At 46.5% G+C, this 120,942-nt stretch overlaps 3 protein-coding genes, 2 long non-coding RNA genes and 1 other non-coding gene across 15 annotated transcripts; 1 reads left to right on the top strand and 5 right to left on the bottom strand.

Moving 5' to 3' along the window:
• Positions 1-564: 564 nt before the first annotated feature.
• On the bottom strand, positions 565-23,433 carry LOC123929281 (translation initiation factor IF-2-like). Of its 8 annotated transcripts, none has more exons than XM_045984796.1 (5): positions 22,728-23,433; positions 15,286-15,468; positions 14,090-14,155; positions 2,860-2,940; positions 675-1,268 (listed from the first exon to the last, which is right to left on the bottom strand). In XM_045984796.1, exons 2-5 carry the CDS (start codon positions 15,456-15,458, stop codon positions 809-811), a joined length of 780 nt encoding a protein of 259 aa, XP_045840752.1. In that variant the 5' UTR covers positions 15,459-15,468; positions 22,728-23,433; the 3' UTR covers positions 675-808. The 8 variants fall into 8 exon arrangements, with proteins under 8 accessions (XP_045840712.1, XP_045840732.1, XP_045840723.1 ...); XM_045984814.1 differs by having other exon boundaries at positions 2,860-2,937; XM_045984805.1 differs by lacking the exon at positions 22,728-23,433 and adding an exon at positions 20,286-21,056.
• Positions 23,434-23,685: 252 nt separating this feature from the next.
• Positions 23,686-28,561, bottom strand: LOC123937051. Its single transcript, XR_006817406.1, has 3 exons — positions 28,128-28,561; positions 27,026-27,061; positions 23,686-23,985 (listed from the first exon to the last, which is right to left on the bottom strand). It is a non-coding gene; the product is annotated as an uncharacterized LOC123937051 (long non-coding RNA).
• Positions 28,562-39,855: 11,294 nt separating this feature from the next.
• Positions 39,856-40,016, bottom strand: LOC123937624. The gene has a single exon (XR_006817504.1). It is a non-coding gene; the product is annotated as a U1 spliceosomal RNA (small nuclear RNA).
• A 5,389-nt stretch (positions 40,017-45,405) lies between these two features.
• Positions 45,406-50,140, top strand: LOC123937320. Its single transcript, XR_006817454.1, has 3 exons — positions 45,406-45,540; positions 49,771-49,894; positions 50,034-50,140. It is a non-coding gene; the product is annotated as an uncharacterized LOC123937320 (long non-coding RNA).
• PPEF2 (protein phosphatase with EF-hand domain 2) lies at positions 45,872-77,870 on the bottom strand. Its single transcript, XM_045998079.1, has 18 exons — positions 77,819-77,870; positions 77,124-77,396; positions 73,117-73,254; positions 68,131-68,258; positions 67,932-67,989; positions 66,938-67,113; positions 65,535-65,649; positions 64,599-64,645; positions 63,052-63,218; positions 62,572-62,608; positions 62,334-62,483; positions 57,495-57,857; positions 56,332-56,517; positions 54,689-54,831; positions 51,387-51,493; positions 50,095-50,258; positions 49,048-49,135; positions 45,872-46,575 (listed from the first exon to the last, which is right to left on the bottom strand). Exons 3-18 carry the CDS (start codon positions 73,169-73,171, stop codon positions 46,322-46,324), a joined length of 2,238 nt encoding a protein of 745 aa, XP_045854035.1. The 5' UTR covers positions 73,172-73,254; positions 77,124-77,396; positions 77,819-77,870; the 3' UTR covers positions 45,872-46,321.
• Positions 77,871-85,716: 7,846 nt separating this feature from the next.
• NAAA (N-acylethanolamine acid amidase) lies at positions 85,717-111,441 on the bottom strand. 3 transcript variants are annotated; one of them, XR_006816667.1, is made up of 12 exons: positions 111,172-111,438; positions 110,382-110,546; positions 106,626-106,752; positions 101,845-101,935; positions 97,024-97,100; positions 91,607-91,779; positions 91,395-91,457; positions 90,376-90,442; positions 89,261-89,289; positions 86,969-87,046; positions 86,258-86,335; positions 85,717-86,070 (listed from the first exon to the last, which is right to left on the bottom strand). XR_006816667.1 is itself a non-coding variant. In XM_045993219.1 (11 exons), exons 1-11 carry the CDS (start codon positions 111,372-111,374, stop codon positions 86,332-86,334), a joined length of 1,077 nt encoding a protein of 358 aa, XP_045849175.1. In that variant the 5' UTR covers positions 111,375-111,436; the 3' UTR covers positions 85,717-86,331. The 3 variants fall into 3 exon arrangements, 2 of the variants coding, with proteins under 2 accessions (XP_045849175.1, XP_045849188.1); XM_045993219.1 differs by having other exon boundaries at positions 85,717-86,335; positions 111,172-111,436; XM_045993232.1 differs by lacking the exons at positions 85,717-86,070; positions 86,258-86,335; positions 86,969-87,046 and adding an exon at positions 88,112-88,769 and having other exon boundaries at positions 111,172-111,441.
• Between the last annotated feature and the right edge of the window lie 9,501 nt (positions 111,442-120,942).

Below are 120,942 nucleotides of genomic sequence, written 5' to 3'. Positions count from 1 at the left end.
GAACTGTGCAGAAAACTGGCATGTTTTTAAATGTTTCCTGCTAAACCAGTCCCTTTCCGAGCCTTTTCCTTTAAGATTTTTCCAGTTTAGAATTATTCCGTTTGTTACCATCTGGGCTACTCCGGGGGCCACAGCTCAAGGACTAGAAACCAATGATGTCAGGATAATGTTAATAGTCTGAAGAGCACTGTAGGTGTTAAAAGTGTAAATGACCGCCTTTAGAATCTTCCCAGAATTGGTAGAAACAATTTGAGCATAAGCGATTTGAATTCCCAGGGCAGGAAGAAAAATGAAAAAAAAAAAAAAAAGGACGGGGCAACAGATAGCAAATTCCTGTGGCTTCCCAATTTTGCCTGAAATTGGCCTTTTCTTTTCTTTTCTTTTTTTAAAAGATTTTATTTATTTGAGAAGGGGGGTGTGCGGGGCAGCGGGAAGGAGAGAGAACCCCCGGCAGACTCCCCGCTGGGCAGCGCCGACCACGGGCTCCATCCCACAGCCCCGAGATCACCCCCGGAGCCGAAATCAAGTGTCCCACCCTCGACCCACTCAGCCAGCCAGGCGGCTGGAAACGGACCTTTTCATAAAAAATCCTCAACAGTCCAGAAACGCTGTTTTATTTTTAGGCCACAGCGAGAGAAAGGGCTCAGGGTCACCGAGCACGGGCCGGCATGACCTTCCTGGGGCTGCGAACATTCCTTCTGGAGGAATTTCGTTTCTGGAGGGGCCGGGGGCCTTGCCGGCGGCGCTGCGCACCGGACAGCGGCACGGACGGGCCGGGCGCTCCCGCCAGCAGGGCCACCGCCTCCGCTTACACGTCCCCTCTGGGCTCCGCGGTGGCGGGGCGCGCGGGGAGGCGGGCGCTGGGCCGCGCTGCGCCCCAGGGGAGAGCGGGAGGACGCAGAAGCCTGGCCGACCCGGCGACGGGCTTCCCCGGGTTCCCGGGTGCAGAGGCCGCCCCGTGTCTGTCGGGGAGCCCGGCCCGGGTGGGGAGGGCGGGGACGGGGCGTCTCCGAGCTGGGCTCCCCGTCCAGGGAGGCTGAAGCGGGACGCAGGCCGCCGCGCCCACCGAGGGTCTCCGCAGAGCTGTCGCGCCCCAGACGCTGGGAGGCCGCAGAGCCGGCGGGTGGGCTGCCTTCCTGTCGTCTGCTTTCTCCGGCTTCAGCGGTTGGACTGGCTGCACACAAGGGCAGAGAGGCCGCGTCGCAGGTGGCCCCATGTGAAGGCGCAGGGCCGTGGCCCGAGAGACGGGGGGCAGGGCACAGGGGACCCTGCGGAACATGACCAAACGGCCCTGAGGCTGGGGTGACGCATCCAGGAACTGGTTTGGCCTTTGCCTGATCCACCTGCGGTTTGATGCCATCTGTCCTCGCAGGTGCAAACTTAGAGCTCGGGGACCCAGGTCTGGGGACGGGCCGTATCCGCGCACCCGGGCCCCCACCAACGCTTCGAACCCGGCACTATCCGTGACCGCCACCCGCCACCTGAGTGACTTCCCCGCCGCTGACTTGACTCGGCAGGTGAGACGGGCTGGGTGGGTTCTATCCTTTCATTTCACTGCTTTCCTTCCTCATCAGGGCGACTCGCTGCTAGGACACTTCTTTTCCTTTTTATTTGGTTTTTAAGAGAGAGAGAGAGAGTGCGCTCACATGAGTGCGGGTGGGGAGCTGCAGAGAGGGGGAAAGGGGAGAGAGAGAGGGAGGGAGAGAGATTCCCACCAGGCTCCACGCCCAGCCCGGAGCGGACACAGGGCTCCGTCTCAAGACCCTGGGACCATGACTCCTCAGCTGAGCCACGCAGGTGCCTTGATACCAGGACAGTTTCGAGAAGTGTTTTGGACACAACTGTGCTTCGTTACACAGAACGCAGTGTTCCTCAGTGTCTTTTCACTTGGCCTAAATGTTTGTATATAACCTCCTTGTCGCTGTTGACCTATTTATTGTCACGGCTGCATGCCTGTTAGAACGCGTCAGGGCTGAGGTGCCTGGGTGTGGCTCCGCTGGTTAGTGTCTGTCTTTGACTCAGGTCCTGATGTCAGGGCCCTGGGATCGAGCCCCATATCTGGCTCCCTGCTCAGCGAGGAGTCTGCTTCTCTCTCTCTCTCTCTCTCTCTCTCTCCAGGCCTCTCTCTCTCTCGCAAATGAAAAAAAAAAATAAAAAATTTAATTAAAAGGATATGCGCCCCATGCAGATGTAAGTAAAAAATTTTCCGGAGCCCAAGGTCTGTTGGCTGAGGAAGCCAGTAGACTTTTTAGGCAGGAATTAGATCCTAAAAACATCCTAGTCATTATGCCCTAGATGACTAATTTTTGTTGGTGGTGGGCGCTATTTTAGTCTTAGGATTTCCTTTAGGATGGTATTAGATAAATTTTCCACTTTATGTCTTTTATATTTAGCCCAATACCGAATTTTTCTAGTATGACAGACGTATTTTATAGGGGGGGAAAAAAGTCTGTTCTCACGGAATCCAAAACATTTCTGTTCGGGTTCCATACACAAGAGGTTTGAAGAATTCAGACACATTCAAGTTTTACCAGCCCCTCAAACATCACCACTGTCTTAAGTTTCTACATTTCAAATACAAACTTGTCTTGCAACGATCTAAAGCAAATGTTTTAAACCAGGAGAATTTTGCCGCGCAGTGGGATTTGGCAACGTCTGGAGCCATTGTCGGTTGTCACGTGTGGGGGGAGGGGCACTGTCCGGGGGAGGCCAGCAGTGCCGCTAAACGTCCCACAGGGCCCAGGACAGCACGACACAGTGAACTACCCGGCCCCAAAGTCCATAGTGCCCCGTTGACAAATCCTGGTCCAAAGGAGCTGAATTCATTTTTTGGGGAAAGGCCATACGCCATTGACTTACCAGCATCTGAAGAATGTAGTAGCTTTTCCTGGGTCCAGGACTGCTGTCGCTGCTCTCATCTGACAGACCAAGCACCCCCTGCTAGAAAAGGAGAATGCAGGTGTCTTAGAACCTCCTCTTCCTTTCCGCCTGTTGCTTCCTTTCCAAATGGGTCCAGACTGCTCAGCACTCGGGAAGGAGCTACTCAACGTAATTGCTCTAAGTTAGTGACTCTGCCAAGGTATACGATATCTTGGATAAAGTGGGAACCCCCCGGGACAGACTTGGGGACAAGTTAAGGGCCATCCCTCCTTCTCACCACAGCCATGGGTCCACACCCTTCTTGCTGTGTCTGTGCACCCCCCGCTCTGCCCCGTGCCAACTTCATGCTTCTTTCCCCAGCTGCTTCCCCTTCTGGGAAGTCAGAGACGGTGCAAGGTGGTCTACGAGCCCATGGGCATAACCCTAGCCCACCCCCTCCCAACACACGCGTGCACACACAGAGCCAGGCCCCGACGAGCAGCCAGGTTTTGACCTGATTTTAATCTTCTCCCCCCTCAACTGACTTGTGTGTGTATATTGCCAAAAAATTTCCTTTTTTGAACTCAGTGGGATTTCCACTTAAATCTTCAAACTGGGGTCTTTTGTGACATCTTGTAATATTGCAAATGTCTTCAGCCCCTTGCATGAATTTGAGTGGATAACGATGCCGAAAATACCTCATGAAAAAAAACCCAACTTATTCATAAATAAAGAGCATGGCTCTGAGTGTACCATTATTGAAGTTGGTGATTAAAACAGTATGCTCTTGGGGTGTCTGGGTGGCTCAGTGGGTTAAAGCCTCTGCCTTCGGCTTGGGTCGTGGTCCCAGGGTCCTCGGATCGAGTCCCGCATCGGGCTCTCTGCTCGACGGGGAGTCTGCTTCCCCCACCCCGCCACTCTCTGCCTGCCTCTCTGCCTACTTGTGATCTCTGTCTGTCAAATAAATACATAAATCAATAAAAAACAAAACAAAAAACAATATGCTCTCGTTTCTGATACCAACCCCAAAGAAGCAGATGTCCTTTGTTAGATAGCTGGGCTGCTATGAACTGAGTATTTGTGTCCCCCTAAGATTCGTATATGGAATCCCTCATCCCTAGTGTGATCGTATTGGAAGTAGGGCCTTTGGAACGTACTTAGGTCATGAGGGCGGTGCCCTCATGAACTCGGTTGATGCCCTTATAAGAAGAGACACACAGGAGCTTGCTTCCTCTCTTTCTCTCTCTCTCTCTGCCATGTGAGGACCCAACAAGGAGCTGTTCCTCTGCAAACCATGAAGAGGGCCCTCACCAGGAACACACGGGCGGCACCTTGATCTTGGCCGTCCCCGCCTCCAGAACTATGAGAAATAAACCCGTGTTTGTTAAGCCACCGGTACTATGGCATTTTGTCACAGCATCCAGAGCAGACTGACACAAGGGCTCAGCAGGAAAAAGCACCAAGATCATCTAGCAACGGCTATCCCGGTCAGATAAATGGGCAGTAGGGGCAGGTATGCTCATATTTGCCATTACTTCTAATAACACAGAGGAGACACATGCCTATATCTCTGCCTGTCATCTGCTTGGAAGGAGCAAGAACTGTCTGTGGGGTTTCTTCTCGATCATTCTTATATCCCCATACCATGGATCAATAAATATATGTTGAATAAATCCCTTGTACAAATTCTAAATATCACACCCGAACTTGTGTTTGATCACACCTGCCCCAGAATGGATGAGACCAGAGAACGATGTTGCTGAGCCCAGATGGTCAAGTTGGGAGACATGCAGACGGACTCACTAGGTCAGTAATTTGTTTCCATGAAGCAGCCTACAGCGAACACTACTGAAATTTCTACCTTGACAAAAACAAAGGATATATTAGAGACTCCTAGGATGTCGTAAGTAATAGGCAAACAATGGAAACTGCAATGGTAGAGCCCAAACCTTTGCTCTGACGTTCCCCATCAGCAAAAGAGGGAACGCCCTTCCTCAGAGGCCCAGCAAGAAAGGTATTGCCTGGCTCAGAAATATGCTGGGTTCACACATTTCATCTTAAAAACTTATGTGAATTGTGTATTTATACACAGTAGATTTGTTGTAATATTAGCAGGTTTTAAATTGTCAGTTAAATTTTTCTAAAAAAAAAAAAATCTAGAAAACTGATAGTCTTAGAAGATGTACCATGTTCATCTCATGGGGTGGTGCCACCCCTGGCCCCCCAGCAGGTCCTCTGAGGGAGCACATTATGACACACGACAAGGGTGGGTGAAATGCCCGCAATGTGTTGGTCACTGTAGCTGGTTGGACTGTGTTCCCTAAAAAGACAGCCCAAGTTCTAACCCTCGGTATCCGTGAATGTGATCTGATTGGGAAATAGGGCCTTTGCAGATAAATAAGTTCAGGATCTTCAGATGAGTTCATCTTGTATTTAATCCAATGAGAGGGTTTTCAGACACAGAGAAACAGGGGAGAAGGTTGTATGAAGAAGAAAGCGGAGACTGGAATTCTGTTACCACAAACCAAGGACCCTACAAGCCACCAGAAGCTGGAAAGAAGCAAGAAAGCATTTTCCCCTAAAGCCTTAGGAGAGAGCATAGCCCCACTGAAGCCTTCATTCCTCACCTCTGGCCTCCAGGAGAATAAATTTCTATTGCTTTAAGTCACCGACTTTGTGGTAATCCGTTACAGCCATCCTAGGAAAGTGATATGCTCGGGAACTAAAAAAATTACAATTCCAAAGATAATAGCCCCAATATTTGAACCCTGCTCCTGCCATAGAGTCGGAAGTTAATTTTAATCACTGTTGTCAGGCAAAGTGGCAAAGCCACAATGAGTCTTCAGTCTGGTGTCTGAACAGCCTGGAACTCCCCTCACAGAAGCTTCGCAAGTAGATCTTTATCTTGAGAACATCAGAGGTGTTTTTGACCAGGTGCAGGCCATACAAGAACAGGCAAATTTGAGTGAAGACCAAGAAAAATATTCTTGCCTATAAAAACTGGATAATTTGTGCTTCGGAGTGCTTTGGTCTGACTCCGTAATTGGCCTCAGCTGAGCGCTCGACCTTGAGGTTCACCTACTGTCTGTGGCCATTCTGTACCAGTATCCAGTAGTTTGTTGAACAGTTGTGAAGATCGCCGGGCGATATATTTTCATATATTTTGAAGTATTTTAAAATAACTTAGAGGCCTAGCTCATCTGGTATTGGCAAATGTGACTCGGAAAATTAGTTCAGCATATTTTTAGACCAGGCTAGTAGACAACTAGGTCACATCCCATAAATGTAATTAGAAGAGCAGGAAAATGGGACACTCTCTAGCAGTGTAGGTAAAAAACTTTGAAAAGTGTTCCACAGGATACTAGAAAAGGGGAAAACATTTCAAATATGGCTGATGAGAGAGAACTGATTGGAAAACAAAACCAAAATAAGCAGCCCGTGGTGCTGGAGGGGATGTCCATGTTCTGACTTTATAAACAGTGAAGACATAATGATCAGGGCCTTGGATGGATTCAGAGGCCACTTTCCTCATGACTTTCCATTAGGTGGTCAAGGTCGCTCAGTCAAGGTCGCTCAGTCAGGGTGTGAGAACAGGTAAAGCTTCCCCTCGAGTGGGAGAAGAATGCCGGGTGCCTGAAATTACCCGTTTCTGGGGTTGCCCCAATTCAATCCTTTCTTTTTTAGCTTCACTCTCTTTCACGCCTCCTCTCCTAGAATTCCTAAAAGGGTATTAAGTTGCTACCCTCTCCGTGGAGAGCAGGAAACAGAATTAAAAGTGGCTTCGACAAGCTGTCTCTTCTCAAGTCATGATGCTCGGGACTTGTTTCAAAGCAGAGAAGAGTTATTACTCGGGTTACACTGTTCTTCAAGCGAAAACTGCGAATTGGCGGTGTCAGCCTTTGAATGGTTTCTTAGCCTGACGATTTAAATTTACCGTGTGAGTGAAAGGGAATTTAAGGAATTTGTTCTTGTGATGCACCATGTAGCTTCTAACGTGTTTGTTCTTAGAGGCCCCCGGAGCTGTGGCTTCGGATTAGAACTCACGCCACCCACCACTACAAGCCTTGCCGAGCAAGCAGCGGGTTCCGTTTGTTACTGAAATTATAAAGAGAAGCAGCTACGAACGTGTCCTTGATTGCAGGAAAAGACACTCATCAAGGACATGGATACCATCACCCCCCTTGTTTTTGCTAGGCTGTTCTTGAGTGACAAGGGTCGATGAAAATTTATGGTGATTTCGGCTCCTAATGATGAAATACAACTACAGTAGGTCCCCCCCCCACCTGGCGTCCCCCGTAGGCAGAGTTTGCTTCCCACAGTTCCAGCTCCCTGTGGTCAGCCGTGGCCGGACAGCAGGTGATCACCCTCTGACGAACGCTCAGAGCTCAGCAGTCAGCCGTGCGTGACTCACCTCACCTCCTCTCATCGTGTGGACGTTTTATCAGCTCGTGTCATCCCAGAAGAAAGGAGAGTCATGTGCAATGAGGTGTTATGAGAGAGACAGAGAGAGGCCACGTTCACATTACTCTCAGTACAATAAGTTGTTATGGTTGTCCTCTTTTATTAGGACCCTCTATGGAGCGTTCTGCACGGTTCACAGACGCAGACATCCACTGGGGGTCTTGGAAGGTGTCCCCCCAGCCAAGGGGAGGACGACTATAGTGTTAAAAAATAGGTTATTTAACTTTTAACCATTACAAAGTCATGAAGTAAAAATCATCCAATGACACCTCTGCCGTGACTGCAGTCATAGGATCTCTGGGAGAGAGATTTTAATGAGACGAATCAGAATTTAATTTAAATCCTAATTTTTTTCTTGTTTTCTAAAGAAACACACCAAACTGGGAGGTAACAAATGCACGGGGAAAAGGTCTGGAGGGAAGTGCCCCACCCTACGGTGCTATGATGGGTAGTTTTTATGTCCTTTGTCCTTTTTAATTGCTGATTTTTCTACTATGAGCATGTAGAACATTTATAAGCAGGAAAAATTAATTTGGAAAGATTTTAACTTTAAACACTCTCCTCTTCCCTCCCCTTTACTAGGTCAGGAAACACGCACACATACACAGGTCTAGGTCATGCGCACTTACATATGTCGTTAAATTGTTTAATAAAGCGTCTATAGAATCTGAAAGTAATTAAAGTTAGTTCCTCTATAAACCGATTTTAAGGGAAAAAATGAATTAAATTACTGATATGCGGGGAAGGGGAAGGATGTATAGGGAAAGTAAGATTCCTCTTGCCCCTTCTCCCAGGCATCAAATCCTTGACCAGTGAAACCACTTCTGTTTCTGCTTTATAAACACACACACACACACGTACTTATATACATTTCAAACCATCAGTGTCCTTACTCGTCAGTCCAGACACAATCCTTATTAATATTTTGCTACAGATCACTTCAGTCTGTTTCTGTATCTGTGCTCTAGAGCATAGAGTGTGTGTGTTTTCATGCACATGAGCTCACACGGTACATACTGCTTTTCCACTTACCCTTTCTCATGTGGCATTACGTCACAGCCGCTGTCCCTGGCAGTAGCTAGAGCAGGAAACCACTGTACGCTTGAACCAAACTGTATTGAGATTTCCCACTGGTGGATATTGAGATTGTTTTTTGCCATTATAAATAATTCTGTAGTGAATATCATGAACATTATTTTAAAAATAGAGAAACAAAGTATACAATTTGTTGTATCTTTTTCGGGTAGGAAGAGTAGTGACTAGTCTTGCTAATTGCTAAGGCAGGGCAGTGTTCTGGTTTTATCTTGATAGAAATGTCCATATAGAAATTAAGAAATTTTATTTTATTCTATTTTAAGATTTTATTTATTAATTTGACAGAAAGAGGCACAGTGAGAGAGGGAACACAAGCAGGGGGAGTGGGAGAGGGTGAAGCAGGCTTCCTGCTGAGCAGGGAGCCCAATGCGGGGCTCGATCCCAGGACCCTGGGATCATGACCTGAGCCGAAGGCAGATGCTTAAGGACTAAGCCAACCAGGTGCCCTGAAATTAAGAATTTTTAAAATAACTTCATGGTGAATTTTAAGAATCAAAAATAACTTCAAAGAGGACATGAATGGCAGTGAAATATTTTTATAGTGCACATACTGTTTAACCCAAGGGAAGAAATACACCCCATCCTGCCCTAGTTAGAAGTGTCTGAAAATCTTAGGGCACCTCACCTTAACAGGAGGGGGAGTACTCCATTCCCACTTCTGGAGTAAGGCATAGAAACGCCTATCTCGGGGCACCTGGGTGGCTCAGTGGGTTAAAGCCTCTGCTTTTGGCTCGGGTCATGATCCCAGCGTCCCGGGATCGAGCCCCACGTCGGGCTCTCTGCTCCGTGGAGAGCTTGCTTCCTCCTCTCTCTCTGCCTGCCTCTCTGCTAGTTGTGATTTCTCTCTGTTGAAAAAATAAAATATAAAAAAAAAAATTAAAAAAAAAAAAAAAGAAACGCCTATCTCCACACGCAGGAAATGAGGCAATCTAAATGACTTATCTAGATTACAGACTTTTAAAAAAAGTTTATTTACTTAAGTAATCTCGACACCCAATGTGGGGCTTAAACTCATGACCCCAAGATTAAGGGTTGCATGCTCTACTGACTAAGCCCGCCTGGCTCCCCTAGATTATAGGCTCTGATAAGCACCAATACTTAGACATTCTTAAATGTGTCTGGAAATGTCTATAAGGGCTGCTCACTTCCAGGCTATCTTAATTCAAGCATACTGAACACAGTTTGCATTTTATTGACGATTTAGGGCCTCCATAAATACCGTCTATCCTCTGCAGTACTGTGACCTGCCCCACCCTCGGTGTTGCTGAACTGAAGTTCAAAGTCAAACAACTTGTTGGTGTGTGACAGTGGCGGGGGGGGGGGGAGAGGGGAGACGCGTTCCAACTGTGTATCGTGTTACATGTTTTGTGCACCTTGGGTCTCCTCAGAGTCAGCAGCTCTGGCTAGAACTGACCCAGAAATCTGTGGGACATAATTGACGAACTCTGTAAGGCCAGTCCCCGTGAGCCAACTGACATGTCCCCTAAGGTGTTGCTTGATTAAGAAGAGGGAAGATAATGAATGAGATAGAGGATTTGACATGCAGTTAGTAGACAGGGTTCTTAAAGCATCGGAGCTCTGGGGGAGAGTTGCTTGTCGCTAAAAGGCCGAAAAAGGGGTCCCTGGTACCAGTGAGAAGGAAAATATAATTTCCAAGTTCCTTTCCAACTCCAATATTCTATGAGGTTATGATTGTGTTTTCACCGAGGGGTCCTGGTTGCAAGCTCAGACTATCAAAACCCGTTTTGATTAAAAATGAATCAAAATTTTAAAATAAAATCAAACCAAAAGCTGTTTTTCTAAGAATGTAGTGATGGCTGGAAGCAATGTAAAAGCAGAAAGGAAAGTGTGCATCGGGGGGAGACGAAAATGAAGCAGAAGCACAAAGAAGGAGAAAACACAAACACTATTGCTGTGTGTCTCGGAGGAAACCGTGCAGCTAGATCCTGTGAATGCCTCATGGTCAGTGCCACAGATGAAAACAGAAGAGGACGCCATTCAAGGTGGTTATGACTTTTAAAAAGGAAAGAAAACGGTACAGGGACATGGGTATGATAAATATCAATAATTTATCTTTTCCTTCATAAATATTTAATGCCCATTATATATAAATGGCAAAAAGATACAGATACTGCAGGCAGTCTGTGTGAAGAACAAGGAATTGGGAAGACATTCCATTTGAGAGTGACATTGAAGTCTGCTGTTTTCTGAGTTGTCGGGGTTCTAGGAGGGCTAACAGTATTGAACATTGTGGCCTTGCCCCGTGTCTAGCACCACAGGAAAGCCAAGGGCAATGGTGATTTCATGCCCCCCGCTGCCTCTTGCTTCTCTCTCCCTTGGTTCCTTTCTTTCTCCCTTGCTTCCCATCTCCCTCCTCTTCCTTACAAGTCTGCATGAGAGAAATTCTCATGCAGCAATCCCATCCGCCCCGGCTGCTCTAAGACACCTCACTTTTGACATTTAAAGCCAGCGAGGAGGCCGACTTTGTGAGGCCCCCCCAGAAGGTTGGCTGCAGGACACAGCACCTGCTAGGTCAGACGCAGCAGTGAGAGAGGTGTTGAAGTGAGCAACATTTGTGTTTGTCTCACGTGGAGGGAAGTGGACAGCAGCCTTTCCATAGGGCGACAGTCCTGAACCCCAGAAGTCCCTGGATCTCTAGAGGGTCTGCTTGAAGTTTTATGCAAGATGTATATGCATGGGTGAAAGATGCAGGGTTTTCACAGATTCCCTAAGGGATACAATGGCCAAAAGAGGTGAAGACCGGCGTGGAGCATGTCAGATAACACTGGTGTGCCTCACCATGTCCTTACACCTGTGCGGTGTCCCTAAAGCCCTTGCTGTTGAATCTCCCGGTACGACTAGAATGACGTGCCAAGTTCAGTGTCTGGCCAAGTTCACAGTGCCTTGACACTGGCAAGGGTTTAGTGAGTGAATCCGTGAAACGGGAGATACTGTAGGATCCTGTTCCAACTTTCCCACCATCTCACCTCTCTGTCTTCATCTACCGGAAGGAGGAGAGGGGTCTGTGTTTTGTTTTACTCTGGCCATTAAAGGGTATTTTTCAAGAATATAATCACACTTCTTACACAAATATGAAAGGAACAAGCATCAAGGATTGTATTTAACTCACTAATTAATAAGGGAACCGGAAAGACGTTTCAACCATTTAGAAAGACAACTCGAAGGACCACATGTCTACACTCGGAAATGGAATGCCGAAATGAAGCTACGAAGACTCCAAAACTTGCGAAACCCATCAGTATCCAGCAGGTGATACTCAATGGCTTCCCACCAAATTGCATTTCTAAACACAGGATTTAATTACTTTACCATCAGTTTCGTACAAGGTAACTTCTATTTCTCCAGAGTTCTCAAACTCTGGTCGAAGACCAGAAGAGAGACGGCCAAGCAAGTGCACTAACTAGCCAGAGCACTCCCAAACTGAAAAGTCTTTCACCATTTTTCTTTATGGTGCCTTTGTCCTTGGGAAGTTTTCTTTGAGACAGGTCTTACGGGTTAATGGCTGCCAACTCAGTCTGATTTGCCCCCCCCCCCCCAGAAGACCCTTTTTTATCCCTCAATTCTTACCTTCCTGCTTGCAAGACACTTGACAATCCACCCTGGGAGCTCTGATCCTCACGTGGACCTTGGTTTATGCCTCTCAGAAGCCCCCCAAAGACGAAGTTTACCAGTGCCTTGGCATGCCCAGAGCACTCTCCTGAGTATTAACACGTCTGATTTTCACAACAACCCGTGTTCTAAGGGATGAGACTCAGAGGCTTGTCGGAAGTGACATGGATGTAGTGAGTGACGCTTAGGGATTTGCACTCAGTTCTCCTGGTTTCAGAAGGTGTCCGCTGCCTGCTGGGCTCCAGGGCCTTGAAAGGCCAGGGCTTGGGGGAGTGGGTCTACTGAAGGTAGACAGATGCCCAGGGAGAGGCTTCACACCTGCTCACGAAGTCCTCGGACACAACCATTGAGAATGGAAAGTCCATTCAACAGTCATGTGTCATGGAGTTACTGAGTGCCCACCTTGTGCCGGGCCCTGGGAAGCTCGTCTTGAAAAGGCAGATGGAGTTCCTGTGCTTGGGGAATAAAGTTCTGGTAGGGAAGACAAACCTCAAACAGCTCAGTGCTCCATGAATCATTCAGTCAGGAAAGCCAGAACGAACGGCAGAGGTGGTCTGGGTATAGCCAGATGGTCTGACTTTAGGTGAGGGTGGGTTAGGAGGGACGCGGAAGGGTTATTTAAGTTCTGCTGTCAAGGATGACTAGCAATTAACACGGTGTGAGTGATGGGCGGTGGGGGGGGGGTGGCTCCTGTCTGGGGGAGAAGCGGAAGAAAAAGTATTTCAGGCAAAGTGCCCAGCAGGTTGAAGACTGTACATCAGATGCTCATATTTCTGTCCTTCTCCTTTTCCATCTCCCTCTAAAACTATTGACTCTTTTCTCTGCAACTTAAAAGAAAAACTAAAGGGGCACCTCAGTGGCTCAGTGGGTTAGGCCTCTGCCTTCGGCTCAGGTCATGATCCCAGGGTCCTGGGATTGAGCCCCGCATCAGGCTCTCTGCTCAGCAGGGAGCCTGCTTCCTCCTCTCTCTCTGCCTGTCTCTCTGCCTACTTGTGATCTCTCTGTCAAATAAATAAATAAATAAAATCTTTAAAAAAAAGAAAGAAAAACTAAATATTGTCCTAGGTAGAATGTATTGTAGAGACATTCTTGAGCAGAAAGGCCTTTCCCCCTTTTCTAGTTTAAACTCTCCCTCTCTCCCCACCTTAAGAGGAAGTGAGTAAGTCCAACATTTCTGAAAATTCACTGATTTCTAAGTTGCTTCAGGCACCCTCATTTTACCAAAAATAAATGTAGATCCTTTCTTGAAAGAGGGAGTGGTATCAGTGCAAAGTGAAGAAACCCCTTTAGAACCTCGAAACATAAGGAGGAGAGTTTCATTCAAGCCTGGGAAACACGGCCTTCCTGGGGAAGAAAATGTTCCAGAGAATGAACAGTTTTTACCGGGTCATATACGTGGTTCACAGCTTGTAAAAGCTCAAGAGATTATACATTAGTGTATAGGCAGGAATCCCGAGTTTTATCGTAAAAGGAACGTGAGCGCAGGAGCACTGCCTGAGCTCTCCAGGACGAGATGCTTTCCTGTAGGCTACTCCTTCGCAAAGCAGGTGCACGACGCGTGCGGGCCGGGCCGGCTGTCCGGCTGTCCGGCTGTCCGGCTGTCCGGCTGTCCGGCTGTCCAGCTGTTGGTGTGCACAAGGATTACAGTCACGTCGACTTAGAAATCTAAAGTGGTTGCCCTTGGCTCCCTGCTCAGTGGAGAATCCATCTCCCTCTCCCTCTGCTCCCCCCGCCCTCCGCGGCTCGCGCTCTCTTTCTCTCTCTCCGGCTTGCTCTCTCTCTCAAATACATAAATAAAACCTTTATAAAGTGGAGTAAAATAAAGTGGCTTCCCTTGCCTATCAGACCTTTGGACAGTTTTTCTCTCATCTATATAAAAGGGCATAAGAATGGGGAGGGGGGCAAGTGACACGGTTAACCTTGTCTCTAGAGTATCCGAATCTGGATGCCATGAAGACCAAGTGGTGTGGAACTCGGGGTTCCTGCTGGTAAATTTCGAAGCCCCAGAAAGGGAAGAATTGGGAAAACCCCGGTGGTTACTCACCGCCAGAAATGCGAGAACTCCGTGGAGAAAGACCAGAAGACGCACGCACCGGGACATGCTGAGGTGCTGAAAGCATGAGAGAAATTTTTATTCCTGCAGATAAACATGGGCTCGTACATGCATCGATGCTGTCTCGTCCGTCTTTATTGAGCACCAACTGTGTACCGGGCAAGCAGTAGAACCCAGGCTGAGTTTGAAACCCTGATGTTGACCCTTGCTCGCTGTGCGACTCAGGCACATCATCTAACCTCTTTGTACCTCATTCTCTTCACCTATAAAGTGGGGGGAACATTGAGGGGCGCCTGGGTGGCTCAGTGGGTTAAAGCCTCTGCCTTTGGCTCAGGTCATGATCTCAGGGTCCTGGGATCAAGCCCCGCATCAGGCTCTCTGCTCAGCAGGGAGCCTGCTTCCTCCTCTCTCTGCCTGCCTCTCTGCCTACTTGTGATCTCTGTCTGTCAAATAAATAAATAAAATCTCTAAAAAAAGGGGGGTAACATTGAAAGCTATTCCATGAATGGCTATGATATTTGAATGGGGTCATTAAAATAGTGCGTAGGACACAAGGGGGCCTCCAGTTTTAGCTGTTATTGGAACTACCACGCTCTGAGCTGGGCACCGGGCAGATATGGGAAAGGTCTGGCGTCAAGGAATTCGTAGTCTGTTGAACAGACTAAGTCCGAGGAAGGCGTCTCTTCCCGCACTGCTTGCTGCCTTACTCCTTACTCATGGCGGCTGCTCATTAAATAAAAATTCTCTGCGGAGAGAACCCATAAGCTGCACACAGTCGGCAGTTACACTGTCCTGAACAGAGCCTTGCACAACTGTCTAGGTTGGAAGACAATTTTTTTTTAACAACAACAAAAAAATTGCTCCCCCACAAAAAGCAAAAAACAGTTTTGCTTCTTACAAAAGCAAAAACAAATCAAAGCAAAACAGAAAACCTAAAGCAAATTGGACTCTTGTTAACTTGACGCCACCACCTTGGGGGATCCTTGGTTCCTTCTTGCCCCATCACAGGCAGGAAGCACATTTAATTTGCCCTCCACAGAGGCCCCGGAGGTATTCCCCCGGGATTCTGATTCAGGAGGGTGGTGGGCAACATTGCGGTCTCCCCCAGGGACCACTGGAGCCCCACCGAGCCCTGTGAGTCATTGAGCCCCGATCCAGAGGGCATGCCCCCCGACCCCCCGACTTGCCCTTCTCCTGGCCTTATCTCCTGGTGTGGGGAAGACACCGCGCGTCGCTCCTTTGGCAGCAAGCGCCCTCCGAAGGGCTTCGATGTGAATATTTGCTGACTATCGAAGGGTACCAACACGTGCCACCGCAAATAGGCTTCTATGGCATCTGAATTATTTTGAGCGGAGGCCATCGACAACCATCTGATGCAAGAAAGTTCAAAAAAGAGGGCATAGGTTTTCCTTTCGTAAAGGAAGTACCCATTTGTGAAAGGCGTCTCCCTCTCCAGTACCAGGCAGAGGAGAATTCTTTTTTTTTTTTTTTTTAAAGATTTTATTTATTTATTTACGTACTTTGTTATTTGAGAGAGAGCACGGGAGCACGCCTACGAGTTGTGGGAGGAGCAGAGGGAGAGAGACAAGTAAGCTCCCTGCTCCGACCTGGGGCTGGACCCCACAGCCCAAGCCAAAATCAAGACTCGGACACGCAGCGGACTGAGCCCCCCGGGCACCCGGGAAGAGAACTCCTGCCAGCTCCTGCTGACACGGACACCACACTGACCTGAATCCGCACGGTCGGCCTTACTAAACAATCCTCGTTCCCACTCTCTCCCTCGTCACCCTCCCATAATTTGCTTCCCCGGAACGCTTTTCCTCTGTTTTAGCCCGAGATGGTATCAAAGCCCAAGTTCCAACCCCTCTTTGGGTCACGCATCACCGGGGACCCCCCATGGGTGCGTACACGGTGCACGTGTTAAGGAACTTCTGTTTGGTTTTCTCTTGCTGGTCTGTCTCCTGCCGGTCTGATTGATTGGACCTCAGCCAGAAAACCAGACGGGTAGAGGGAAAGTATGTTTTTCCTCCCGTACACCATTTCTTGCCTACCCTTCTCTCCCAAATCCTTTATAGGATCTCTATATTCCAGGTCCTGTGTAGAGCGCTTCCCACACATCACTATCTCACGTCGTCCTCACACTAGCTCTGTCTGGTGGATACTGTATGCCCGTGTTACAGATGAGGAAATCAAGGGGTTAGAAATGTTAATAACTTCCTCAAGGTCCCACCAGAGTAGGAGGTAGAGTCAGGGTTTGAATATCTATCTGACTCCCCTTGATTGTTTTAGAGTGACCCAAGTCTCCAGGCCTCTGTGTCTTACCCAGCCCTTCGGAGTCAGACAGGGCAGTGGGCATGTCTGACTATTTTATCATTTACAAGGCTCGTTCTCAGAACAGCCTAGGACAGCAGTTCTCAACTGTATCCAGGTGAAACCGAGCTTCAATTTCCTTGGAACTTTCCCAGGAGCTGTCCTCATTTGGGGCCACAACAGCCCCAGGGGCCACACTTGCTGCCATTTGCATCTGTGCCTGTCGCGTTCACCGTGATCTGCCCGGAAGCAGAGCTGCGGACAAATGCTGTGTCTTCTGTCTGGCAGGGTCATGCCTGAGCACCGACAGCCTGAAGTATCTATTGTTTCATAATCAATCACTCTCATAGCATAGTTAGAGCGTTATATGAGGTGCTGTTTTTTAAGCTCAGCGTGTAGACACAGGGTGTTTATTCATGCCTTCCATCACTGGAGACAACCCGGGGCATTGCAAACTACTTGTACTTGAAGGGCTCTACGATGTGTTGAGCCTGGAAGAGAAAGGGAGAACCAGGCAAGAATCTGGGAGCTAAAAAGACGGCAGCACCGTCTGGACTTGCTGCCCCCAAGCACCTCCTGTGCCGGTGGCCTCCGCTGATTCCCACTGTGAGGGTCCAAGCAGAGGAAACGCGAGGTGTCAGCCCTCGGCAGCCGCGGGTCCCGGTTAGGGGTCTCGAGGAGGGAAGAGCGCTCCTTGGTCGCCACAGAATGGGGCCGAAAGCCTTGACACTCTCCCATGAGGAGGGAAAAGGGAGACAAAGAGACGCTAAGAAAAGGCAGCAGCAGGGGGCGGTAGCGGGCGGGCCCGGGGGAGGCGCGGGAAGCCAAGCGCCGGCACCTGCACGGGGGTGGGTGGAAGCGGGCGGACAGGAGGGGGCGCCCGTGCTCCTTGCCCCAGTGCGGACGCACCTGCTCCGGGGCACTTGCTGCCAACGTTGAGGTCACTGGTAAGTGTCGTCCCTCTAAAGTGGTGCTCGGCGGGGGTCCAGGGCAGAGCTTGCCTTCCACCTAATCCAATGTCCTTTTGGGGGCGCCTGGTTGGTTAAGCCTCTGCTCCGGTCATGGTCTCAGGGTCCTGGGATCGAGCCCCGCGTCGGGCTCCCTGCTCGGTGGGGAGCCTGCCTCTCCCTCTCCCTCTGCTCCTTCCCCCTGCTTATGCTCTCTCTCTCAAATAAATAAATAAAATCTTTATAAGAAAAAAAATCAAGTGTCTGGCGGCCCCCACTTCCCCGGGGAACAGCAGCCAATAATAAAAATAACTCCCGCGGTGTCTCCCACTTGCCAAACTCCTTTAACTGCGTTGGTTCGCTCCTCACAGCGGCGCCCTGATGGGGGAGTATTTCTATTTCTATTTGACAGGTGGGGACACTGAGGCACAGTGCCCTTGAATCATTGGCCCCAAGCGCTTGCTACGAAATGAAGATCACGGTTCCAGCCCAAGTTCTTAGGCTGCTGTGGACCGTGCTCTGCTCCCCCAGGTCATCTGCTGGAGCCCTCTGCCTCCAGGTGCCAGTATTTGGAGGTGCGCCTTGGGGAGAGAGTTAAGCTCGGGTGAGGTGGTGTGGGCGGGATCCTGATGATCACATGAGCCTCATCAGAGGACAGAGCGCTGCCTCTCGCTCCCACTCTCTCTCTGCCATGGGAAGACACAGCACGAAGGAGGCCGTATGCATCCCGGGAGGAGAGCTCTCCCCGGCACCCAGCCGTGGTGACAGCAGCCTCCAGACCCATGAGACGGGGACGACAGCTGCTGAATCCGCCCAGCTCATGGCGCTGTGCCGCAGGAGCCCAAGCTGGGACACAGGTCGCCATGTTGCTACTTTGGTTTTCGTTTTCCGATGAGGTCTAGAGTCTTCCTCCCAGTCCATCCTCCTGACCAGCACTCCCCATATGGGGCCACTCCTCACCCACCAGTCAGTCACCTGAATTGAGGAAAGACAGCCGGACAGACGCTCTGGAGACAGATCAAGCTCCCACTCTGTCGTACTGGCTGAGAGATCTGGGCCCCCAAAGGTGACCTCTCCACCCCTCCCGAGGATTGTGTCTGACATTCCGCCTTCGCAGAACCATTCCTTTGCGCTAACCCTGCCTCTCCTGATCAGCTGAATTCCACAAACATTGAGCGCTGTGCGAGGCGGCAGGGACATAGAAATGAAAGATACCGTCTTTGGTAGTGAAGACTTGTGGGGTCTGCCAGTTCCTCGGGGCCCTCTGAGTCAGGAAAAGCAACCTGGCTGCTATGAGCACCTTGCAAGGGACCTGCTCAGTAAGAATGGTCCGTATCGGGGACAATGAAGCCCCCACATTGCATCGGGGACAATGAGAATTGAAACCAGACCCGCCTGGAGAGAGAATAGAGGGAATACATCTCCAGGGTTCCCACATCCAAAGAACGACCAAACATCTAGAGATTTCTCCCAAAAACCTTCCAGAAGTCTGGAGAACCATCTCAGGAAAGTTAGGCCAAGGGAGGAGCTATGTCATGATATAAATTTTTTTTTTAAAAAAGTAAAACAATAATAACAAAACAAACCCTTACTAAACTCCCACTACAAACGAGGCAGTCTCATTTGCTCTTTGAAAACATGCTACAAAATAGGTTTTAAGAACCATTCAACAACAGTAAACTTTTAAATAAGTCACTGGCATGTGTTTAAATTACCTGTTCTGTTAATAGTTCGGTTTTTTTAAAGATCTTATTTGTTCATTTGAGAGAAAGAGACAGAGAGAGCACAGGCAGGGGATTGACAGGGAGAGAGGGAGAAGCAGGCTCCCTGCTAACTGGGAGCCTGATGCAGGACTTGATCCCAGGACCCTGGGATCGTGACTCGAGCTGAAGGCAGGCACTTAACCATTTTTACCACCCAGGCTTCCTCCAATAGATTTTTTTAAAAGTTTGCCTGGAACAACTTTAGACAAGCTACAGTATGGCACCTGGATGGCTCTGTTGGTTAAGACGCTGCCTTCAGCTCAGGTCCTGATCCCTGAGCGTCTGGATGGAGCCCCCAGTCCAGTCCCGGGCTCCCTGCTCAGCGCTGAGTCTGCTGCATCCTCTGACCCTCCCCATCTCAGGCTCGCTCGCTCTCTTCCATTCTCACTCTCAAATACATAAATTAATAAAATCTTAAAAAACAAAGAAAAGAAAAGCTGTAGTAAACAATCTGAGTACAATGTCCTTTTTATCCAACAGCTCCTACGTCGTAAGACAGATGTGCAGGTGTGGGACTGTTCTGTCCTCTTCTGCCGTTCAACCGAGCGTTCCTGCAGAGTCTGGCAGAGGGAAAACGCACCTTATGACTCCTGCCTTGTCATTCGGAGTTTGACGCAGCAAGACATGTAAGGAAAAGGCTTTCTTAGCCACACACTTGGCTGCTTCTGTCTCTGCTTTTTCCTTCCAGCAAAACAGTGAAGGCAGAGCAGGAGGGAGAAAGAACTGGAAGCCCAGGGGGCCTCATCAACAGGGCAGCTCACCTCAGGTCCCTGACATTTGTTTGTTTGTTTGTTTGTTTCCACCATACGTGTAATCTACGAAACCCGTACCACATGGACATATATAAACGAAATTTATCATTTAATCATTTATCAGTTTTAAGCATATTCCATGACATATATACTATGTACCTTATAGAACTCACTAAAAAAAAGTTCTGAAGTATGGAATTTAAAATACACAAATTCCAAAAGTCTTTTCCTATTCTGCTGGGTCTGGCTGCCCCTCTCAGGTTACAAACACGCTGCCCTTCCTCTAGCGACCGTCGCATCTGCTACGTCCCCCAGAATCGCTCCAGGTCCGCGTGGGGCCTGAGCATTCACTACATCCAGAAAAAGTCCACGGATTGGAGGGCGGACACTTCCCTCCAGACCCCTCGAGACTTACCTGCCGCCACTGGAGTGCTCTAAGACGAGCCGAAGATTCTGTCAGAAAGCAGCCCCTACAAGGCGTTCCCCTGACCCCACGGAATGCTCCTGGCGAAGAATTCTGTGGTTTTGTGTGTTTTCTGTGTAAGAGACTTTACAGTACATGCTGTCAGGTCGCCACAGTCTGTTTTCCGGATCTGTTTCGAGAGAATTGCTGACCCCTGGCTTTGCAGCCAACCACACTGCCCCTCTTGGCACATAATTATAGAGACGCTCCCAGAGCTGGCTGGGGCCAGGGTCGATGGTGCGTAGATCAGTGAATTCCTAACCACAGAGCCAGTCCTGTAGACAGGTTAGTGTCTGAAATCTTGTACGTGTCAGTTTTATTTTTTTCAATCGACCGGTTAAAAACTTAAAACTGTTGTCAGAGAAGAATAAAAGGCAGACGTCAAATTCTAATTAAACGAACTTCAGTTTTGTCACATCTTCCGTGCTGGCTTTTGTCTCAGACATTATTTTGTTATTCAGAGATCTAAAGTCTGCTCGGTCTTCGTTATAAAAATTCTTCCAGCTCAGGACGTAAACAATACTTGCTTCTCCTGTCCTACGCTGCTTCCAACAAATGCCAGGAAAACACAAAGTGTTATGTTTGGTGGAGACATAGAAATACACCAGAACGTGGGGCGCCTGGGTGGCTCAGTGGGTTAAGCCTCTGCCTTCAGCTCAGGTCATGATCCCAGGGTCCTGGGGTCGAGTCCCGCATTACGCCTTGCATCTTCAGGCTCCCCACTTGGCGGGGAGTCTGTTTCTTCCTCTCTCTCTCCCTATGTGCGCTCTCTCTCTCTCTCAAATAAGTAAGTAGATCTTTAAAAAAAAAAAATGTACCCGAACATATACACATATAAATCCTGCCAAGGAAGTTCATACAACAGAACTTTCTAGAGTGCAAACTTGTATCTTGCACAAGCACGTATGAGAAATTGCTACCTTGATTGCTAGCAGAGGAAGCCGGGGAAGCTTATGCCCAGTCTTCCTTTAGCCGACTTTCCAGCACACTCTAACACACCGTCACTAACACCGCCAGCTGTAGCAGGCAGCTCCCGTCAGGGAGTCCCACGCTGGCTGCCCCCCACCACCCCGCGCCCACCCCCGCGGCGGGAGACCATCTTCACCCAGAGCTGCTCATGGGGTCCGCTGGCCAAGCCAGCCTCTGCGGCGAGGGGAAGAGGCACACAGCCATGCTTCCGAGAGCCACGCAGAGCAACAGCTCTCAAATCTGGATGCACATGAGAACCCTCCGGGCAGTTTTAAAATACTGATGTCCTGGTTCCTTCCACAACCCCAATTTTCCATTCAGTCAGTCCTAGGATAAGATTTGGAGTGTTTTTTAAAGGTTCGTAGATGGCTTTAAGGTGGAGTCAGGCTGGGAAGTTCTGGGGAGGCTTTTCCTTCCAGGAAGCAACTGTCAAGGAGGATGTGACTGTATAGCCTTCCTTAACCAGGTGAATCTTTGCTTCGCTGATACTTTATTTGCCCTCAGTATTTGATCATGAGACTGTAATTCATAGCCCTTAAAGTACCGGTTATACATTCAACTCTACCTTATTGTTTTTAACCACACCCTCCCAGGTATGGCAAATACGGACGCTTCAAAGCAGCGAGATCCCGTGAGGACAGAGGTGTGGGATGTCTTACCGATTCTGTTTCTCTAGGGACTAGGACCAAGTAGATACCAAAAAATTATTTGTCGAATGGACTGATGATTGAACAGAGAAAACTAAGACCATATATTGGGCTACTGAACTCAAATACATTGAATGATAGAATCTGGATGAAACCCATCTCTGAGTGTGAGAGGAGATGAGATGGGAGTCTAATCAGATACGTGATAACAGAAGTAAACGTCAGGTCCGGTGCTTCAGTCCAAGGGCACAGGGACAGAAGACACCAAACACATTTTCAGAAATGCATGAAAGGACTTAGTGGTTACCCCAAAAGACAGTTTTAGCCCCAGATCATATTAATAGATGTAGGGTCTAGGGTGTAGGAGGTCATCATTCCTTTTTGTCATTTTCTAGATCACATCTGCAGCACTACGTGGACCTTCTGAAACCCACCATCAGCAGTGGGAACCTTATAAAAACTAGAGTATATTTGGAAAAGACTCCTGGGATATGGTAAGAAACTGAACCATGTCATAGAGAGGACGGTGAAGGACTTGGGAATGTTTGCTTAGAGAAACTGGAGACTGTGAGGGTTATCTTTATATATCTAAGGGGTTATCATGGGGCAGACAGGCTAGATTTATTCAATATGACCCCCAAAGAGTTGAGCTAGGACCAAATTTTAGTTTTTAGTTCTTAGTAATTTTAACTAAAATTTTAGTAATGTTAGTTTTAATACAAAGAATAACTTTTCCCCAATCGAAGTTACCCAAGAAGGGACTATGGAATGGGCTATCCTGTACAGGGTGAGTTCTCCGTTGCTAGAAGTTACTCTGGCCGACGTCTGTATGTCGATGCTGTTGTGGAGGACCCCGAGGGTCTTGTTTAAATACCAACACTGCTTTCGTTCACCTGGAGTAGAGACTGCTCTCTCTGCATTTCTAACCAGCTCCCAGATGATGTCGACTCTGTGGCCTTCAAAATCATTTCTGAGCCTGAGACTCAGGCTTTTATGAAATAGATACGTGTCCTCTCCTACAAGAACTCCACTCCCTTTCCCTTCTAGGTGTGGCCCTATTGCAACGATTTGTGAGGAGAGACCTTTGACCTTTGGGAAATCTCCCCGATGAGGCCAAAGTCCTCTAGGAATGACATACAATGATTTTTCCACATGGAGGAACAGAAGGGACTAATACACTGTGGTCATTGTTCTTAATTAGGAACTATGAAGGTTACTGTTCTCTTTCCTGGAAAACAGACTACATATTCGCACAGATGGGGAATGAGTAACATCTGTAAAATCTTTCTTGTTCCCCTTTGCTTTGTATATCTGCATAGACAGATGAGGGAGAGACGTGTAACTTTGGCTCCCAAATAAGACAAAAGGAAATTTTAGTGCATTTCCCCCCAGCTTCATCAATTTCTGTCACAATTAAATAGGTCAGGATAGCGTCTCCTCTTGCTGGAAACATCTCGGTAACCTCTTCAAGGGCTTGGATAACAGTTGGGGACAGAATCCTCCTGTCACAACCCCCTCCCATCTCCCCAAGTTTGGCAGACACCAAAGCCTGTGTGATCCCCTCCAATATTGCTTTCTTTCTTCCTTTGTTGTAGAGCCTCGGACTTGTAGCTAGGCATAGGACTTCCAAGAAGAAAAAACTTTGATCTTATTTCCTAAATTCCTTTGTTCATTTTCCTGATCCCAATTTAAAATGCCAATAATGATAGAAAATAACATTTCACTTGGGAATGACATAGTGATGCAGACATTTTTAATGAAGCACTGTCATTTCATCCAGGATGTAGAAAAGGATACACTGTGGCATAAGGCGCAGCTAGACCAAGCTCTTTGCTCTACAGCTGTGGTATTAAACGAGATGGCTAGAGGAAGAAGACGTTGTCTTTGGCCTTGAAATTCCTGCAGAAGTTTATGACTCATGAATCTCCGCGTCTGTCAGGGGTATGAGGGACTGTTTTGTCGGGATTCAAAGGAGTGATTGGTGGAAATGGTGGCATGGGGACGACGGTAGTTGGTCTGCTCATTGGTGGTTTCCTCTGATAAAACAAAAGTCAAGACAAAAATGCATTTATAAGGGCACCTGGGCGGCTCAGTCGGTTAAGCATCTACCTTCGTCTCAGGTCATGATCCCAGGGTCCTGGGATTGAGCCCTGCATCAGGCTCCCTGCTCAGTGGAGAGTCTGCTTCTCCCTTTCTGCCCCTGCTGCAACTCTCTCTCTCTCTCTATCAAATAAATAAATAAAACCTTTTTAAAAATGCATTATAAAATCTCAGTATATACATATTACATAGCTGTTACTTATATAACAAAAAATACCTTACAATTTATTTAGGTAAGGAGGGAAGAATTTTCAGCTAACATCATTTTTTTTTTTTTAGTTCCATTAACTTATTACCAGCTTTCCTAATTCTCTATGTGTGTGACAGTTAATCGGTGCAATTTCAAATGCTTTTATTTGATCTTTAAAAAGAAAATCAAGTATTGTCTTTCCAACCTCGTTGTTCCAGCTCATCCTCCCAGGAAGAAAAACTAGACATTCTTTTAAGCATGTTTCTGAAGGTTGCAGATTTCTAAGTGAGGCATTATGGACTCGAGATTGGCAAGAATCCCAAGAAGGTGTTTTCCTCTGCTCTTCTCAAGGAAATTGATGATGCCAAAAGTAGTGTAAAAGGCTGAGAAGCTGAGAAGAACTTTGGACAAACTTACAAGCGGTGGGTGATAAAGTTTCAAATTCAGGAATTTCCATGGAGAAAGACTTAGTAAGTAAACAGGTTTACGGTTGGAACCCCAGCAACCTCACCCTGGGGTTAAGAGTGAGCCAGAGGGGGCCTTGGTCTAGGTCCTCTCAGTCTTCACCTGGAATGAGGCGGTCTGTGAATGGTGTGCCCATAGCTACATGCCCAAATAAAACAAAAGCAAATCTTCTCTGGAGAAAGACAACTTCATCCAGAACTTCAAGTGGTCTCTACAGTTTTTTTTTTAAAGATTTTATTTATTTATTTGACAGAGAGAGAGATCACAAGTAGGCAGAGAGGCAGGCAGAGAGAGAGGAGGAAGCAGGCTCCCTACAGAGCAGAGAGCCCGATGCGGGGCTCGATCCCAGGACCCTAAGATCATGACCTGAGCCGAAGGCAGCGGCTTAATCCACTGAGCCACCCAGGCGCCCCTCTACAGTTTTTAAAAACAATGTTTACTGCTCAATCAAAAATAACCAGGTTTAAAAAAAAAAAAAGAAAAGACTCCAAGTCCATGTCATAGGAGGCCAAGATTCAACAGACAACAAAAGAAAAAAGTGGATAATAGAAACACACCCTCAGGGGGTGCCTGGGTGGCTCAGTGGGTTAAGCCTCTGCCTTTGGTTCAGGTCATGATCTCAGGGTCCTGGGACTGAGCCTGCATCGGGCTCTCTGCTTGGCGGGGAGCCTGCTTCCCCCTCTCTCTCTTCCTGCCTCTCTGCCTGCTTGTGATCTCTCTCTGTGTGTCAAATAAATAAATAAATAAATAAATAAATAAATAAATAAATAAAATCTTTTTAAAAAAGAAAGAAAGACATCCTCAGGAGATCCAAAAAAGTATAGTTACTGGACACTGACATTAAAATAACTGTGACTGGGGCACCTGGGTGGCTCAGCCGGTTAAGCGTCTATCTTCAGCTCAGGTCATGATCCCAGGGTCCTGGGATGGAGTCCTGCATTGGGCTCCTTGCTCAGTGAGGAGTCTGCTTCTCCCTCTCCCTCTACCCTTCCCCCCTGCTTGTCCTCACACTCTCTCACTCTCTCTCTCTCTCAAATAAATAAGTAAAATCTTTTTTTTTTTTTAAATAACTGTGCTTAAAGTACTCAAGGAATTAAAAGTGCAGATGGTGACTTTGGCATCAAGTGGACATTTTAGAACTGAAAAATAAAACAACTGAAATTAAGAATTCAATCAATTGTGGGATGCCTGGGTGGCTCAGTGGGTTAAGCCTCTGCCTTTGGCTCAGGTCATGATCTCAGGGTTCTGGGATCGAGCCCAACGTTCGGCTTTCTGCTCAGCAGGGAGCCTGTTTCCCCCCCTCCGCCTGCCACTCTGCCCATTTGTGATCTCTCTTTCTGTCAAATAAATAAATAAAATCTTTTCAAAAAAATTCAGTCAATTGCCTTAACATCAGATTAAATACAACTGAAGACAGAATTAATGAACAGAAGGTAGATCAGAAGAAAATATTCATACTGAGCCAAACAAAAGGATAGAAAATAGCAGAAGAGACATAGAGAGTCAATGTGAAGGTTGGATGTGTGTCTGAAGTTTCAGAAGAGAACAGAGAATAGCACAGATGGAATCTTTGATCAGATAAAGGCTAGTAATTTGGAAAAAATGGTGAAAGACTAAATAAGCCCCATGAATCCCAAGCAAAAGAAATACAAACAACTACACATTACAGTAAGACTACTGAAAAACAGAAATTAAAAAAAAGTTTTAGAGATATTTTAAAAATCAAAGTTATGTGGATTTTAAATGAATGTTTCCCTTCTTAATTTCCTTCTCAGATATTTTTAGTAGGAAACAGGCAATGGCAGCTTTGAGAACTGTTAGTTAATAACTGTCTTCAACATTTTCAAGAAATTGTAACACTCTTCAAACAGATTCATGAATTTTAGTTATTTCCTTAATTGGCAGTTCTGTTAGTATTTCTGTAACCTTAGTTCCCCAGGAATTAGTTAAGGGTTTATTACAAGTAAGATATACAGGGGCACCTGGGTGGCTCAGAGGATTAAGCCTCTGCCTTCGGCTCAGGTCATGATCCCAGAGTCCTGGGATCGAGCCCCACATCGGGCTCTCTGCTCAGTGGGGAGCCTGCTTCCTCCTCTCTCTCTCTCTCTGCCTGCTTCTCTGCCTACTTGTGATCTCTCTCTCTGTCAAATAAATAAATAAAATCTTTAAAAAAAAGATATATATGGGAAGTCAGCCAGTGTTGTGATGACAAAACCCTCAAAATACATTTCACACTTCCTTGTCTTTCCCTTTCTTTTCGAGAACCTTCACTCTTCTTTCAAGTCTTGAGAATGCTAGAAACGTCACAGACAGAAACTTACGCAGGTGCTCCAGTATTTCGATAATCTCTGAAGGAGCTGCGAGAGAATAAAAGGTGACACGGCATTTAATTGTTCAGAAATTTTGTTTCGGTTCAAATAAACTTTTGAGTATTCTGGAGAAAGGTGAGACATTTCTAAGAAGAAATCGCGCAATTGCTTTAAGGTCTGTGAACAGTAAAGAGTCTTGACAGGAAGCAGCTGAGCTGAGTAACTGTGAAAAATTTCTCCAGATAGTAACTCAAGCTGAAAAACAACCAGAGGCCTAGAAACGTAGTGATTTATCTGCCTTTGTATTCAGACTACAAAAGGGAAGGGAAGCTGAAAGTCAAGTGGGAAGCTAAGAGCTGTGAGCTTTGACAATTCTCTCTGAGCAAAAACCCCAGCTTGTGAAGATACTCCAAGCATCTTAGGAAGCAAGCGAGACACCAAGAGGCCATGATCTATAGAACAAAACCTATGCTGAAGACAATTAGTGAAAGTTAGTGTAAATTTGTCTCTGAGCTTGCTTGACAAAAAAAGTAAAAATTTGTCAGTTGAGATAAAAGTCCTCTAAAAGGAATGAACCGGTGTAAAATTTGTGAGGAATTTCAAATATTACAATGATATATGCAAATCAGTTGAGTGGGGAGGCAGTGATAGTGTTTATAGGATCATTCTTGTTGGAGCCTCCGAAAAGTAGAGATACTAAGTTGCAAAACAAAGCGTTCTGGTGATTTCTGGGCTCTAGTTAATTGATTCCTATTGAAATCAGATTCTGCTAAACTTGAAAAAGTTTCATGACTTACGTTATCCCTTAATTTGCCAAAGAATTTAAACAAAATGTATACTGAAGGGGGTGTTGTTCCCTGGACAGAGCTGACCCAGGCCCGCGGAGATGACCCCAGGTGGCAGGGACCGCCTCCAGACCGCCCACTCCTAGCTACGCCAGGCAGGCTCTTTCCTGTGCTCTCCACCTAAGGTTTTCAGTGTTTACCTTGGATAAAAATCTTATAATCGTGCTTTAAGTTCCCCAAAATGTAAGTGTCAAATATTTTCTCCCTATATCATATCTTTCTGGAGACAGCAAACATTCTTAATTTATATTAAAATAAAAAGCAATTACCTTCAAGCATAATAAAGGATGATAGGGCCCTGCAGAATGAAGTTCTCGTTTCTGTAAAATTGAGAGGCAGAGTTGGAGACTGAGGACATAGTTAGGACAGGAGCATAACAAGTCAGGCGGTTTGGACCCTGAGTTCCTTGAAGGCGCTCAGGTCTCGCGATTGCGCAATCCCGGCACCTGGCGTGGTCACCCGCTCTCCTGGACCGTCAGGAAAATTTTGTTTCCAGAAGGAGTGAATGGACCTTGCACATGATTGTGTCACAAAACCTTTTTAAATACCAGGAATACTGTCTTAGAGCGCTCTCTCAGGCCGCTCCCTTCTTTGTTTGCAGTAATAGGTAGTCTTGCCTAACCGGCTCCCCATGGCCTCCTTCTGTTGGGGTCCCTCCGGAGCAACCACTGCGGAACCTGCCCCCACGGCCACTCCCTCGGGCGCCGCTTCCCAGCCTTGCCAGCCCCACGGCATAATCATCCAAGAAGTCTATCATAATCCTCGTGCCTGCATCACGCCGCCGGCTAATAAAGTCAGATGGTTGGGGAGGGCGGTGCACGTATAAGGACTTTTTAAAGATTCCCGAGCAATTCCAAAGTGCAGCCAAGACTGAGAATCACTGCCCTCCTTCCTCCTTGGGGATCAGGAGAGCCTGCCCACGGTGCTGGACTCAAGTCTCTCGCTTTTCTCACAGGATCTTTTTTTTTTTTTAATATCTTATTTATTTATTTGACAGAGAGAGGGAGATCACAAGTAGTAGGCAGAGAGGCAGGCAGAGAGAGGAGGAAGCAGGCTCCCCGCTGAGCAGAGAGCCCGATGTGGGGCTCGGACCCAGGACCCTGAGATCATGACCTGAGCCGAAGGCAGAGGCTTAACCCACTGAGCTACCCAGGTGCCCCTCTAACTGGATCTTTTGAAGTCGGTTGGAAGACCTGATTTCAGCTCCAGAGAGACTTGAAATGGAAATTATAGTTTTGACTCCAGTGATAGCTTTTTTGGGGGGTGGGGGATTGAGTATAGCTAAAAGTTTGGAATGCCTAAACCAAGGCTGATTGGCAGAACAGACATTAAAAATTTACTTACTGGTGTGCAGTGAGCTGTGACCAAAAGGAAAGTGATCAGAATCACAGCCTTCATCTTTCAGCTCTATCTACAAGTAAAACAAGACAATTATTTCTTAACTTAGAAAATAGGAAACCCTTTCCTGCTCAGGTTGCATGACCCCAGATCAGGCTTGTTACTAAGGAGCTTGGCTACGGATCGTACGGTTGGAAAACAAAGGATGTATAGATGAGAGATCCTGGAGAACATTAAGCAGTTGGAATACAGATCATGATTTAAATATCCTAAGAATGGCAGGCACCCTAATTTAGGATCTACATCATACACCCCCCCACCTCGAGACACACATGCATGCAAGTAGAGTATAAAACATTTAATGCTCGGTAGGAATATTTTCCTAGTAATTTAAAAATAACTTTGCTCTATTCTATTAACTGCTTATAAAAACACAGTTTTTAGGGACGCCTAGCGGGTTAAGTATCTGCCTTTGGCTCAGGTCAGGAATGAAACCCCACATCCTCAAGCTCCCCTGCTCAGCAGGGAATCCGCTTCTCCCTCCCTCTGCCTCTCCCTCTGGCTCATGCTCTCTCACTCTCTCTCTCTCAGATAAATAAATAAAATCTTTTTTTAAATGTATTTTAAAATGTTTATCATTTCATTTGATTCTTACAATGAATCTGATAGGTAGATATCATTAGAATAATATCAGTTTAGAAGTGGGTATTTGCCCTGTCTACACCCCTGTATTATAATGTAGATATTTTACTTGATGCGTTAGTAAATTTCCATCAATACAAGGTTTTTCTGTTTTCTACTGTATCATGGCAACTTTCATTTCAATCATTTTCATTTTCTATGAAAGCAAGAAAATGTTTGAAGTGTTAATAATATGCCTTTCAAATAATATACAAAATGTCTCTTTGTATTGTTTTGAGGGAAGAGAAGACAGATCAGGCTTTCTGAAGATAAACGTAGTTGCTATCTTTCTCATTAAGCAGAATACTCTAATTTCATCAAGAATATAAAAACTGATTCATTTTTGTAAGAAATGTCATTCTTAGTGATTATTACAAAAATTCTACCATTTGAAATACTTTTCACAAGGAAGGCTATAAATGTAATTTTAAAACAAATCAAGACAGAAAATAACAACATATACCAACAGTCTTAGTTCTGCAAAATACCAGAAGAGAATACATGCTCAGCAAAACTGCCAACAGCTGATTAAAAATCCATCTTCAAACATTAAACATTTGAAGTGGGGAGAGTCTTCAAGAAGATAATATGAAGACCTAAGATTATGTAAATACTATTGCCTACTAGGAAGGCTTACATCCTTCACGGTCACCTTGTTTTCCTTATATACATTGCTAAAAATATCGAGGAGGGCAAGAAAAATGTGCATTTGAAAAATAACCTTAAAAAGTTCACTTATGTAGAATTTTTATCGCTGTTATTTTTCTATAATTTGTTTTCAGTTGCCATTTTAAAGTCCTACTATATCCCAGAACAAACGTCAGAATAACATATTTAAAGTATGTATACATGTGACTATATGGGAATCCAATAAAGACAGAATCCAATAAAAACATATGCCATGACTAAAAAAGTGAATTAAAATGTTATGGTCAATAAATAGAGTTCTTTAATTCTAAGCCTCTCCAGTCATCCGTATCTTTTATAAGAAAATATAATTGATAATTAAAATGGTATTACCTTGTACACCAGGAAAAATGAAATGTCCAATAACACTGTGCTTACCCTGAAGCCTCGTTTTTCACATGATCTGGGTAATCAAAAGATATTTATATATGCAGATACTAATGACGTATAATAGCAGCAGATTAAAGACATGAGTTCTGATGATTTTCATTTACATAGGGCTGGAATTTCCCTTGTAGGCCCATATCTCCTTCTTTGTGGGGCTAAGATCCTTGTCTGTGCTCACGATACATTTTTGTGGTTATTCTCAACATGAATAATTCTTTCAGGAGACTCTAGGGGTTTGTTAATGAACAATAAGGAAGAATAATTGCAACAACTAGAAAAGTACCATGATGTATTAGTCTGGTTAGGAGGATTTCTACTTAATAGATTTAAAATAAATCCATTGAAATTTGCATGAATCATGCGTTTACAGAGGATGTCTTGTTCTGCCATCTCATTCAGTGGGGGGGGGCAGAGACTTCTGACCTGCGTAGACGGACGGATCAGTAGCCTGAGAGTCAGGCCCCTGGTGTCCAGTCCACGTTCAGCCCCTATGTTGTCTCTACCCACTCAACATCAGTTCAGTTCCTAACAAAGAAAATCAAATTTTCTTTATCTCAGAGTCCAGGCCTAGCTAACTCAATTCCAGAAGAAGAAAATTCTTCCTTCCTTCCACAAAAATCCATTTTCTCCTGCTCTAGTACATCTGACAGGATAAAGATCTATTTCCTTTCAGAGAAGTTCTATACTTTCCACATCTGTAGGTTTTCCTTCCGTGTTCCTGACAGAACAACTCAGTGTCTGCGGCATTTTTACCAAAGTCTGGGCTATTCAGTCTGAAGTAACATCCCCTGTGGGACACCAAGAGCTCAGTGAAAGCGTCCCTCTGCCAAGCCTTATGTACTTCCTTGTGTGGTTCTGGTCCCAGGATTCTCTGAGCCAATCTCCCTCCTCCCCATTTATAAGTTAAACTTCCTACTACAACTCACACAGCTATAAAAAAAAGCATAGAGATTACTTCTATAGAGCACCATGAAGTGATCATCAAAATATAATCTTAAGTGAAAAAAAAAAGATGGGGAAAAGTACATACAGTGCTTTTTTCCAGTTTTATTGAGCTATAATTGAAATTATAGCACTGAGTAAGTTTGAGGTGTACGTCTGTAATAACTTGACTTTCATGTATTATGAAATAATTACACAATAAGTTGAGTTAGTGTCCATCATCTCATATAGATACAAAAATTCCTTGTGTTGAGAACTCCTAGGATCCATTCTCTTAACAACTTTCGAACACAGCACACAACAGTGTTCACTATAGTCATCATGTTGTACATGACTAATTTCTCTTGTGGCTGGGCGTTTGTACCTCTTGACCACCTTAATCCAAGTCCTCCACCTCCCAATATTTTATTATGGAAAATTTGAAACATAGTGCCAAGTTGGAAAAAATACAGTGAACGTCCGTGCACACACCTATTAGATTCTATTATTAATGATGAACTCTATTTGCCTTTACACATGTCTATATGTCAAACCATATTTCTGTCAACGTATTTGATGCTAATTTTAAGAACTGTGTAACATATTTTCCTTATCCACTTACGGAAAATTTTATCTGTCACATGTTGCAGTGGTCTTTGCATGTGTCTTTTGATTTTTTTATGGAACCTTATTGTTTCTAAGCCAGTGTGCCAAGAATCATGTTCCAGTAGAACATCATATAGTTAGGGGACATTTGAGCAAACAGTGTCCCTTAGCTGGTTAGAGGACACCAAGACTTATATAGTTAAGTGGGAAGACAGGTTTGAGCACAAGAGAAAATGTCTGGGGCCAACCCTTAGCAGTAAGCAAACAGACTAAAGCAGGGACTGAGAATGGGGGTTCTAACTAATTTCCTGGGACAACTCAATCATGAGAAGATTTTCTACCCACTTAGAAAGGCAGGCATGATATATCAGTGTAATTTAGAACAATCTTGGGTGGCTCAGTCGGTTAAGTGTCTGCTTTGGCCCAGGTCATGATCCCAGAGTCCTGGGACTGAGCCCACCACTGAGTTCCCTGCACAGCAGGGAGTCTGTTTCTGCCCCTCTTTTTGCCCCCCCACCCCCCGCTCTTGTCTCTCAGTCTCTCAAAGTAAAAAAAAAAAAAAAAAAAAAAAAAAAGATTTTTTTTTTTTAAATCCACTTAGGAGAATAGATTTAGGGAATGTAAGCCATGTGGTTTTATCTTTTGTCTTTGGGGATCTCATTTTTCTAAAGCATGTCCAAACAGTCTTCCTGATGGAGGAGAGTGTGAGCACGGAAAAGGGTACAGAAAATCCAGAAATCAAGTCTCAGGCAAATTCATCTTGAGTGAATTTGGTGAATGCACTATCGCATCACAAGAGTTCTGTTATGGCCAGAGTCTTCATTGTACAGTTAATTCCCAACTGATCTCTCAGGAAAAGAGACTTAAGTTTTGAAATCTCTTTTATAGTTAAAACGCTTTTTATTTCAAAATTCAGTGTGTCAGCCAGTATTTGTAACCACTTCCTTGAGCGAGGCTCACCAGGCTCTCCTTCCCTCCAGGGCCTTCCCCTCAGCAACAGGTCAGCAATCCAGGGGTCACTGGGTGGCAGGTGGCCCTTGATTCGCCCTCTTACCTGGGAGCAAATCATCCCCCCTCTGGGGGCAAACACACCTGCAACATCACTGTCCTGGTTCAATCAGCTGCTTAGCTCAGACACAAGGGCTCCTGTTTTGTCATTAAAAAACCTTGGCTGGGGCACCTGGGTGGCTCAGTGGGATAAAGCCTCTGCCTTCGGCTCAGGTCATGATCCCAGGGTCCTGGGATTGAGCCCCGAATCGGGCTAGAGAGCAGGGAGCCTGCTTCCCCATCTCTCTCTCTCTCTGCCTGCCTCTCTGCCTACTTGTGATCTCTCTCTGTCAAATAAATAAATAAAATCTTAAAAAAAACCAAAAACCTTGGCGTCTTATGTTTTGATGATCATGGTTCGAGCCTTTGTCTTCGACTACCATTTTTGTCCTGAGCAAGGTAAAAATAAGACAAAACAAAGCAGAAACTCTTTGAAGGAGAGGTTTTCAACATGACCACACATTAGACTGGCTTTTTAAAATAATTGATGATGCGCAGTTTCCAGACATTCTGGTTCAATTGATCTGGGATGGGGCTCAGGCCTCGTATTTTTTTAAAACACTTGCCTTCCCAGATGATTTTAAAGTGAAGAGCCTGTTCTAAGGGACTTGAATCCGGAAGTGCCTATCCTGCCTCTTTTCTTTTAAGGTTGGAAACCCCTGAGAATTCCTGCTGCTGCTGGTTGCTATGGTACCTACTACGGGGGGGAGAGGGGGCAGCGGCAGGCACTTTGGCCTCCACAATAGTACTGTTCCTTCTAGTACTGGGAGAGCAGACAGGACAACTTACTCTTGAGTCGGGTTGAGGATTGCCCAGGGATCACGTCGTTCCCAGTGGCTCAGGAAATGGTTACTTTACTGCAGGTTACTCTAAGGAAAGATGTACAATAATGACAGACCCAAATCTAAATTTGCATGAATGTCTGGGACAGAAAACAGCTGTTAGCTAATGCACTAATTGGGGCCCTGTTTGTAGCTCTCTGGAGAAGACACTCCAGCCAGCTTAAGCAGGATACGCTTGGAGAACTGATGTTTTGGGGGCGTCATTGATTGTGCGGCTCGCACAGGGTAGTGGCGAGACCCCAGCTCTGTTTTCACTTGCAGATCCGTAGCAGTGACGAACAGAATGTTTAGTTGTCTAGACAACCAGACAAGTTGTCTAGACAACTAGACAAGAATTTCAGCAAATGCTGTCATGCCCCACGCTCCAGAGATGACACAGCACTTTTCCATGTGTCCTCTTAGTAAAAGGGTAAATAGAAAGAAAATGTTTGAAATGCTTCTTACCAGACTGGGTGGAAGGCAAGTACCCAAGGGGTGAAGCCAATGTTCGTCAGTCCATCTGTCCTTCCTTTCTAGATTTTTATTTATTTATTTGTTAGAGAGAGAGAGACCGCACAAGCAGGGGGAGCAGCAGGCAGAGAGAGAAGCAGGCTCTCTGCTGAGCAAGTTGCCTGATGTGGGACTCAATCCCAGGACCCTGCGATCATGACCTGAGCAGAAGGCAGAGGCTTAACTGGCTGAGCCACCCAGGCATCCCAAATATTCCCTATTTGGACCACAGAGTCCATCTGTAGTCTGAAGCACAAACATAAATGGTGAAGAAAAGCCCTAAATTGATGTAGGAAGCATTTTCGTGGGAGACTTGGCCTTAAAAATGCAGCAAAACAGCAAAAAGTGGAGAGTCCCCCAGGATCCTGTCTGCCCATATAAAGAAGCAGCCCTGATTTTATATTAAGCCCTACTACCAAGATCAAGGTGCTGTCTGCAGGTGAGGAAGAATTACATTTGCTCTAGCTACTGTCGCATGTGCTGTTACTGTGGGGGTCACAGAGACCAGGGATATGGAAATGCCTTATGTGAACTGTAAAGCACGGCGCGAATGGGATGGTAGGGCTTCATTATTTAGAGGACCTTGCTGCCCAAAGTGTGGTCTTCAAACCAGATTGTCAGCCTGGGAGCTCGCTAGAAATGGTACTGAATGTGTAGTTTGTTTACTATTTTTTTTTATAAAGTTTGCCATCTTACCCATTTTTAAATGTACAGTTCAGTGGCACGAAGTACATTCACATTGTGGTGCAACCTCACACCCCATTCCAGAATTTTTCCATCTTCCCAAACTAGAACTCTGTGCCCCTAACAAGGTTTCCAGGTGATTCATACGCACAAAGAAATATAAGAAACAATGGTCTAGGGGACTTCCGGCAGTAGATCCTCTGAAAAACTTAATTATAGTTTATTATTCAGTGGACATTGTGCTAAGCATTCATCTAAACGCATTTAAGTTTTATCTTCTTTAATCTTCCAGCAATCTTATTAAGTGGGTACTATCACGAACTCTACTTTACAGACCGGAAAACATTTGAGCATTTTACTCAAGGCTGCACAGCTGGTAAGGGTCAGAGCTGGGATTTCACTGAGCGTCTGTGATTCCACAGCGTGAGCTTTTTTCCCTCTCAGCTTCCTCTGTGCCCAGGAAGATCCCTCAAGATGCTTGCATCTGAACCTGTGTGTTGAGGGAGAAAGGTGCCTGGATGTGTAAAGAGAAGTCAAGTAAGACGCCACTGCAAGTCAATCTTTATTTCCATGGTTTTCTACAACTCCTACCTCTACTACAGAGATTGGAGAATTGGGAACTCTGCTCTCCCAACATTATTTTATCTTGTCTCTCCGGAAGTTTTACTTTCTTAACCAAGATTTTCTTTCCTTTCTTAGGCATTTCCACTGATCCTGCTTCTCTCCTTTCAGAGCCTCTGAACAAACAGGAAGATGGAACAGGAAGTTGCTGCCGGGGAATTCTGTGCTGGGTCGAATGGGGCAGCCAGGCTCACTGCTGTCCTACCTCCAGTCCCATGGCTTCAGTGTTCAGCGTGACTCAGGGGTACAAACGCTGGAAGGTCTGACCTGGCATGTGACTCAGGAATTTTGACCCGTCTCTCTTGCTCACACCTGAAACTGGGAAGTTTACAAAACCCAAAAGCTTTTATAATCAGAGAAGATAAACTCCCTATAAGGAAGAAAAACCCAACATTAAATTCCACGGAAAATACCCAAAATTGTCTTACTCCTGTGTCAAATGAGGAGGTCAGATGTGGCCAGAGGACAGCACGGCTCTAGAGCTGGACAAAGCCTGTCCTTCCAGGGAGTGAACACCTAGAGGATACCTCCGTTCATTAAAAGTCTGAGAACCACATAAACCAAGACCCTATCTTTGCAACAACTGCTCATTGCCCTTCCTTGATCAAAGATCAAACAGACAAAGCGTTCTTAACCTGGATGCACAGTGGAATCAATCACCTGTGAAACTTAAAAAAATTTCAAAATCCCTATGCCAGGACCCATACCTAGAGATTCTGATTCAATTGTTCTGGGGTGATGCCCAGCCATTGGGATCCTTAGTGCACATCTAGGGTTGAGAAACACTGAATTAGACAAAGCAGAACTAGCAACCTGCCATCTTTGTATTTGTGGTGCCTAACCCAGCCTCTGGCATCCCATAAACATTTATTGAACACGTGTGTGAATAAATGAGCTAGGGTTATCACATAAACGACTATTAGTACCTGGGTAGTCCTTTACTATGGGTTTCAGTTCTTTTTTTATTTTTTAAACTTTTTCAGTGTTCCAAGATTCATTGTTTATGCACCACACCCAGTGCTCCATACAATATGTGCCCCCCCTTATTACCCACTACCAGGCTCCCCCTCTCCCTCCCCTCCAAAACCCTCGTTTGTTTCTCAGAGTCCACAGACTCTCCTGGTCTGTCTCCCCCTCCCATTTCCCCCAACTCCCTTCTCCTCTCCATCTCCCCATGTCCTCCGTGTTCAGAATCTCTTTCATATGCTTCCCTCATTTCCTCCCCTGGAACATACTGTTGTACGATGCCCATCTTACAGATGAGGAAACTGAGGCTGAATGAGATAAGGTGATTCCCCTCCCCGAAGTCCCACAAAATGAATAAACTGTGTTTATTTAACTCCTGTCCACTCAGAAGTTCCCTGACTCTGACGGTTCTCCTCGAGTTCCAGCTGTGCCCTAGAGATCTCCTTTGGTTGTTTGCTCTGGACAGTGTGGAACCTGCTCCCTTACCTGAACACTGATGTCTAACCTCCAATTTATTACAGAAAAGTTCGAACAAAGAACGTTAAAAGGACAGTATAATTAACTTTCGTGTGATCATCAACCAGCCTCAATAACGATCAACTCAGGGCCGGTGTGACTTCATCTATCATCTCATCCACTGCTTCCTATTTGGAAACAAATCCCAGTCAATATTTCAGTACGTTTCTCTAAGGATTCGAAAGCCAAATAATCTCAAAATCGTTATCATACCTAAAAAGTGAATAATATAATCCCTTCATATCATCACACCTGGTCAGCATTCACACATCTCTGATTTATTATTATTATTATTATTTTTACAGTGTCTTTGATCAGGGATCCCAGTAGATCCGACCGGCACAAGTACATTGCAACTGCTTGATAGGGACCTTGATCCCCTTTTAAGCTGAGGGCCGCCCTTTCCTCTCTTTTTGTTTTGTCTCCCCGTAATTTATTTTTGAAGAAACCAGGTCGTTTGTCCGGCACGGTCCCCATCCTGGATTTTGCTGGACGACTCGTAACTCCTGCTGTTCGGCACCTCCTCTGGGCCTCGTAGCTCCTGTAATTTAGTAGGAGCCGGAAATTTGGTCAGAATCTGGTCAGATTCCGGCTGGATTTTCTGCCTCTTCCAAAACTCCTTGCCGGGCGCTGGAAGGTCGGGCCTGAAGGCAGCCATTGTGGCGACACGACCAGAGGTCAGGGCGGCCCACACGCACGGAGATTACGGCGACGGGAGGAGGAGCTGCGGACGGTGGCAGGCGAGCGAGCATCCCTCTCCCAGCTCCGGCCCGGCCTCCCCGATGACGCGGCTTCACCAGTCCGCGCCCCTGTCTCCCGTTCCGGACGCAGCCACCGGGCGCCCGGAGCTGGCCGGGGTCGCTTCCCGGGGTCGCTTCCCGGAAGTCCGCCTTCCCCGAGACCGGATCCCGGCGCGGTTTCCGGCGGAAGGACCGGGAGCCACAGCACGTTCCGGCCGCGGCGGTGGAGACTCGGACTTTTGCGCGGAGTGACACCTGGTGGCGTGAAAGCACGATTTACTGAGGCGCAGAGGCCCCTTTCTAGTTTTTAAACGAGTGTTTTTACTGTATTTTTTCAATTGCGAAACTGTCCCACGAGGATTAGAGAACCTCAGAGGACACTGAGAGAGCAGCCTCGGCGGTGAGAGTGCTCGCAGGGGGTCGCTCACGACGCTCCCGGGCCACCGCACGGGCGAGGTCCCCGGACCCGCCGCCTGGAGGGGGACAGGAACGTGACGGCGGAGTGTCCTCTTCAGGGCCGCGCGGGGTTCTGTGGGCGCAGGGGGTGCGCCGCGCCGGTCTGTCCCGTCCCTCACTGACAGACTCGGGTAGATGGGAGGTTTGTGTGTTTCCGTCCCAAGCGATGCTGCCGTGTGCGTCTCCGGTGCGGGGTCTGTAGGACCGAGCGTGTTGCTGGGCGTCGTCATCTGCAAGTGGGATGGCGAGTCCAGGAGAACCAGCATTCCTGCGCGAGCGCACCCCTCCCCCAACAGTGCTGGAGGGTGCCCGTGTCCCCGCGTGCGCACGGCACCGCCAGATCATTTTTAATCTTTCTGGGTTTTTTTTGTTTTTTTTTTTTTTTTTAAGGAATTTTTGTTGCCATGCCTAGGTTGAGTTCAGTGTGATCCATTTTTTTCTGACCATGAATCTTCCAGAGATACTTCACGCTGAATTTGTAAGCTGGTGGTGGAGTCCAGTTCAGAAACAAGGATATGTTTTGGCCTTTATTAATGTTCACCAGCTCAGATGATGTTTGTGGAGGGCCTAGTGCGTGCCTGGCCAGTTGCCCCCGACACCACGGGGAATAGGACATGACACCTGCCCTGTGCTCCTAAGGAGCCGGGGAGGCTGGACGGAACCAGTCACTGCTGTGAGCATGTGATTCCGGCTCCACTGGGGGGAACCCAAGGCGAGAAGCTGAGGAGGGGACGGTCTCTGGAAGGCTTCACAGAGGAGAAGGCATTTGAGCGGGCTCTTGAAGAATGAGGCTGGGCCAATGGGGACATGGGCCATTTAGGATCCAGGAAACACGGTGAAAGGTAGAGTATAATTGGGGGATCATACGGAGATCCAAGTGGCTAGAAAGGGTTGGGGAAGCTGCTCAGATTTGAGACACAGAGGTGGACACAGACTAGATCATAGGGTTTAGACTTCTTCTGCAAGGCCACTGTTTCCCAAACTCTGTGGATGCTTTATTTTATTTCATATTTTTTTAAGGGACAGTGTGAATGCAGTCCCGCATTACCACAAATTATGCAGCATTTCCTCCATTTGGGGAAATTGCAGGGGTCAGCACATCCGTAGTGCAATGGATAAGCCTTGCCCTGGGAAAGCCGCCTTTGTGATCATGGTATCTCCCCTACCAGGTAAGTATGGATACTTTTTAAACGTTATTTATTTATTTATTTATTTGAGAGACAGAGAAAGAACATGAGCGAGGAGAGGCAGAGAAAGAGGGAAAAGCAGACTCCCCACTGAGCAGGGATCCTCCTGCAGGACTTAATCCCAGAACCTGGGGTCATGACCTGAGCCAAAGGCAGACGCTTAGCCAACTGAGCCATCCACGTGTCCTAGTATGAACACTTTTTTTTTTTTTAGGATTTTATTTATTTGACAGAGAGAGAGAGAGCGCGAGTGAGTGCACAGCAGGGGGAAGACAGGGAGAAGCAGACTCCCCACTGAACAGGGAGCCTGATGCAGGGCTTAGTCCCAGGACCTTGGGATCATGACCTGAACCTAAGGCAGATGCTTAACCGACTGAGCCACTCAGGTGCACCCCTCCCCCAAGTATAAACACTTTTATTTTAAAAGAAAACATTACCTCAATACTGTAATTGAAGAACCAATATCATTTCCCATAAGTATAAGATACCAGAAAAATAAATTTAATGAAAAAGAAAGAAAAAAAAACCCCAAGTGAGTACACTTGAACTATTTAAAATTAAGACTTTTTTTTTAATATTTTATTTATTTATTTGACAGAGAGAGAGGTCACAAGTAGGCAGAGAGGCAGGCAGAGAGAGAGGGGGAAGCAGGCTCCCCGCCGAGCAGAGAGCCCAATGCGGGGCTTAGATCCCAGGACCCTGAGATCATGACCTGAGCCTAAGGCAGAGGCTTAAACCACTGAGCCACCCAGGCGCCCCTAAAATTAAGACTTTTAATGACTCTAATCTATTTACCGAAAGACATGCATGCCTAAAATTATCTTCTTTTGGGGAGAAAAAATAAAATGGTTTATAATCAGTTAGTAATAAGGAGGTTCAGCTAAGGTGAGGGTTATGTCAAGATAATTCTGCTTCTGTTTCTATGTTAATTTGCCTCCAGAATCTCAACACACCTGTGTGGGTATTTAGGGCTACTCCCTGCCTCTGAAAGAGCTGGATCTCCGAGAGTCACACAGGTGACCTCCCAGATCCCATAGCCAAGAAGTGACGTCCAAACCTTCTGACTCCAGATCCTCATACTCACCTGATATTGGACACCAGAGAGAACTTCTTAATACGTCTCTCCAAATGGAGCTGGGCAGCCTCTAAGCGCAGCGACCTCCTGCCTGGAGCGTCCCAGCAGACACCTGCCAGGAAGTGGTTTTGAGATTGTACTTAGTATCTAAAGTCCCTTACAATTCATAAGACTCTCTGAGTCTGAAAAAAAAAAAAAAAAAAAAAAAAAGACTCTCTGAGTCTGTAACTGGGAAATATTTCAAAACAATAACCCGGAAATTGAGAATTTTATGCCTTTGTTTTAAAATGAAAATACAGGGGCACCTGGGTGGCTCAGTTGGTTTAGTGTCTGACTTTGGCTCGGGTTGTGATCTCAGGGTCCTGGGATCGGGCCCCACTTTGGGCTCACTGGCTGGTGGAGAGTCTGCTTCTCTCTCTGCCCCTGCCCCTGCTTATACTCTGTCTCTCTCTCAAACAAATAAAATTTTTAAAAATAAATTAATTAATTAATTAAAATACAGATCAAAGAAGTTTATACAGATCAAAGAAGTTTTGAGTTCTACAGAAATAAACACTCACATTTAAAGATTGTTAAAGATTTATGGACCATTAATTATACTTGCATGTGTATTCTATGTCTGGGGGCAGGAATAATTGTTTAATAGACAACAAAGCCCCAAAATACTTATGAATTGAAGACATGTCAAAAATCTCAAAACAGAAAAAGAATATTGGTATATTCTTAGAAAACAATGTTTTGGGTAAGTATGAGCACTTCCTAAAATTATCCTTCCATTTTGATTAACATGGCTAAATTTTAATTCCCTGAATTGTCAATATTTTGGGTTATTTATGCAACTATCCCAAAACTTAGTGGCTTAGGACATCAATAACCATTTATTATAGTTCATGATTCTGTGGGTCAACGGGGCTCAGCTGGGTGATTCTTCTGCTCCATGTGTTATCAACTTGGGCTGCTACTGGCTGGGTTGGAACATCCAGCAAACCTAACTTTGTTCAGTTATAGGTGTGTTCCTGGTGGTCTTTGGCTGTATGGTGCTGACTGCATGAAATGTTTATGGTTAGGGTTTAAATTACTCATTTCTACTAATGTTTAAGAACTACTATTTGTCAAATTCTGGTGTAGTATCGAAGAAGACTGGTTACACACAATGATCTGAAAAGGTTATTAAAATAGTTTATTCTTTTTCAATTACATATCTATACGAGGCTGGATTTTCTTCATATACTTCAGCCAACAAACCGCATCACAGCAGATTGCCTGCAGAAGCAGACATAGTAATCCAGCTGTCTTCCAATAAGCCAGACATTAAAACTATGCCACTCTTCTCACTATTTTTTTTGCTCTGTGATATATAGTTAATCTTCTTTAATATATGTTATTTATTATCAATTTCTTGATTTTGACAATTCACTGCAGTGAAGCAAGATGGAGGGTGATGGGGACACGGGATCTCTCTGCATTATTTAACTCCTTACAGTCTATAATTATTTCAAAATAAAAAGTTTAAAAATATGTCACTTATGTTAACATTTAATAGATATTTTGTTCTTTTTAAGCAATAAGTATCTTAACTATTTCTCAGTTTCAATTTTTAATGCAGTCAACATCGACAGATATAACCCATATAAGGAAAAGCTCTTTGGGGTCCCCAATAATTTTTAACAGTGTAAAAGGATCGTGTGAGCAAAAACTTTGAGAATCGCAGTGACGTAGGTAATGGACGAAGTGGGGAGAGTGAGAACTCCTATGGCTTAGACTAGGGAGGTAGCAATGGAGGAGTGGGGAGCGGTTCCATTCTGGGTGTTTGGAAGGTAGAGTCTGCAAGAGCTGCAACGGATTGGATGTGGGAAATGAAAAAGAAGCTTTTTGGGTTTTGTGTGTTTTTTGGTTTGTTTTGCCTAAGGAAAATGGTAAAATGAAATTGACATGTAATCAGATCACAAGAGAACAGGTTTTGCGGGGGAGAACACAGGAGCTTATTTTGTAAGCGTTGAGTTTTGAATGCCCATTACAACTCCAAGTGAAGGGGTGCCTGGGTGGCTCAGTGGGTTAAAGCCTCTGCCTTCAGCTCAGGTCATGATCCTGGGGTCCTGGAATCAAGCCCTGCATCAGGTTCTCTTCAGCAGGAAGCCTGCTTCCCTGCCCCCCCCCCCGCCTGCCTCTCTGTCTACTTGTGATATCTGTCAAATAAATAAAATCTTTAAAAAGGAAAAAGAAATCCTCTAAGTGAAGTATGTGTTTCGTCTCTCACTGTCAGTCTGTTAATACTACTTGGGGTATTTGACACTTTCCTCATCTTAAATCTAAATTGTTAGATTTCTGAATTGGCCTCTCATATTTACAGTGAAACCAGGGCAAATAGCGCTGAAAGTCTTACCAGGTCATCACCCTTCACTACTGCAGGGTAACCCAGTTACCTCCGCAGGACTCAAGCCGGGCCGCTCGTCAGAATCACCTGGGGAGCATTTAAAACATCCCACTAACATGGCCTCTCACTGGAGACTTTGATTTAGTCTGTCTGGAGTGGGGCCACAGGCAGCCTATGTTTTAAAAGCTCCCCAGATGATTTTAATCAGCACTTAAGGCCACATCACTGGATTAGAGTTACAGTTTTGCTATTTCTTCCTCGCACAACTTAAAATTCCTTTTAAATTAAAACTCCCTTGGGGCACCTGGGTGACTCAGTCATCGAAACTCTGCCTTTGGCTCAGGTCAAGATTTCATGGTCCTGGGATCGAGCTCCGCATCGGGCTCCCAGCTCAACGGAGAGCCTGCATCTCTCTCTCCCTCTGCCTGCCGCTCTGCTTACTGGTACTCTCTCTATCTCTCTGTCAAATAAATAAAAATCTTAAAAAAAAAAAAAACCTCCCTTGAAACAACTCCCTATTAATTCGCTATGCTAACCAAGAAAGGAAATCTTTTCTGAGCCTTGAGTATGCGTGTAGGACTTGCCCACTGTGGGACACACAGCCAGAAGGGTGTAAGATAGCAAAGACTGAGCGCCCCTGAAGAAGTCACCAGAGAAACTGCTTCCCAGAAAACGGGTTAGAATGAGCGGAACAGCCTGATAGGGATCTGTGACTATGCTGTCTGCAGTCGAGAAACGAACTCTGGGTTTACGGATCAACCGACCGAGCTCCACTACAACCAATTCTGGATTGAGAAGCCGAGGACGTGAACTGAGCCATCCCTTGGGAAGGGCCGTGGCTTTTGCCTTGATAAGCCCCATCCTTACCTTCGTTTGGAGAGAGGTGTTCTTCCTGGGCCCTTGCCCAGATGCGAATAGATCCGGAGAGCTCGATCTCATTGACGAGGAGTTATTCTTTTTTTTTTTTTTAACTTTTTAAAAAAGATTTTATTTATTTATTTGACAGATCACAAGTAGGCAGAGAGGCAGGCAGAGAGAGAGAGGGGGAAGCAGGCTCCCCGCTGAGCAGAGAGCCTGATGCAGGGCTCGATCCCAGAACCCCGGGATCATGACCTGAGCCGAAGGCAGAGGCTTTAACCCACTGAGCCACCCAGGCGCCCCCACCAACAAACATTTTTATATCATGTAATGTCGCAGGATCCACACCCACCACCTTTGCCACATTTTGTCGGTTAGAAGCAAGTCTCAGGTTCCAGCTGCGTTCACGGGGAGGCATCACACAAAGGCAAGAACAGCAGGAAATCATGAAGGGCTGGGGACACTTTAGAGACTGTTTGCCACATAAGAAAAAGGGCCGGGGGAACCAGGGCTCGCTCAACCAGATGATCTAGTCCTGGCAAAACTGGAAAGAACACTGGCTAGTGTTCTAGAGCAGGTATCACGGGTTTTGCTCCTGGCTGTGTCATTAACTAGATCATACAAAGCTCATGTTCTGGACCTCAACTTCCTTACTTTAAAAAATAAAATGAGGTGGGGAGACAACTAAGTCAGAAATGTAGATTAAAATCGCATGGAAACACCATCATTCGCCTTTAGCAAAAATTACAAGTGCTCGCGCTCACCACTTAGGAGTTCATGGGTGTGCTCAGCCCTAAAAAGCAAGCTGCCATTAACATGTTCACACCTGTGTCACCTTGGCCACGGGATCCCCAGATTTTTGGTTAGATGTTATTTCTGAGCACACCTGATGAGGTTAACATTTGAATTGGTAGACTGAGTCAAGTATATTGCCCTCCAAATGTGGGTGGGCCTCATCCTATCCACTGTAGGACTGGGTAGAACAGAAGAAGTCTGAATAAAAAAGAATTCCCTCTCTCTGCTTGCATTTCTTTGAGCTGAGACACCTGTCTTCTGCCTTTGGATTCAGGCTCAGACTAGTACTTAAACCATTAGCCCTCCTGGTACTGGGCCTGCGGACTTGGACCAGGACCACACCACGGTCAGCCCTCCTGGGTCTCCCGCGTGCTGACTCTACGTCTTGGGATTTCTCAGCCTCCACAATCACGTGAGCCAATTCCTTACAGGAAATCTTACAGACTGATATGATAATCTGTGACAAAGTAATCCATTCCTGGGATTTTTATCTTAAGAAAATGTATAATTCCAAAGACTTTGGTAAAACGAGCTATATGCCCAAAGTTATTAACCACAGTGTTATGGATAATAATGAAAAACTAAAAACAATCACATGTTTCACAACTGGAGAATGGCTGAACAGATTACAGTGCATCCATTTGAAAGAAAATCATGTGGCCATTAAACTCATAATCACAAGGACTATGGAGCAACACAGGAAAGTATTTACAAGTCGATGTGAGTTTATTTTTTAAAAAAGAGCATCAAATTAGATAAAAACTAGAGTATAACAAGAAAAAGTAAGTAATGAAAAGAATCCATATTTGGTCATGGGATTGCACAATTTCTCAAAACTTTCCTTTACGAATAAGATATTTTCAAAACAATAATTAAAAGGTATAAAATGAAAACAATGAGGGGATTGAATTATCAGTGGTTCTTAAATCGGGTAGACTTGAGAATTTAAAATATTTATACCTGGGTTTTACCCTGTGAAACTTCTGAGCTAGGGATAGGGTAGCTACATATTTAAATACACACACACACACACACACACACACACACACACACACAGAGCTGATTCTGATGCACACTGATAGGCAATTTCTCAGAGTAAAATTCCACAAATCTCTGGAGAATAAGGGAGCTATTGCAGGAACAAGCTCAGTCTTGGTTATGAGGCACCACGGGACATGGACACGAGGCTGCTCTTACTGTGTGCTTGGCTTGCTGCCGTCCCCGTCCTCAGTGTCTGTGGCCTGGGGGCAGTCTGAGGCACCGCCCTCTGGGCAGGATTGCTCCACGAGGCGGAAGGCCTCCAGGAACTCATTGATGTCAATGTGGCCGTCCTTGTTGAAGTCAATGCTCCGGGCAAGGTCACAGACGCAGTCATCTGTGATGTCGATGTTCATATGCGAGCTGAACAGCTTCCAAGTCTGCCTGAACTCGTCCAGTGAGATGAACCCTTACCAGAGAGAGGAATTCAGATCAGTGAGTCAGTCTAGATTTCATGTTCATTTGCTCTGGCGTTCTTGCAGGAACACCTGCTCTTTACCGTTGAACAGATAAAGATGGCCAAGGCCTTGCGTCTAGTTTAAAGTACCAGGGGGGTGGTACAAAACCAACGGTTCACCAGGGGTTCTCAAATGGGAACATTTTTGCTTCCCTTCCTCTGGGGACATTTGCCAAGGCCTGGAAACGTTTTTGACTGTCATGACCATGGTGGGTGTTACTGGAATCTAGTGAGTAAAACCTGGAATGCTACTACATACCCTACAGTACACAGGATGGACCCCCCAAAAAACAAGTGTTCAGGCCAGCATGTCAATAGTGCCCCTGCTGGGAAACCGGGCACTAAGTCATCCCAAACATATATTTTATTTTGCTTATAAAAAGCCTTTGGACCCATATATCTAAGGTCAGTTCATTTTTTTTTCAAGAGTTCCAAGACCATTCAAAGGGGAAAGAATTGTTTTTTCAACAGATGGTAATGGAAAACTGGACATCCTCATGTAAAAGAATGACGCTATCCCCCTACGCTGCACCACCAAAAAAATTGACTCAAAATGAATCAAAGGCCTGATTGGAAGAGCTAAAAGTATAAAATTCTTAGGAAAAAAACATAGATGTAAATCTTTGTGACCTTGGATTCTGTCATGGTTTCTTAGCTATGACACCAAAAGTACAAACAACAACAAAAAAAGATAAATTGACTTTTTTTTAAATTAAAAAATTTTGTGCATCAAAGGAAACTACCAAGAAAGTGGAAAGACAATCTATAAAGTTGGAGAAAACACTTGCAAATTATATATCTGATCATGGCATAGTATCAAGAATATATAAAGAACTCTCATAAATCAACAACAGAAAGATGGATAACTCAGTGAAAAGATAGGCAAAGGATTCAAATTGACATTTCTCCAGAGAATATATAAAAATTTAAATAAGCACAAGAAAAGATGCTCAATATCATTGGTTATTAAGGAAATACAAATCAAAGCCTTGAGATACTACACACCCAGCAAGATGGTTTTGGCGGGGGTGGGCGGGGGTAGGAGGTGTTGGTGAGGACAGGAGGACAAGGAGAAACTGGAACCCTCAGACCTTGTTAATAGGATTGTAAATGAGTATAACCACCGTAGAAAACAGTCTGGCAGTTCCTCAAAAAGTAAAACAGAGTTTTATGATACGATTCAGCAATTGCATTCCTAGGAATACGTCCAAGAGAATTAAAAAACATATGTTCACATAAGAAGTTGTACACAAATATTCACAGAATCATCATAACAGCCCAAAAGTGGAGACCATCTAAATATCTACCAAATGAGGAGTGGATAAACAAAATATGGTGTAGATATTTTACATCCATAGGACGGAATTATTAGCCAGCTCTAACGAGGAAGAAGAACTCATACATGCTCCCACATGGAAGAACTGTGGAAACGTTACGCAAAGTAGGAGTCAGACACTAACGGCCGTAATCTTGTAGGATTCCATTTATACGAAATGTCCATAGTAGGCAAACCTTTAGAGACAGAAAGCAGATTAATGGCTTTCAGGGGCTGATGGAGAAGGGACAGGGATAGAGACTGACTGCTAATGGATCTGGGTTTCTTTTTAGGGTGATGAAATGTTCTATAATTAGATAGTGGTGATGTTTACACAACCTTGTGAATATCCCAAGAACCAGTGAACTGAACATTTTAAGTGGATAAATTATATGGGATGTGCATTATACCTAAAAATAGGTGGGGACAAAGTAGTAACATTGAAAAAGGTCTTTGGACCAGTAGGGGAACAGGAGGAGGGGATACAAGACCTCCCTGTACATTTTTTTAAAGATTTTAATTTTTTATTTGACAGACAGAGATCACAAGTAGGCAGAGAAGCAGGCAGAGAGAGAGGAAAGGAAGTAGGCTCCCTGCCGAGCAGAGAGCCCAATGCAGGCCTCGATCCCAGGACCCTGAGATCATGACCTGAGCCGAAGGCAGAGGCTTAACCCACTGAGCCACCCAGGGGCCCCTCCCTGTACATTTTTTGCTAACATCCTGTGAATCTGTAGTTATTCCAAATAAGAAGTTTAAAAAGAATACTTCGGGATGAGATTATAAAAGCCTTTCTATTCTAGGCACTCCTCAGTACTTTATGGCTATCTTTGATAGGACGGTAAGGGACAGCACACCTTCCAATCACGGTGTTTCCTATGAGAAGTTCTCATCCTGTTTGTTTCATTCTCTGCCCGACCCCTCTTCTACATGGATTGCTCCTAGTGCCCAAATACGTTTCTAGTTTCTGCCATTTATTTATAAGCATAACTGTTTTTATTTTGCTCCCAAAGTGCTTGAGTAGAGAGCTAAATGACCAGGAAGGAGACTGAAAGGTGGGAGGTCAAGTACATACTGCGCATCAGAAGTGACAGGCTAACGAGTGTCTTTACCTGAATGGTCACTGTCTATGATCCTAAAGATGGTCTCCAGGTTGGATTGGTTTCGATACAGTGTTTCCAGCAAGCTTGACTGGATGTTCTGCAAAAGAAAATAGACGTTCTTTCTATATCTTATGTTCAAGCCTGTCCTCATATATAATTAACACACAATCAACCCCGACAATAAGATAGGGTTGAAACAGCCTGAAGAGATTTTATCCCTAAGCCCTTCAGCCCACCAAATAACCTAAGGGTTTGAGAAGTACGTATAGCCCATGATGGAAAGGTTCTAAAATTGACTCTGGCAATGGTTCCACATGTCTGTGAATATATGAAAAACCAGGGGCGCCTGGTGGCTCAGTGGGTTAAAGCCTCTGCCTTCAGCTCAGGTCATGATCTCAGGGTCCTGGGATCGAGCCCCGCATCGGGCTCTCTGCTCAGCAAGGAGCCTGCCTCCTCCTCTCTCTCTCTGCCTACCTCTCTGCCTGCTTGTGATCTCTGCCTGTCAAATAAATAAATAAATAATCTTTAAGAAATATATATATATATATGAAAAACCACTGAATTGTACAGTTTGAATGGATGAATTGTATGGTATGTGAATCATATTGAAATAAAGCCATTTTAAAAAGCACTTAGCCAAAGGCCTTATATTCATTATACATTCAATAAGTATTTATTGAATAAATCCTTTTTCTCTTTCTTTCTTTCTTTCTTTCTTTCTTTCTTTCTAAGTGAGGGAAGCAGGACGGTGCCGGGAAGTCAGACAACCTGGGACTGAGTCCCAGTTCTACAGTCCAGAAGCTCGCGGGCAGCGGCCTTGTAGGTATAATGGTGCTGATGATACCATCCTCGCGAGGTAGGTATTTTGAGGATAAGTTGAGGCAACATATGTAAGTCACTTAACACAAAACCTGACACGCAGAAGCTCAACAAATAATTCCCTTTTCTCATCCATCTTCTTTTCTGGGTTCTCGATACTTGCTGCCGGTTCAAAGTTCCCCACAGGGAGCCTCGTGGCCCACAGTCTGGCGTCACGCAGCCTCTTCACACCATTACCTCACGGCTCAGTTGTTCCTTGGCCAAGCTCTCCAGCCAGGGCTTGTACTGCACCGTGGAGTCCGTGGCGCCGCTCACCAGCTGTGGCCTCAGCATCCGCCACGGCAGTCCCAGCCGCAGCACCGACTCCACGGCTTCTGCCCAGTGGCTCAGGGAGATGAAACCTACAGCAACGAGACGACCAGCTGACTCGTCGCGTACGAGCCCGGTGTCCTGCCCCACAGTGCAGACCTTTTCATCCTGGCATACCCCCTGCTGTCTGCAGGGGACAGAATTCACGGGCACTGTCACTCTTTCTGCAGGTTAGGTAGAGGTTGCTGGAAACGGGTTGCAAGATAAAATATAGGCTTCCCAATTAAATAAGCATTTATGGCCCGGATAGTGCATGGGACATAATTATATTTTAAAATTATTGGTGGTCTATCTATAATTCAAATTTAATTAGGCATCCTGTTTTTGTTTGCTAAGTCTGGCAACACTATTGAAAAGCCACACAACACTCCTGTAAATAATATCCTAAAACTCTATACATATATATGTGCATATACAACATTAGTTGTTGGTACGCACATGAGCAGACATTGCTGTGAATTTATGATTGTTACCATTATTTTCCAATAGGGATATATATATGTGGTCAATGTATATTAGACAAATAGTCTATTGAGTTGAGCAAAGACAAAATTCCCAGCTTTTATAATAGAACCCAGAACAGATATGTACCCACTAAGCAAGAATAAGAAGCCAAATCATTGCTCTTTTGCTAATTTTTGGATATATTCTTGTAACCCCCTGCACCCATTGGTTTTTGCTTAGTTCTGGCCTTGTTACCCTCCCCTTGACTCCATTTCATTTTAACATCCCCTCTATAGTTAGCTAAATTCACATTCTGTTAAGAGTTTGGAATTTTAGGGGCACCTGGGTGGCTCAGTCAGTTAAGCATCTGCCCTTGGCTCAGGTCAGGATCCCTGAGTCCCAGGACCGAGTCCTGCATCAGGCTCCTTGCTCAGCTGGGAGTCTGCTTCTCCCTTCCCCCCGATTGTGCTCTCTCTCACTTCCTCTCTCCCTCTCACATAAATAAATACAATCTTTAAAAAAATAAATAAAAGCTTGGAATTTTAAAATTTAGAAAAGATAACTAGAACATTAAGTTGAATAAAATGAAAAAAGGAGTCAAAGATGTCCTTTGTTCCTCAGTTCAACAAATATTGATGTGATGACTTCTGCCGCACAAATTTTTTTTTTTTTTTGGCCTGCTTCCTTTTTGGAATATTTTACTTGTTTGGTCTCACCAGTTTTATCTGCGTCATGCTTCTTAAATTCACCGAGAAGATCTGAGGAATGAGCAAATAACTTTTCCCGCAGAGATCTCAGAGCGGACTCCTCTACTCTGCTAATCCTGGGACAGGGAATGAAAACAAACATTTTAAAAAGCTCACATCGAGGAAATAGTCACAGGTTTGTTTTTCCTACCACACTTCTCTGTCTCTCTTAACACCTCAACCTCCCTAGAGCTCAGTGTGGGGGAAGAGAGCTCGGTTTTTGAAGGAAGAGCTCCATCTCTGATTTCTCCCCACTGCCCTCCCACTTCTCCCTGCTGGGCTCAAACAGGACCCGTCACCGTCCTTCCCAGTGCAGTACAGTAGTTACAGCAAAAGTTCTGGAAAAAGACCACCTTTGTGGTCATGTTATCCTACTGTACCGCACCTCAATTTCCCCATCTTCAAAAGAGACAGGAAGGAAGGAAGGAAGGAAGGACAGAAGGAAGGAAAATTGCACCTACCTCTTAGGATTGTAAAGATTAAAAAAGTGAATTCACATAAAGTACTTAGAAGAAAGCCCAACACATTGAAAGTGCTTAGTAAATGGACCTTTTATCATACTAATATGCTTTCCTTATAATTTGTTATTATGTTATTTAGACACAAGGCAAGATTTATGAATAATGAAATAACACTAATTGAGTTTTCTCATTCTTACTGGATCAAAAGAGTAATCCTGGGCACAACACTAGGCCCAAAGTAAGTATTCAATAAATATGTGTAGTTGAATGAATAAAAAGATAAGAGTAAAGGGAAAGAAAAAAAAGAAATAAAGGTAAATATATACGTTGTCCTGCCTCATTGAGGAACCAGCCCTTCTATAAATGATGACCAGATAAACTATCTTTTGGGGGTTAACAGTTACAGACACACATGTGCACACACACACACACACACAGAGTTTCAATCATGTTTGATGAAAGTTGTCCTTGCAGTTTAAGGTGTTTAGCAGAATAATCCTTACTCAGGCACCGTAGACCCCTAGGAGAGTGTGAGCTTCCTAAAACTCATCCCTAAATGTATGGGTATGTGAGTGTATTTGCTTTTTCTGGAGAGAGTTCATTGTTTCATCAAAGGTTCAAGGAAATATGGGACTCCCTGGGACACCTGGGTGGCTGGCTCAGTTGCTTAAGCATCTGACCCTTGGTTTCAGCTCAGGTCATGATCTCAGGGTCGTGAGACCAAGTCCCACATGGGGCTCCACACTCTGTTGGGAATCTGCTAGAGATTCTCTTCCTCTGCCCTCCCCGTTTGTGCACATTCTCTCTCAAATTAAAAAAAATAATAAATCTTAACCAGAAAAAGAAGTATGGGATGCCTTGTCCCCCCAAAAGTTTCAAACAACTGGTTTGACAAAGCATTTAACCATCTCCTGTTATATTATCGTCGTTCATCATGAGCACACAGGGATGTAGCGTGGTGATGCTCTCAGGCCACGTCTAAATGGACAAGGCTCTCTGTTTCTACATCAAGCAGCCAACAGTGGCCACTGACTAAATGCAGAGCTCTGCGTGGATTACCTCAGTCCTCCAACAGCCACTGAGGAAGGTCCTATTATTACGCCCCTTACAAAGTAACTAATGCATGGTCACGTAGCTAATAAGGGGTGGGATCAGCAATCAATCTTGACAGGTGAACTCTAGGCAGACCAGACTACTATTGTGAGGTCTGGATGTGAAGCCAGAGGAAACGGATGCCGAATGAGTCCTCTTCTAAGAAAAACACATGATCCTGAGTTTACGGACCCCGAGACATCAACTGTGGGTGGTCAGAGACATTTCCCCCTCACTCCTGCTCCAGGGAGTTGACCTTGTTGGACAAGTCATCACTGGGTAAATTAGCTGATGTTTACTTGCTTTCATAAAGCCAATGAATAGTTCCAAGAGCTCTTTAATCATGTTATTAAAACATATTCTCTATAGGCTTCCCTACAGTGACTTCTTTTGTAGCGACGACACCTAAAACCCATGGAATCGGGCATTGCAGTTGCGCGGGGCCCATGCCCGGAGATCCTGCTTGGTGGGGCTGTGGGGGGTCCAAGTGCATGAGTTTTGGTAAAGCCCCCCTTTGGTGATGGATACCTCTGCACAGTAGGTCTGACTATCACTTAATGAGTTTTAATTCTCATATAAAATGTCTTCTTGAGTGATGCCGGTCTTGATTTTCTAACAACTTGAGTGTTTCATGACTCCGGATATTTAATAACTCGAGAGTGGTTTAAAATAAGGCCCTTTATAGCACTCACACGAGCAGATGTTAAATATTAATGTAGTCTCTTTCCACTGGGTTTATGTTTACTTTGGTTTGATTTCTAATTAGTTCATCTGATAATTAAAGAAGCTTGTTCCATGGCACTAGAACGGCATGTGTTAGCAGCTTAGGTCCCTGGGACCGTCTTCTTGGTGGGAGGCAGCACCGCGCGTCCGTTAGGTGTCTGCTTTCTGAACTCAGATGGCCTGGGCCAGGCTTGCCTTCACGGTGTATTAGCTGTGGGACCGTGGACTGGCGGATTTAACCTGTGTTCCTTAATGATCTCCTCCATAAAACTGAAATTCGTCTGTATTTCCCAAGTTCATTGTGAGACAATACATATAAATTCTTTACAATAGCACTTCGTGGTGGGGTGCTCTCGGCGAAGGTGAGAACTAGAATCATCTCAGCGGGAGCCATGCAAGTAATACTATACACTTCCGTCCCCAGGAAGAAAAAGGCACCGTCAACAAATGTGCGGACTGAATTCCATCTGTCAAATCCCTAGAAAACAAAGAACCTTTGGCTGTGGCTTACGGGGTAAAACAAACCCTTTAAGATTGAGAGAAAACATGAGTGACCCCGGAAAGACTCAGTGGCCTGGTATATCGACGTGACCCAAGATGCCCCATCGAGAATAACTTCTGCAGGAAGCAAGTCTGTTGCTTCCGTTATGATGGGTCGGTGTAGATCTTAAAGTGTATGGAGAAGAAGAAAGAGGCCTCTGCTATGCCTGTTGTAGACCTCACTGCTGACATAGCTGAATTTTGTTGTTTCGTTGTTGTTCTAAGTAGGCTCCATGCCCAGCGTAGAGCCCCGTGTGGGGCTTGAACCCACAACTCTGAGACGGAGACCTGAGCTGAGATCAAGAGTCAGACGCTCAACCCACCGAGCCAGCCAGGTGCTCCGTAAATTCTGAATGGTCACTTAGAATTTGGATGAATGTCAGGACACTTGACATTTCAGTTTCTACAAACACCGTAATTCTGGTTTTCTGTAAATCATTCATTAAAAGTTCTTGCCTTTGCCTCATAGTCAGCATGTGGGTTGCCTTGTTCGCTTGATACTGTACGATGTGCGGGCTCAGGGCCGGCCCCAGCTTGACGTAGGCCCCCCTGTTGCTGCCAACTTCATAGTAGTTGGAGGCAGAAAAGATGGTTAAGACCTGAACCAAAACAGAGAGAGAAAGGCCTTCGGGTTCACTGAAGAATGCTTCACCCCCGATCTGATACGGCCCCGCCCAGTCTCAGGGGCTGCCCCTCCGCCTTGACCTCACCTATGGCTCTTTTTACTTTTTTAAAGTCATCAATGCTAGTAAGGCAGGAGTCGTGAATCAAGCAATAATCTGAATTCTGATAGGACACCCACAACATGGAATTTTTTTTTTAAGTTTTATTTATTTAGAGAGAGTGTGAGCATGAGAGAGGGAGCATAAGCTGCGGGAGAGACAGAGGCAGAGGGAGAAGTAGACTCCCGGCTGAGCAGGGAGCCCGCCCCGCGAGCCCCCAAATCCAGGATCATGACCTGAGCCGAAGGCGACACTCAACCAACTGAGCCACCCAGGTGCCCCACAGTGGGATTTCTTCCCATTTTGTCTCAAGTACAGCAGCGGGGGTCAGAAACAACACTTCATTTAGGGCAACCAGAGGCGGGCTGGATCTTACAGTCGGCACCTGAGCCATGAGAGCTGGTGGGAGGCCTCGTCTCAGAGCTTCCCACCGAGTCCTGTGTCCCCTAAGATGCCCTGTGAAAAAAGCTTCCACACTGTCGGGACATCGGGAAACGGTAGACACTGCGTCTCTTCTCGGAGAGTTACAAGAAATAGAGGAAACTGAAGGTTGTCGAAGTTATGCAATCGACAAACTTGGACTAACCAGACGTTTCTGAGATAGCTGATCTCCCTCTTTACCCCCGGCAGGGAAGCCTGTTCTCCTACAGTTAGCTCTCCGGGCAACACTCTCATCCCAGCGGCTCTGGGCTGGGCAGACGCTGGAGGATGAAGGTGCGAGAAGGTGAGGCAGGACATTGAACGCTCCGGAGAAGACAAGTCGTCGGCATCCCTCCTGGGGCGCAGTGCAGAAACCCCGTCACCCTGTTGTCTTGTATGAAATGCATGTCAGTGAGCGATGTGACTTCAGGAACGGAGACGTGGCTGGGAAACCCCAGGTCGTATTTCTGTCCCAGAGGTGGGATCATTTCTGTCCCTCTGATCTCTCAAGGGACTGCTGAGTGGCAGCAGCAACTGGACTCTGAGGTTCCAAGAGGCTGCGAGGGGCTGGGTGGTTGTCAGTTGCTCGTCTGCCTTAGGCTCAGGACATGATCCCAGGGTCCTGGGATCGAGCCCAGCCTTGGGGGCTGCTCAGCGGGGAGCCTGGTTCTCCCTCTCCCCTTCCCCCCTGCTCTCACTCTCTCTCAAATAAATAAAAAAAAAATCTTTAAAAATAAAACAACACACTTTGAAGGCATTTGCTATTAAAAAAAAAAAGATAAAGTAAATAAATAAATAAAGAGGCTGTGAGAGTCAAGGGTAAGTGACTGTAAAGGACCTGGTTGCCCTGAGCAGGTGGGCAGGGCTGATTGTGAGCCCCGAGCGCCACCGGAGCTCACCCCGGCGGGAGGAGCAGAAGGGAGGAGCAGGAGGGAGCACGCCCGCGCCACTGCCCACCTTGCGGCTGTGGCAGAACTCGTAGCCCTCAGGTTTGCACTCGTGGGAGCGGATCAGGAACTGCAGGTTGTATTTCTGCAGCAACTGTTCTGTCACATTAGGTCCAAAATAACAGCCTCCTCCTCGAACGGTGTTGGCCTTGCAGCCCTCCTGGGCCATGGGATCGCTCCACAGGATATCGACCACCTGCAGAGACCAAGAGGTGTTGCTTCCCTACAATCTAGACAGAGATTCGGAGTCATCCCATGAAGACGGGAAGAGAAGGTGGAGGAGTGAAAGGCGGACGAGGAGAGGAAGAAGAGAATACAAATATTTGCATAAAAGTAAGTGAGTAATTGTCCATGGGATCAATATTTGATACATGCATATATATATATATATTTTTTTTTAAATATTTCATTTACTCATTTGACAGACAGAGATCACAAGCAGGCAGAGAGGCAGGCAAAGAGCCCGATGCGGGGGCTCGATCCCAGGACTCTGGGATCATGACCTGAGCCGAAGGCAGAGGCTTAACTCACTGAGCCACGCAGGCGCCCCTAAAAGATTTTATTTATTTGTCAGAGAAAGAGAGCGAGCACAAACTGGGGGAGAGGCAGAGGGAGAGGAAGCAGGTTCCCCACTGGGCAGGGAGCCCGACTGGGACTCGATCTCAGGACCCGGTGGTGGGTATGCAGGAGGGCACCGAGCGCAGGGACCACTGGGAGTTACACGCAGTGAGTCGTGGGACACTGCATCACATACTAATGCTGTACTCCACGGTGACGAACATAACATAGTTTAAAAACCACAAACAAAACATCACTGGCCTCCAGTTAGGTCCTGGTTACCCCCCGGGGCCCCAGGGAGGCGGGTCACTAAACCGGGGTACTCAGGCAGCAGAGCCGGCCCGCGCAGCGCCCCTCCTCCGTGAAACTAACACATGGGAGCTGCGAGGCGAACTCTAGCACCCTCCGGGGGTCCTCACCCCAGGGGGAGAGGGCAGGGGGTGAGGAAATGCCCTTATTTACATGGAGGGAGGAGATCCGCTCCGCCCGACGTCAGCCACCGGCCCGGAGCGGCCCCGCCCCCACGCCCCTGCCCGGAGCGGCCCCGCCCCACCCCCCTGCCCGGAGCGGCCCCGCCCCCACGCCCCTGCCCGGAGCGGCCCCGCCCCCACCCACCTGCTTCCACTCCTGCCGGGTGGGCTCCCGCGGCTCGCAGGCTTCCGAGTCGGCCTCCGGCGCGGCTCGCAGCGGCTCCCCCTGCGCCCCGCTCGGCGCGCTGCCCCCCTGCTGCGGGCACCAGGGCAGCGCCAGGTCCACGGAGCGCCGCGCCCGCCGGGCCGGCTCCGGAGCCGCGGGGCCGCCGCAGGGGAGGCTGGAGGAGCGACTGGCTCGGGGCGCCCCGCCGGAGCCCGCGAGCAGGGGCGAGGCGGGGACGGCGCGGCTCTCCGGCAGGAACCACGGGGTGGGCCGCGACGCGCCCTTCTTCGGCGCCGGCTTCCCCTTCTCCTTTCTCGTTTTGCGCCTCAGGGTGGAGACGATCTGAAAACGTCCAGAGAAGATACAGACGCTGGGACGACCCCGGAGGAGGCTGCTTGGGTGCGCCCCGGCCTCCCAGGTCAGCGCCCTCGCGCGGGGCCACACTCCGGCGCGGGTCCCGGCCCCCAGCGCGGGCGCTCAGGGCTCGGGGAAGCCGGGGCAGTCGGACCCCGCCGCGATGGTCCGGCGCCATCCGCGGGCCTGCGTTTTCTGTTTGTTTGTATTTCCTCTTTCTAGTATTTCCTGCGGACTGAGTTTTACCAAAGTTCTGATCCGTGACCAACTGGAAATTTATAAAACCTGGTCTTCCACCGCAGGTACTTGCAGAAATCCCAGGCGCGGCCCCTGTTTCCTGTAGGAGCCCAGAGAATTTTAGTCCGGGACCGGAAAGGGCGCGTCGGTGCAGGTGAGCCTGCGTGGAGTTCCCTGCTGTTCCCCTCGGCGCTAAGACAAAGGAGAGGACGTGCAGCTTGACCGTGAGAAATGTTGGAACAGGAAACGCTTGGTGCTTTGCTGGGGGAGAGGCAGCACTTCTCAGCCTCACAGGAATGCTATTCCCTGTTGAGGAAGGAGGTGGGTGGGCGCACCCCTTTTCAGCCTGGACCTAACTGGAAAGAGATTCTTTTGGCCCAAGAGACTGAGTGTGGTCCCTGTCACTGACTCAGAGGCATCACGGTACCGGGACCAGGTTGACTATGGAATCACGAGCTGAAAGAATTCTGATCACGGGCAACAGAGGGGTCAGGCCACAGAGCAGAGCTGTGGCATCCAGCAGCCATTCCTGGCGTGCCTGAGTGCCACAGTGCAAACCAGGGGACACCACATTGTAAGGACATCAACGACAGAGGTCTGGGCCACAACGGGAGCTCTCTGCACGTGCATGATCAAAGAACGAGAACTTTCTGTACATCGATGTAAGCACTGTGATCCAAGGAAGCCATGTCTTGGTGTGGACTGGCCTAGGGCAAGGACAAAGGACACTCAGAGAAGGTCAGCAGAACCTGCATGAGTTTCAAGAGGAATCCAGATGGAAGAGGACAGAACAGAGGTGTTCTCTAACTCTGGACAAGCCCTAATGACTTCCTAGGTGGCTGAGCCCCCGGCAGGGAGAGTGAAAGGCCACCACACGTGAATGGAGTAGTAACCCCCTTCTACTCTCCTTGTTGCAACTCGGAGTGAGGGCCAGACAAGCAGTCCCACCCCTGTCCACCCTTGGGTGACTATTTTAAGGATATTATCTGCCGTCAAGAGGCATCACTAAATGATTTTTAAGGAGAATAACAGTGTTAATATGAATTGGGCCCTTTCTAAATAGGCGCTATGCTGGGCACTTACCATGAATTCACTGGTTCATGCCTCTGCTAGGAGACTGCATCTTCATTCATGGCTTTACGGGAATTCATTGATTAGTGCCCCTCCCCTGCACCCCGTGAGATCCTCATTTATAGTCCAGATGAGAAACGGGAGGCGCAGGGTCACTGAAACATTATCAGGACTGAATCCAGACAGCTGACTGCGGGGCTCCCACTTTTGTGTTTCCCTCCCAGGGGATCCCTGTGCTCAGTACAGATGGTGACACCCCCCCCCCAAGAGCTTTGCCAACCAACGATTAGGAAGGTAGCTTTTTGCTAAGCTACAGAAAAGAAACCATTCTTCAGCATTCTTTCCCAAAGTCCCTACTTCTCCTGTATGCATTAAATGTGATTCCTCCCATGAGATCATCTGCTTTACCGTGACTTGCTGTCTCTCCCTCCAGCATAGATGCAGAACAGAATCTTTGAATAAAAAAAACGTGAGGTACCAGACATCATGCAGAATTAACAAAGGAAGTACTAAGAGTTAGTTTTGGGTCTCTTGAGCCCCTCTACAGGAAGAACATGAAACAGTTGAGATTATGGAGAAGCAGAGACGGGATTTATAAGGAGGATTTTGGAGGAAGCTGTTGAAAATGCTGCAGATGCCCCCTTTTCTGCCTCTGCTAAGGAGTTATCCTTTCCTCTTCCAGTCCTGAGTCTGTGGGTGCAGGGACACGCATCTCATCTTACAGTAACCAGACCACAAGGAGCCATAGCCAGACCTTGACAGATAGGACTTGAATCCAGAAACCCTGGACTGGATGCAATTATTGGATGAGACTAAGTGTGGACTCCATTGGGGAGGGGACGAACATGACTCTATGTGTGGAAAGCAGGGTGTGCATGGAAAATTGGGGAGCAACAGGGACAGACCAAGGCAGAGTGTGGCTACCTAACACCTGTCCACTCTTCTGCCTTAGAAATAGAAATCCAGATTCTTACAGATGCTACCTGGAATGAAAAATACACTTTTCAACCTGCCTTTCAGCTAAATGTTAACATATGACAAAATTCTGAACAGAAATAGGAACACAAATTTTGTGCACACCTGAATGTCCTTAAAAGGAAGAAACATGCCTTTCTTCTCCTCTCTAATTTATGCTGCTGGAACATGGTCACAATGGCTGGAGCTCAGGTAGCCATACTGGGCCATGATGCCACATGGGGGAGCAAAAGAAGACAGGAAACAGGGCTAGTGACTGTGGTGTTACTCTACCAGCCCTGGACTGCTTGCTTCCAGTGTTTATTTATAGAAGGAAGAGACAATCATTAAGCCAATGTTATTTGAAGTTTTCTGTCACTTCAGCCAAATGTAGTTAATACCATTTCCACTTAAGATCAAATTTTGTAAGGCACATGCACACACATGTTCATTTAATCCTCCAAACATCTAGGATATGGTCATTCATATTCCTATTGGATAGATTCAGAAACTGAAGTTATAATAAATAATGTTTTCAAGGTAATATTCTATAAGCCAGAGAAACAGAATTTTTTCCCATATCTATCCAACTGCATGGGCCATGGTAAAACCACTTGCCACGCCCACTCAAGGAAAAAAGAACATATTTCCCTACTTCAGTATCTGTGTGGCAGACTACCACTCCCACAAATCTATTTTCCCCTTCTTTGCCATAGGAATGGAAACCCTAACTTTTGTGCTAGGCATGTGGCCAACAGACAGAATATTGCATTTCCAGTCTCCCTTCGGACAAGGTGTAGTCATGGAAGTATTTTCTCAACAATGGCATGAGAGCAGAAGAGATGTATGCAACTTCTTCCCTGTGTCTTTAAAGGGCAGGAAAATTCTTACCCCCTTCCTTCCTCTACCCTATTGCTTGGAACACAGATGTGGTGGCAAGCCATCTTGGCCTGCAAAGATGAGAGTGTGGGAAAAGACACCCTAAGGATAGCAGAGTAACAAGACATAAGAAGGCTTGGTTCTTGGATAATCTAGTAAAATGAAGCTGCCTTACCAGCTATGACGTGCATGCTCCAAGGTTCAAACCCAGGTTTGTCTGATTCCAAAGCCCTGCTCTTTCATTTATGTCTCATATAATACAGATTTAGATTAATTAGAGTTGCCCAAAACACACTGGCTTCGTGGTAAGGAGTTCTCTGGAACTGCTTAGATTAATGTTGTCAAGGATATTGCAATAGGGATTCCTGCATGTGGGAAGGGGCAGTCGGAGTACAGAAACCATAAGACACCATTCAAGTACAAGAGCCTGTGATTAAAAGCAAATGGAATCTTGGTTTTCTAAATTTTTACTTCCAAAGTGCAACAGAAAATACAGACTTGCATATTGGAGTTCAGTGGATTTTGTCTCTCATTCTCTCCGCCTGCTGGTGCTTGTGAACTCCCTCGGGAGGCAGCATGTCTGGTTATCTCTGCATCTCCCCTGCCTCTTTCCCTGCACAAAGTAAGCACTTTAAACACAGCTGTTGGGGTGCCTGGCTGCCTCAGTGGGTTAAGCCTCTGCCTTAGGCTCAGGTCATGATCTCAGGATCCTGGGATCGAGACCCGCATCGGGCTCTCTGCTCAGCCGGGAGCCCGCTTCTTCCCTCTCTCTCTGCCTGCCTCTCTGCCTGCTTGTGATCTCTCTCTCTCTCTCTCTCTCTCTGTTAAATAAATAAATTCTTAAAAAAAAACACAAAGCTGTTGAGTTTAATTTGGAATTGATCTTCATCTGTCTGCCAATAGTATCCTCCCTGCATGAAGCAGGCACTCGCACACACTGGCTGAGTTTAACTGAGTTCTTTGAGAAATGGAGGCTCTCCACGTGCAGTGCCGGAGGCGTACTAGAATTGTCTAGATCAGGGATGGCAAACAGAAGGCTCTCGTTGCCACTCCCCACTCTCACGTCCACAGCAAACATCATAATGGATCACAGCATACTTGCTCCTTGCCCCCAGATGTGGACTCCTAATCTTTCTCCTTTGAATGGTTTAATGGCTTCTCTTGACGGCCCTTATTAGTCACCCGGAGTCAGCATGCAAGCCAGCATTTGTTTTATGCGCCCGTGAGACTGGATTAAATTATTACCAACTGGGTGGTTATTATTATTAACTGGGTTAAATTAAGGTGAACTACGCCATTACTACTTCATTACTCAGTCAGTACCTTGTGCCTGTCTAGTTTAGCCAAAAGCTCCAGGTCGGTCATGTCTGACACTCCGCCATGAAGAATCAGGACTTTCTCATCAACCAGAGTGGCTAGAGGAAGCCAACAGAAAACATCCTGCAGTATTTTTAGTATTTTCCTGCCATGTGTCTGGAAAATGATATTAGGAAGATGCTAAGTTTCGAATGAGACACTCCACATATCTGAACCAAGAAATTTTGCTTTTAAAGTCGCCCACCTTATATTTATGCATCACTTCCTTGGTAAAGCCATATCTAGATTTAGAAGCAAAAAACAGATATTGTATCAGTGACAACTGTCATGCTATAGCTTAATGTTTATGAAAATTCATATTCTATGCACATATACTTAAATATACAGAAAAGAGACTGAAGAATAATTGCCAAAATGCTTATAATTGTAGCATTATCTCAGTTCAGGAAATTATGGGATATTTTTATTTTCATCCTTTTGCTTATCTGTATTTCTTACCTTTTCTGAAGAGTATGGATATGTGAAAAACATTTAATAGTTTTATTAGGAGTAGGATAACGTGTAAGTTTTAAAGAAATACTTTAAATGTTAGACGTTGTGTATTCCTTTATAAAATTGGAAAACTGCTTTTAAAAGGCACCTAACACCTCAGAAGCTCTAAGAAAATAACTTTTGAGGTAATCACAAGTAAACATCAAATACTCAAGCGTGTTTGGTTTGTTACCGTAAGTTCACCATATAGTCCTCATGGTTTCCTCGGTTAAGATGGAACTCTTTTGGGTAGACCAACATGAAGGCGAAAAGAACCATCAGGATCTCTACTGAGTCATTGCCTCGATCCACGAAGTCCCCATTGAAGACGTAGGCCCTCTCTGGTGACGGAAGGCCATTCTTCCCGATGAGAAGACAAGTCCGAGAGCCAGCAACAAAGGAAGGGAAGAGGAAATCAGGACGAGCTGGTGTGTATTTGACAGTTAACGTCAGATTGAACACCAATTCTGTGTTTTCTGGCTCTCCTCCAAATGTGAATTGTCAACTAAAGATGGAAGTTTTTTTTTGTTTTTGGTTTTTTACTGGTTTTACAGTTCCTTTCTAGCAGGGCTGAGGTTTTGACATCCTCATCAAAATAAGTGCTTTTTACAAAGCCAGAGTCTTGCCATGTGGTATGGGCAAAGGATACTAAACTTGTGATCCAAAAGCCAGTTTTAAGTTTTGGCCACAGCATCTTTTTTTTTTTTAAGATGATTTCATTTATTTGAGAGAGAAAGCACACACACCTATGAGCGGGGGGAGGGACAGGAGAGGCAGAGAGAGAATCTTAAGCAGACTCCCCACTGAGTGCAGAACCCAACTCGGGGCTAAATCCCATAACCCAGAAACCGTGACCTGAGCCAAATCAAGAGTCAGACACTCAACCTACTGAGTCACCCAGGGACTCCTGGCCATGATATCTTTAGTAATAACAACAATAGCTGTCAGATTCCTCAGGATTAAACAAAACATTAAGTGGGAAAATGCTTTGGGAAGCACAGTATATATAAAGTAACGTTACATTAGTAGAACATTCATCTATGTTGTTACATGTTCTACATTTTATAACTAAAAATGGATAGGAAAATAGCTTTCAGGTGCTTTGATAATCACCTTTTTTTAAAAGATTTTGTTTATATTTTGAGAGAGAGTGAGCAAGAGAGAGAGAGCACAAGCTGGGGCAGGGGGGAGCAGGGAGTCCGATGCAGGACTCGATCCCGGGACCCTGAGATCATGACCTGAGCTGAAGGCAGACACTTAACTGATGGAGCCACCCAGCCGCCCCAATTTTCTTTATTTGAGAAAAAGGAAATCAATCACTAAATAATGATTTGTTCTCTTTATTAACATCAGATCTTTTTTAGAAAAAGATTTTATTTATTTGACAGAGAGACATAGCAAGAAAGGGAATACAAGCAGGCTCCCCATGGAGCAGGGAGCCCAATGTGGGGCTCAATCCCAGGACCCCGGGATCACGACCTGAGCCGAAGGCAGACGCTTAATGTCTGAGCCACCCAGTTGCCCCTATTAACCTCAGATTTTTAAAACAATTTACAAAAGCATACTAAAATATAATACAGTGCTATCTTTTATATTATGTATTTGCTACTATGTGTTCTTTTTTAATAATTTAAAATGATATTTTAAAAATCCAAGCAATACTAGCATTTGTTTAATAGATACTCTATTTGAACTTCCAGAGTAAGTTCCAGAGCAAGACAGGATCTTAAACATTCGTACCTTATAAAATATAAATATTAAGTCATCCAGCTGGCCATGTAAGTCTCCTAAGAAAGACAGAAAGAGAACATCAGTTTCTATGGGTCCTTCCTTGCCCCTGGGTCTCATTTTTACTACAAAAAGGGAAATGCCCAGGAAAATCTGACAAAGCGACGGTCACTCATTTTTCCGTATGTAAGACAGGGATAAATATTAATTTCCCCTGCTGCGGGGACGGTTAGTATTGAAATCAGAAAGCACAGTGCTGGCTTTCTACGTGATTATCAGAAAGGGTGAAGGAAGCAAAGCTCGGACGGAACTGAGCGGGGCTGCCCAGCCCAGTGAGACCTGGAGAGGTTCCCGCCCGACCCAAGGTTGGAAACCGTCATTCACTTGTGGGCCTGGGTTAGGAGAGTTTTCCAGAGATGTTGGGAATCTGGATTTTAATATGAAACCCTCCAACCTTCAAACGTTGGAAATTAATGTAAAAAATTTAAGAACATTCCAGGGCAAGCAAGACCCAAGTGCAGGTTGCGTGTGGGCCTCGGAGAGCCAGGTGACAATCGGGTGTCCTACAGTCCGCATCCCCCACGACGGGGGACATTGGTCCCCACCAGGTGTGTCAACATCACTGAAAACCTCAGGACGTGGAAAGAATCGCGACAGACGGGATTTCTGTCTGGCGGGAGGCCCTCTGTGGGTGGAAGGGGCTGCATTGCCTGGGAAAGCAGAGCACACGCCCTCCGGGCCCGCAGCCCTTCGCCGCACCTGCGCCGCCTCTTTCCGCACACTCGGGCGCATGCGCGAGCGCTGTCCGCGCGCAGCCCCCGCCCCGCCCCCTCTCCCCTCCCGCCCACCCGGAGCGCATGCGCGAGCGCCGTCCGCTCAGCGCCCCCTCCCGCCCCACCCCTCCCGGTCTCGGGCTCTCCGCTCCAGCCAGCTCAGGCCCGCGCTTACCGCACACGGTGACCTCCTCGCTGTACCGGGTGGAGACCCGGTTGATGTTCGGCAGCTGCACCAGGTGTTTCCTGGTCTCGTGCAGAAGGTTCAGGACGTAGCGAGCGTGCAGCTGCTACCGGAGGGAGGGGAGGGAGGGGACAGAGCGACGCTGGCACCCCTGCCGCGACCTGCGCCTCGCTTTCCCAGCCTGCTGACTCCAGTCACCCGAGACCCCAAGAGGGACCCTGGGACCCCGTGCCTGGAGCCTCTCTTTTCCACCCATCTTCTGCTCTGCTTCCTGCTTCCCATCGTCTCCAAACACTGAGCTGGTTTCCTCTTCTCTGCCTTCCACTGGGGAGGGAGGCCTTGTCTCAGGGAGGTGTGAGCACCTGCACGCGTGTCGACGGTACCGAGTAATCCTGACCTCACAGGGAAAACTCTCCCAGCTCCTCCCGCAATGAGCTGCCTTCATACGGAAGAAAGGGCTGGAATGGGGCGTAGAATCAGAATCTGGCCACTCCTCACCACCTCTGCCTCTAACAGCAGGGTTTCAAGCCACTGTCACCTCTCGCCTGGAGCATGGCGGGACCTTGACTGGGCTCCCTACCTCTACCCCTTCCTCCCTACCCTCTTCAGAAAACAGAATGATTATCTTAAAAAGCGAGCAAGATTACATCATTCCGATGCCCAATGTCTTCCTATCTCTTCGAGAAGAAGAAGAGCCCACACCCTCCTCTCTTCCTGCATCCCCTGTCCTCCCTGACCCCTCCTCACCAGCCACAGCCACCTTCCTGAGGTCCCCAAGCCATCCCGGCAAGGTCCTGCCTCGTGGCCTTTCCATCGGTTCTCTCTGCCTACATTTTCCTGGAGACATCCCCACGGTGCATTTCCTCACCACCTTTGACCTTGGCTCGGAAATCACCTTTTCCATGGCGCCTTCCAAGATGACTCTCTATATAAACTGACATCTCTCCTACCTAGAACTTAGTTTATTCTTTCACACAGCTCTAATTGCCTTCTAATATACTACAGAACCTACTTATTTGTTATTTTGTTATCCGTTGTCTGTCTCCCTCTTGGAACTTGAGCCCTGTGCGGGCAGGAATGTGTGTCTGTCTGGCTCCTTGCTGTGGTGCCCCGTGCCCAGACCAGGGCCCGCACACAGCAGTGCTCAGTAATTGTCTGTGGGATGTACGAACAAAGAAAGATTACGTGGTTCGGAGGTGAGGTTTTCAGTGCCTAAAAACTGGCTTCTTGACTTGTATAAGGTCCTGGTCAAGCAAAGGGGGCACGGACTGTCTCTAGTGGCGCCATGACACCAACACCCTAAACCCGGGTCTATGCCTTTTGTGTTGGGTCTGGCCTCCCTCTACGTCCCACGTGGAGTTGGTGGAGACGCAGGGGCCGCGGACTGAGCTTACTTGTTTCAGTCTGAAAGCTTCCACCAGGGCAGTCGCGTGGTCGGGAAGGAGGGGGAAGGAGAGGCGTGGCCCTGTGTAACTGTCTGGGACCTCTATAGATTCGTAGTCACTCGGCTTCTCCATCTCAGCGTCCTGGGGGAATCTCTCCTCAGTGAACATGCGGTTCAGAAAGTCTCCTGGTCAGGACAGAGAGGGGAGGCCAGCTTGCGATCAGATGGGCCGTGGGCAGCACAGCCTTTCCCTGGACGATGCTGGACGTGGAGAGGGCCAGTCTGGGATCAGCTCCCACGCCAGAGAGGGGAAAGGGACGGGAAAGTGACAACAGATTCAGGTGGGCGGAAGGTAGAGGTTATGCTTTTATGTCAATTCCTTTTGATTTTTAAAAGATGGCGATTTGTCAGAACAGAAATTTAGGAGCCGAGGCTTGTAAGCAAAAGCAAAGGGAAAAGCCTTGGTGGGGGGGGGGGGGGGGTGGACAAAGCTCACAGGCATTTTTGGTGCACGCAGAGAGTATGGCAGAAGCCACTAGAACTTCCAGGGCCCTCCCAGCAAGGGTCCACCTCCAGCCTCTGCCATCTCTGGCCTGAGAGCTCGGCAGGCCAGACACGCTGGGGAATTAACAACCTTTCCGATCCCCAGTGCCCAGCAGCCTTCAACCAGGGAGCCTGGGGAGCTGACATGGGGAGAGTCTAGTTGCCGCCTTCCGTGGGGTCATTCCGAGGCATGCATTTTGCACTGTTTCCCAGGCACACGGAGTTGCTGGCTTAGTAGCACCCCCCCCAACACACACACACTTTATTGCTGGGTTTCCCTTCCCTGAATTCCTATTCTTGCCTCGGGTGTGCTCCTGGGAGAACCCAGATGCTGCCACTGATTCGTCAGCCTCCCCGCTCGCTCCCGGCTGTCGCCGGTCTGTGCTCCCTCTGCCTCCCCCTTCCGTCTGAGATCGACAACCCCGAGACAGGAGGGTGTGCTGCGTGGCAGGTCTACTCACGCTCGTGGTTGCTGCTGGGGGTAAAGTGATCCACAAGGTAGCTGAAGAAGTCATGCAGCTGCGGGAGAAGCAGAGACTCGGCTTCAGAGATGAGCGCAAACAGAAGCGGGGGCGGGGGGCCCGAGCCGCTGCACCCCCGGGGCCCCTGGGCTGGAAGACGGAGCGCCGCCGCGTGACTCCGCCCCCCCATCCCGCGCACCTTGACCTGGTCCTGCTGCCCCGCGTACTCTATGGACTGGAAGATGCGCCAGGTGCGGTGCCGTCTCATCTCCAGGCGCGCCATGTGGCGCCGGTACCATCGCTGGATGAGGGCTGCTGCCCGGAAGGCTGTGACAGGGAAGGACGAGAGAGCCTGTGAGCCGGGACGCCCAGGGCCAGGGGGAGGCAAAGGGCCCCTCTCCTGCTGTAACGTGGGGGCAAGACGATGGGAAAGAGCCAGCCGTTGCAGCCAGTAGGGAGGATTTGCCTTACCACTGGCTGGGAGGCTCCTTTCCCCATTCCCACCCCAGACCCCGCCTTCATCCTAACTCGTGGTCATACTGTCATTGGAGGTTTAGTGGCATTCCTACTTTTTGCCGACAAGGCTAAGGGTAGAGGTGGAAAGGCTGGATTGCCAGGATTCTCAAGAAATGCAACCTGGGGAGGTTTCAAGCTCGAGGCATCCTTGCAGAGTGAGATAATGCGGGCGTGGAAGGTGGGGGGACACTGCGACATTATAACAGACTGGGGGACACTGTGACATTATAATGACAGACTGGATATCAGGTGTCCTGGGTTCTAGGCCTGCAAATGCCCTCATCGGCTATGTGGCTTCCCAGGAATTTTACCTTCTTGGGACTCAGTGTCCCCATCTGGAAAGGGGGATGGACGAGGGGACTGGGGAAGACAACGAGCACACAGATGACCACGTAGAATGTTGGGTGGCAGCAAGTGCTTGCTGGGCTGTGTGCTTGCTATCCCCAGACTTGTGACAGCCCCGCGGGCTGCCAGTGTCCCCCGTCGTGATACTTGGGGGACCGCACTGACTGTCAGATCTGCCTTTGGGCTTCTCCTTCTGCCCCGTCCTGTGCTGGGGGACCGTGTCCACAGGGTGGCGCGAGGAGGCTTCCTTCTTCCCGTGAGCTTCAGGCCCCGGGGTCAAGGGAAGAGAGCAGCTGTTCACATAAATAACGAGGTTCTTCTTAAGCTCCTGGGCCTGAATGTGCCAGCGGTGATGAATGGAGTATTTGTGGGTAACGGGGGATTAAAAAGGAAACCCTGCAGGTTAATTCAGGTCAACCTCGTGAGCAGTAGACAGATTGATTTAATATATTTAGCTTGCATTAGGGAGCTAATAGAATTGGGGCTGATTTCTCTAGGAGGAACGTCGCTGGGGGAGTGGGAAAGGAGAACCAGGGAGGAATGTCAGCAGAGCCGAACGTGACTTCCTATGACCCCAAATGTCAAACCCTCGCTACTTCTGAAAGTTTTTTTTAATATTTTATTTATTTATTTGATAGAGAGATCACAAGTAGGCAGACAGGCAGGCAGAGAGAGGGAAGAAGCAGGCTCCCTGCTGAGCAGAGAGCCCGATGCGGGACTCGATCCCAGGACCCTGAGATCATGACCTGAGCCGAAGGCAGAGGCTTTAACCCACTGAACCACCCAGGCGCCCCCTTCGCTACTTCTGAAAGGCACTTACCAAACCCTAAGAGATGAGGCTGATGCTCTACGGACTGACCTCGGTAAACCCATGTTCGGAGCAGTGAAGGCAACGTCCGCAGTGAGTGCTACAGACCTTCTAGAAACCGAAGGGAAGCACGGCCACCTGGACCTCGCCGAGACCTACGGTATTAGACTCTCCACAGGGCGCCCAGGGTCCTCCAGGTTTCACGAGCTCCACACAGGATTCTCACATGCCGCGAAGGGCAAGGGATCCCAGGGAGGATCACGGCCACCCCGGCTCTGTGACAACGGTCTTGGCGAACACCTTGCTTCAACGTCCGCAGGCAAGGGCTGCCAACTAGATGCAGTTTTCTCCTCAGTCTTGTTCGACTGCTTAGGGCTGAGAGAGCAGGCGATGCCTCCTTCTTACCTTTCTCTCCTGCCCAGGCCTGTCAGGGGGCTGGTTCCCTTTAACTGAGAGACAGGGGCTGTGGGGTGCAGGAGAGTCCAAGACCCTCCACCCCCTCCTTCCCACTAGAACAATCTAACACACGGGGGCGCGTCTCGCTCCAGCTCTGTGTGCTAGACCCGAGGGTACAAGCTACAGATGGGCTGGCTGTTCAGACCCCGTGTTAGGAACGAGGCAACCACGTGGAGAGAGGCAGGCCCGCGGGCACCCGACCGCAGATGAAGAGCTGTCGTAGAAGCAAGCCTCCAGGGGTGCCTGACTGGCGTAGTCAGTAGAGCATGCCACTCTTTTTTTGTCTTTTCTTTCCTTCATTTTTTTTTAAAAAGTAGGCTCCATGCCCAGTGTGGGGCTTGAACTCACAACCCTGAGATCAAAAGTCACATGGTCCACCAACTGAGCCAGCCAGGCACCCCGAGAGCATGCAACTCTTGATGTCAGGGCTGAGAGTTTGAGCTCCATGCTGGGTGCTGAGATTACTTTACAGTTAAAATTTCTAGGGGTATCTGGGCAGCTCAGTCAGTTAAGAATCTGCCTTTGGTTCAGGTCCTGATCTCAGGGTCCTGGGATCGATCCCTGTGTCAGGCTCCCTGCTCAGGGAGAGTCTGCTTCCCCCTCTCCCTCTGTCTCTCCCACCTGCTCATGTGTTCTCTTTCTCTAATAAAAAATAAAATCTTAAAAAAAAAAAAAAAAAAACAAGAGCCTCCAGGCGCAGTTACCCAGAGAATCATGGACAAACCACCCAACTGGGCCCTTTGCAAATTCCAGACCCACGAAATCACGGGCAGAGAAAATGGTGGTCCTAAGCCACTAAGCTTTGGGATAGTTTGTTATGCAGCAATAGATAATTGGGACAGGAATTACATAAATGCTTTACAAAGTTATAAAACAAATTTAAAGCAAAGTGAAAAGTAAATCAATCCCCAAAGATAAAAAGCAAAAGTTTAGGGGTGTCTGGGTGGTTCAGTCAATTAGGCATTCAAGTCTTGATTTTGGCTCAGGTAATAATCTCAGAGTGGTGAGATTGAGCCGGTGTTGGTCTCCAAGCTGAGCACTGAGCCTGCTCAAGATTCTCTCTCCCTCTGCCTTTTCCCCTCCCCCACAACTCACACGTGCTCGCTCTCTCTCAAAAAAAAGCGAATGTTAAACAAGGGAATCTAACCTTACATAAGTTAGAAACACAGACGGGAGTTATTTCAAATGACTTGAGAATTCAATAATTCGTACATCCCTAGTGAATGTATCCAAAGGACAAAAAGAAGTTCAAAGAAACCTTAAAGAATTTTCAGGGATCACATTGTTTATAATAGCACTGTTAGTATTCTGAAACTATTACTTATATATGGTAGGATAGAGTAAGTAACACTATTTTAATGTCACTAGGAAAAAAGATTTTTAATAAAGTGATAGATATAATATCGAGGCTGTTAAGTAAAAATATTGTGTTCCTGGTGGATTTTTTTCTTCCAAATAATACATGTTTTCTGGGTTTGTTCACTGAAAAGGTATAGAAAGGTGTAGGCCAACCAGGAAGCAATGAACACCCCACACCCTAAAGTAGCGCCTACTTCCGGGACCAAGAAGGTGCAAAATGACCCTGGGACATATTGTGAAGCGAGACAGCAAGGACGCCACGAGCTTACGGAGACGCTGAAGCCAAGACAAACAAGTCACTATTCCCCTTGCTCTCCTCCGACAGCTGTGGCTGCCTCTCCGCAGCCTCCTTCGCTGACTGATGCTCTTGGACCTGGTGCTCACGCCCCGGAGTCCTGCATGGCTCTGTCCTAAGCTCCGGTCTCTGATCTGTCTTTACTCTCCCTCCAGGGTACTTCGGGGGCTCCATGGTCTCAGCGACCACATAACATTCTGATGCCTTCCAGGCCATATCTCTCCAGCACACTTGCCTCCAAAATGCCGATGTGAATAGGCACCACCTTCTCGGTACTTCTACCTGCATGTCTCATGGACGCCTCAACCCTAACATGGACGAGTTCCTCGTCTTCCCTCTACTCAGACTTGGTTCTGCTCCACTGTCTTGATGTCAGTCACTGGCATTAATTCCTGCCCTGTCTTGCTAGCCAGGAAATCGGAAGTCTTTTTTTTTTTTTAAGATTTTTTAAAAAACTTATTTGACGGAGAGAAACACAGTGAGAGAGGGAACACAAGCAGGGGAAGTGGGAGAAGGAGAAGCAGGCTTCCCACTGAGCAGGGAGCCTGATGCGGGGCTCCATCCCAAGACCCTGGGATCAGGACCAGAGCCGAAGGCAGACGCTTAATGACTGAGCCACTCATGTGCCCCAGCGGAAGTCATTCTTGATCCATCCTTCTCCCTCACCCCATACATCCACAGTTGGATCCTGTCACTTCGACCTCCTGAACATTGTTGGACGTCACCTTCTCTCCATCTCTGCTGCCCAAACTCTGGACCAAGATATCATCATCTTCTGCTTAGACGACTTTAGTGGTTGTGGACTGTTCCTCCTTCTACTCTTACTCCCTCTGATCCCTCCTTCACAGAAGCCAGAGGTCTTTAAATCTTTAAATGGGTGTATGTTACTCTAAACTTCCTATTTTGAATTCTTAAAGGGTTCTTCATGCCTTTAGGATAAAGTTAAAATCCTACAGACCCTGAGTGATCTGGGCTCTGCCTACCTTGACAGCCTCATGTCACGCTGTCCTCCCTCTCGTTCACATCAGACCACTCAGTTCCTCAAACATGACTTGTCCTTTTCTACCTCATGACCCTCATACATACCAAAGCCTCTACCTGAAATGCTCCTTCATCTGCTAATTGCCCAATCGTATTTCATTGACTGGTGCATGTATAATTTGGGATAACCCCTCAAGGACAACACTGACTCCTCGGTACACCTTAACTCAGTCAAATATAGTTCATCAGCTCCTAAGATATTCAGCTGACATTCTGGTGGTCTTGTCATAAGGAGGAGAAGCTGATTTTCAAGAGTTGCCCAAGGAGAAATATAATGGTTCCTTCTTCCATTCTGAGAAGCCCCTCTCTATCCAGTGTAGGCTTTGGGATACCTATAGTTGGTTTGGGGGATGGGAAACACATACCATTCTCTGCGTTCTGGAAAGCAAAGTGATGTTGGGTTGAGGTACCACTTCCCATAGTGTAGGTTCAAGTCTTCTGTAGGACACAGACAGCAGGTCAGAGGAAGAACGAGTTGTTTGCTGACAAAAGGAAGAGGGACTCTGAAAGAAGGGAATTCAGACAGAATTAGTTCAGATAGACCAAGTTATCTATGGACCTTGTCTCCCACATTGTAAAAACCATGAGACTATCATCTGAGAGTACTTTCCCCGCCTCTGCAGTGTCCGTGCATGAGTGTTCCTCCCCCTGAAAATTCCACTGGTCCTCTCACCTCTCTCCCACGTTTCCAGCCTTTCTGCTAGCTTTTCCTTTTCCGTCTAGAAACATCCTGAAGTCTCTTCTCTTCTCTCCAGCTACCAGCCGGTCCCCCTTGTCTTCTCATTCAGACTTCTCTCGCGAGTAGACTACATATTTTCTCCTTAAATCCTCTCCAAACCACTTTTTCATCTCACCTATTGATCAAAACCTTTCATGCTCTTGTCTCCAATGCCTTCGTCTTCTCAGTCCTTAACTTGCCCAAACAGCAAAACCATCTGTCTCCACAAGCCCCACCTTGATCAAACCTCTATTCCTTGGGTTTCCACAATGCCCTACACGCTTGCCTTTGCTCTACCTCTCTATCGCTCTCCTTCTTGAGCTCACTTTTCTCTGTCTTTTAAATGTCCATTTTTATTTGTCCTCTAGCCTTAAATGTAAGTTCTCCTCACTTGGAACATGGTCCCTGGATGAGTGAATTAATACACAACTCCCACTTCCCACCTCTCAAATCTCTAACTCCGTCCCAGATTATCCGTATATGCCAGCCCCTCATACTTATTCCTCTTAAACTTTCACCAGGCGGCTTCAGACTCCATGTACCACAAACGGAATTCACCTCCCTAAAAGCTCACCCCACCAGCCTCATCTCTCTTCTCCCCTTTCTTCAGACTCTGCTCTTTGACCACAACGACCAATGGTTTTCGTTCTGACTTGGAATAATCTTCCTATCCACCCATCTTGCTTAACTTGGCTAACTTTATTGATTCCTTTTTTTAAAAAAGATTTTATTTATTTAAAGAGACAGAGATAGAGATCACAAGTAGGCAGAGAGGCAGACAGAGGGAGAGAGAGGAAGGGAAGCAAACTCCCTCCCTAGCAGAGAGCCTGATGCGGGGCTCGATCCCAGGACACTGAGATCATGACCTGAGCCGAAGGCAGAAGCTCAACCCACTGAGCCACCAAGGCACCCCAACTTTACTGATTTCCTTAAGGCTCACTTTGGGCATCACCTTAGGGAAGCCACTTTGACAGGTCCCTCCTGTGAGCTCCTGAATATCCTATTCACGTCCCCATCTCTACAAGAACATAGTTTCCTATTTTACATCTCTCTACCATTAGACTATCAGTTCCTTGAGAGCAAAGACTGTGTGTGAGAAAATTCATCATTATATCTCTAGAAATCAGCATGGGTCTGGCATGTGGCAGGAATTCAATAAATATTAATTGAATAAACTTTTTGTTTATTTTAACCACATTTATTTATCTCCACATTTATTTTTACACAACAAAGACCAATCCTTCTCTAGCTCCTTTTCAGGAAGCAATGTGAGACCTACTGAGTTAATGTTGAAAGCAGATTCCACTTCTCTATCTCCCCTCCCCCACATCTACCCCACTCTACTTCCTCTATTTTTATAAGTTAATGTAAGGGGGATCGTCAAAGAGTTGTTATCTTTTCCCCTGAAAATCAAAGAAAAGTCTCACCTTGCTTATGTTGGTTAACTTATTTTGACTAAATAAAGAGAAAAGACTATGATCTCTTTTGTATGGATAAGCAAAATGATTCCCAGGTGTAAGAGATATTATGAAACCAGAATCTGAGTAATGGGTCAAAATGAACAACATCCGTTGTGACCAAATCAACCCAACTTTCTCTAGATACCTGAACAATGCTAGAGCTGAAAGGAGCACCAGCAATGATTGAGTTCACTAACACACAACTTGTTTTATAAATCAGTGACTTGCCTGTGGAGACACGTTGTTTGCTAACGTGGTGAGGTTTGGGAGTGCACGGATGCAGGTGAGAAATCCAGCTCAGCTTTCCACTAGGCCTTGGTCCCTTAAGCTCCCATAAACTCTCTCTCTCTCTCTCTATATATATATATGAGAATAATAAATAAGATATTTAAAGTGTTCTTAGTATATGGTAGAATCAATATGTTGTTAGATTGGATCTGATGTATTTATTTTAAAATATCAGTAGCCAGGGGCGCTTGGGGTGGCTCATTTGGTAAAGTGTCTGCCTTCGGCTCAGGTCATGATCTCAGGGTCCTGGGATCGAGCCCTGCATCAGGCGCTCTGCTCAGCGGGGAGTCTGCTTCCTCTCTCTCTCTGCCTGCTCTCTGCCTACTTGTGATCTCTCTCTCTCCGTCAAATAAATAAATAAAATCTTTTAAAAAATCGTAGCCAAAAACATATCCCTGGCTCAAATTTAGGAGGCAGTAAAAGACACACTGTCTAAATACATCACTGCTACGAACTGAATGTATCCCCCATAAATTTACAAACGGAAGTCCTGACTCTCAGTGTGATGGTATTTGGAAGTGGGGCTTTTGGAAGGTCATTAGGTTTAGGTGAAGTCATGAGAGTGGTGATCAAAGGATGGGATAAGTGTCCTTCTAAGGTCCTGATCTCAGGGTCGTGAGCTCGAGCCCCACATGAGGCCCTGAGTGGGGGCTCTGTGCCCAGTGGGGAGTGTGCTCAGGACTCTCCCTCTCCCTCTGCCCCTCCCCTGCCTCCTGCTCACGCTCTCTCGTCCCAAAATAATAACCAGCTCAAGTATTTTATGAGTACAGAATTAAGAAAATGCATCATGGTAGACTAGGAGTTGAATGGAAGAGTATTCAGCCATGACAAAGAACAAGGAAAATCTCTACATAATGGTATGAAAATATCCCCAAGATAAATTATTACATGAAGAAAAGCAAATTGCAGATCAGTGTGCTTACTATGATCTCATCTATATAAAAATATGTCAGTAAATGTAAAATCACATAGCACATACCAAGCTGTTAATAGTGATTATCTCTGGGGGATGGGCTGATGTGACAGACTTTCATTTTTAACTTATGTAGTTTTATTATAACTTTGATAATTAAAAATCAATAAACCATATTTTCTAAAAATGTTTCCATATAAGAAAGAAATTAGGAAGTGGCTCTCACTAAACAGGTATCACATGTGGTTGCCTTAACAGAAGAAAACGGTACGACAGATCTGTAAAGAACATTCTAGAAGTCACTAGGAAAAATGAATGGAAAGAACTAAAATGCTTCTCAAGGGCAAAAGTGAAAGATTCATAAAACCAAACGTGGAAAGGGGCTGATGTAGTCTCAGATAGTTGAATCGACACCTTCCCGTAATGACTAACCACTTTTCCTCGAGTGACTCCCCGGCCCAGCCGTCTTTTCAGGTGAATAGCACCTGTGAATAGCATCTCTTCACCGCCTAAGTGAGACCCCTGCCCTCCTAGGACTTGACTTAGCATCATCCGTATCTGACACTTTCACTAAAAGAAAAAGAAATGTTGGCGGGTGCCTGGGTGGCTCAGACGGCTGAGCGCCAGACTCTTGGCTCCTGCCCAGGTTACGATCTCCAGGTCTTGAGACGCAGCCCTGCGTGGCTCTGCACGGGTCTGCTTTGCATTCTCTCCCTCCACCCCTCACCCCTTCCCTGGGCTTGCTGTGTGCCCGCGTGCCCCTGTGCTCTTTCTAAAATAAACAACATCTTCAAAAAGAAAAAAATGGCATTAATTGTTTACCATCCCACTAAATGAACCTCAAAACACACACAGCAAAGACCTCCCCGGGTGAGTCGGTACTGGGGGCTTTCTCTGCCCTCCGCCCGCAAACCAAACCTGTACTTACTTCCTGTATAAGAACTCTGTCTGTTGCCCTCTTTTCTGTATTGAGGCTAGAAAGCAGGCTCTTACCTTCTTTGTAGTCTTTGCTAGGACACAAAGGAGGCAGAAGCCTCTTTAACACGCAGGTGTGACCTCCGCCCTGGCTTCCGAGCTGGCCGAGGACTCCCTGGCTGGTGCAGCGTCTTCCGGACCTACACGGCAGGTGCAGAAGGCAGGTGCAGAAGGCATACCTTCTCCCAGAGGCAGCCAGGACATCCACAGCTGCGACGAGGCGGTCAGGGCTCCCGGCCACACAGCAGTAGGCCCCCCTTGACCTTGATCAGATCAGGCCTGTGAGGGGGACTTGAAAGGGGAGACTGCATAGTCAGGGTGTCTCGCTCCCTCCTGGGCCCGACTCCTGAAGACAGTGTCTCCCGGGCTCTCTCTCACCCTAGCCAGGGGTCTAAGCCTTCTTACTCCCCCAGATTAGGAGACTGTGTTTCCCAAGCCACGTCGGCACAGCCTGAGCTCCTTAACCCAGAAATAGAAGAGGGATGAGCACGCAGGGCGTGGGGCTCAGAGCCGTCTGGGCCTGGGGTCCTCCCTGCGGCCCCCGGGACTCCGGGCTCTCTTTCCCCCACTGGCTTTTCTCTGTTCGCAAAACGTGATGGAAACATCTTGCCTTTTCTTGTCGACTTCTCCTACATTTCTTGTTTTCTTTTCTTTGGACATCATGTAAACGATTAATTCATTAAAATATGAATCACGGTTCCCAGGTAACTTACTTTGTCCGTTCTTCTATGATGCGCTTGCATGGGCTGGTGGGCACCCAGTGTGCCGGGCAAATCTGCAGACAAATTTACACTTTATTGGCATCTATTTAGTAGGTCAAGCTTGTTATTCAAATCCTCCGGATCCGTATGTATCCTCTGTCTGTTCATCTTGGAAAAAAATGTTTGGATGATTTCTCTAAGTACGGATTTAGCCATTTACCCTTGGATTCCTGAATCTTTGCATTATGTTTTGTAGCTCTGTATTAAATATATATTGAATCATATAAAATTGCCATTATATAATTATATGTGTGTAGTACGTGAAGGCTTATGGATGCTCTTCTTGGTAGAGGGTGATTTATCAAAATAAAATATCAGTCTGCCAAAATCCATTTTGGCTTGAATTCTCTTTTGTCTGATACTGACATTTTCACATTGACTCCCTTTTGTTAGTGGTTGCCTGCTAGCATTTTCCCCCCAAATTCACGAAAAGTTAAAGGACGAATAAAGTCCTGTGTTACTGAGAGTACGAGAAAAGGAGCTTCTCCATACACCGCTGATGGGAATGTAAATTGTTTCACTTTGTTGGAATTAAACTAGATTAAATTTTAATTGTGATTTATTAAATTATGTACTTATTTTCCTCTGTGAAACATTACATCATTTTTATTTTTTTTTCTTTTTTCTTTTGTTTTTTTTAATCTATTTATTTGACAGAGAGATCACAAGCAGTCAGAGAGGCAGGCAGAGAGAAAGGAGGAAGCAGGCTCCCTGCTGAGCAGAGAGCCCGATGCGGGGCTCGACCCCAGGACCCTGAGATCATGACCTGAGCCGAAAGCAGAGGCTTAACCCACTGAGCCACCCAGGCGCCCCCATTACATCATTTTTAAAATAGTTTTTATTTTAATAGAGTTGATCCACAATGTTACATTAGTTTCATGTGTACAGCATAGTGATTCAACAGCTCTGTATGTTACGCTGTGCTCGCAAGTGTAGTTCCCATGCGTCACCGTACAACGCTATTACAATATCATCGACCGTGTTGTGCCTTTTCTTCTTGTGACTTATTCATTCCGTAACTGGAAACCTGTATCTCCCACTCCCCTTTACCTATTTTGTCCATCCTCCCACCCCTTTCTTCTCTGGCAACCAAGAGTTTATTCTCTATATTTATGGGTCTGATTCTGCTGTTTATTCATTCTGTTTTTACCTATGAATGAAATCATACGGTATTTGTTTTCCTCAATATGACTTGTTTCACTTAATATAATACCCTCGAGGTCCATCTATGTTGTCTCAAAAGGCCCAATCTTATCCTTTTTTATGGCTGTGTGATATTCCATCAAATATACACACCACATCTTCTTTTCCCATTCATCTGTCCATAGGCACTTAGGTTGCTCCTTCCCATTTCTTGACTATTGCTAACAATGCTGCAATAAACACAGGAGTAAATATATCTTTTCAAATTAGTGTTTTCATTTTACCCTGGAGGGGGTACTGATGATGGAATTATTGGATTACTGGATCGTATGGTATTTCTATTTTTAATCTTTTGAGGAGACTCCATGCTGTTTTCCACAGTCGCCGTACCAATTTACATTCCCACCAACGGGGTACATGAGTTCCTTTTTCTCCACATTCTCACCAACACTTATTTCTTGTCTTTTTGGCTTTAGACATTATGATAGACAGATATGAGGGGACACCTCATTGCGTTTTGACTGGGCATTTTCCTGATGACTCGTGATCTCGAGCATCTTTTCGTGTGTGTGTTGCCCATCTCTGTCTTTTTTGGAAAAATGTCTGTTCAGGTCTTCTGCCCATTTTTTAATGGGATTGTAATTTTGGTGTTGCATTGTATTTTTTATATAATACATGTTCTTTTTATATAATACAATGTTCTTTATATAGTTTGGATATGAATCCCTTATTGGATATATCACACGTAAATATCTTCTTTAATTCAGTGGTTGGCTTTGTTGTTTTGTTGATCGTTTCCTTTGCTGTGCAGGTGTCTATTTTGATGTGGTCCCAACAGTTTATTTTTGCTTTTGTGTGTCTTGCTTCAAGAGATAGATCTAGAAAAAAGTTGCTATGGCTGATGTCAAAGAAGTTACTGCCTATGGTCTCTTACAGGATCTTTATTGTTTCAGGTCTCATATTTAGGTCTTTAACCCATTTTTAATTTATTTTTGTGTATGGTTCAAGTAAGTAGGTCAGTTTCATTCTTTTGCATGTAGCTGTCCAGTGTTCCTAGCACCATTTATTGAAGAGAATGTCTTTTCCCCTTTGTATATTCTTGCCTCCCTTGTCATAGATTCATTGACCAAATAAGTATGGATTCATTTCTGGGCTCTCTGTTCTGTTGCATTGATCTAAGTGTCTGTTTTTGTGCCAGTACCACACTGCTTTCGAGTACTACAGCTCTGTGATGTACCTGAAGTCTGGAATTGTGATTACCTCCAGCTTTGTTCGTCTTTTTCACGATTGCGTTGGCTGCGTGGGGCCTTCTGTGGTTTCATAAATATTTTAGCATTGTGAATTCTAGTTTTGTGGAAAATGCTGCTTTCAGTTCAGTTACAACTTTGTAATACGTAAACCTTTTGATCTAGAAATTTCACCTTTAAATATTTTCTAGAACTATACACCCCCACAAAAATAGAAAAGAATTTTCATTACTGTGTTATGATCATGAAAAATTAGAAACAACTTAAAAATTCATCAATTGCAGAATAGTTAACCAAGTTATTGTACCTACAGACGAGTCCTATGGGGTCATTAAAAAAATACAGCTCAATATCCTCTGTCATGGAAAGATGGTTCCTATTTTTTGTTATGTGAACAAGACAACTCGCTGAATTATATTATCTAATCTCATTTTGAAGAAAAATTCTATTTTACCAATCATGTCTTCTAGTTTCTGTATGGATGCTTCGACGGCTTGGGGCCTTGCTGTCCCCCAGCAAGACAATGTTCTTCCCAAGGTTAGCTGATTCCTACCTATGGCAAAGGACTGCAAATACCCTTTCTTATGCAGGTCCCCCAATACAGCGTCTATATCCCCCAACCCAGGCCTGTAGGAGCTTTTACACCCACGGACACTGTTTCCCTGCTCTCATTACCCAGGGTCACTATCCAACAACTTAAGGCAGCTCCTGTATCCTGGAGCTGATGAAATTATTCAAACCAGCCAGTCGTAGACCTGTCTAGCCTGTTCACCCTGTCTCAGCACGTTCCTTCCCTCAGAAGCCACAAAAATTCTCTAACTTACACACAGTTCCCTGCTCTGTCTGCCTGTGACCCATCTTGGTATTCTATTCTGTGGTACGGCAGGCACCTGCTCTGTCCCCTTCCTCTAATGGTAACTGGCCCCTGATCTGTTAGCCTCACAGAGCTGATTAAATCTACATTTTAAAACACATAAGCACTGAAAAAACCTCTTCATGAACACAGATGGCAGTTATCTCCAGGGAATGCTACCGGGGAGAGAGCAGTCTGTGAGTGGGGAAGACAGGCAAAGGATTTCCACTATGTACTGTTTGATTGATTGATTTAAAGATTTTATTTATTTTTATTTTTAGAGAGAGAAAGAGAGAGAATGAGTGCAGGGAGGGGTAGAGGAGGACAGAATCTCAAGCAGACTCTGCGCTGAATGTGGAGCCCTACACGGGGTTTGATCTCACAACCCTGGGATCACAACCTGAGCCAAAACCAAGAGTCGGATGCATAACCAACTGAGTCACCCAGGTGCCTCTGATTTATTTATTTATCATTTAAGGATTTTATTTATTTGAGAGTGTGTGAGCCGGTGGGAAGGACAGAGGGAGAGGGGGAAGGGGAGTCGTATCCCCATGGAGCATGAGGCCTGATGAGGCTGGGTTCCATCCCACCCCTGAGACCATGACCTGAGTTGAGACCAAGAGTGGGAGACTCAACTGACCTAGCCACTGAGGCAGACCTGTTTTATAAAAGGCATATGTTCCTCATACTTAAAAAAAAAAATACTTTAAAAATCAGCTCTATCCATCTCCTATACAGCCACTATAGGCCAAGCCATGTCCAGTTCCAAGGAACATTTTTTATTAAACATATTTTTGGCTTTTAAAAATGTTTTATTGTGATAAGAACACTTAACATGAGCTCAACCCTCTTACTGAATTTTTCGGTGTAAAATACAGTATTGTTAAGTAGACTAGATAGAGTAGATCGGTACAATGTTGTACATCTGGTCTCTAGAACTCAGTCATCTTGCCTAACCTGTAGAACCTCTTCCTAGCACCTAGCTTCTGAGTCTAGTCTAGATATTTTGTAGAGGAGGAAAAAGCTTTTTCCCTCCCATTTCAGGATCCCTAGGTGGGTCTGAGAATTAAACTGACAAAGGCAGATTAATAGGAGAAAAACATACAAAATAATTTAATAGAAGTTTCACATGACGCGGGGGCCTTCAGAAGGAAATGAAGACCCAAAGAGATGGTCTGTGCCTTTATGGTCTTTATGGGACGTTGGATGACGAGGAGGCAGACATGGAGGCTTGTGGCAGGCTAAAGGGTATGAGGTAATTTTAGAAACTCAGTGAGGACTGCTCGTTAGGATTCTTTTGGGTCCCACTGTCTTCAGAGACAAGGAGGCTCCATTCCTCTGGGTACGGGGAGGGCATCTCCGCAGGAGGGTTCTAGGACCTGTTTCCAGGATGAAGGACTAGGGGGAGGAAGTCAGAGCGGCCCTCCTGCTTCTGCTATTCTCCCAGATTTCACTTAAAATATTCAATATGCTGACATGCCGTATTCTGGAGTTGTGTGTCCTGAGTCCCGTCGACCTCAAGTACGTGGAATGTGCAGTCTTCGTCCTTCTGTGAATCGCCCGTTTCACTCAGGATCATGTCCTCAAGGTCATGCCTGCTGTCACCGACTTTCTAAAGGCTGGACGATATTCCATCATGTGCACATACCTGCGTTTTCTCCATCCATTCGTCTCTCCGTGAACATGAAGGTTCTTTGCACATCTTGCAATCCATCTTAATTTTCTAGCTGGTCTACTAAAATGTCACGCGAGCTGATTTTCACTTTTCCGTGATCAGCCCCCTACAAGGTACTCTCCATAATTACACAGGATGAATGAAAAAAAAAATCGCTCATCGGCGCTTTGATTTCTGGATATTTTGGAGGGATAAATACCCTGAAAAAACATTCCCACTACAAAACTAAAGATGATAAACACGCACCTTTCCTAAAAGCTGAATACTTAGCTGAGCTAGCAAGCAATCAGAGGGGACGAAGGGAATATAGGGAGGATGGACATAAAGAGAAGCTCGGGAGGGGAGCTGGCACGGGACGCGTGGTGGCCCGAAGGACATTTGCTGGTCCCAGGAACCTAGACCCCGGGTTCTTCCACACTTGCGTCGGGAAGTGGGGGATAAAGGGACACGGCCTTAGACACACGGAAGATAGAGTTAGAACGTAAGCCTGCACAGCGCCTGGCTCTCCTCTGTGAAGGTGGAACCACAGGCTTGCCCTCACATAATGTAAACTGAGGCTTCAGTTTATACTGAATGTTCTAAGAAATCACACGCTGAGAAATGAATAGACCCGCGTCCTTTCTGGGCGGCGTACTGTCCACCCTGGCCTTCAGGATTTCCAAGGGAACACAGTCCAAAAGTATGGAACACCACAGAAACTTCCATGACGGAGAGTGAGTGAAAACAAACAGCCAAGTTAGACACCTGAAGGTTCAATGATTAAATTTAGAAGCAGAGTATAAAATAAGGAGGGGTTAAGAAGCTTAACAACAACAACAACAAAACCAAAGCAAGAAACAGATGCTATCCAACAAAGATCCCAGCAGTCTGAAAAAGTAGCAGATAGCCCATCTAAAATAAAATATCCTTAAGGGGCACCGGCTGGCTCAGTCAGTAGAGCATGCAACTCTTTTTTTTTTTTTTTTAAGATTTATTTATTTGACAGACAGAGATCACAAGTAGGCAGAGAGTCAGGTAGAGAGAAAGGAGGGGAAGCAGGCTCCCTGCTGAGCAGAGAGCCCGATGCGGGGCTCGATCCCAGGACCCTGGGATCATGACCTGAGCTGAAGGCAGAGGCTTTAACCCACTGAGCCACCCAGGCACCCGAGCATGCACCTCTTGATCTGGGGTTGAAGGTTAAGCCCCAGCCAGGGTGCAGAGATTACTTAGAAATAAATAATAATAATTTTTAAATTTTTATTTTTTAAAATTATTTTTTAATTTGACAGAGAGAGACAGTGAGCAAGGGAGCGAGCACAAGCAGGGGGAGAGGGAGGGAGAGGGAGAAGCAGGCTCCCCACAAAGCAGGGAAAGCCCAATATAGGACTTGATCTAGGACCCTGGGATCATGACCTGAGCCGAAGGCAATGACTTAACCCACCGAGCCACCCAGGCGCCCCAGATTTATTTATTTTAAAGAGCATGAGCCAGAGGGTTAGAGAGAGAGGGAGGGAGAATGTCAAGCAGACTGATGCAGGTCTTGAGATCACAACCTGAGCCGAAACCAAGGATAGGACACTTAACCGATTGAGTTATCCCAGTGTGTCCCTCTTTATTTATTTTTTAAAAGGTTTTAAGTATTTTTTTTAAATAAAAAAACTAAAAAAATAAATAAATCTTTTTAAAAATAAATCTTTTTTAAAATAATAAATAAGTAAAATTTCTTATTCTTGCTACAAAGAACTCAATAGATTCACTGAAGAAATATTTATGATTTTGCAGAAAAAAATAAAGACATGGCCTGGAATATGTCATTGCAAGAGAAATACACCCCCCTACTCTCCATGCCCTGTCCCCACACCGCCCCCCGACCCTTGCAAATCCAGATCGCTGAGACAGAGCAGAGCAGGTGTGATAACCCACACACTAGGGACTAGTTCAGGAGAAAAGACACAAGAGAATGTAGAATAGCGAGAGAAGAGTGACTGAGTGCTTTCCAAAGTTGAATAAGAGAAGTACATTTGAAGTCTGCAGAGCATTCCAAACCCCAAGCAGGCTAAATAAGAAATCTACATGTGGACACATCAGAGTGAAACCACAGGGCACAAGGAACACGGGTCTTAAAGACAACCAGAGATCTAGATTACGTAAGTCACTCTCCTGCTGAAAAGTCCTCAATGCCATCCTGCTGCCTGGTTAAAATTAGGCCACTCCCCAAATTTCCATCCGGAGATCACAGTCTGTAGTCTAGAAAATAAGAACGGCAGTGATGAAGGAGTAGAAATTTCTAGTCTCCATCACAGTTTAACACATCCGGCAAGAGTAAACTACTCTTGGTGTTTGATTTTATTATTATTTTTTATTTTAAAGATTGTATTTATTTATTTGCCAGAGAGAGAAAAAGCAGGAGCAGAGACAAGCAGAGAGAGAGGAGGAAGCAGGCTCCCTCCTGAGCAGGAAACCCAATGTGGGGCTCGATCCCAGGACCCGGAGATCATGACCTGAACTGAAGGCAGCCACACAGGCGTCCCTTGATGTTTGATTTTTAAAAGGACAGTGGATGATGGAAATTTAACAATGGGATCCAACACCATCCGGGAAGAAACACGAATATTCTGGGCCACCAGTGAGGTGTGGGCTACGGTGAGGCAGAGGTGACTGGTGCCGGGTTGATACTTTCTTCCCTTTATCCCATTTTCCTCATTCTCGCTGGTACACCCGCAAGATAGAAGAACATCCCATCGATTCACCGTTTGTGCATTTTAACCTTTTCTCACTTCATCCTCACGGAAGTTTCTTTCTTGTAGATGTGGGAAAAACACTATATTCTACAACGCAGCCGTGCCCTCCTCTGAGTCCTGACGTTTGAACAACATCTAGGAGAGCTGCTCCCTCGGGACAGCTGCTCAGAACCACACGACTTCGGGAATAAGAATGCAGCGACGACGGTAAATGTCTTGGAAAAGTGTTTATTCTCCTTCCCAACATCTCACATTATTTTCAAAAAGCAGTAAGAAAATAGCTATTTAGAAAAAGGAGGCCCATCGGTTTTGATACAGAAACGTTAGACACATTATGGAAAGTGAGATTCCCACCCCAGGGAAACACAGGAGCAAAGCTCCGACTAACAGACCCTCGAACAGGCTCTATCCAGGCTACAGTTCCCCACTTCTTTTAGAAGAACCTTTTTCTCTCAGACTCTTCCAGAAGCACTGCGTAAGGGACAAAGAGGTCGGGCCAGCTCGTTTCTTCCTCAGCTGAGGTCGGACAACGTTGCTCCGTGTTGTGGGGAGAAGCGGCTTGACCTCTGAGACCAAGTATCTTTGAGTTGTTCGAGTCGGTAGAGACAGAGCTTAGCGCGGGTCAAGGCAAGCAATGAAGGGAAGCGAATGCAGGAGTCCCGCCGCCCACATCCCGGGCACGAGCTGCAGCCCTCCTCCTGCCCTTGCTTCCCAAGCCTGAGAAGCTTAATGAGGAAGGAACCTGTGTCGTACCTAAAATAATTCAATCCTCCCGCTTTGTTTTGTTTTTTAAAGCAGAGCTCTTCCAGAACTTCATTTTTAAGAAATCATCTATAAGGGAAGAAAAATGAATGGACTTAATTCAAACACCGATGTGTAACACCATCATGATGAGCAACGACCCGAACGTCAGGCCGGGCTGACACTTCTCCAGAAAACCCCAGCACTAGGGAAAAGCACCTCAGTTTGGTTTCAGGCACAGCAAAAAGGACGCCTGCTTTTTCCTCATGCCCTTCCCTAGCCGATGGGCTCACCCACGCTGAAACCAATCCTACAGCGGTCCCTGCCTTCATTGTCTGTCTTCTCGGGTGGCAAAGGTCTGGGCCCGCCTCACTGTTATTCTGGGGACAGGCAAGTCTTCCCAATTATGTCCCCTTCTGTGTCCGTGAAGACATAACATCTCGCCCTGAGAGCAGGTCCAGATAAGGGACGAAGGGCCCTGGGCATGAGATGAGCTCTCGTACCAACACATTCAAGTAAGTCCCTCATAGTGACATTAACCTGATACAGTGACAACCGTTTGCCAGATGTGTGTCAGAAGATATTCCGTACGTGCCGATGTTAAAGATGCTCCCGTCTTCTGCGGGAAACACCAGCCCACACCCACCGACGTGCCCAAACGAGCACACAACAGACGCACACAACGTTCATAGCGTGGTTGAACCCACTCTTGCACTTACGTACTTTGAACCCAGGTTTCTGATCCTTGTCATGTACCTCTCTGGGCTGGCGGCGCTCATGACTGTCGTGTAAACTGTGTAGCTGAGAACAGAGAGAGAGATTTTTCTATGCAAGCCATTGTCTCTAATATTCCAAAAAGGAAAAAAAAAAAAATACCAACCTAACCCTCGGGACCTAGAAAATAATACAAAGAGAAGCCTACGTACGTCAGAATGTTTAACATTTATAATTCGAGCGATCGCACAGAGTCCCTCCTTTCTATTTTGACAACGCTGGGGAAGGCCACGTTCAAATTTAAAATTCTCGGACTCCTCAGAGTTTCACACTGTGGCACTGAGGGAGAGTTGGGTTGTTCGGGATTAGGAAGAAACAGTGGCCCAAATTGCACACTGGGCTGAAGACAGCACTGTAAGTACACGTAGCGCTCGCCCAAGGGTAATGGAGATCCCCTGAAGAAGGACTTCAGCTGTTTGCTTACTTTGGCCATCATTCTATTCTCCATCGCTCTTTTAGCATTTTCTCCGCTTAGAGACCCATCAGAGGATGGAATTCCACGGCAGGTGGGTGTAATTTTACAGCGCGGCACAAGGGGGCAGCATCGAGTGGTTTATGTTGCAATTATTTTCCGAGACCTTCACGCAGTGGGCGGCCTTCCTTGCAAGGAAAGGGCCTAAGAGTCCGGAATCTGTGTTAATTCTGGCTCAGTGGTGAATATCCTTTAAATACGGTTCCTCAGGACACCCAGGTGCCTCAGTCGGTTGAGCGCAGGGCTCCTGGCTTCAGCTCAGGTCAAGATCCCAGGATCCTGGGGTCCAGCCCCGCTCAGCGGGGAGTCTGCTTCCCCTCTTTGCCTCTCCCTCCGCAACAACCCCCCCGCCCCACTCATGCACTCTTCTCTCTAAAATAAATAAATAAATCTTTAAAAAAAATAAATGCAGTCCTCCTGGGTTTTCAATTACACAAGGAGAGGGGCACCTGGGTGGCTCAGTGGGTTAAAGCCTCTGCCTTCGGCTCAGGTCATGATCCCAGGGTCCTGGGATCGAGCCCCACATCGGGCTCTCTGCTCAGCAGGGAGCCTGCTTCCCTTCCTCTCTCTCTGCCTACTTGTGATCTCTGTCTGTCAAATAAATAAATAAAATCTTTAAAAAAAACTTTCAAAGGGACAATTTGAAGATATATTCCTATTATGGTACAAAATGAAAGACCACCGCCAGTTCTGAAAATGTCGTAACAGCTAAGGAATCTTACAGTACTTCTATATGAAAGTTTTTGCAGAGCCCATCAGGAAAACTATGCTGTGTTTGTGTAAGAGACGATCATTTCAAAGAAAAAAAAATCAATTGGGTATTCGAAACTAAAAATTGCTTTACAGATTTTGTCGGTATTAGGCTGTTTCCTGAAGGGGACCATTCTGTATTCGTGCCTTGGAGAAAGCAGACGTGAGAACAAGGAGGAGGTCGGAAGTGCTGGGTTTGGGCATTTACTGAGTAAAACTAGGAGATAAAACGGCTTTGACTTGCACATGATTCCTCTTCATTTTATTAAACCAAGCCCTACTCACTAAGCAAGAGAAGGTGTCCGCACCCCCAAGGAGCTCACCCTAGGTGTCCTTAAGGCCACGAAACACCATCTTGAGGGGACAAGGAGGAGCTGTTGGTCTAGTCAGCCTGGCTCTTCTGGTGACAGGGGACCTTCAGAGTTTCCTGTCCAAGTCTTGTGGCTGCCACTTAGGTTTCATTAAGAGCTTCACATCAGAGGACGATGTGGGCTGTACACCCGAGAAGCCACTGCCCACAGAATGCGCCTGTCAAGGGTTCCGGCCAAAAAAGAAACAGCAGCTTCGATGCTGAATCACGTGTGCGCGGAGCATGGGGGCGGCAGAACGGCCCAGCAAGTTACAGGGCCATTAGACAAGGGTGTCTAAAGTTTGGTTCTAACAGAGTGGGATTAAGGCGCTCAAAACCAGGCCAGGCGGTCCCCATGCCAGACTGATTTAGGATGAACACATCACGGCCCTCCTCCTTCTGGATCTCTCTGGCCTCCTTACCTTTGTTTTTCTCCACGGGCTTCTCACCTGGCTTATGATATGTTTCTCTGCCCCTCCCTGCCTCCTCCCTACTCCCCGCCGGCAGAACGCTAGCCCCGTGAGAGCAGGGACTCCGCCTGGGTCACTGCTGTACCCACAGCACCTAGAAAGCACCAGAGGCGCCCAGAACCCTGCTGAGCCAGAGTATGGGAGTTGAGTCGCCCCTTCTGGGGTGATGTGTGGACAGACGCGTGGAACATGTCACTTACTTGTTATAGACCGGAAACACTGACAAAACCTGCATAGGAAAAAAAATCATATTACAAAGACTATGAAGAGGAAGCAGAAATATCAAAAGGTTGAAGAATTTCTACAGGAAGAATAAAACCACCTAACACTCTAGTGTGTCTTGGGGTGACAGACTTTTGAATCCTTTCTCCTTTTAAACAGTGAACATCCACACAACTGTGTCTCTAACAGGCAGAAAAACCGAGAGGAGAAGAGGGATCCTTTGGCCATCGCTGAAACCAGTTCACAAAATGTCATCGGACTTTTTAAAAAAATTTAGTTATACATTCTGTTCAACTTTCATTTCTCACTAACTTGTGGGTCCTGGTGGACCCTTTTAGGTTAAGTCTGAAGGATTCTATAAATAGAATTTCAATTTTTAATGCGTTAAATGAAGTGGACCACATAAAACAAATATAATTATCAAGTCATTTGTTGAGAACCCCTAAAAAGAAGGTAAAAAGAAGGACTTACGTTTATCACAAAAGGCAAACTTTAAAAAAAATCTTTTATGCCAAATTGTCATTGGACTCTTTAAAAGGTTTTTCATGGGGCGCCTGGGTGGCTCGGTCGTTGGGCGTCTGCCTTTAGCTTGGGCCATGATGCCAGCATCCTGGGATCGAGTGCCCTATCAGACTCCCTGCTCAGCAGGAAGACAGCTTTTCCCTCTCCTACTCCCCTTGCTTGTGTTCCCTCTCTCACTGTCTGTCTAAATAAATAAACTCTTTTTTTTTTTAAATGTTTTTATTGATTTGACAGACAGAAATCACAAGCAGGCAGAGAGGCAGGCAGAGAGAGAGGAGGAAGCAGGCTCCCTGCGGAGCAGAGAGCCCGATGGGGGGCTCGATCCCAGGACCCTGAGACCATGACCCGAGCTGAAGGCAGAGGCTTTAACCCACTGAGCCACCCAGGCGCCCCTAAATAAATAAACTCTTAAAAAGGTTTTCAACCAGGTGAAACTGACTCGGACACTGTTACCTACCACATTGGCTTGATTTCAGAGATTTTACATTCTTCTTTTTTAAAAAAAAATCACTGTTAACAAAGACAGCGAACATCCTGGGTAAGAGGAGGACATCACCGCGTGGTAAGTTACCTGGAAGAGCTTCTCCAGGCTGAGGTTGGCCTGGCCGGTGGCATTAAGGGCTTTGATGGCAGGCGTCCTGTAGGAGAAGGGTCAAAGGTTACTGGGCCTTTCAGGAAACCCTGAAGGCCACCAGCTCTCATCCTGAGGCTCCCAGGACAAGGCTCAGCTGCCTTACTTCCCTTTCACCAAAGCAGATTCTGGCCCCCAAACCTGCTTCTTGCCTAGTCTCAGACCACCGCGGTAAAATTAATTCAACCATCAGGCCCGTGCGCACACCGGGAAGCTGGGAAGGTGAAAATGTATTGCTACGAAATTAAACAGCTGCCACTAAACATGTGGGGCAGTCAAGCCAGGAGGAAATACCTAACTGCCCGTTGTCTGGGGACGCACGGATTTATAAAACGCTTAAAATTAAAAGGCCCAGGGGCTCCTGGGGGGCTCAGTCGGTGAAGCGTCTGCCTTCAGCTCAGGTCATGATCCTGGGGTCCTGGGATCGAGGCCCGTGTCGGACTCCCTGCTCTGTGGGGAGCCTGCTTCCCCCCTGTCTCTGTGCTGCTCCCCCTGCTTGTGCTCTCTCTGTCTCTTGTCTGTGTGTCAAATAAATAGATAAAATCTTTAAAGAAAAAATTTTAGAAGGACCAAAGAAAGCCCCTAACGGGTTTATTTATTTATTTATTTAAAGCAAATGTTTTCCTTCCAAACAAGTCTTACATGGAAAACTTCGATTCTTTCCTTTTACAGCTTAGCAAACAGAGGCTCGGGGAGCTACCCAGGGAGTCCCTAGAAGAGCCAGGGGTGGCTACAGGCCTTCTGACCCTGAGGCCAGGGCCGACCTTCCCTTCCAACCCCCAGCTGCCAAGAAGCCCTCCCCATACTCTCCCAGTCTGGCCGAGCCGTGGGTGAGGGCACCCAGGTACATTTTCTGGGAGGGGTAGCGCCTGAAGTCCTCTCTGGTTCTCGTCCTATAAAGGGCACATTCTCCCGACCCCAAGGAAACACTGGAAACCGAAAAGTGTATAGAGGCCTACCTCCGGTCGTCCTCCTTGGGTACTGGCTTCCAGTGGTCGTAATTTGTCTCAACCCGGAACCACCTACAACAGAGCACAACACCTCGTCTTACCCAAGGTCATTCAGCACGCAGCCAAAGAAGAAAAAGATAGGAAAATGAAAAAATACCTCTAGTTTCACTAGTTGAAAAACATGATGGATACAAAATGACCAGGGCCTTAATTCTACTCACGCTCCATTTAAAGGATCCAGAGGCCAGATGTCTGCTGGGCCGTTTCTGTTCCTCGTGATGACCACTCCCTCCCGGGGGGACGTACCCCCGACGATATAATAGACGTCAGCGATCAGGGGAGTCTTAGCCAGTTTCATCACAGCTTCTTGGAAGTTTTCTGACTCACTCAAGGTCTGAACGAGAAGACAAGCGTGCGTTAGCGTCATCTCCCACGGCAGCGATCCGTGCCAGCTGAAGGACAAACGGGCCGAAGCACACTCTCCTGATACATTAAGCCACGGCTACCCCCTTCAAGTACTAGACTTCAACCTCCTGTCATGAGGGCTCCGTGGAGAGCCGACAGTCGCGGGACTTTTCTCACAAAAGGGAAGAACCGTTGACAAGTTCTAGGCCCGGTTCACCAACCGTGCGCCACGCGCTTTCTAGGCAGGTCACCTTCACCCAGGACTGCCCCCGTGTCCTCAGTCCTTTGGTCTTTCAACAAGTCCTTTCTAAATACCTGCCACGTGCTGGGCACTGTGCCGGCATGGGGACAGAACAGTGACTACGACTGACCTAACCTGTTCACTCCAGATCTCCAAGAGTGACAGGGAAGTCAACGGGCGGGGGTGACACAGGGCACGGGGTGTCAACATGGGAGAAGCAGCTGGGAGAAAAGCCGTAGCAGGGGACCCAGCGTAGCCCAGGCCATTAGAAAGCAGCCCAGGGGATATTGCTCAAGCTGAGGCCAAAGGGACAAAGGGAAGTGAGGCGGGTCCAAGCGGTGGTTGTGGGGCCGGGCGGGGGGTGGGGAAGAAAGTTCTGGCTCAGTGGAACAGTCTGGCAAAGGCTGGAGACAGAAGACAGCTCGCTACATCAGAGCAGTGAGCAGGGTGTTCAGAAACCCCCAGGGCTCGTGAAGCTTCCCAGGGCTGTGGCAGGGGCGGTAAGGGGCTTCCTTCTTTGCTCAAGCTCATCTGCGGAACAGCCCGCCCTTCCTGCCTGTGTCTTCACAACCGCTCTCGGAAAGGACGTTTTCTGCTCACCCATCCTGAATGCTGCCGGGCACAGCGTCAGGGGTCGTGGTAAAGTCAAACAAAAGCACCATTCAAAATATTAGCGTCTGCAAAGGTGCCCTTATTCGGCACCATAAACCATCCACCCGGAGCAGGGCTTTGGGACCTTCCCCTCCCGTAAACATGGGACTGTGAGGGGTGAGGTATTTAGGGCTAAAGTGGTTGGTTCTGAACTCAGCAAAATTATAAAGGGAAGCAACAGGAGTCAGGGACATTGTTTTATGTCAACAACACAACTATCGCATGACAACTATCAAAGAATTCACTGCCTCCAACAGAATCCGGTGAGAAAAATGCCAAAGAACATGAGGAAGAAATCCCGAAGGTGGCGGTGACTTGCTTCCTTCGGGTGGCAGAGTCAGGGCGGGACGAGCACCTCATCTGTCTGGCCGTGACTGCTCGTGGGTTCGGGATTTCTTTCCAGGGGAACAAAAATGTTCTAAAATTGATTGTAGAGATGGTTGCACCACTCTGACTATGCTAAAAACCGGGGAGTTGTACACTTTAAATGCATGAATGGTATGACACGTGAAAGCCACAGATTTATACCTCAATTACATATATACCGCCCTTGGGGTGCCTGGGTGGCTCACATGGTTAAGCAATGGCCTTCAGCTCAGATCATGATCCCAGAGTCCTGGGATTGAGCTCTACATTGGGCTCCTTGCTCAGTGGTGAGTCTGCGTCTCCCTCTCTCCCTCTCAAAAAATAAAGTCTTTTTTTTTTTTTCCAAAGATTTTATTTATTTGACAGAGAGAAATCACAGAGAGGCAGGCAGAGAGAGAGGAAGGGAAGCAGGCTCTCCGCTGAGCAGAGAGCCCGACGCGGGACTCGATCCCAGGACCCTGAGATCATGACCTGAGCCGAAGGCAGCGGCTTAACCCACTGAGCCACCCAGGTGCGCCTCAAAAAATACAGTCTTAAAACACACACACACACACACACACACACACATATACACACCGACCTTATGACACAGCAATTCCGCTCTTAAGCATTTACTCAACTGAAATGGACATGCATGTTGACTAGAAGCCTTGTACCGGGAATTCTATCGCAGGATTATTCACAACGGCCCAAGACTGGAAACAACCCAATGTCTATCAATGGGAAAACGAATGAATTGTGGCATAGCCATACAACAGAATAGTCTTCAGTAATAAAAACGAATGAGCGAGGGATATGAACAGGGATGAATTAGGAAAGTATCCGGCAGAGTGTGAGAGAGAGTCTGTACTCTAGGATTTCTCTTAAACGTATTCTAGAACAGGCCAACTTGTCTGTGGTGACAGAGGTCAGAGTGTTTCACTGGAGGAGGGTGTCAGACGCTGTGAGGCACTGGTGAGAAGAGAACTGAAGGGAAATTTCCAGGGACTTGGAAATGTTCTGTGTCTTGTTTTATTGGTGCCTACGTGGGTGGATAAATGAGTGTACAACTGTCAAGACATGGAACTAAACCCTTAAGATCTGTGCATGTCACTGTAGGTAAATTTTATCTAAAACATTTAAAAATTATTTTGGTGTTTAGATTTTACCGGTTAGATTCAAATTCTACTTTTATTTTTAAATGGCAACATTTGAAATACTCTGGATTTTTTTTGCATCTTATGATGAAAATTTTAGAGTCATCTTAAAAAGGTATGAAGGAGAGGTACCTGGGTGGCTCAGTGGATTAAGCTTCTGCCTTCGGCTCAGGTCACGATCTCAGGGTCCTGGGATCGAACCCCGCATTGGGCTCTCTGCTCAGCAGGGAGCCTGCTTCCTCCCCTCTCTCTGCCTGCCTCTCTGCCTACTTGTGATCTGTCTGTCAAATAAATAAATAAAATCTTTAAAAAAAATGTATGAAGGGTACACAGTTTGTTAACATCTTTAGGAAGTACCCAGGTAGGAAGTTGAGGAGACCTCCAGGTCCAGAGGGACAAAGATCATTTAGAGCAAGGCAAAGAAGAGCCAAAAAGGCTAAAGCTGGGCAGGGCCAGATCCTTGCACAAAATGTCCTCAAATTACAATTTGTATGTGGCCTGAACTCTGCTAAGAGGTCACTAAAGCAAACTTTCTTTTTGTTGTGTGCAGAACTACTTTCTAATGCCTTTGTTTTGCTAAATTCTGATCTTTGCAAATGGAGATTCTAAATAAAAGGGGGGTACATTTTTATCTGCCCCAAAGTTTACAGTTCTCTTATCTCAAACAGTTATCAAGATTAGGAGGCTATAGTAGCCCAATACTGTAGCCTCTAACAAAGATTCCCTCCTTGACCAAACTTTGGCTCTTCTGAGCAGTCTTGCTTGATAAGGCCTTACCTTGGCCTATAACGACTTGAACAAACAGTTTATTAGAAATACACAGTTTCTGGGGCACCTGGGTGGCTCAGTGGGTTAAAGCCTCTGTCTTCAGCTCAGGTCATGGTCCCAGGGTCCTGGGATCGAGCTCCGCATCGGGCTCTCTGCTCCGCGGGGAGCCTGCTTCCTCCTCTGTCTGCCTACTTGTGATCTCTGTCTGTCAAATAAATAAAATCTTAAAAAAAAAAAAAGAAAAGAAATACACAGTTTCTAATAGCTCCAGGCTACATCCCTAAGGTGACCTGGCCCCTCTCCTAGCCCCTGCCTGAGAAAACAAGGCTGTGGGAAGAACTGACTGCTTGTCCCAGCCAGCGCTTAGTGAGGGATCCCCTCACACCTATCGGAAAGGTTAAGTCAGAAATACAAGAACAAACAAGTATTGGTGAGGATGTGGAAAAAGGAACCACGTTGCGGTGCTGGTGGGAGTGCACACCAGGGCAGCTACTGTGGAAAATAGTATAAATCTTCCTCGAAAAATTAAAAATAGAACTACCCTACTATCCACTAATTCCACCACCGGATACAAAAACACTAATTTTAAAAGATCTATGCACCCTTATATTTATTGCGGCATTATTTACAATAACCAAATTATGGAAGCAGCCCACGTGTCCCTTGACAGATTGAGGGATGAATGGATAAGGAGGTGGTACACACACACACACACACACACACACACACACACACACACACACACAGAAATATTACTGAGCCATCAAAAATGAAATCTTGCCATTTGCAACAACATGGGTAGAGTTAGAGAGTTTTATGCTAAACAAAAGAAATCAGAGAAAGACACATACCATATGAACTTACTCACTCATGTGGAATTTAAGCAACAAAACAAATGAGCAAAGGGGAAAGAGAGAGAGAGAACATGAAACAGACTCTTAACTGTAGAGAAGTCATGACCACCAGAGTGGAGGTGGGCGGATGGCGGGTGAAACAAATGATGGGGGTTACGGAGTACACTTCTCAGGATGAATAAAATAAATAAAATGAAGTATAGTGAAGTATTTCATTTGAAAAACTACGACTCAGAGAATCCTGTCGTTTGAGAGTGACTTTCATAAAACATTTATTTTGATCCCCAAAACATCTGTACATCTGGTAGCACAAAGTTTTATATGCGTATTTGACTTTATTTTGTTCAATGAATACATTTTTAGATATAAGTTTAAAATTAAAATACAAAAGACAGGGCCCCTGTTTTCCAGTCTCCGCAGGAGGGCAGGAGGCTAACTTTGATGAGCACCAGTTAGCAATCCCAGCTGGTTTGATGGACAAGCCCTCTTTTCCACTTTCCATAATTTTTCACTTCTCCAACTCTACTGGGCCCCTGTTCACATCCTTTTCTATTCCCACGTTCTCCCTTTAAAACACCGGTCACCTCTGTACAAATCAAAGTTGAGTTCGTCCAGCTTGGGCACTCTTCCCTACCACAACAGCACAGTACCGACTAAAATCTGTCTCTACCACTGACTTCTTTGTACTGAGGTATAACTGACACGTAACATTATATTATTTCAGGCGTACAATGTAATGACTCAATATTCACATATATTGCAAAATGATCACTACAACAAGTCTAGTTAACATCCGTACGCAATCGGAGTTACAAAAACTTTTTTTCTTGCATGAGAACTTTTAAGATCTACTCTTAAACAAACAAAAAAAGATCTACTCTTAACAACTTTCACTTATGCGATACAGTATTATTAACTAGAATTCCATGCTGTACATGACATGTCCGCAACCTAGTTTATAACCAGAAATTTATAATCTATAGCGACTACTCTAACTAGTGTCCAGCTCTGTTTTCTTTGATACTTCTTATCCCTATGCATTCTGCAAACCCTCAGATGCCCATCCTTTCAAGGAACTTCTTACCTGAAGTAAATGTTGTTTATGGAAAAGTTGTTGAATGTCAATGTGAAAGTCGTTAAATGACATAGAGCGCTACAACATGACCGCACGGAAGATGGAGTGAGGGTATGGGGGGCTCGACGGTACAAGTACTCACCGTGCGGAGAAGCCAGCTGACCGGATAGTGTCCCCGGAAGAGGGCAGCGATCACATTCTCCCACCACCAGCCTTTGTCTGCCGAGTTCAGGAAGAAACAATATGTATAAATACGAATTGTTGCCCAAGTGCCACGTTTTAAAACTCCTTCCATCTTATTTCTTTCAAGCTGACGGGAGAGAAGATTTGGTGGATGGAGAGTGATTTTCACTGGCATCCAGTTTTCAGAGATAAAGCACAGGTTTCATGGCGGCCCCAGAAACAAACGTACGTACACATTCCCAGGGACTTGGAAGGGACAGTCCGGTTTGGGCAGTGGCGCTAAGACCCAGGAATGAGGGGTCAAAAGATTCTCCTGGTCCAATCAGTGCAGCAGAAAGAAGTATCAGATCCTGAGACACAGAAAACCAGGAGAGGAACAGGTATGGGTCAGGGCTGAGTGAGGGCAAGAAGAGGGGAAAAGGAAATGTTATTCAACATGGTACGAGAAGTCCTAGCAACAGCAATCAGACAGCAAAAGAAATGAAAGGTATCCAAACTGGCAATGAAGAAGTCAAACTCTTTCTCTTCGCAGATGACATGATACTTTATATGGAAAACCCAAAAGACTCCACCCCCAAACTACTAGAACTCATACAGCAATTCAGTAACATGGCAGGATACAAAATCAATGCACAGAAATCAGTTGCTTTCTTGCACTCTAACAATGAAAATACAGAAAGGGAAATTAGAGAATCAATTCCATTTACTATAGCACCAAGAACCATAAGATACCTGGGAATAAACCTAACCAAAGAGGTAAAGAACCTATACTCGAGGAACTACAGAACACTCATGAAAGAAACTGAAGAAGACACAAAAAGAAGGAAGACCATTCCATGCTCACGGACTGGAAGAATAAACATTGTTAAAATGTCTATACTGCCTAGAGCAATCTATACTTTCAATGCCATCCCGATCAAAATTCCACCAGCATTTTTCAAAGAGCTGGAGCAAACAATCCTAAAATTTGTGTGGAATCAGAAGAGACCCTGAATTGCTAAGGAAATGTTGAAAAAGAAAAACAAAAGTGGGGGCATCACGTTGCTCGATTTCAAGCTTTACTATACTATACTTTACTACAAAGCTGTGATCACCGAGACAGCATGGTACTGGTACAAAAACAGACACATAGACCAGAGGCACAGAGTAGAGAGCCCAGATATGGACCCTCAACTCTATGGTCAAATAATCATCAACAAAGCAGGAAAAAATATCCAGTAGAAAAAACTGTCTCTTCAATAAATGGTGCTGGGAAAACTGGACAGCTATATGTAGAAGAATGAAACTCGACCATTCTCTTACACCGTACACAAAGATAAACTCAAAATGGATAAAAGACCTCAACATGAGACAGGAATCCATCAGAATCCTAGAGGAGAAGATAGGCAGTAACCTCTTTGACATCGGCCACAGCAACTTCTTTCAAGATGTCTCCAAAGGCAAAGGAAACAAAAGCGAAAATGAACTTTGGGGACTTCATCAAGATCAAAAGCTTCTGCACAGCAAAGGAAACAGTCAACAAAATAAAGAGGCAACCCACAGAATGCGAGAAGATATTCGCAAATGACAGTACAGACAGAGGGCTGATATCCAAGATCTATAAAGAACTCCTCAAACTCACACACAAAACAGATAATCGTGTCAAAAAATGGGCAGAAGGCATGAAAGACACTTCTCCAATGAAGACATACACATGGCTATCAGACACATGAAAAAATGCTCATCATCACTAGCCATCAGGGAGATTCAAATTAAAACAACATTGAGATATCACCTTACACCAGTTAGAATGGCCAAAATCAGCAAGACAGGAAACAACGTGTGTTGGAGAGGATGTGGGGAAAGGGGAACCCTCTTACACTGTTGGTGGGATGCAAGTTGGTGCAGCCACTTTGGAAAACAGTGTGGAGATTCCTTGAAAAATTAAAAATAGAGCTTCCCTATGACCCTGCAATTGCGCTACTGGGTATTTACCCCGAAGATACAGATGTAGTGAAAAAAGGGCCATCTGTACCCCAATGTTCATAGCAGCCATGTCCACAGTCACCAAACTGTGGAAAGAACCAAGATGCCCTTCAACGGACGAATGGATAAGGAAGATGTGGTCCATATACACAATGGAGTATTATGCCTCCATCAGAAAGGATGAATACCCAACTTTTGTAGCAACATGGACGGGACTGGAAGAGATTATGCTGAGTGAAATAAGTCAAGCAGAGAGTCAAGTATCATATGGTTTCACTTATTTGTGGAGTATAAGGAATAACATGGAGGACATGGGGAGATGGAGAGGAGAAGGGAGCTGGGGGGAATTGGAGGGGGAGAAGAACCATGAGAGACTATGGACTCTGAAAAACAACCTGAGGGTTTTAGAGGGGAAGGAGGTGGGAGGTTGGGGGAGCCTGGTGGTGGGTATTACGGAGGGCACGGATTGCATGGAGCACTGGGTGTGGTGTATTAACAATGAATCTTAGAACACTGAAAAAACAAAATAAATAAAATTTACAAAAGAAGAAGCAGAAGAAGAGGGGAAAAGGGAAGAGCAAGAGTTCTGCAGAAGCGTGCAGGGGCGCGACCACCAGCAGCTGTCGCCGTGGAGGGACCGAGGCGGCAGCTGGTGCTCCCGGGCTGGAGCTGGACAACACAGGCAGGTGCTCCACGGCCCCTGCTCTGGGCTCTGGGAGCTTCACATCCACGAAGCAGCTCAACCTCCTCCCTCGCTCTCCAGGTGAGGACACTGAGGCGTAGGGCCAGCACCCTGGGGGCGGTCGCCAAGCCAGCGAGTGACAGCCCGACACAGGCACGGGGCAGGCTGGCTCTCGAGGCTGAGACCTTACCTGCCAGGTGGGAGGTTACGCCTCCCCAAACTCTACCCCATTTGTGGGTCCTCCTCCCAGCCCTCCCTTTTCCCAGGGGGGTGGGTGTTGGCCGTCTCTGTAACATCCAGAAACTTAGCCGAACATCTGATCTCTACTGGCAGAGACATCTTACCTTAGGGTTCAGGCATTTTAACTCCCTCGTAGCAGACTAAAATAGAACTAGTTTTCGCTAAAATAAGTATTAAAAAGGCAGTCTGACAGTATTTCATTGAATGCGCACGTCACAGAAAAATTCAGTTATTTCTAGACTGCTCGTACCTTAGGTTCTACTAACCCGTTGTTAAACATTTTGAGTCACAAAATGATGGAAACAAAGCCCAGCCTGGGAACACACACTTGTTGACAGACATTCTGTGCAAAACCTTAGTAAGTGTCATCTGTGGTCTGAGCACCACGGGTCGAGAGTCAGTGGGGCACCCACGGGGCTCAGTCGGTGACGCAGCCGACTCTGGATTTCGGCTCAGCTCATGATCTCGGGGTCTTGAGACCCAGCCCCGTGCCCAGGTCCTCATTCAGCACGAAGTCTGCTTGAGGATTCTCTCTCTCCCTCTGTCCCTGCCCTCTGCTCTCTCTCTAAAATAAATAAATAAATCTTTTCCAAAAAGGAAAGAGAATCAGTCTCACTCATTGTTGACTTTGAGAAGATGCTTTAGAAACCCATTAGGATGAGGAACGGAGCACTGGACCCTGTCAGGTCCTCAGCCAGCGTCCTCCCGTCAACCTTGCATAGAAAGGTAAGAGGAGACTTAACCAAGGAACAGGCCACATGACGTCAGCGACCAACGCTCAACTTTATGACTTTCTTCTTAGCTCAGCTCCCAGTTCCTGAGGACAGACACAGCGTCTGTGGACCTCTGGGTCTGCCACGCTCTGTGGAGCTGACTGATGTCCCGAGACCTGGGGACCGCTGGCGGAGTCGTATAACCACCAGACCTGGGGGACCAGTTTGAGAACCGCCTTTCCACCGGCCAGCTGTCACCACCCCCCAGCCTCAGCTTCCTCCGCCTCCTGAGCGGGGTCAGTACGACCAGCCCGGCCTGTCTGACAGGACCGTCGTGAAGGTCCCCTGAGAAAAGTGACCAGAAGGTGCCGGTAAGCTGTGGAGGGCTTTATAGCTGTCAGCCAGGGGATGTCATCACGTAGACTCTACATGACTGCGGCAGCTTCCTAACCACCTTCTGCTTCCATGTCACCCCAAGACCGATTTCTAGGGAGCAGCCCGAGGGATTCGCTTCCCGGCCTAAAGCCCTCCTAGGGCTTCCATTGCACCATCACACCGAAAATCCAAACGCCCCATCCTGACCCTCACCACGGCCTCGGCCTTCCTCTCCGCCTGCAACGCCAGTCCCCAGTGCGACAACCACACCACCATCTTCTGTTTCTGGAATCGGCCAGGAATGCTCTGTTTCTAGAACTCCCCTGGCTTCTGGGTCCTGGATCACGTGACCTGCAGCACCGGCCCCACCCCCGCCTTCGTCCTCCATCACGTCTCCCTGTGTGGCCGTCTCTCCCTCTCTCTTTTTTAAAAAGACTTGGTTCTTTGAGAGGGAGAGACAGAGCACGATGGAGGGGCAGAGGGAGAGGGAGTCTGAAGCAGCTCCGTGCTGAGTGTGGAGCCTGGCGTGGGGCTTGATCTCGCTCCCCTGAGACTGTGACCTGAGCTGAAATCAAATGCCTGCAGCACCCAGGCGCCCCGTTTCGCGCTCTCTGTAGCGCTCACACCCCCTGAAATCATCTTCCCTGCTCGGGGCACACCACCCACCTCCCCGCCTAGGCCGGCAGGTCCCTGCTGGCGGTGTAGCCCGGGTTCATCTGCATGTTCCGCTGGGGCAGCCGATGAACTACCTGCGGACAACTGACCAGGAACGGAGCTGAAATGTCCAGGAGTTTGCTCTGATTACCTCGTTCATCGCCAGAAACTGTAAACTTGTATGGACTCTGGCCGGTCCACACTCCTACATAGCCAATAAACGTGGTTCCTGTGAATGCCACCTGCAACCGAGAGACAGGCATCATTTTGCCATTCCCGCCAAACACACATTGAAGTCGTCTGTTTTACCCCGTCATGGAGTTTTTTCCTTATAGGTGCCAACACAATAAAAACTCCTAAATTGCCTTCTGAGAGGTTTGACCTGGGGGTGCCATGGCTAGAAATCAGTAGGTCTGTGATCTTGCATGGGAAAGAAGGTACATCTTTATTTTCACTCATTTCTAACTGAAATGTCACTCCTTCCGTAACAGACACACTCGACAAATCCTGTTGTCACAGTGGTGCCCATGACTCTGCCGCCGTAGACACAGCAGATAGTTTCACGTATATAATGCTACCATATCGACCTTGACATCGCATAATTACATGTCCTGAAATACCATTCATAACTGTCATTATGGGAGTTATTAGACGCACAGCTAAAATTTACTACTTAATGTATTGAGAAAAAGTATGACATTGAAATGGCTGTATTCCAACATAACTGATTTTCTTTGTAATCCATGCATTTTATTTTATGTATTATAAAACATTCGGATATGGGACCATCGGCTGCACCAAAGGGGACCATGCACTCCAAAAGATAAAGAAACTCTATCCTCAAAATAGCAGAGGGGCTCCGACTAAAATCTTGTGTTGACTTGATCATAAGTCATGCATCTTTTTCTTTTTTTAAGATTTTATTTATTTGACAGATGGAGATCACAAGTAGGCAGAGAAGCCCACAGGGAGAGAGGAGGAAGCAGGCTCCCCGCTGAGCAGAGAGCCCGATGTGGGGCTCGATCCCAGGACCCTAAGACCACGATCTGAGCCGAAGGCAGAGGCTTAACCTACTGAGCCACCCAGGAGCTCCCTAAGTCATGCATCTTGTAAGCTCTATGAGGTAAGAGGAAATAAGTGAGACTGTTTGTCAGCCATAATCATATTTAATTTTTAAAAATTTAAAAAAGATTTTATTTATTTCACAGAAAGAGAGAGCACAGCAGGGAAATCTGCAGGCAGAGGGGAAAGCAGGCTCCCCACTGAGCAGAGAGCCCCATGCGAGACTCCATCCCAGGACCCCGGGATCATGACCTGAGCAGAAGGCACTTAACCAACTGAGCCACACAGACCCCCCTAAATTTTGAATATTGAAAGACTATTTTACATGTATCTCTCATGTTATCCTCGTGGTTATCCCGTGAGTTATAGGGAACACTTCCACGTTAACTTAAGGTAACACGCTCCTGTGATTGCGGGAGACCACTATCTATGAGAAAAATCACACTCGAGCAGCTACTGAAGATACCAGATTTCACTGTTTAAAGACAGAATGTGCCTGTTCTTTTTATTTTGAGAAAGGAATGGGCCTGAGTTAATATTTTTCCTTTGAAAGCTAAATTTTAGGGGCAGCTGATTGGATTAGTCGGTTAAGCCTTTGGCTCAGGTCATGGTCCCAGAGTCCTGGGATGGAGCCCCACATCGCCGGGCTCCCTGCTCAGCAGAAAGTCTGCTTCTCCCTCTGCCTGCTGCTCCCCATTGCTTGTGTTCTCTCTCTCTCTCTCTCTCTGCCCCTCCCTGCCACTCATGCTCTCCCCAATAAATAAAAATGAATAAATAAATAAATAAAGCTGAATCTTAAGTCTGTAATCTTTTTGATCATCTAGTTTTACCTCATCTAGTTGTAAAAAATAATTTAAGGTGGCTAAATTACAAAGAAAAAAATGCAGTGGCCCTAGTTTTATGAGTGACCGTCACCCAGCTCATCGAGGGCTTTCTCTGAATTCTTGCCATTTCCATTCACAGCAGTAAAATGGGCCTAATTCTACCTCGCTGCTAAAGCCTTTACAAAATGTAATTACACGAAGGGAAAAAGTAATTATACTGTCACTTTCTTCGCATGACACATTGACACTCATATCAGGGTTACTCCTGAAGGAAAGAGCAAATTAAGCTTTCAAAGGCAGAATCACATTGTAGTTTCCAAGATGTTTGATCACACCTGATGATAAATGATTCTGGGATATAATTTGCCAGCTCTTTCATCCTGCGGCTCTGAAAACCTGTCTTTGTTTCTAAACGTCCATGTTTTCTGTTGTCCCTGCTAAATCAGTTAACATAAGCAGACCCTTGGCTACAGCAAGAGACTCTGAATCACACCTAGTCGGAGTTTGGGGAGAAGAAAGGCACTAGGAGGCCAGAGGCCTGGCTCTGGTCCTGCCTCTGCTGCCCCCGCCCCCCTGGGAGCTGGGGGGCAACGTTCTCCGGGTGAGGTCTCGGCCTCTCACGGGAAAAGTGCGGATGAAAATGTCAATCTGTGCCCACTCAGAGGGCACAAATGTGGCTGCGGTGAGCGTCTAAGGAGGAATTATATGTAAAAATCCTTTAAAAATTATGAACAATATTCGAGAATAAGGGATGAATTATTTTGTGGATCACCTGTTCTTAATTTAGCACAATTTCTTGGCCTTGAGCCCTCAGCAGAGAGACAATACTCCGTGTCCACTGCTAGATTTCCTAATGATAACCTGAGCACTAGGAGCCAAGCCGTGCCTGCTGACCAGTTCTCACGGGCGCTCCAGGACACACAGGAACAAACGAAGCATTAACAGTTAGAATGAAGCTAGGGGTGCCTGCTTGGCTCAGTGGGTTAAGCTCCTGCCTTCTGCTCAGGTCATGATATCCAGGTCCTGGGATCAAGTCCCACATTGGGCTTCCTGCTCAGCAGAAAGTCTGCTTCTCCCTCTCTCTCTCTGTCCCTCCCTACTGCTTGTTCTTGCTCTCTAATAAGTAAAATCTTTAAAAAACAAATAAAACAAAACAGGGTGAGCTCTAGAGAGAACTGTTGAAATAATTTATTTTTACTGCATTTATTCCTCTGTCTACTTAGAAGATTTTTTGCCTATTGTAGATAATGCAGAAAAGCATAAAGTAGTCAGTGAAAATAATTATAGTCCCACTGAAATGCTAACATTTCAGCAGATTTCCTTTCGGAAATTAGTATGTATGTGTGTTCTGTCATTGTTACCACTTAAAACCATTTTTGAAGTAATTCTTCAGCTAGAAACTAAATTAAAAAAATTTTTATGATTTTATTTATTTATTCATGAGAGAAAGAGAGAGAGGCAGAGGGAGAAGCAGGGTCCAGATGGAGCAGGGATCCCAATAAGGGACTCGATCCCAGGACCCTGGGATCACGACCAGAGCCAAAGGCAGACACACCCAACTGACTGAGCCACCCAGGCGCCCTATAAACCAAATTGTTAACAGTGGTGAAGTAAAGGAATGAAACAGAAAAATGAGAAACATTTGCTTTAAGTATTTATGCATTATTTTAGATTTTGTAAGAAAAAGTTTTGTTTGTAAAACCAGATGACCAAGTGAGTGTTTACTAAATGAGTTTATAGTATTTGTGACTCAACTCCTAAATGCAAAGAACATGGGAAATATAGTCCTTGTCCTTAAACAGTATCCGCCAAAACCAAAATCTGGCTTTAGCACACTGTTTCCTGGCAATAACGCGCTTTGTGTACTCAATGAACACTGATTAAGACTGTCCCTCCAGGGGCGCCTGGGTGGCTCAGTGGGTTAAAGCCGCTGCCTTTGGCTCAGGTCATGATCTCAGGGTCCTGGGATCGAGCTCCACGTCGGGCTCCATGCTCGGCAGGGAGCCTGCTCCCCCCCCCCCCCCCGCCCACCTGCCTCTCTGTCTACTCGTCATCTCTGTCTGTCAAAAAAAAAAAAAAAAAAAAAAAGATTGTCCCTCCAGGGGCGCCTGCGTGGCACAGTTGTTAAGCGCCTGCCTTCGGCTCAGGTCATGATCCCAGGGTCCTGAGATCAAGGCCCGCATCGGGCTCCCTGCTCCACGGGCAGCCTGCTTCTCTCTCTCCCACTCTCCGAATTTGTGTTCCCTCTCTCGCTGTGTCTCTCTCTGTCAAATAAGTAAATAAAATCTTTAAAAGAAAAAAGACTGTCTCCAGATGTTTACACAGAAATGTGAAAAAACAGTACATATTTACATGTTTAAACTCCAGATGTTTACAAAGAAATGTTGAAACAGTACATATTAGGTTATATTTCTATGATGAAAATAGAATGATCTAAGGAGGATTTTTTAAAGATCACACTTAGGAGAGTGCTGTGGGCCCGTCAGACTTTATGGAGTGAAGGACCAGTTTATGATGTGGCCACAACTGATCAGGCACTTATCCGTGCTTTGCGCAGATCACGCCACGTAACCTTTACGACTACCTCCGTAAGCTGATTATTCACCTCTCTGAGCTGGAGTCTGCAAAACGTGTCCCAAGGATTTCCCACCTTCTCAAAGGAAGCAAGCGACAGAAGCAGAATTCAAACCCAGGACGGTCGGACCTCAAAGCTGGCGGTTTCCAGCCGGGACACCATGCCGCCCCCCCCCTATTCCAGAAGCCTCCTCAGCACGGGAAAGCAGAGGGAGAGCGGACGTGGATGACTGGTCACATTCAGACAGAGATTTCCATAAGGAAATGAGTAGGTGCTCCGTAATTGTAAATGACCCTTCTTTCCAGGAGCGCAATGGACATAAACCTCCCGAGGTTTTGCTTTTCCAGGACTTTGATGTTTTCTGTACCTTAAACCAGTGACACACTTCGGCAGCAGACCATCCGTCCCAGCCACTGCTAGCTTTGGTTGGCCAGTCTCTGACTGCTCAGGCTTAGCGCGTGCGAACCCTACCTGCCCGTTCTTTAAGAACTGCACATCCACGGTCAGCTTGCGTAAGAAATTTCCGAAAGGATAATCCAGATTCCGGCCGTGGTAAATGTGGCCTCTGGAATCTTGAGCCACAATACTGGTGCAGAATCTGAGAAAATAGACGAGTACAAAATGAATGAATGAGAAAAAATAAGAAAAAGGAGAATGAGGTTTCATTTAAAAAATAAATCCTTACAGTAAAACAAGTCTTATAACGGATACATGTGACAGGTGATCCTTGTGCAAGCATACGGAGCCCCAACTCAAGGCGAAAAGCACAACCAGACACACCTCATCACGGTTCACTCACCGCTACCAGAATGTTGCCCTCAGCACACATGGCGGTGAAAACGTATGGAAAGAGAATTTCATCCTAGATCTAAAACTGAGGGGCGCCTGGGTGGCTCAGTCGGTTAAGCATCTGCCTTCGGCTCAGGCCATGGTCTCAGGGTCCTGGGATCGAGCCCTGCCTTGGGCTCTCTGCTCAGAGGGGAGCCTGCTTCCCACTCTCCCTCTGCCCCCATTCATGCTTTCTCTGGCTGTCTCTCTCTCAAATAAATAAGTAAAATTTTTAATCAAGAAATAAATCTGAAACTGACTCTTCGGGCTCAGCCAGCCCTCGGAACTTTGCTTATTCCTCTGTTTGGCGGGATGTAGTCCACAGAACATACCATTCAAAGTTAGTTCAAATTCACTTCTCTTTTATGAATTTCTCAGAGCACTAAATCATTCTGTCTCCCAAATGTTTCAGTTTGTCCTGAGGGAAAACAGTCAACTCTTAGAGGCTTGGCACTTTCCCTGTGGCCATCAGGGTTCCCTACACAGAGCTCATAAGAGAAGCAGATCTTTTAAAACTCCCAGCTGGGGCGCCTGGGTGGCTCAGTGGGTTAAGCATCTGCCTTCAGCTCAGGCCATGATCTCAGGGTCCTGGGATCGAGCCCCAGGGCCATCTGGCTCTGTCCCGTTCCATCCAGGTCTGTCCTCAGCAAGGAGTCTGCTTCTTCCTCTCCTCCTCCTCCCCTCTTGCTCATGCTGTCTCTGTCTGTCTTTCAAATATATCAATAAAATCTAAAAAAAAAAAAAAAAGAACTCCCAGCTGGAGAGAAGTATTTTGAGGAAAAGAGGAAGAGGTTTGTTAAGATACCTAAGTGTTTCTTCTGAGAATATGTAATGGTCTGTGGAAAAATACCTACGCACAGCATGCCCAGTTCTGGGGAAAGAGATGTCCATCACGCAAGCCAAATGGAGGGGAGTATCCTGAGTTCTTCTGAGCAAAGAAGTGTGGTTGATTTTTTTCTCCTTTTCTGTATTTGCTAACTTCCTATAATGACTACATATTACTTTTATCATAGGAGAAAATGAATGTTACTTAATTTTTGTGTTTGTTTAAAAAAGGAAGTCTGGTTAGTACTTAATTTTTTCCAAGATTCCTGATCCTCAAAGAGTTGATATCAAAAAGGGGGCTGACAAAACCTGGAAATGGCTAAAGTGTGTGGAAATGTCTCCCAGAGAATTTTTCAAAACTGGCAAGACCACACTCTTTCCAAGTCAAGCCAATTTTTTTTGTTTGTTAGTTTGTTTTAAGTAGGCTGCATGCCCAGCATGGAGCCCAAGACAGGGCCTGAACTCACGACCCCGAGTTTAAGACCAGAGCTGTGATCGAGAGTCACACACCCAACCGACTGAGCCCCCCAGGCACCCCTTAAGCCAAACATTTTAGCGTGAGGTAGCCCACAAGCATGGGAACAAGAGGGGAGCTGCGGGCTTCAGGGGAGACACGGGAGCTCTGAAAGCAGCGGCTCTGACCTCTCACCAGGCCCCGGTCGTTTAGCGAGTTTTTCCTTCTGGCGCTTGCTTCCTACGCAAATGGTGCTAAGCGTCTTCAGTGCCCGAGCCCAGTGGGCTCAGTAAAGGTAGCTGGTATTATTCGGATTCAAAAAGCCTCACATCGGAAATGTGAACAGAACATTTCCTTTGTTAATTCTTTTTTACTAAAGATTTTATTTATTTGAGAGACAGAGATAGCGAGAGAGAGGGGCAAGCGGCAGAGGAGAGGGACAAGCAGGCTCCCCGCAGAGCAGGGACCCTGCCCATGCAAGGATCGCAGGACCCCAGGACCAGGACCAGGGCGAAAGGCAGAAGCTTCACTCTGCTTAACTGACTGAGCCCCCCAGGCAACCCCCCTTGTGAATTCTAACGGTGTCTGATGGCGCTTTTGGTTGTCAGGCAATTCAGCGTGTACCTTAATTTCAAATCCAAACGTCAGAATGTTTTTACTAGAACTGTTGCTTAAATCTGCTTGAATACATAGACTCTAACAACAACACCACAAGTGGAAGTAAAACCTTTTTTTTTTTTAATTGAGAAAGTCACATGTCAGAACAGGAAGAAGATGGAGGTGGGAGATGAGGAAGGGCAAAACTAACTTGGTTCATTCAACAAGTTTGTGTCTTATCTGTGTCTTCAAACATTTCCCTAAAGAGAAAAGTGCCTTTTTTTAAAAAAAGATTATTTATTTATTTGACAGACTGGGATCACAAGCAGGCAGAGAGGCAGGCAGAGAGAGAGGAGGAAGCAGGATCCTGCAGAGCAGAGAGAACAATGCGGGGCTCCATCCCAGGACCCTGAGATCATGACCTGAGCCGAAGGCAGAGGCTTTAACCCACGGGCCCACTGAGGCGCCCCTACTCTGCGCTTCTTAACCTGCCCAGGGGTTCAGGCAAGACACCAGGAGGCTAAAGCTGCTTTATCCCAAGAACCCCTTTTCCCCCCATACCTCCTGGCAGCCAAAAGCTATTAAGTATGTCATTAGAAAAGGCTGGTCCAGGGCGCCTGGGTGGCTCAGTGGGTTAAGCCGCTGCCTTCGGCTCAGGTCATGATCTCAGGGTCCTGGGATCGAGTCCCACATCGGGCTCTCTGCTTGCAGAGAGCCTGCTTCCCTCTCTCTCTCTCTGCCTGCCTCTCTACTTGTGATCTCTCTCTATCAAATAAATAAATAAAATCTTTAAAAAAAAAAAAAAAAAAAAGGCTGGTCTGGTGGCAAAACAGTACTTCCTGAAGGTAGAAACCAGGTCAAACCTCTCTTAGCTCCAGGACCTACCACTGAGCCAATAAGCCTTAAGATTCCCTGCACTTTCCATGGGATCAACACACTGTTAGACACGTTCACTTCCGTGTGCCATTTTATCCTGCCCACCTGCCCCCCAAAGACTGGCTCTGCCTCAGCCAGAACCACGTTCCCTGTGACCCCAACCCTGGAGGGTGCAGACTCTGAAAGGGAAGACAGGCTCTCCGGCCATGCAGACACTGAGGTATAGACGCAGGGGGGCAGATGAGTGCGGGGATGACCCCCTGCATTATAAGGGTGCAGGGTCCCTGGGATACCTAGACGGTCCGTACGAGAGTGGCCTGAGCTCTAAAAACTTCTGTTAAAGTACACGTCGAGTTTAGAGTTTGGAAAGCAGGACATCATCTGAATGGGTGGAGGGAGAAAGACGGGCTCCGGGTGGAGGAAAAGTTCAAGGCTGAGGTCAGAGAAGCTGGTTTCCTTGTCAACGCTCATGATCTGCTGCTCAGATTGACCCCGAGAGGGGAAGAGGAAGCGCGGGAGGTTTCCGGGCAGCCCGTCACCACCCTGTCTTAATCACCCTGGAAGTATGCCCCCCCCCCCAGCCAGACGCGGCGGGAGGCCCGTGACCCCGGGGACCGCACGAGCGCCGGCCAGCGCGGGGCACTCACGCGGTGGACTCGTACACCAGGTTGAGCAGCAGGCAGTCGGCCAGGCTGTAGTCGAGGACCTCGCACAGGCCGCGGATCTCGTCGGCGAAGGGCTGCGGCAGGAAGGGCTCCAGCTCCTCCACCGCCTTCCCGACCCACGCGTGGACCCACTTGGGGACCTTATTCCTAGAAACAAAGAACCGCGAGGGTGTCTGATCTGCGCGGGGCTGAAGGGGGCGACCCCGCGTGTCTGGATGGCGGGGGGGGGGGCGGTTCTTGCAGCGCTTATCCTCGGGGGGTGCCGGGCTCCTCCCTTCCCAGCGGGCCGACAGCCCAGGCCCCGCATCCCGCGCCCGCAGCATCCCGGACGGGAGAGAAGGACACTCGGACAGGGAGGCGGCGCGAGCCACTGCGGTCCCCAAGGGGCGGACTCGCGGGACTCGCCGGACCTGCCTCGAGGGTGTGGGCTGCGTCCCCGACTCGGCGCCCAGCGGGCGGGTGACAACCTGCACGCCGCCCTGACCCAGAATGTCTGCGGGAAGGGCGCGCCTCGGGGACGCCGAGCTCCGGAGTCAAACCAGCCGCTGGATCCGCCTCAGGCCCGAGCCGGTTGCGGTCCCCGCCGAGCCCGCACGCCCCCGAGCCCGCGGGTCCGGACGCTGGGGTCGAGGCGGGCAGGACGGTCCCGGGCGCGGGGGAAGCGGCTCGGTGGACAGCCCGGCCGGCAGCACCGTCTGCGCCGCCCGCACGCGGACTCGGGCCGCCCGCGGTGCCCCGGGGCTCGACCCCGCGCCCGCGCGCCCGCGCTCACCCGAGGATGTGCGCCATCGCCGAGCGCAAGAAGTCCAGGTCGAAGCGCCGCAGCGCGGGCAGCCAGCGCAGCGCGGGCGCCGCGTCCAGGCTCACGTTGACGAGCGGCGGCGCTGGGGGCGAGGCGGCGGCGGACACCCCGGCCGCGGCCCAGAGCAGCAGCAGCGCCGGCCCCGCGCGCGCCCCCGGCCCCGCGGCGCGCATGGCTCGGGCTCCCGCGGCCGCGACTGGGACCGCGCGGCCCGGAGCCCCGGGAAGGGATGGCGGAGGCGGGGCCCCGGGCGCGGGAGGCGGGGCCCGCGGCGCGGCCGGACCCGCCCGGTCTCTCCCGACCGCAAACCGCAGCACCGCGGCGGGCGCCGCCCCGCACCGGCGCTTCCGGGCCCGTCCCTGTCGCCCGGGCCGCGGCCGCGAGTCCCGGGGGCGCTGGAGGCTGCGGGGGACGCTGCGGGCTGTGGCACTGCTCCCCGCCCGTCCCTGCCCGGGTCCGCACGCTGCACGCCGCGGCCCGGAGGGGCTCGAGGTTGATCTTCGGAAGCGAAGAGGCGGCGGGAAGCCGCCGTCGGGAGCATCTGCCCCTCCCCCGCCCCGTTCCTGGCGTTCAGGTCCTTTCGAAGTTTACGTGGTTCCGCAGGGAGAATTGTTTTAACACCCCGCGTCTTTCCAGTTGGAAAAAACAGCACAAGAGTCAGTGAACGTTCCTGTGCCGACGCGTCTGCGGACGCTCTCGTTTATCCGTGAAGCCAAGCCCAAGGCGGCTCTGCTAACTCGGCCCGTTTTCCCGACGAGCGGCCTGAGGCCCGGAGACGCTGAACAATTGGCCGGTGTCACACCGCGGGTGGCCTGCGCGCTGGCCCCACGCCAGGCCGTCACAACCCAGACGCCACCCTCGTAATCATTAACTTCCCCTCTCGTTCCCCGCGTCTGGGACACAGAAAACGTGTCTAAGGAAGGTCACCGGCCTCAGCGAGGCTGGGGGTTCTTAATGGTTACCGGGGGCTTGTGTAAGTAGAGTAGTGTAGAGGACACTTCGAAAGTTCACTTTTCCAGGTTTATTTCTAACTTCCGTCTGCGGAAGTCTCCCCCATCAAATAGAATACACCAGGGGGGAAAAAAAACCCAAACAAAAAACAAACCAACAAATAGAACACACCTCTGGTACCTCTGATCCCCCCCCCCCCCCATTTTTATGTCCTGTTTGTCACCGCGCTACAGCTTCAAGCCCCTGCTTCCGCTCTTTCCTGGTCTGGAAAATCTAAATTAAGACCCTGGTTTTAATTTGCTCGTGTGCAACCGCACCTGTGTGCTTCAGCCGCAAGTGCATCGTGAGAAACAATAAAGAGTAAACAGGTGAGCTGAGTTTAAAGAGGTGCATTTGGGGGCGCCTGGGTGGCTCAGTAGGTTAAGCGTGTGCTTTCCGCTCCGGTCATGATCCTAGAGTCCCAGGATCGAGCCCCGCATCCGCTCTCTGCTCCGGGAGGGAAGCCTGCCTCTCCCTCTCCCACTCCCCCTGCTTGTATTCCCTCTCTTGCTGTCTCTCTCTGATAAATAAAATCTTTTTAAAAATACTTTAAAAAAGAGGTGCATTTGCATTTAAATAAAGCGACTTTCTGTCACTTTAAGGTTGATATTAAAAAGATAAAAATAAAAGATCTGTAACAGGGGCGCCTGGGTGGCTCAGTGGGTTAAGGCCTCTGCCTTTGGCTCAGGATGGAGCCAGGCATTGGGCTCTCTGCTCAGCAGGGAGCCTGCTTCCTCCTCTCTCTCTCTCTGCCTGCCTCCCTGCATACTTGTGATCTCTGTCTGTCAAATAAATTAAAAAAAAAAATCTTTAAAAGATCTGTAACGTAACCATCATAAAATGTATTGGATGAACAAATCAATATTGTGGCTAAACAGTCAAGGTTCACAATTAAGCTGATCCCATAATTTTCTCTATTATATTATTCTAGTATTAAGAGGTTATACATGTTATAGGACAGTTTAAAACAAACAGTAAAAGGGAGATCTGAAATTACAGAAACTATTAACCCTCTCCTTTCTGCTGCTTCTGTGCCGGGCAGGTTTCAGAGATGGTGTACATTGATTTCATGGTTCATCTATGGATCAGAACCTAGAGTTTAAAAAACACTTCGGTGGAGAACGCTTGAAGGTAAATACTGTGTCAGAAACATGGGATATAATGTTTTTATAGCTTGTATCTCATTTTGTTCAGTTTATTTTTTTCATTTTGTGACTGTTTTGGTAACACTTTAAAATTTTTTAATTTAAATCCAGTTAATTAACATATAATGTATTATTTGTTTCAGGAGTACAGGTCTGTGACTCATCAGTCTTATATAATATCTAGCACTCACCACAATACATACCCTCCCCAGTGACCATCACCTGGACTCTCCATCCCTCCCATCCCCTGCCCCTCCGGCAACCCTCAATTTGTTTCCTATGATTTAGAGTCTTTTATGATTTGTTTCCCTCCGGTTTCATCTTGTTTCATTTTTTCCCTCTCTTCTCCTATGAGCCTCTGCCTGATTCTTCATATGATAATTGTCTTTCTCTGATTCACTTATTTCGCTTAGCATAATACCCTCTAGCTCCACCCACATCATTGCAAATGGAAAGATTTCAATTTTGTGATGGCTGCGTAATATTCCATTGTATATACATACCACATCTTCCTTAACCATTCATCTGTCAGTGGACATTTGGGCTCTTTCCATTGTTTGGCTCTTGTTTGACATTGTTGCTATGAACATAGGGATGCAGGTGCCCCTTTGGATCACTATGTTTGTATCTTTAGGGTAAATACCCAGTAGTACAATTGCTGGGTCATAGGGTAGCTCTATTTTCAACTTTTTGAGGAACCTCCATGCTGTTTTCCAGAGTGGTTGCACCAGCTTGCATTCCCACCAACAGAGTAGGAGGGTTGCCCTTTCTCCAGATCCTCGCCAACATCTGTCTTTTCCTGACTCGTTAATTTTAGCCATTCTGACTGGTGTGAGATGGTATCTCACTGTGATTTTGATTTGTATTTCCCTGATGCTGAGTGATGTTAAGCACTTTTTCATGTGTCTGTTGGCCATCTGGATGTCTTCTTTGCAGAAATGTCTGTTCATGTCTTCTGCCCATTTCTTGACTGGATTGTTTGTTCTTTGGGTGTTGAGTTTGATAAGTTCTTTATAAATTTTGGATACTAGCCCTTTATCTGATATGTCATTTGTGAATATCTTCTCCCCTTCTGCCAGATGTCTTTTGGTTTTGTCAACTGTTTCCTTTGTGCAAAAGCTTTGATCTTGATGAAGTCCCAATAGTTTGTTTTTGCCCTTGCTTGCCTTGCCCTTGGAGATGTGTCTAGAAAGAAGTTGCTGCAGCTGAGGCTGAAGAGGTTGCCACCATGTTCTTCTCTAGGATTTTGATGGATTTGTCTCACATTTAGGTGTGGTGTAAGAAAATGGTTCAGTTTCATTTTTTTGCATGTGGTTGTCCAATTTTCCCAACACCATTTGTTGAAGAGACTGTCTTTTTTCCATTGCACACTCCTTCCTGCTTTGTCGAAGATTAGTTGAGCATAGAGTTGAGGTTCCATTTCTGGGCTCTCTATTCTGTTCCATTGATCTATGTGTCTGTTTTTGTGCCAGTACCACACTGTCTTGATGACTTCAGCTTTGTAATAGAGCTTGAAGTCTGGCATTTTGATGCCGCCTACTTTGGTTTTCTTTTTCAACATTCTTTTGGCTATTCAGGGTCTCTTCTGGTTCCATCCAAATTTTAGGATTATTTGTTCCAGTTCTTTGAAAAATGCCAATGGCATTTTGATAGGAAGGGATTGCATTGAATGTATATATTGCTCTAGGTAGCACAGACATTTTAACAGTATTTGTTCTTCCAATCCATGGCATGGAACGTTTTTCCATTTCTTTGTGTCTTCCTCAACTTCTTTCATGAGTGTTCTATAATTATCTGAGTACAGATTCTTTGCCTCTTTGGTTAGGTTTATTCCCCGGTATCTTATGGTTTGGGAGCAATTGTAAATGGGATTGACTCCTGGGATGCCTGGGAGGCTCAGTCAGTTAAGCATCTGCCTTCAGCTCAGGTCATGATCCTGTGGTCCTGGTATTGAGTCCCGCATTGGGCTCCTTGCTTAGAGCCTGCTTCTCCCTCTCTTCTGCCTGCTGCTCCCCCTGCTTATTTGCTTGCTGTCTCTCTCTCTCTCTCTCACTCTGGCAGATAAATAAAATCTTTAAAATAAATAAATAGATAAATAAATAGGATTGACTCCTTAATTTCTTTTCTTCTGTCTATACTGTTGGTGTATAGAAATGCAACTGATTTCTGTGCATTGTTTTTTTATCCTGCCACTTTGCTGAACTGCTGTATGAGTTCTATCAATCTGGGGGTGGAGTCTTTTGTTTTCCACATAGAGTATCATGTCATCTGCAAGAAGTGAGTTCGACTTCTTTGCCAATTCAGATGCCTTTTTGTTTTTGTTGTTGTTGCCTGATTGCTGAGGCTAGGACTTCTAGCACTATGTTGAACAGCAGTGGTGATAGTGGACAGCCCTGTCATGTTCCTGACCTTAGGGGAAAAGCTCTCAGTTTAGCCCCATTGAGAATGATATTTACTGTGGGGTTTTCATAGATGGTTTTGATGATATTGAGGTATGTACCCTCTATCCCTACACTGTGAAGAGTTTTGATAAGAAACGATGCTGTACTCCGTCAAATGCGTTTTCTGCGCCTGTTGAGAGTATCATATGGTTTTTGTTCTTTCTTTTATGAACGTATTCTATCAGATTGATTTGCAGGTGTCGAACCAACCTTGCAGCCCAGGAATAAATCCCACTTGGTCGTGGTGAATAATCCTTTTAATGTACTGTTGGATCCTACTGGCTGGTATTTTGGTGAGAATTTTTGCATCCATGTTCATCAGGGATATTGGTCTGTAATTCTCCTTTTTGGTGGGGTCTTTGTCTGGTTTGGAGATCAAGGTAATGCTGGCCTCATAGAAATGGTTTGCGAGTTTTCTTTCCATTTTGATTTTGAAACAGCTTTAGAAGAATAGGTGTTGGGTGCCTGGGTGGCTCAGTCCATTAAGTGTCTGCCTTTGGCTCAAGTCATGGTCTTAGGTCCTGGGATCAAGTCCTGCATCAGGCTCCCCACTCTGTGGGGAGTTGTTTCTCCCTCTGCCCCTCCCCCCCAATCACACTTACTCTCTCTCTTATTTCTCATGAAATAAATAATGTCTCTAGAAAAAAAATTTTTTTAAAGAAGAATAGGTATTAGTTCTTCTTTAAATCTTGGGAGAATTCCCCTGGGAGGCCATCTAGCTCTGGACTCTTATTTATTGGAAGATTTTTGATGATGGCTTCAATCTCCTTACTGGCTATGGCTCTGTTCAGGTTTTCTATTTCTTCCTGGTTCAGTTTTTGTAGTTTATACACTCTAGGAATACATCCATTTCTTCCAGATTGTCAAATTTGTCAGCATATAGTTGCTCATAATATGTTCTTATAATTTTATTTTTTTAGTGTTGTGATCTCTCCTTTTTCATTCATGGTTTTATTTATTTGGGTCCTTTTTCTTTTCTTTTGGTAAGTCTGGCCAGGGGGTTATCAATCTTATTAATTCTTCCAAAGAACCAGCTCCTAGTTTCATTGATTTGTTCTACTGTTTTTTTGTTGTTGTTGTTTCTATTTCATTGATTTCTGCCCTGATCTTTATTATTTCTCTTCTCCTGCTGAGTTTAGGCTTTCTTTGCTGTTCTCTCTCCAGCTTCTTTTGGTGTTAAATTAGGTTGTGTATTTGAGATCTTTCTTATTTCTTGAGAAAGTCTTGTACTGCTATATGCTTCCGTCCTAAGACTTCTTTTGCTGAATCCCAAAGGTTTTGAATAGTTGTTTTCATTTTCATTTCTTTCCATGAATTTGTTTTATTCTTCTTTAATTTCCTGGTTGACATGTTCATTCTTTAGTAAGATTCTCTTTAGCCTCTGTGTATTTGAGTTCTTTCCAACTTTTCTCTTGTGACTGAGTTCCAGTTTCAAAGCATTGTGGTCTGAAAATATGCAGGGAAAATGTGTCTCTTGCAGACAGCATATCAATGAGCCTTGCTTTTCTATCCAATCTGATACACGGTGTTCTTTTGGTAGGGGCATTTAGCCCATTTGTATTCAGAGTAACTATTGAAAGATATGAATTTAGTACCACTGTATTGTCTGTAAAGTGAGTGACTATATATTGTCTGTTTCTTTCTGGTTTATGTTACTTTGGGGCTCTCTCTTTGCTTAAAGGACGCCTTTTAATATATTTTATAAGGCTGTTTTGGTAATCAAAAATTCTTGTAGTTTCTGCTTGTCCTGGTAGATTTTTACTACTCCTTCTATTTTGAATGACATCCTAGCTGGATAAAGTATTCTTGGCTGCATATTTTTTCTCATTTAGCACCCTGAATATATCATGCCAGTTCTTTCCGGCCTGCCAGGTCTCCATGAATAGGTCTGCTGCCAGTCTAATGATTCTACCCTTGTAGGTTACCTCTTGTCCCAAGCTTCTTTCAGGATTTTCTCTTTGTCTGTGAGATTTATAAATTTCAGTATTATGTCAGGATGTTGACCTATTTTTATTGATTTTGAAGAGGGTTCTCTGTGCCTCCAGGTTTTTGATGCCTGTTTCCTTTCCCAAATTAGGGACATTCTCCACTATGATTTGCTCCAGTATACTTTCTGCCCCTCTCTCTTTCCTTTTCTTCTAAAAATCCCAATTATTCTAATATTGTTCTGCTTTACGGTATCAGTTATCTCTTGAATTCTACCCTTGTGATCCAGTAGTTGTTTATCTCTTTTTCTTATCTTCTTTATTCTCCATTTGACTCCAGTGACTATATCACTAATTCTCTCTTCTGCCTCATTTATCCTAGCAGCTAGAGCCTCCATTCTTTATTGCATCTCATTAACAGCCTTTTAAAGTCTCAACTTGGTTAGATTCTAATTCTTTTATTTCCTCCATAAAAGGATTCTCTAGAGTCTACTATGCTTTTTTCAAGCCCAGCAAGTATCTTTATAATTGTTACCCTGAACTCTAGCTCAGACATCTTACTTATACCCATAATGATTAGGTCCCTGGCAGTCAGTACTGCATCTTGTTCTCTTTTTTGAGGTGAGTTTTTCCATTTTGTCATTCTGTCCAGAGAAGAACAGATAAACAAGAGAACAAAATACTAAAATGGCAACAGTGACGCCAGAGAAACATACACTAAACAAATCAGAAGAGATCTGAAACCGGGGGGCGGGGGGGCGGTGGGGTGAAGGAGAATATAATCAGACAAGTGAGCAGAATAGGACAATACACTGAATTCTGTATGTATTTTGGTCTGTTTTTTAGAAAACTAGATCCTAAAATTATAAAGCAAAAAAACTTATATATGAATAAAAATAAAATTGAACACAATGAAAGGTTAGAATGTGTTTGTAAAAATGGAATTTAAAAGACAAGAAAAAAACAAAAGAGAAAGAAAACAACAACAAGAACAAGAACAACAAAAAGGGAAGGGATATAAACAGACAGGTGAGCAGAACAGAGTAATACACAACCTCTTGAGTGTATTTTGGTCAGTTTGCTAGAGGAAACCACATCTCAAAATTGTAAAGAAAGAAAAACTTACATGTACAAAAGTAAAATTAAATACATTGAATGGATAGAATATAACTGTAATTTTGAAATTAAAAAAAGAGTTTAACAAAACAAAAAAAAAAAAAAAGAAGAGGAAAGAGAAAGAGAGAATATGATCAGACAGATGGATTAGAACAGAGCCATACAGTAGATTCTGGGTGTACTTTGGTCTTATATATACATATATATGTGTGTGTGTATATATTTCTCCACCATTTGATCTGAATGGCTCTGTTCTAATCCATCTGTCTTGATTGTGTGATAAACACACACACACACACACACACACACACACATATATATATATATATATATACATACACACAAACACACAAATATAAGGTTAAATACAATGAAGGGATAGAATGCAACTATAAAAATGAAATTTAAAATTTAAAATTAAAAAATTTTAAAAGGAGTTGATAAAACAAGAAATTGAAAGATAAGAAAAAAATTTTTAAAATAATGAAAATTTTAAAAATTATCTTTGAAAGATTAAAGAATCATGAGAAAAAAGCCACGCATTTTATGTGCTGTATTCCCCTAGGGTGAGCATTTTGCAGTTCTCGTGGATTGGTAAACTTGGTCTTGGCCAGATGTTCTTGCTAATCTTCTGCAGGGGTTGAGACCTGTCACAGTGATTCTCAAATGTCTCTGCCCCAGGAGGACTTGCCTGCCCTGGCGAGGGGCCAGGCTAAGTAATCTGCTCCGCTTTGCTGTGTGTGGCTTTCGTTCCCTGAAGGATTTCTGTGCAGCTTTAGAGGATGAGAATGACATGGCGGCCTCCCAATCCCTGGCCCCACTCCTCGGTGAGCCCTCGGGGAAAAGCAGTCAGTCACCCCTGTCTCCAGCCACACTCTGTGCTCACCTGGTCTGTGACCCAACGTTTCTATGTCTGACGCAGGACCCTGTTTGGAGTCTCCAAACCCTGCTGACTCCTGTGGTGCACTCCTGAGCCGCTCCTCCTGGGGAGGAAGAGCAGTGGCCCGACTGTGGCCCGGATCAAGGTCTATGGCAAGGCCTAGCTGAGAGCCCACTCCTCAGCTCACTCTTTGCAGCCGGCTTTCCTGCTCCGACACCTGGGAGCTCTGCCGCACTCAGACATCCCGGGTCTTTCTGTGACCCCGAGGGTCCTGAGACCACACTGTCCCAGGTAGGTTCCACCCCCCACTTAGCCACCCGAGGGACTTCCCTCACCAGAGCCGACTTCTGACAGTTCTGGTTTCGTGCTGCCTGGCTCTATTACTTGACGGAGGGTCCCTCTCCATGGTCTAATCCATAGGTCGCCCTGGATTCACTTCTCCGTACGTCCCACCTTGCACAAAGCGGTCACCTTTCTATTTGTAGAATTGCAGCTGTTCTTTTCTTCGATCTCCTGTTGAGTCTGCAGGTGTTCAGGAAGATGTGATAGCGGTCTAGAGGAATTCCTGGGACCAGACGAAATTCGGGTCTCCTATTCCTCCGCCATGTTGGACTCTCCTCTCTCATTTTGCTCAGTTTCAAAGCAGTGTAGTGGTTTCAAAAAAATGCCACATATCCTCTAACACTCCGTCCCTGCAATGGTGGAGCCCACTTCCCCTCCGAGACTGTGAGCTGTATTCGATGACTTGCTTCTAGTGAACGGAATACTGCTTAGTGATGGCATCTGACTTGCGAGACGAGATCACAAAACACGTTGCAGCCTCCTCCTGGCGCTCTTGGATCACTCACTGTGCAGGAAGTCAGCTGTCAGGCCCTAAGGACACTAAAAACGCCCTGTGAAAAAGTTCTTGTCCTAAGAAACTGAGACCTTTTACCAAGAGGCAAAGAGGAACAGAGTCTTCTTGCTAACAGCCACAGGAATGAACTGTCTTGGAAGTGGATCCTCTAAGCCCAGCTAAGCCACCCCCAAATTACGGATCCCCAAAACTACAGAACAGCATTCATCGTTTTAGCCTCTGAACTTGGTAAATTGTTACGCGGCAGTAGATATAACTAATAAAGACACGGTACCATGACTGTTTGTTACCACCTAACACCTCGGACTGTACGCACGGCTTTGGAACTGAGCACTGGAAGGGCTCTGAGCAGTATCAGTGAAAGCCTGCAGTTCCTGGACTAGACCAT

The sequence above is a fragment of the Meles meles genome, chromosome 2, assembly GCF_922984935.1.
Source record: "Meles meles chromosome 2, mMelMel3.1 paternal haplotype, whole genome shotgun sequence".
NCBI lineage: Eukaryota > Metazoa > Chordata > Mammalia > Carnivora > Mustelidae > Meles > Meles meles.
Note: the sequence above shows the minus strand (reverse complement) of the source record. Positions and strands in the feature narration are given on the sequence as shown.

Excerpts from the sequence above, each read along its gene's own strand:
- LOC123929281 (XM_045984756.1), bottom strand. The coding sequence starts at position 14,146 with ATGTCCCGGTGCGTGCGTCTTCTGGTCTTTCTCCACGGAGTTCTCGCA. Across the intron at positions 2,941-14,089 it reads GAGTTCTCGCATTTCTGGCG|CAGGGGGTGCTTGGTCTGTC; the intron begins GTGAGTAACCAC and ends CTCCTTTTCTAG. Across the intron at positions 1,269-2,859 it reads ACTACATTCTTCAGATGCTG|GGTCCCCTGTGCCCTGCCCC; the intron begins GTAAGTCAATGG and ends CATGTTCCGCAG.
- PPEF2 (XM_045998079.1), bottom strand. The coding sequence starts at position 73,171 with ATGGGAAGTGGTACCTCAACCCAACATCACTTTGCTTTCCAGAACGCA. Across the intron at positions 67,990-68,130 it reads GGCAGCAGGACCAGGTCAAG|CTGCATGACTTCTTCAGCTA; the intron begins GTGCGCGGGATG and ends CTTCTCCCGCAG. Across the intron at positions 65,650-66,937 it reads AAGCTTTCAGACTGAAACAA|CAGCTGCACGCTCGCTACGT; the intron begins GTAAGCTCAGTC and ends TCCCTCCGGTAG.
- NAAA (XM_045993219.1), bottom strand. The coding sequence starts at position 111,374 with ATGCGCGCCGCGGGGCCGGGGGCGCGCGCGGGGCCGGCGCTGCTGCTG. Across the intron at positions 91,458-91,606 it reads CTGGATCCTTTAAATGGAGC|GTGGTTCCGGGTTGAGACAA; the intron begins GTGAGTAGAATT and ends GCTCTGTTGTAG. Across the intron at positions 87,047-89,260 it reads GTGTTTCCGGTCTATAACAA|CTACACAGTTTACACGACAG; the intron begins GTAAGTGACATG and ends CTCTGTTCTCAG.